General features: G+C 40.0%; 7 protein-coding genes and 1 long non-coding RNA gene across 12 annotated transcripts in view; 5 read left to right on the top strand and 3 right to left on the bottom strand.

The window, feature by feature from the left end:
- The window catches only part of LOC117526886 (homeobox protein unc-4 homolog), a 5,046-nt gene extending 432 nt beyond the window's left edge, over positions 1-4,614 (bottom strand). Inside the window, exons 1-3 of the mRNA XM_034188963.1 lie at positions 4,117-4,614; positions 3,575-3,750; positions 1-1,005 (exon numbers count right to left, since the gene is read on the bottom strand). The exon at positions 1-1,005 is cut by the window's left edge and continues 432 nt beyond it. Of these exons, the coding sequence (XP_034044854.1) occupies positions 1-1,005; positions 3,575-3,750; positions 4,117-4,372 (1,437 nt within the window). The 5' untranslated portion in view covers positions 4,373-4,614. The remainder of the gene's footprint in view (positions 1,006-3,574; positions 3,751-4,116) is intronic.
- A 37,560-nt stretch (positions 4,615-42,174) lies between these two features.
- Positions 42,175-43,668, top strand: ubn1 (ubinuclein 1). The gene is made up of 6 exons (XM_034187741.1): positions 42,175-42,270; positions 42,422-42,520; positions 42,639-42,764; positions 43,127-43,292; positions 43,402-43,511; positions 43,639-43,668. The coding sequence occupies exons 1-6, from the start codon at positions 42,175-42,177 to the stop codon at positions 43,666-43,668; spliced, it is 627 nt and encodes a 208-aa protein (XP_034043632.1).
- Positions 43,669-44,127: 459 nt separating this feature from the next.
- Positions 44,128-44,786, top strand: LOC117526096. The gene is made up of 3 exons (XR_004565214.1): positions 44,128-44,161; positions 44,518-44,647; positions 44,746-44,786. It is a non-coding gene; the product is annotated as an uncharacterized LOC117526096 (long non-coding RNA).
- A 1,357-nt stretch (positions 44,787-46,143) lies between these two features.
- On the bottom strand, positions 46,144-59,051 carry LOC117526866 (NT-3 growth factor receptor-like). Its single transcript, XM_034188942.1, has 8 exons — positions 58,722-59,051; positions 54,654-54,843; positions 52,983-53,058; positions 48,834-48,972; positions 48,427-48,750; positions 48,058-48,285; positions 46,268-46,380; positions 46,144-46,223 (listed from the first exon to the last, which is right to left on the bottom strand). Exons 1-7 carry the CDS (start codon positions 58,774-58,776, stop codon positions 46,310-46,312), a joined length of 1,083 nt encoding a protein of 360 aa, XP_034044833.1. The 5' UTR covers positions 58,777-59,051; the 3' UTR covers positions 46,144-46,223; positions 46,268-46,309.
- A 7,283-nt stretch (positions 59,052-66,334) lies between these two features.
- On the top strand, positions 66,335-70,272 carry LOC117526978 (pyrin-like). Its single transcript, XM_034189107.1, has 3 exons — positions 66,335-66,442; positions 67,845-68,112; positions 68,191-70,272. Exons 2-3 carry the CDS (start codon positions 67,848-67,850, stop codon positions 68,331-68,333), a joined length of 408 nt encoding a protein of 135 aa, XP_034044998.1. The 5' UTR covers positions 66,335-66,442; positions 67,845-67,847; the 3' UTR covers positions 68,334-70,272.
- A 2,150-nt stretch (positions 70,273-72,422) lies between these two features.
- Positions 72,423-93,794, top strand: LOC117525530 (protein GPR108-like). The gene is made up of 18 exons (XM_034187391.1): positions 72,423-72,776; positions 75,213-75,332; positions 75,768-75,818; positions 79,368-79,459; positions 79,544-79,617; positions 79,785-79,909; positions 81,316-81,378; positions 81,687-81,788; positions 81,869-82,002; positions 82,216-82,291; positions 84,175-84,248; positions 84,341-84,458; positions 84,847-84,977; positions 86,718-86,761; positions 86,846-86,895; positions 89,361-89,444; positions 89,613-89,734; positions 92,423-93,794. Exons 1-18 carry the CDS (start codon positions 72,699-72,701, stop codon positions 92,508-92,510), a joined length of 1,626 nt encoding a protein of 541 aa, XP_034043282.1. The 5' UTR covers positions 72,423-72,698; the 3' UTR covers positions 92,511-93,794.
- Positions 84,841-106,651, top strand: soul5l (heme-binding protein soul5, like). Of its 4 annotated transcripts, XM_034187396.1 has the most exons (8): positions 84,841-84,846; positions 97,990-98,029; positions 99,912-99,971; positions 100,049-100,130; positions 100,220-100,340; positions 101,821-101,960; positions 105,543-105,706; positions 105,897-106,651. In XM_034187396.1, coding segments are annotated over exons 2-8 (1,059 nt in total). In that variant the 5' UTR covers positions 84,841-84,846; positions 97,990-98,027; the 3' UTR covers positions 106,387-106,651. The 4 variants fall into 4 exon arrangements, with proteins under 4 accessions (XP_034043287.1, XP_034043286.1, XP_034043285.1 ...); XM_034187395.1 differs by lacking the exon at positions 84,841-84,846 and having other exon boundaries at positions 97,888-98,029; XM_034187394.1 differs by lacking the exons at positions 84,841-84,846; positions 97,990-98,029 and adding an exon at positions 98,089-98,111.
- Positions 106,652-116,576: 9,925 nt separating this feature from the next.
- LOC117525721 (calmodulin-regulated spectrin-associated protein 3-like) lies at positions 116,577-141,847 on the bottom strand. Of its 2 annotated transcripts, none has more exons than XM_034187648.1 (18): positions 141,634-141,847; positions 134,768-135,045; positions 134,452-134,592; positions 133,532-133,617; positions 131,393-131,441; positions 128,986-129,124; positions 128,245-128,384; positions 126,544-126,637; positions 126,402-126,453; positions 125,456-125,517; positions 125,344-125,374; positions 122,800-125,215; positions 121,625-121,740; positions 120,660-120,946; positions 120,476-120,575; positions 118,243-118,346; positions 118,043-118,161; positions 116,577-117,060 (listed from the first exon to the last, which is right to left on the bottom strand). In XM_034187648.1, exons 1-18 carry the CDS (start codon positions 141,767-141,769, stop codon positions 116,716-116,718), a joined length of 4,695 nt encoding a protein of 1,564 aa, XP_034043539.1. In that variant the 5' UTR covers positions 141,770-141,847; the 3' UTR covers positions 116,577-116,715. The 2 variants fall into 2 exon arrangements, with proteins under 2 accessions (XP_034043539.1, XP_034043540.1); XM_034187649.1 differs by having other exon boundaries at positions 118,243-118,343; positions 141,634-141,846.
- Between the last annotated feature and the right edge of the window lie 2,332 nt (positions 141,848-144,179).

Below are 144,179 nucleotides of genomic sequence, written 5' to 3'. Positions count from 1 at the left end.
AGCGGCTTGGCAGCCCTCAGCCGGTCCTTCAGCTGGAACTTTCGAACTCCTTTGGTCGTCGCCGGGCCGAGAGCTCGTCCGCAGAGCATTTAGCGGTGAGGAAACAGGGAGTCCAATGATACTAAAGTCCCCACACTCCTTCGAGTCCGTTCCGTCTGCTCTTTTGCTAACGTGATTGTGGTGGTTATTGTGCGCCATATGATCTGAGTTTAGAGGCTTAGTGGCAGCATTGAAGCTGGAAAGGTCAGATGGAGCAGGGCTCCCTTCGCTTGGCACACACCTTTGTTCTAGGTTGAGGCCATTGACGTTGTCCTGGCATGGTGAGGCTTTCGTGGCAGTTTGGGGCACAAGAAAACCCAAGGGCTGATGGGTAATGGGGTAAAGCAAGAAGTGCCCTTTACCTACAAGTGTCCTCTGATTGGACAGAGAAGGGAAGTCCAGCTGAGATTTCCGTCTCGGTGTAGCATCAGAGAGAAGGCTCTCTACACTAAAAGGGTTTCGTTTCTGCAGGGCCGAGGATCTCAGACCTGCGGGACTGGAGCTGTGCATGCTTCCCGGAGACGCCAGCTCCGACTCGCCCATGGTTCTTTGGTTTTGGTGGTTTTGGAGTTGGCAGAAGTTGTGCGACGTTTGGTCAGAACTGCATTCTGTTTGGTGCCGTCCTCCTGAACCCTTCGTCGCCGGCAGTTCGATGTGGATCGACCCGTTGACATTCGATGGCTGCTGTTCACTGTCTGTGAACTGGGACACACCACTGTCACTCTCGGAACCTCCGGGTGTGTGGAAATTGTCACCTGGGAGAAGTTTGTTCTGGGACTTCAGCAGCTTCCGCTCCTGCTTCCGTTTCTTCTTCTCTGCTCGCTCGCGCTCCCTGCGTGCGATCTCTTCCGGGTCCATGGGCTCACCGCTGCATGTGGTTGGGTGGGAGTTGTGAGCAGGCCGCCCCGGACCCTTCTTCGTATTCTCCTTTTTTCTCCATTTGGCTCGTCGGTTTTGGAACCAAACCTACACACAAAGTTGATGATTAGATGAGTTTGTGTCAATTACAACCTTTCACTTTGAAATAACTGTACATGTTTATAAGTTTGCACAAGTGTTTTGGATGATATTGTACATAATGTAAATATACACTGTAAAATGAAAAGTTACGTTCATTTCATCTTTCTATGTCGACCAGTTTCACAAAACATGGTTGTTTAAATGGGAAACAGAACGTGCAATTAACTGTAACATGTTTTCAATTAGCTTTTCTCATTTAAACAACCAAGTTTTGTGGAGCTGGTTGACACAACTCGATTCAGTAAATATAACCTTATTATTATTATTATTATTGTTTAAGAATGCTAATTATTTGTCCCACTCCATTTTGGCACCATATTGTTAGCTTCTCTTTCTGATCACATTTTATTTTATTTATTTATTTTTGGTCAATCACTATTTTGTGTTAATAACATTACAAACACCTCTACATGACTGAAATGATCAGTTTAATCATTTGATGGTTATTTTGCAACCCGTTTATTATTGTTTAGATGAGAACAATAGAAAAAAATTCTTGTTGAAATTCTCCATAAACCATCTTATGCCTTTTGATTTAAATCTTATTATTTATTTGAAGATATTTATTTAATTTATGAAAACCAGCCAAAACTAGTTTGGAATCAACTGGAGTCTAAATTAAATCAAAGTGTTTTAAAAACATAGGGGTTTAAAACCAGTTTGATTTACTTAAAAGTGCTTTAAGCCAGTGATGCAGAACGATTTAAAATCAGATCTTTTTTTATTCAATGTAAACATGTTTCATTTTAATACTGTTTTTTGCTTTGTTTGACACTGACTTGACTGACATAAATTAATAAATAAACAAATAAATACAGTTTGAACCATCTTAAAACGTGTATGAAGCAAATTAAAACGGATTTAAACCAGTTAATCTAAAATAAAAACAATATTGCAGCCAGTCCTCTGAATATATTATTTTATTTCTCTTGTTTATGAAATTAATTAATTACCCAAATAATTTGACTTTCATTAATATTATCAGCTGTTCAAGTAACACTTTTGTTAAGTTTTAAGTTTCTGTGCTCGTGAGTTGTGTTAAAGTGTTCCTAATAATTTGTCCCATAATGTCACTGCTCGAATCCCGCACGAGCGTGTGAGTGACTGGCGTGTCCGTGTCCGTCACGTGTACGCGCACGTACGGAGCCGCAGCCGCCTCACGGAGCTCTGTGCTGGGCCTCGAGGCGCGCTCAGGGCCGCGTGTTCGCCGCTGATAAGGGCAGGAGTTTAACATGCACACGCTCGATCCGCGAACATCCACCGGCGTCGGGCGCGACACCGCCGCCGCTTATGAAATGTTAATGGCGCTTCGAGCTTTGTGACGCAAACCTGCGCCGATAAAGCAACTTGAGGGATCAAATAATCTGCGCCTTTGTCTTTGTTTTATTATTATTAATTAAAAATGTAAGTCTCGAAACAAAATGGTTTGGAAAATATTTTTAAATTAATGTAATATTTTTTAGTAATTGTTATTATTGCTGTTAATTTATTGTTATTACTGTTATTACTTTAAAAATAACTTATGGACAAATAAGTACTATTTCACACCAACATTTAGAGAAAATGTAAAATATTTTTCAAAAGAATGTAATACTCTGTTGTTACTACTACTACTAATTATTATTATTAATGTGGTTAGTAGTAGTTTCAAAATTATTTGAAATTACTTTTTTTTATTAACAGTGCATTTACACATGCATTTTATAATCTATTATTCAATTGTACAATGCCAACTTTTAACAAAAATCTTTGAGAAAATGCTTCAAAATGAATGTAATCTTTTACTTTATTATTATTGTTGTAATAAGTAATAAAACAATTGGTTGAAAAAGTATATCAAACACTTTTTTTCCACAAAAGTTTAGTAAATTGTAAAAATAAAAATTATTTATTTTGATTGTTGCTGTTATTTTAACAATATAGTTGTAGTGTGTGTGTGTGTGTGTGTGTGTATATATATATATATATATATATATATATATATATATATATATATATATATGATGTAATGAGCATAAGTGTCTGTAAATACATTTACAAATTAAAATGTATATTTTCTCCATATTTTCAAGCATAATGGTAATAGCTACAACTTTTTGGAATCAGCGTATGCCGTAATAGCCCCCCCAACAAAAAAAATATACGAACAGACACACACATACAGACACAAAAACGGAAGGATTAAAAAACTGAACAAGATGTCAATAAAGTATTAAAGTTTTAACTACCATTTGCTCCTCTTGGTTTCCTCAGTAAATAGCCTTGTTTTGATTAACCCATAAATCAATAGGTCGTCTCCATGCATAATTCAAAAGAGAACCTCTATTGATGTTTTGGTAATTGACAAATAACTATCCGAACATGGGGCGGGCCTTCAGGGTTCACGTCCCTGTGATTTTCCTGCAGCCTTTAACGTGAATTTACAAGTGATGTTTCTGATGATTGTTATGGGACAGTCTGGGCCATAACCGAGTGGCCCTATAAACCAAAGCATCCAGGGTCACACGGCTCTTACCTGGACCCTGGACTCCACCAGGTCCAGCCTGAGCGCCAGCGCCTCCCGCATGAACACGTCCGGATAGTGACTCTCGTTGAAAGCCTTCTCCAGCTCCTCCAGCTGCCAGCCGGTGAAGTTCGTCCGCGTGCGTCTGCGTTTGCAACCCGCACTGTCCTTATCCGGATCGCCGGAATCTACAGTGGGCGTGTGCGTGAGAGAGACATATTCAGACAGTAATAATAATCATCATATAGCGGAATGACCAGGTCATAATAAGAAAGCAGACACTTGCGTAAAAGGCGCATGTTTTACGCACGAGATTTCTGAGTCCATAAAAAGGAATAAAAACCCATTTGGACATTTCTTATTCAATAAGGACGATACCACACTTTTGCTCATTTTACTCCACTACTTTGACATATTAAAAAAGTGGTTTTAAAATTCGCCAAGCTCAAAAACTTTATAACTTTACAGAGTAAATCAGTACTGTTGCAGCCATAGAGTCCAGATAGGGTCCGTTATTTCGCCTCCCGCGGTCGGTGTCGGAGGTCCAGGCCTACCTGACAGTTTGAACTGCGGACTGTCGGTCGACAGCAGCGGACTGGATCTCACCACCGACGCCGAGCACGAGCCGTTAAGTAATCCGTCTATGGAGAAGGGGATGGCGGCCACCGACTGCAGCTGATGTCCGCCACCGAGATCGTAGACGTGCTGGTGCTGGTGGTGGTGGGGGCCGAGCGGGTAGGGGAACCCCACCAGTCCGCCCAGAGATCCTCCGAACTGGGTGTGAGAGTGCTCGATTACCCGACTGTCCATGCTCGTCCGGGCTGAAGACGCACAGCGAGGCGGTGTGGCTGAACATGCAGTCTGAAAGTGGAGGGAGGATGAAGAAGAGGAGGAGGTGAAGAACGAAACGAGAGTCCGGTCCTTCGACTCCCGCCGCACGAGATCTGTGGAGCGGCGACGACCGGAGGTGTTTACGGCCCAACCGGCTCCTTCTCATTAGGACTTCTCCATCTGCTCCCGGGACCAATAAGGGACGTTAATCGTCAAGTGACGTCAGGCACGTGGTTAATTTGGGGGTGGGTGGCTTTGGGGGGCGGGGGAAGCAGAGAGACAGAGAGAGAGAGAGAGAGAGAGAGAGAGAGAGAGAGAGAGAGAGAGAGAGAGAGAATGTTTTTAATTGTGCGCGTGCACACACACACACACACGCACGCACGCATATATATATATATATATATTCAAATGGCAACTTTCTGGCTTTAAGAAACACTATAAGAAATCAGGAAAAAAAATTGTGGCAGTCAGTAACGGTTACTTTTTTAGACCAAGCAGAGGGAAAAAAATATGGAATCACTCAATTCTGAGGAAAAAATTATGGAAGCATGAAAAACAAAAGAACGCTCCAACACATCACTAGTATTTTGTTGCACCACCTCTGGCTTTTATAACAGCTTGCAGTATCTGAGGCATGGACTTAATGAGTGACAAACAGTACTCTTCATCAGTCTGGCTCCAACTTTCTCTGATTGCTGTTGCCAGATCAGCTTTGCAGGTTGGAGCCTTGTCATGGACCATTTTGTTCAACTTCCACCAAAGATTTTCAATTGGATTAAGATCCGGACTATTTGCAGGCCATGACATTGACCCTATGTGTCTTTTTGCAATGAATGCTTTCACAGTTTTTGCTGTATGGTAAGATGCATTATCATCTTGAAAAATGATTTCATCATCCCCAAACATCCTTTCAATTGATGGGATAAGAAAAGTGTCCAAAATATCAACATAAACTTGTGCATTTATTGATGATGTAATGACAGCCATCTCCCCAATGCCTTTACCTGACATACAGCCCCATATCGTCAATGACTGTGGAAATTTACATGTTCTCTTCAGGCAATCATCTTTATAAATCTCATTGGAACAGCACCAAACAAAAGTTCCAGCATCATCACCTTGCCCAATGCAGATTCAAGATTCATCACTGAATATGACTTTCATCCAGTCATCCACAGTCCACGATTGCTTTTCCTTAGCCCATTGTAACCTTGTTTTTTTCTGTTTAGGTGTTAATGATGGCTTTCGTTTAGCTTTTCTGTATGTAAATCCCATTTCCTTTAGGCGGTTTCTTACAGTTCTGTCACAGACGTTGACTCCAGTTTCCTCCCATTCGTTCCTCATTTGTTTTGTTGTGCATTTTTGATTTTTGAGTCATATTGCTTTAAGTTTTCTGTCTTGACGCTTTGATGGCTTCCTTGGTCTACCAGTATGTTTGCCTTTAACACCCTTCCCATGTTGTTTGTATTTGGTCCAGAGTTTAGACACAGCTGACTGTGAACAACCAACATCTTTTGCAACATTGGGTGATGATTTACCCTCTTTTAAGAGTTTAATAATCCTCTCCTTTGTTTCAATTGACATCTCTCATGTTGGAGCCATGATTCATGTCAGTCCACTTGGTGCAACAGCTCTCCAAGGTGTGATCACTCCTTTTTAGATGCAGACTAATGAGCAGATCTGATTTGATGCCGGTGTTAGTTTTGGGGATGAAAATTTACAGGGTGATTCCATCATTTATTCCTCAGAATTGAGTGAGTCCATATTTTTTTCCCTCTGCTTGGTCTAAAAAAGTAACCGTTACTGACTGCCACAATTTTTTTTCCTGATTTCTTATAGTGTTTCTTAAAGCCAGAAAGTTGCCATTTGAAATGACTTTAGTTTTGTGTCATGTCTGTGATCTGCTTTTTTCCTACAAAATTAAACAACTGAATGAACATCCTCTGAGGCCGGTGATTCCATAATTATTGCCAGGGGTTGTATATATACATATATATATACATACACTCAACAAAAATATAAATGCAACACTTTTGGTTTTGCTCCCATTTTGTATGAGATGAACTCAAACATCTAAAATGTTTTCCACATACACAATATCACCATTTCCCTCAAATATTGTTCACAAACCAGTCTAAATCTGTGATAGTGAGCACTTCTCCTTTGCTGAGATAATCCATCCCACCTCACAGGTGTGCCATACCAAGATGCTGATTAGACACCATGATTAGTGCACAGGTGTGCCTTAGACTGCCCACAATAAAAGGCCACTCTGAAAGGTGCAGTTTTGTTTTATTGGGGGGATACCAGTCAGTATCTGGTGTGACCACCATTTTCCTCATGCAGTGCAACACATCTCCTTCGCATAGAGTTGATCAGGTTGTCAATTGTGGCCTGTGGAATGTTGGTCCACTCCTCTTCAATGGCTGTGCAAAGTTGCTGGATATTGGCAGGAACTGGTACACGCTGTCGTATACGTCGGTCCAGAGCATCCCAAACATGCTCAGTGGGTGACATGTCCGGTGAGTATGCCGGCCATGCAAGAACTGGGATATTTTCAGCTTCCAAGAATTGTGTACAGATCCTTGCAACATGGGGCTGTGCATTATCCTGCTGCAACATGAGGTGATGTTCTTGGATGTATGGCACAACAATGGGCCTCAGGATCTCGTCACTGTATCTCTGTGCATTCAAAATGCCATCAATAAAATGCACCTGTGTTCTTCGTCCATAACAGACGCCTGCCCATACCATAACCCCACCGCCACCATGGGCCACTCGATCCACAACACTGACATCAGAAAACCGCTCACCCACAAGACGCCACACACGCTGTCTGCCATCTGCCCTGAACAGTGTGAACCGGGATTCATCCGTGAAGAGAACACCTCTCCAACGTGCCAAACGCCAGCGAATGTGAACATTTGCCCACTCAAGTCGGTTACGACGACGAACTGGAGTCAGGTCGAGACCCCGATGAGGAGGACGAGCATGCAGATGAGCTTCCCTGAGACGGTTTCTGACAGTTTGTGCAGAAATTCTTTGGTTATGCAAACCGATTGTTTCAGCAGCTGTCCGAGTGGCTGGTCTCAGATGATCTTGGAGGTGAACATGCTGGATGTGGAGGTCCTGGGCTGGTGTGGTTACACGTGGTCTGCGGTTGTGAGGCTGGTTGGATGTACTGCCAAATTCTCTGAAACACCTTTGGAGACGGCTTATGGTAGAGAAATGAACATTCAATACACGAGCAACAGCTCTGGTTGACATTCCTGCTGTCAGCATGCCAATTGCACGCTCCCTCAAATCTTGCGACATCTGTGGCATTGTGCTGTGTGATAAAACTGCACCTTTCAGAGTGGCCTTTTATTGTGGGCAGTCTAAGGCACACCTGTGCACTAATCATGGTGTCTAATCAGCATCTTGATATGGCACACCTGTGAGGCGGGATGGATTATCTCAGCAAAGGAGAAGTGCTCACTATCACAGATTTAGACTGGTTTGTGAACAATATTTGAGGGAAATGGTGATATTGTGTATGTGGAAAAAGTTTTAGATCTTTGAGTTCATCTCATACAAAATGGGAGCAAAACCAAAAGTGTTGCGTTTATATTTTTGTTGAGTGTGTGTGTGTGTATATATATATATATATATATATATATATATATATGTATATATATATATATGTGTGTGTGTGTGTGTGTGTGCAAGGAAATATGTTGTTTGGTTGTTTGTGTTAATGATAAATGATATTTCTGTAATGTCTAAAGGTCCAGGGTAAAGAAAATGATCTAACATTCATTGAAGTTCCTTGAATGCATCATTTGCTGTTAATAAATGCTGAAAGGTATCAAAAAACTATAATGTGCGGAAAATATTCACCAACATTACATAATAAATTTACATTTAAAATGATCTGACACAACAATATCAGTTCTGTGCAATTTTTTACACCAATTTAATGTCCCCTAAATGTTTAATAATAAAAAGTGAATAAATGTCTGACTAATTTTAAAATATACGTATATAAATACATAAAACACAAACCACTTTACAAATATATAATTCAGTTTAGGTCTCCTGAAAGAAACTAGACTGACTTAACCTGTTTATTCCCAGATTTGTGTTGTTTTTTTTAAATAAGTGGAAAAAGTTGCATTAGTACCTTTTGAGATTTTTTATTGTGGGTAGAAAACGACAGTAATACATTCCGGCAACAATTGTTGAGCAGTGGGGCTAAAACAGGTTAAAAAGAACTTGCTGCTGAGAGTATTGAGTGTATACAAAATAACTAAACAATATTTACACCAAATTGGTAGCTGAGTTTGGACAAATTTAATTCACTGGACTCTCATCAGTGAATCCCAAGCTTGAAGAAGTCATGTTAACTCAATGTCAGAAATCAAGGTCACTTTGAAGGTCAAGGTTAAAATGAAACATAAGATGCAATAGAACAGACCACCTCATATCCACGTGTAACCACATCACATTTATATCTGCTGTCATCGGACGAGTCGCACCATTGTGACTGGAGCTAAAGAGATGTTTTGACATTTGAAATGAGATTTTCCATTGACATATTCTTCTTTTTTTACATGTGGGGCAACATGGCCCCAATGGCGAACCATGTTTGAGGATCAACCTCTTGCTCAAGGACACTTCGATGCTAAGACGCAACTGAAGATCAGATCTGGTGATTTGTGGACACCTGCTGACTGAGCTGTAGTTGACCTTCTGATAAGGAAGGAAGACATCAAACTACTTCTGAACCAAACATACAGGGTGTCTAAAATGTTCTATGTATGATAAAACACACATCAGGCATAGCTAAAATAAAATAAAATAAAAAAAGAAAAACATCTGACTTAACCAGTTGACACATTTTGACAAAATTTTTATTTTTTAAAATTTGGATTATTATTTCAGCGGAATGTATTCATTTATTTTTCTTAAAAACAGAACTCGCTTATGTAAGTCTATCATATAATGACAGCAGCCCCCCCTGAAAAAAGATAAACAGGGATACATAATTGATAACACTGATCATATACAGTTCTCCCCTATAATAGAACAGGTAGGGCGGGCCACTAGGCCTATAGGGGGAAATCCTGTGACAAGGTGTTCATAGTGATGTTAGTGATTTAGTCATCATCACTTAGGCATTATCAGTCATGAATGTGCTCTTATCAAATGAGTTTTCGATGATAGAAAGGATGCTGAAATACACACATACACACCATCGACATTTTCTAAAAACATCCCTGAATGCATCACTGGGCCACTCTGGTGCCACATTTCCCTGTTGTACAGTAACACCATCACTCCTTTGTTCCTTTGGTTTAACAGCCCTCAGTGGCTAAGTGTGTATTTGAGTCTATAACTGGCTGAAAAATTTGACTATTCTGAGCAGAAATATCATATGCCACAGAACAGGAAGTGGAAAACAGGAAGTGACTGCTTAAGGTATTGATGCTTCCTAATGATATGGATGTCCTCACTTCAGATTTCATCAAATACTTTATAAAAATAATGCAATACTAACATACGCTCTGCCGTATGAGCATTGTGTTCTTTATCGTTTGCAGTTGTTTGATTAATTTTTAAGACCATATGTTCAATAAAGCCCCCAATCAATCAATCAAAAATAATATTTTATATTACTGTCACTTTAAATGTAAAGGAGCTGCTGCTTGACATGCCCCTCCTCCAAAGGGAGAAGGATTAGAACTAACGTAATGGCTGACTGTGGGCGTGTCCCCCAACAAGTCAGGATGTTTCACTGCCAGCCAGTGGTGGGCACAGCTAACCAAAAAGTTAGCTTCAATAACTTAAAAGTTATCTTTTATAAAGCTAAACCGATAACTCCCCCCAAAAATTAGCGAAAGTTACAGATAAAAGCTAAACCGATAACTTTAAGTGTTGATTTCAGTACACTAGCAGTTACTGTCACAACGAGGAGCCAGCACTTCTGTGTCAGATTAGTGTTCTGTCAGCAAAAGAGACATGGCGACCAAGGAAGAGGAAGAGGAAGAGGAAGAGGAGGAGGAGGAGGGACAATAACAATTTCTCTTTACACCATACAGACTTGCTGGCATATCACGCAAGTCATCAATAGGCAAACAGTTTTAACTTACGGTTCAAATTTTAACCAAAGTAATTCCAGACAAGTTATTTAAATTAGCTGGGTTTTATAAAGTGAAAATATCAGCTATATGTTTTAGCATTAAAATAATGCACTAATTTTGACGGTTTTAGTGTTTGGACAGACAGACATGCTGCAGTGCATTATGGATAAAGTTACTGGCTAGTAGGCAGTATTTGACCTTATTGAGATATCTCATAATCTTTTGCATGCCAGAGAGTTGCTGCAGCCTCTTATTAATGTGATGAAAAGCATAAAAATGTGCATTTTGGTTGTATAATGTTCATTTACAATTGTCGTTGTGTGGATTCTCTGTGCTATTTAGACCGCAGCAACTCTCTGGCACCCAAAGGATTATGGGATATCTCAATAGATGGCAATAGAAACCCTGAAATTTTGCTAAAACAAATATTCCAAATACTCCTTGTCTACTACATTTAATCTGCGTGGAATTTAATAAACACAAACCAAATTTCAGACATCTTATATATATTACTCTGGAACAAACAGGACAAACAGTGTTGTAAAGGACAATAAGCAGGACATTAAAGAGCAAACTTCACTTTCCCCCAAAACGACATGAACAGGAAACAATCGCGGCTCACACAACCTGAGCTTCCTTCTGGCATGTTTACATAAAACAAACACAATAATGTCTATAAACTCACAGAATATATTCATGAAAGTTGTAGGCACAATATACAAATAGTTCAATGTTGCTGTCTGTGTGCAACGGTTAAAGTGCAGCCTGATCAGAGTGTGTCAGTGCATTTCTCCTGTCGTGAAACTTTATCCATAATGCACTGCAGCATGTGTGTCCAACCACTAAAACCTTCAAAATTAGTGCATTACTTTAAAACTGAAACATATAGCTGATATTGGCACTTTATAAAATGCCAGATGTGACAGTAATTTAAATAACTTGTCTGGAATTAGTTAAAACTGTATGCCTGTTGATGACTTGCATGATATGCTGGCGAGTCTGTACAGAGTAAAGAGAAATTATCTTTTTCCTCTCTCTCTTCCTTTCTCTCCTGTAACCAGCTCTCCTGTGCCTGCAGAGGATAGAGCTGTCTGCTACAAAACATTTAACAGGCAGGTACTAAAATCTTTGATTTCAGACTTCACAAATGTTTTTAACTGTTAATCTTTATTCACTCTGCCTGCAAAAATATGTTAGCGTCTAAACATTATCGTACCTAAATTCATTGGAAGGTAACTGGTCCGCTGATGGTTTTCAGAATTTTCTGAAAAGCTAATCCGATAATGAAAACATTAGCTTTGATAATTAGCGGTTAGCGGATTAGCAGAACTGTGCTCACCACTGCCGCCAGCAATGACCAAATTACATATTTAGATGATTTAGATTTAGTGGTTAGAGTTAGAGTTAGTAAAAGAATCAAATCATATTTTCTGAAAAGAACTTCAAGAATCGTCCTGGCAACAGGCTGGAGACCAGCGGGTGCTTCGTTCGATTCCCATTCACACAGGAAAATCCACTAATGTCTTTAATTCCCATGTTTCTGCCGGTGTGCAGTTGAAAGCCTTGCATAGCAGCACCCTGATGCTAGCATGTGTGTGTGAATGTGAGGCATCATTGTAAAGCGCTTTGAGCATCTGCGTTGGATAAAAAGGAGTTCCTGTTCCCTAGGATGAGTTCTTATGAGGACATATATACAGAGGAAGTCTAAAATATTACATTTCAGGCCAGATTTTTTTCTTCTAACAGTTGCTTCTATAAGACGCATTGAACTGTTAGACTTTAAAGGATCATATTTAAAAAGTACAGGGCAGATAAAACAGACTTATTAGACAAAATTATAACTTTGAAGAACATTAATTCAATGCTGCTTGTTATTTTGTTGTTATGTCAATAACATCTGAAGGAATATAAGCTGTGTGTGTGTGTCCTAAGTGTTTTACAGGCACATTCTTCTCCAGATTGATCCAATAATGGTGCTTTTTATCATCCCCCTTTTTGGCTCAGCTGTCACATCACATTTTAAACTACAAGTGTTTCTCCGTCTCTCCTGCTCACGGCTTCTCTCCGCAGTCGGCGTGTGTGCCGTCCCACCATAACCAACCTCAGCAGCATTATTCATCACACCCTAACAGCAAACGCTGTCTTTCATTATAAATGATGAGCAAAGTGGATCGTTGTTGGTGTGACATGATGTTGTTGTTAATTCGGTTTTATTGTGCCTCTGCAGTGCAGATACATGTCAGTAGTGGGCTGTATGCGTTTGTCCCAGTGATGTGAAACTCGGGGCCCAAGGGCAAGAGGAAGCCCACAAGGCAGAAGATGTGACTCCGACATTATTAGCTATCGTTCATGTTTACAGTGGCATTTGTTGCACAATTACTCTGTAAGGATTTAAACTAAATCTTAATGACACTTTGTGAAAGGAAGACCCTTTTCACTGCTGATTTTTGATACCCAATAAGCGAGTTGCACATCTGAGGCCATGCGGTGCATTGTGGGATTGGATAAAAATATTGACTACCAGCTGAAACTGTGTAAACATGGTAAAGATGACAGTATACAAATAATGAATGTTTGAGTTCAATGGTACGAATATTTCACGAGGTGAAAGTTGGAACAAACCATTCAGCATTCACCAGCATTCACCAAACCATTCACCATTATGATATTAATTTATAAACAACAGAAAAGGGACTTACATTTTGGTGCGTCACTGCACTGACTTTGTGTACTTAAAAAAAAAAAGAAAAAAAAAGAAAAAGAGTTTGTGTATTTCCTCACTTCAGCGAAAAATCACGTCAGAAATTTGTCCAGCTTTGGTGCATCACTGCTGCTCTGACATCAACAATCCAACACAAACTTTAAATACGAGTCCAAAAATAATTCTGACGATGTTGTCTGCGATGCCGTACACCAACTTTGTGTACTTCCAAAAAGAAAAAAGACTGTGTACTTCCTCAGTGCAGCGAAAAAAAGCATGTCAGAAATTTGTCCAGCTTTTCATTCTAACTTCCTTCTAACAGCTCTTCATGCCTCCAGACGGCTTACAGCACAGTGGATTTGGTGTGTGTGTGTTTAGCTAAACGCTGCCGCACTAGTGGGTGGGGTTTGCAGAGTGCAGTGGTACAAATTTGCACGCTAAATGTAACCAAATTGCACTCTAAATGCAACGCATCAAAAATCGGACAAATAATTCATGTCACGGGACAAACAAAGCACCAATCAAATGACAAGGATCCACTCGGCCGTTATATAAAATGCAATATAACCATGAGCGATCGGTGCAGTTTAGATGACTTTAAAGGTGAAAAGTCGATGAATTTAAACTTTTTTTTGTAAGTGCAGAGGTCTCTGTGTTCATGAGAAACACAAAGACGAACTTGTTGCATTAGCATACAATGCAGATCGGATGGAAGTGTTACACCCAACACACTGAATCCAACAGATGGATGGACGGGCACAAATATGGTCTAAAATATGGCCCTCATGCATGTATGTGGTTATTGCTGAATATTTAACACAAAATGATGAGACAGCACTCTTAAAGCGGCTCTGTTAGGACAGAAAGGAAGGTACATCTTGTCATTGTTTATAGTAACAATGTTCTGTTCACATTGTTAAACTCAGTGTGATAACTATAATTGACAAATTTACGATTTGAATCCATCTCTTGTGCTCTTCTAGGTTTTTCTTTTCCATGGGAAAGTTGCATGAAGTAAATATTGGTTCACATGTGCATTCCGGATCTTTGTGCTCACAATTATGAATATCACACTGGCTTTGACGCCCCGTTTCAAGTCTATAATAGCCGTTTACACAGTCAGCAATAGCACAAAGTGCACCTGTAATGTTTACACTTCACCTGAACTTAAGGTTTAAATGCAGTTAAAGCTACATGTCTCCCGTAACACACATCATCACACTACCTGGGTTTGGTAGCCAAATGAGAGAGATGCTCTGAGTTCAAGCATGCACACTGGTAATGCGTAAATCGCTTGTCCTCCTTATCGCATATAGGTAAAATCAACCCAGAATGCATTGCATTGTCAACAGGCTCAACCTGTCCCATCCCTCCATCAGCCGAACTTCCGGTCCCATTCACAGTGCAGTTGGCAGTTCTGTTTTATTTCTACAGTAGTGTTCAGAATAATAGTAGTGCTATGTGACTAAAAAGATTAATCCAGGTTTTGAGTATATTTCTTATTGTTACATGGGAAACAAGGTACCAGTAGATTCAGTAGATTCTCACAAATCCAACAAGACCAAGCATTCATGATATGCACACTCTTAAAGCTATGAAATTGGGCTATTAGCAAAAAAAAGTAGAAAAGGGGGTGTTCACAATAATTAATAATAATAATAATAATTAATAATAGAGACAGCTGCCTGTCTCTTACAGTTTCTGAAAAAATTCCGCCATTTCCTCGCAATGAAACAACGACGAGAGGGGTGGAGCAGTGCTCACTCAAAGCCTGCCCACAGGCGAATGACGCAACCGACAGGCGTGGAAAAACTCACGCATGCGCACGAAGGTTCAAGCTTGGCTGACATAAAAACATATGAATCAAATCCATATAGTTTTTGAAAAAAATAAAAAGGTACGATACTTTTCTAACAGACCTCGTATAAGGACCTCCTGAAGCACAACCTCAAGAGCTGCTCCATCGACTGGAAGAACAAGTGAGGGACCGAGCCAGCCAGCTAGCAATGATCTGGATGGGAGTGAAAGTCTTCAAAAAACAATGCAGATGAACAACAGAGGAGAAGAAGACAAAGAGGAAGGAGAGAGAGCAAGATCCTGACTGACTAGCAGAAGCAACCATGTCCAGCACCTGTAAGAAACAGTGTGCATCAGGACTGGGCCTGTTCAGTCATCTCTGCATCCACCGTCCTGTCTGGGAATCAGTCAAGAGAAGATCTTCCTTGCGGTGATTGACAAGGAAATTCTAATGTCATACTGACATTTTTGGCCAGTGCTGCCCCCTGTGTCAGGAGCTGAGAAACAACCAACCCACCCAGTAACTCCATATGTGTCCAGAAGTCAAATATCACTGGAGAATTGAGAATGATAATCCACAGTGCTTCATTATGACAGCTTCATATCACAAATCACACAGCAAGAAAATGGGACAACATCTGTGACACCTCTAGATCTTCATTAGAATCTGCAGTTATGTGGCAATTAACCTTCTGTCAATGAGTCGCAAAGACCATCCCAATGAACGCTGATTGTAGCATCGCATTAAACATGCAAAGTTGGACTTTAATGCATTTTCCAGAAAAGGAAGGATGTGCACAAAGGCAGATTGTGGTTCTATGTCCCAAACGTTCATAGGAGGGGAAACCTAGTATATGTGTTATATGGCTGGGGGGGCCTGGCTGCCGGTTTGTTTGTCTTTTGGTTTCCTCCCAGGTGGCGTGCGTTTGGGACTGAGTGGCTGTGTTGCTGAGGCTGTCAGGACCTCACCCTGATCACCTGCGACTCGTCAGGACTCACAGCTGTGGTGCATCTGGATGGAGTGGAACATGTTGGCATTTAAGACTGGAGTGCACAGTGTGTATTTGCCAGAGACTCGACCTTGTGACCAGACGGGTGAGATCGTCGTCTCGGGAGCCATCTCATCAACAGCGGATGCTGAGAACGTCCAGGTTTGATGCACAGTCTGTGAAAGAGGAGGGGGTGAGGTCTCACGCTCGTCAGCACACTTCCTGAGGTACGTTAGATTTTGTGACTAACAGTTATACAGTCAGTAAATGTGGTGTCCCTCACACCTTATTGTATTGAGCTGTTTGTTAGTCATGTATCAGCTTCCACTGCAGTGGAGTTTTGTGAACTGGATGTTCCATGCCTGCAGGTTGGGAAGCTGATCAGTAATCAAGCCAGGAAGTGTTTGCTGTTTGTACACCTTTTAAGTGTTCTGTGTGTAGAGTGTGGACTCACATAATGGTTCCTTCTTTCACAGACTCGGTTGTTGCGGCCACCTGGGGGGTGTTGGCGGGGTCCTTGGGTCCGAAACAGCTTCTGGCTCCGGACCGTTAGCGCTGCTGGGAGCGCACCACGCCAGGCCGCACCTTTTTGTTATTATCACTGTTATGTATTAAATTCAGTTAGCCTTTGAACCGTGCTCTGCTTATTTCATACTGGGTCCTTCAAACGCTGGTCGGTTCTCCGAGCTGCGTCCGACACATAACAATATGATTATCACTGTGACTTTTGGAATCAATTTCATTTTCATTTCCATTTATTTGTACAAGGACAGCATACAATTACATTATGCTCATCAAGCAGAGATGTTGTACCAGATTGTAGCTGCAACAGCTAATTTCCATCTGTAGTCCTTGAGGGTCAGGGGGATACACATAGGGCTATTAAATACATCACAAACAAACCTACAAAATATATAATACTAAATTCATAAAATATATATTAAATTCATTCTTACGTCATTCATTTCTAAAATACTGTGCCATATCAAAACGTTTAAAACAACCATTCATAATTCATCCGTCACTCATAACATGCAGCATCAAAACATCAAAATTGTCAAGACATTCATAAATACATCTAAACCTCTCAATTACTGTACAATATCAAAACACTTGTAAAAAATATTCACCCTTCATACAGTTCATCTCTCAATTTCTATATAGAATCAGAATACTTATTACACATGTTCAGTGTTACCTTTAGCAGTGCTATATATTTAGTGCCTACATCTTTGGTTTTGAAGAAGCCATGATTTTACCTTTACAGAAAATGTCAAAGTCTGGTTGTGTTTTTATTTCTTCTGATAATATATTCCACTTCTTTGTGGCTCTGTAAGAAAATGTCGATTGTGCAAATGCAGTCTTACATTTTGGAATGGTACACTGCCTCCGAGTGGTTGCTCTTGTTACCCTTGTTGTTGTATCAGAGGACAGGTGAATGAAGTTCTTGAGAGGTGGCGGAGCATGATTATGAACTATTTTGTATACCGATTTGAACTCATGGAAAAAGATAAAATTTTCAAAGCTGAGCATAGCATATTTGCTCAAAATATGACAACGATGATATTGAATACTTTTTTGATCAAGGATTTTAAGAGCCCTTTTATACAGGGACTCCAAAGGTCTTAACGTTGTTAGATTTGCTTGAGCCCAACTTGTTATACAGTAAGTAAAATGAGGTATTATCATTGCATTTAGAAAGCATTTGCAGCCTCTGTTGTTAATGTATTTCTTATGCTTTTAAAAGTAACTAAATTAAATTTCAAAGTGTTTGAGATCTTTTTTATATGCTTCTTAAAACTGAGAGTTGAATCTAATGTAAGCCCTAAATATTTGAACTCAGTTACATTTTTATAATTTGATCATTGATAATATATTTGGATATACTGTTGTTTTATTCTTAATACTGAAATACATGGCTGCTGTTTTTTTTTCCAAGTTTAATGTTAGACAGGATTCCTGAAGCCAGGTAGAAACTCTTCCCATGGCTATAGTTAATTTGCTCACAACCTCAGTCATATTTGTTTCCGTGTGTGTATATTATTGTATCATCTGCATACATTTGTATGCTCACATTGTCACATACTGAAGGTAAATCATCTATATATAAAGAAAATAATGCCGGGCCCAAAATTGACCCTTGTGGTAAACCTATATTGCACAGTTTTATCTCCGATACTACATTATTAATTCTGACACATTGATTTCGCCCTGATAAATAAGATTTTAACCAACTTATTGTGTTTTCTGATAGTTTGAATCTTTGTAATTTTGAATAGAGAAGTTCATGATTTACGGTATCGAATGCTCTGCGTAAGTCTAAGAAAATTGCTCCAACAACTCCTCCTTTGTCTAAATTTGATTTTATGTTTCCAGAGATAGCTACAGGCTGTATCTGTAGAATGGTACTTTCTAAAACCAAACTGCATAGGATGTAACAACGCATTTGATTCTAGATGGTCAATTATTTGCCTGGACACTACCTTTTCTATGATTTTGGAAAATATTGGAAGAATGCTAATCGGTCTATAATTTTCCATTTCTTGTTATTACCATATTTGTGTATAGGAATTATTGCTGCAATTTTCATTTTATCTGGAAAAGAATTTTGTTCAGTTGAAAGATTCGTTACCTTGTTAGTGGTTTGATTAAGTATTAATAATTTTTTTAATGAGCGCAGAGTCTATTCCATAGACGTCTTTGCTTTTGGAATTTGTCAGAGAAACCAAATTTTTTTACCTGAAATTCATTAGTTAAGCATAGGTTCAATTTTGGGTATCTGTTATTAGTCTTTTTTTGGGATACACTGGAGTGAATTTTTGGCTAAGTTCATATATAGAATTGATAAAATATGTGTTAAAATTATTTGCAATACTTACGCTATCATTAAAAATTTCATTACAACATTTAATTTGTGTAATTTCACATTTTTGATGATCTTTGCCCATCAATTTGAGTGTTTCCCATAAGGCTTTATTATTGCCTTTTGCTTCTTTTATTTTATTTAGAAAAAAATTTGCTTTAGCTTTCGTGAGTTCTGATGTTACTTTGTTCCTCATCCCTTTAAATACTATGTGATCTGTATTCCGGCCTGATTTTAAAAAAAGTTTTAAACGCCATATCTCTAATTTTCATCATTGCCTCAAGGTCTCATTTAACCAGGGTATATTTTGCTTTTTATCTTTTATTGGTACTGTCTTCCTGTATCTAGACAGTATGTCTTGGATTGTACTTATTATTTGATTTGCCACGTCTTCACAATCGGGTCCTACAATTTTTCCATCCCAGTTAATCAGCCCAAGATCATTTTCCAAAGGTTCTAAGTTTCTTTTTGGAATAATATCTACACATTTTACCTTTATTTCTCTATTTTGATTTTTAGTCCTAAATCGGGATAATTACGTGGCAACTAATGTAAGATTGTGGTCAGACATTCCAGTTATTAAACTGTATGTTTTAGAGATACGGTCTACTTTATTACTAAGAATTAAATCCAGTAACGTTTGTGATTTATTGGTGATTCGGGTAGGCTTATTGATTAACTGTGACAGTTGATATTTAATGCACGTCACTCAATTTCTTTCTTGTTTTTTTGTCCATCCAATTTAAGTTGAAATCCCCCAAAAGGATCATTTCTTTTGCACTATAAATTTTTAACAATTGACCCAGGTCATCATAGAAATCTTCCTTAGCGGACGGTGGTCTGTAGAGGACAAATACAAGAAAAGACATTTCAGATGATAATGTAAATTTTACACCAATACACTCTAAATTGTTGTTGGGTAAGTCCAGTTGTTCACATTGCAAATATTCTTTGACATATATCATAACCCCTCCACCTTTGCAATTTAATCTATCGTTTCTATATATTTTGTATCCAGGTACTATTATGTGACTTAAGGGGGAGTGAGGTTTTAACCAGGTCTCCGAGAGACACAGATAGTCTAAATTTGAGTCCGACAGAAGATGTTGAAGCTGTTCCGCTTTTGAAAATATGCTTCTAATATTTATGTGCCCCCAAAATATGCCCTTTGGTTTTAACTTTCGATCCCATAAAACCCTGGCATGATTAACAGTTTGAAATAACTTTGTTGCTTTCTGTTTTGTAGTCACTATATGCATATTTTTAACGTCCTGTTTTATTTCTTAGTGATGTGAATCGGTGTATGCAAGTCCACTATTGACGGTGGGATGTTCATCATCAGCCGCTGGTGGGTGTTAGCTCCCCTGCTAGCACCGCTGAAGTTGAAGGCCTCGCGGCTACTAGGCTGCTACTATCCATAGGCGGGTTCCGCCACAGGTCGCTGGCGGGGCTAGCTCCCCCGTAGCACCTGCCGATGAGTTGAAGGCCTTGCGACTGCTAGACTGTGTTAGCCGTGGGCAGGGTCCTGTCCAGGTCCGCTGGTGGCGTCAGCTTCCCCGCCAGCACAGCCGATGGAGTCGAAGGTCTCGCGACCGCTAAGCTGTTATTAGCTGCGGGCGGCTCAATAAGGCAAGACGTTGTTCAACAAGGATATAATGTACAGAGTTTTTGAACTGGCTCTGTTGTTAACATCCTGATGGATAGATGGACTGTTGGGAATGAACTGGATAAGTTTACGTACAGGTAAGTTATAATGTAGAAAGAAACACGTGACACACCCAGACAGAGCTCACGTCTCATCTTGGCCAGCAGGAGGGTCAAAGCACATTCACTATTTAGAACTGGGCAAACTAAATATAAGGATTACTGTTGATACAAATCCAATCACTTCACAGCCAATTTTCTTTAGTTGAGTCAGAGGATATGTGAACATTTCCAAGTCACTGAATACATCTAAGACTACATTTACATCAGTCATTAAGAAACAGAAACGGTCTGGTACTGTATGGGATAGGAGGTCCTGAAAAACTGAGTGACCATGCAAAAAAGAGAATGGTGAGGGAAGCCACCAAGACATCTATGACAGCTGGCTGATTGGACACGCTGTGTAGTTGGAGCAGAGAATGATTTTATTAAACGGACAGTCGATCTGTGTTTTTTGAATGAAAACTGTTTATTTCGAACATTTGATACAACAACAATTACAAGATAGATCAGTAAAGACAACAACAAAAAAGTTCCTACTGTGTACCCAACGTCCGAAAGGGGTAGGGTGAAGCATCAGCTTATTTATCCCTACCCTTCTTCCCCACAACCAGTAATACCCTTTGCCACATATACACATAGATTCCTACACACCTAACCGATATTGATATATATATATATATATATATATATAATATATATATATATATATATATATATATATATATATATATATATATACACATATATACATACATACAACACATCAAACATACATACACAATACCATACACATATATACACGTATACACACATATACATATATACATATATATACACATATATATACACAAACATAAATATACACCTACACATACCTACTTACATACAAATACTATATATTTACAAGCCGAAGCAAAAAAACAAAAACACCCTAACCCTCATTACCCTTCCTCCTCCCTATACCTAGAAAAAAACATATTTTTGTACCGCTGTTTGAACTGGTTCATGCTTGGACATTGCTTGAGCCCCACTCCCAATCTGTTCCACATCCTCACCCCCACAGACAGAAATACAGAAACCTTTTAATGTTGTTCGGTGCCCACTGATGCTTTAAATTAAATTTCCCCCTCAGACTGTAATCCCCTGATCTGTTAAAAAACATATTTTTAATATTGCTGGAAGTAAATTGTTTTATTGCTTTATACACAATTTGTACTGTTTGAAATGAACCAAGTCTGTGAATTTTAAGAATTTGGATTGTAAAAATAGTGGATTTGTATGATCTCTATAGCCAGTATTATGAATAATTCTTATAGCTCTTTTTCTGCATTACTGATAGTGATTGTGTTGTACCTTTATAAGTATTACCCCATACCTCTGCACAGTACTGTAAATATGGTAAAACCAGTGAGCAGTAAAGAATGCGGAGTGAGTTGTGGTCCAGATATGTTTCGCTTTGTTTAGAACTGAAATGCTTCCTTGACAGTTTACTTTGTATATGTTTTATATGAGTCTTCCAGTTTATCTTATCATCTATTATCACCCCCAGAACTTATTTTCATGTACCCTTTCAATATCTACCCCCTCGACTTTGTAACTGAACCTGTATGTCTGTATTACAATAGCCAAATAACATGTATTTTGTTTTACTTAAGTTTAATGATAATTTGTTTCTGTCAAACCATATTTTCAATTTTCCCATTTCTATACTGATCCTCCTCAGTAACTCCTGCAAATCCCCCCCCTGAACAAAAAATGCTTGTGTCATCTGCAAATAATACTAATTTTAATATTTTGGAAACATTGACAATATCATTTATATAAATTAGAAACAGTTTTGGACCCAATACTGACCCCTGTGGACGCCACAAGCATTGTCCAAGCATGATGATGTATATTCCCCCAACTTCACAAACTGTTTTCTGTTACTTAAGTAGCTTCTCACCCAGTGCAACACCAACCCCCTAATCCCATACTGTTCAAGTTTATTGATTAATATGTCATGATTGATTGTATCAAAAGCCTTTTTAAGGTCTATAAATATTCCAACTGAATGTAATTTGTGGTCTATGGCGTTTTAGCGTGAAACTGAATGCATCATAGCATCAAGGTGCTGTTAGGAGACTTGCCTCCACATGAGAAGGCTCAAGGCTCCCTATTCCCATTCTCCTTGTGTCAAATCAACATGTGGATCCACACGTGATACACCGACTGTGGTGACCCCAAGATAAAACAGGTGGAGACAAAAGAAACACATTCAATGAATATATAGTGATACTAATACTACAATGAAGACAGCTGGGGAAAAAAATCTGTAGAAATGTATGCAGCAGTTCTAATATAATATGAAATAGTTGTGATAAAAGTGCACAGAATCAGATGCACAAATGTTGTCAAACGTAAGGCACGGGTGTGCACTCTGTGAAAGCCCCTTCTGCAGTGCTTGTGTCTGGTTTCTTCCTGTCACAGAGCTGGATTTGATTAAAATTAATCTGATTCTGATGGACAACAAAGAAAGATTTTCTTCCGGAGAACTTTTAAAGGCAGTGAAAATGTGCTCGTTCTCTGCTACACATTACCGGCCTTCTTACAATTGGTGGCATTTTGCTTTCAAACCATTAAATTAATGTTCGGTGCTGAAAAATGAAGCCAACGTGGAACTGCCAAATACTGCAGTTACTTGAATGACCACTTGAGGCTGACTGCAAAAGCTAGTCACTCCACATTAATCTTCATGTTAAAATCACAAGCCTGCTTTTGGTCTCTATAGTTTCACCATTCATGACAACTGTATGGGATGAATTTTTGTATAAAGCATCATTTTAAGCTATTCTAAGGTATAAAGTTATGAATAATTAGGGGCATGGTCAATTTGAGTGACAGCTAGTGTGTGTCAGTGAGTCAAGTTCAGGGACCCAACTCAACTGTGTTTGTCCTTTTTGAGCACTGTGTCACAAATATCTGACCTAATATAGTTTGCTGTGCAGTTAAATGCCCTAATGGACCATCTAAGAAGTCTGTGCGCCAGTGTTTCTGTTGAGTGAAATTTTAATATTATTTAATTTGTATGTTAGCACTATTAGCAGTAATTACCAGGTATCCATAGGCTGGTGACATTAGCTATATTGATGGTGCTATGGTTACTGAGGCAATATGCTGGTCAAATTTTTTAGTAGTCCCACTTCAAGCCACCCGCTATTAAAAGCAGTGGACAGTCTGCAAAATAACAAAACAAGAAAAACCTTAAGGAAACACCAGAATCTACTTACCCTGTTAGCGTCAACTTGTTTTGGACCTCTGACTTTGGGCCATGTTCAGGCTTCAGTGGTCCCACCCAGGTCACGCTGGTCTTACCCGCGCTCCACGTCTTTACCCACTTATGGGTCACGTGGGACTTAGGTGGAGTCAGACATCACCAAGGTGGAAACATTTAGAGCTGTCCCATGTCACGTTCAAATCAGCTCTTCATGAAACCTATGGATGACATCATGCAGGGTTTGTCCAGTCTATAACAGTGACTCCCAAAGTGTTTGATTTTTCAATTTAATAATAACTTAAAGTTTAAAATTACTACTGCAAATAATATTATCATAAATAAATAATGGGTGGCTTAGTGGTTAGCACGGTAACCTCACAGCAAGGAGGTGGTCGGATCGCTTCCCGCCTGGGCATTTCTGTGTGCAGTTTGCATGTTCTCTCCGTGTTTGGATGGTTTCCCTCGAGGTGCTCCGGCTTCCTCCCACATCCAAAGACATGCAGATTAGGTGGATTGGAAACTTTAAGTTGTCCGTAGGGGTGTTTGTCACACTATATGTGGCCCTGTGACAGACTGGCATCCTGTCTATGACGTACCCTGCCTCACAACCAATGACTGCTGGTGATAGGCTCCAGCCCACACATGACCCTTGATTGGAGAAAGCAGGTGTAGAAAATGAATGAATAATAATACAGTTGAAAATTACTTATACTTATTACTCTCATTACTTATAGTAATGAGAATAATAATGTTAGAATTTATACATAAAGCAATGGGATTTAAAAAGTTATTTTTGATTTGATCTGGCCTGGTTTAATATAATGATAATCACAATAATAATAATAATTTTATCTTTGTTTGTTTCATGTGTCAATCAAAATTGTGATTAATGATTTGGGTGGGCCTCAGACAAATTTCAGATTTCAAAGCGGGGGGGGGGGGGGGGAGTTTTTTGTTAAAGTAGGAAGAACACAGAAAACTGTTAAATCATTCACTTGTGATTATGTGAAGTCAAGAAGAGAAGCGATACCAGTAATTAAAATTCTATCTTATCGACTTAAGGCTGGAGTTTAATGCAGGCAGAAATGGTACTCGAATTGAAGTGTGCTTTGGAAAATGAAAGGTTTTGAGATTTACAGGCCAGAAGACTCTGGGTGTCCAGGTGGACGTCTTTGGGGGAAAGAATGGAAACAGACGAGGAGAGCGAGCAGAAGATTATACATATAAATTGTAAACGGTGTCACAGGGGCCAAATCTTGCCTGAGGCGGTGACTGCTTCATTTTGTGTTAAATTTCTCGACAGAAAGCCACCCGCGTGCTGGTGAATACTGAACGGTAATCAGAGCTACTTGAATAAATGCCTCCCCCCCCACCCCCACCCCCCTTCCATTACTGTGAATTAATTCGACTTTATTTATCCAATTTCTGGAGCTGACAGAATGTTAATTTGAGTTGAGATTTCTCTCTGCTTTTGTGCCCGTGACCCGCAGCCCTGGGATTGGCGTGTTGTAATAACCTGAATCTTTCACCAGAAGCTCTGATAATTGTTACCTTATTAGCATGTAAATTGTTTAATTAATATTACTTTGAAGAAGCATATAATCCCTCCGTTACTTGACCCCGAGTCCACACACGAGCAGGCTTTCGGCATTTCAGTGTCTGCTCTTTAAACGGACTCTTTAATGTTCTCTGGTCAACGCCCCCCCCCCCCCCCCCCCCCAAACTTTGAAGAGCCCGAGACTCCTTTTTTTTTAATGTCACTCATCTTCATCTCATTTCTTCCTTCTTTATCTCCTTTATGTTTCTGCAGCTCTTCTGATGTGCTTTTTTTTTTCCTGCTGCAGTTTTTGAACATGAAAAGCCAATGCCTTTTCTCAGTTGCTCAAAGCATATTTTTTATTATTATTTTCTGTAAAGCATGCCCCCCCCCCCCCTCTTTCCCAGAGGCTGTGCGAGCCAAACACATGCATTTGCTGGATGAAAAGCAGCCCTTGACATGTGGTCCTAAGAGACCACAGCATTTAAATTTGCTTTTTCTTCCTTCCACCTCCTCCTTTTCTTCGCTGGCCACCAGTGACATTGTCAGATGCGAGCTTTAATTAACTTGATAATAAGATGTGTGACTCGCACCCGGGACACGGTTCGGCGTGCCCCCACCCTCCTTTTCTTTCTGTGCAGCCACCAAATCTGGAGCAAGGCAAAACAAACATTGTTCCAAACTTGTGATCATTTAAGCTGCTGTCATGTTAGTCAAATCTAAACCAGACCAAACGCAACAATCCACTGAAAAGGCTGATTGTTGGAGGAAATAAAACACTTAAATCTAAGCTCTTTAAAATGCAGCTTCATCTGGAACTGTTCTGCCACTATTCAGATTTTTTTTTTTTTTTTTTTGTGAATCATTTATTAAACATTGACATACTTTTGCTCTGAAAGTATTCTTCCCTCCCTAAACGACCACACTGAGTCCATATGCACATTTTACGTACACGCTACATTACTGGTCAATATTTTCCAACAGGTATAACTGGAACGGTGAATTTAAAAGGTGTTTTTCTTAATTACCATTTGTTTGAGTTCATTACAGTACACTATTAAATTGGTTTTGAAGGCACCTCATGGGATATTTTTCCAAAGAAAGCTGAAAATCCATTTCTACACACAAGCCTTTCCACAGCTTTGCACTCAGTGTCTGTTAAGCATTTTTAATAAATGGACTCCATTTATATTGCGCTTTTCAATCTGCATCAGAAGCTCAAAGTGCTTTACAATAATGCCTCACATTAGCCCCAATGTGAGGGTGCTGCCATACAAGGTACTCACTACACACCGGGAGCAACTAGGTGATTAAGGACCCTGCCCAAGGGCCCCCAGTGATCTTCCGGTCAGGCTGGGATCTGAACTGAGGATCCCCTCGTCTCAAGTCCAACGCCCAACCACTAGACCATCACCTCCCCAAAAAACTCCATCGACCATGAACGGTCTCACTGTGAGAGCAGGAGGCTCGCAGGTTTTTAATGTTCTGTATTATACAGTAGTGTTCAGAATAATAGTAGTGCTATGTGACTAAAAAGATTAATCCAGGTTTTGAGTATATTTCTTATTGTTACATGGGAAACAAGGTACCAGTAGATTCAGTAGATTCTCACAAATCCAACAAGACCAAGCATTCATGATATGCACACTCTTAAGGCTATGAAATTGGGCTATTAGTAAAAAAAAGTAGAAAAGGGGCTGTTCACAATAATAGTAGTGTGGCATTCAGTCAGTGAGTTCGTCAATTTTGTGGAACAAACAGGTGTGAATCAGGTGTCCCCTATTTAAGGATGAAGCCAGTACCTGTTGAACATGTTTTTCTCTTTGAAAGCCTGATGAAAATGGGACGTTCAAGACATTGTTCAGAAGAACAGCATAGTTTGATTAAAAAATTGATTGGAGAGGGGAAAACTTATACGCAGGTGCAAAAAATTATAGGCTGTTCATCTACAATGATCTCCAATGCTTTAAAATGGACAAAAAAAAAAAAACAGAGACATGTGGAAGAAAACGTTAAACAACCATCAAAATGGATAGAAGAATAAACAGAATGGCAAAGGCTCACCCATTGATCAGCTCCAGGATGATCAAAGACAGTCTGGAGTTACCTGTAAGTGCTGTGACAGTTAGAAGACGCCTGTGTGAAGCTAATTTATTTGCAAGAATCCCCCGCAAAGTCCCTCTGTTAAATAAAAAACATGTGCAGAAGAGGTTACAATTTGCCAAAGAACACATCAACTGGCCTAAAGAGAAATGGAGGAATATTTTGTGAACTGATGAGAGTAAAATTGTTCTTTTTGGGGTCCAAGGGCCGCACACAGTTTGTGAGTTGACCCCCAAACTCTGAATTCAAGCCACAGTTCACAGTGAAGACAGTGAAGCATGGTGGTGCAAGCATCATGATATGGGTATGTTTCTCCTACTATGGTGTTGGGCCTATATATCACATACCAGGTATCATGGATCAGTTTGGATATGTCAAAATACTTAAAGAGATCATGTTGCCTTATGCTGAAGAGGACATGCCCTTGAAATGGGTGTTTCAACAAGACAATGACAAGCAAACAAGCAAAATCTTGGTTCCAAACCAACAAAATTAATGCCTCGCAGATGTGAAGAAATCATGAAAAACTGTGGTTATACAACTAAATACTAGTTTAGTGATTCACAGGATTGCTAAAAAAGCAGTTTGAACATAATAGTTTTGAGTTTGTAGCGTCAACAGCAGATGCTACTATTATTGTGAACACCCCCTTTTCTACTATTTTTTACTAATAGCCCAATTTCATAGCCTTAAGAGTGTGCATATCATGAATGCTTGGTCTTGTTGGATTTGTGAGAATCTACTGAATCTACTGGTACCTTGTTTCCCATGTAACAATAAGAAATATACTCAAAACCTGGATTAATCTTTTTAGTCACATAGCACTACTATTATTCTGAACACTACTGTACTTGCTGTGAGGCAACAGCAGGTGGGTTACCATTACAGATCTGTGCAAAAGTTAAGCAGGATTTTCAGAATGTCGACAAAACATTATAGCAAAATTACAGCATGTCCACTGAGTGATGGAATGTAGTTTTGTTCCTCTTACAGTAACGGCCACTCCAGTGAGGCTCTCTGGAAAACTGTAGATTCAGTAGTAGTCAGGTTTATTCTGTTCAGGTCCCATCTTTTGATGGAATTTAGTGGAGATTTGCAAAACTATATTTTTTGAAAATGGCATACATTAGCCAGTTAGACAGTGGAAGATACCATTATTACAGAAGCCACCACTGCATCCATTGAAAAATAACAATATAAGACTAATATATTCTAAAACTAGCTGAGTATAAGGCTCAGTCTTGGAGGTCTCGCGGCCAGCCTCGAAGATGATTTTTGTTTTTATGCCTCGGTCTCACTTGGTCTTTGACTTGGCCGAGGTGAGTTCAAGGCCACTCATTTTTACCTATTTTTTGCACTGTTTACTTCCTACCACACAAAAAGAAGTGCCCATCACAGTCAGCACATCATGAATGCTTGGTCTTGTTGGATTTGTGAGTATCTACTGAATCTACTGGTACCTTGTTTCCCATGTAACAATAAGAAATATACTCAAAACCTGGATTAATCTTTTTAGTCATATAGCACTACTATTATTCTGAACACTACTGTTCATATATGCGGTATTATCTGATTTTCAAATGTAGATTTTATCTTTTATCTCATTTGACATGACATTTTGTCCTTTATGTATATTTTATGTTTGTTTTCATTTTTTAAAGCACTTTGGGCTGCACTCTTGTACCGAAGTTTATTATTATCAATTACTACTACGACTACTACTACTATTATTTTTATTATTGTTGTTGGTGTTGGTGTTGTGCAAAACCATTTCAGACTACCTTTTACATTTAAATATAGGCACTATATGGTCTATGTTAGGCCCAACCCATTTCAGTAAGCTTAAATTGTTTCATTTGTCTTGCACCAAATCATGGCTGCAGACCATTTCAAAGTGCTATTTCTCCACATCCTGTGGAACCACCTTTGGAAACTATGTTCCTGATTGGAAACCATCCAGGCAGACCAACTGCCATCTACCAAAAGTAGTCATCTTTCTGCTGCAGCCAGCTGATATGTGAGCATCTCTTTGGGTTCGTCCAGTTCATCCAGAGACCCTAAACACTGACACACCTGCACACTGGATCATACTCAGGTAAATGTTGTACATGGCCATAGTGTCCTAACTGATATTCCCTCACAATGCAAATAGTTATGCATCAGGTCAAGTCAAGGACCATGTGCAGACGCCATGTTTTGCCACATCCAACACACTATGGAACCATCTGGCGTCTTGGATTGCAACCACCAAGGCACACAACTTGATCCCCACTGCTTGACAGTAGCCATCTATATAAAGCAGCCAGGACAAGCGTGTGCATCCCATTAGTCTTCTCCAGCTGCTGGGATCCTCAACACTGAGGCACCTGTGTGCTGGATCATGCCCAGAGAAACGTGCCACATGGCCAAAATTTTATGGCCGACATTCCCTCACAATTAAAGTGATAGATCTAATCTGAGTCACCCCAAGTAGCTGTTTGTTTGACCCAATCATTCCAGTGGTACTCAAGGAACCTCCAAAGAGACAATGCACTGAAGACATCTTGACATTGCTTTTTGTCATTGGTCAGTGTGCAAGTCTCACAATCATGCAGTAATAGAAGGTATCAGCTTCAAAAGACACCTCTGTCCAGTGATCTCTTCACTTGACTCCACAAGCTCTTCCCAGGCATCTCTTGATGTCTGCATAGGTGGACCTAAAACTGTTCCTTAGTCTGGTGGATGTGCAGCCCAGTCTCACATTTTTTTTTCATCCTCCTGTCACGAAATGATTCAAATTTTTGTGGCGGGGTTTTTTAACTCACTATTACTAACTCTACTCCCACCCCCAACCCTAACCTTAACCCTAACCTAACCCTACTCCTTCCCCTAACCATAACCCCCCCCACCCCACCCCTCCCGCTGCACTTTTAATTACATGCAGCCATCACGGAATGAATTAAAATGAATTTGTGCTCCCATGAAAAGCATTTTGCACTTTTTGTGACGATATGATGAACCAATGGACTAATGTATATTTCATGCTGCTGAATCACGACATGGTGTGAGACTGGGTTGGGATGCGGTACCAGACCTTACCTGAGAGGCTGCCCGCCACAGCCCTCTCTGAATGGTGCCGGCATTTCTTCCACCTTCCACAAAACTTGTGACCGTGTAAAACTGGCTTATTGAACATGTTCTCCAAACGAAACAGCACTCCAAATATATTATTCTGTGACATATGTCACATAAGTCTAAAATGAATGAATTCAGCACTATGGTTTACTTTAAAGCAAGAGAATTTGTTCATGCACAGAACAAGAGTAGTGGGACTTTGTTGATGTTCAATATGAAACCCCACTATATTTATCAATACATTCAAACCAATAAAAAAGTTTTGCCCAATACGATCCCTTTAATGTTCAACTGAGGGCCGTCATTTGCTTTGTGTGCGCGTGGTCCCGTCAGATCTCAGAAGTGAACTGAAGCTGTGCCAGGAAGGGCTTCCTGGATAAAACTTGTCCCGATGTAGATCTGTGACGACCCCAAACAGCCAGAGCAGCCAAAAGATGAACACCAATAATGTATAAATGTGGCCTTATGTTTTATTGACTCGTGCTGACTCTGATTAAGGACTTGTAAGACATGTAAGAATAAAACTACCTGTGGGGATACGTGTAGTCAACAATAACATGTGGGCCCCTGACACCATAACGGAACATTTCAAGAATCTCCACTGGAACCACGTCACCTAAGCAACAGCACACAGGTCTTTTTGTTTGTTGTATAAAATGAAACGGGGAAAGTATGAATCTCTTTTGAGCCACAAACTCCTCAATACACCTCTGGAGATGCAGAATCGTGACATATTTATATTTTAATTAGCCAGCCAAGGTGAAGCAGTGGAGATTTAATTACTCAATTACTGCTCGCAAGTTCATTTTTAACTATCTGAAATGAAGTCAGTCATTATGGAGGCGACTGGTTGATAATTAAGAGTCTAATCTAAATTAATTGTTGGGAGGCCGTTTTGATGCTGTGTGCTTTGTACGGCCTAAAACCAGGAAACTGGACGTGATTTCAATTAAAACTGACAGGATTTGAAGTACTGACGTTTTGGTTTTTCCACAAATCGTTTTCCTGACACATAACGGAAGCTTTGAGAATTTAGAGAATGAAAGAACGCATTTCTGTGTGAATGTGTTTCTGCCATCTCGCTGTGTAATTAGAAACTTTATCACCATCTAATCGTGAGCATAACTGTGCCACTAAGAGAACATTGGGAAGATAACTTGTGATTGATTCATTGGTTTTATTTAATTCACCTCTTGTCTCATTAAATTCAGAGTCTGTCCAACTCTGTCCACCAAGTCTCACTGCATTTATGTAAACTAGTGCTGGTCAAACGTTTGATCACAGATCCCCCTTTGGGAAGCCAAAAAGGGATCATTTTGAAAAATACTACAGGGGAAAAGGCAACAAAAAGAGAGAATTTGAATCAGTGACAGTATTGTCAAACCTAATGAGGGCACACATTTAGCATAAAGAAATGTTTTTATTTGTGCAGCCTGGTTGATGAGTTAGTGATTTCTTGCAGGAGCTGCTGAGCACTTGTGCTGTTAGCAGGAAATGTCTTAATTAACATCACAACTGTAAAATTATAGTATTTACCAAAATTACTAACTAGGTAGTACTTTGACATTACCTGATAAGCACTTTAGCAATTTCAATTTATTTCATTTATATAGCGCCAAATCACAACAAAGTTGCCTCAAGGAGCTTCACACAAGTAAGGTCTAACCTTACCAACCCCCAGAGCAAACACACAGGCGACAGTGGTAAGGAAAAACTCCTTCCAATGATTTGAGGAAGAAACCTCAAGCAGACCAGACTCAAAGGGGCAACCCTCTGCTTGGGCCATGCTACCAACACAATTTACAGAAAAATTCACAAAATGACAATGCAGGAAATGTTGCCAGTGTGCAGGAGGGTACAGAAACAGAGAACAAACACCACAGCCATCTCTGGATGGAGCTGCACCTTAAACAGAGAGAAAAAAACAGGCATCAGAAAGACAACAAATACAGTATCATTTGTCAGCATTAAGCAACAAGAAATACTAAGGTGATTGCCGGCCACAAGCCCTAAGCTTCACTAAAAGACCCAGAATTTAGATAAAGTTGAGGCCGTGGCCCGCTCTGTTTCCTAATAAAATGAATTAAAAGAGTAAAAAGCAAAGTAACATACTTTGCCAGTATGCTAGCCATACAAAAGGGAAAATAAGTGCATCTTAAGTTTGGACTTGAAAGTCTCTACAGAATCTGACTGTTTTATTGATACAGGGAGATCATTCTACAAAACGGGCACGATAAGAGAAAGCTCTGTGACCCACAGACTTTTTATTCACCCTAGGAACACAAAGTAATCTTGCACCCTGAGAATGCAGAGTCCGGGCCGGTACGTAGGGTTTCATTAGGTCAGCTAAGTAGGGAGGTGACAGTCCATGAACAGTTTTATAGGTTATTAGAACCTTAAAATCTGATCTCACCGGGACAGGAAGCCAGTGAAGAGATGCCACAATGGGTGTAATGTGGTCAAACTTTCTGCTTCATGTCAAAAGTCTGGCAGCAGCATTTTGAACCAATTGTAGACCCCTAATGCTAGAGTGTGGTGAACCAGAAAATAGAACATTGCAGTATAGAGCAGAAGAGAATGCTTGATGACAAACAGGCTCATTTTTGTGTAAGCTACATGCTAACTAGCCAAACTAGCATAGTCCCTGTAGTGATTGGGCTAAGATGGCTAGCTAGCCCACATCCCAAATCAAGAAATGATGTAAAGTAACTGTATTTCCATTAGTATCATCATAAATTTGACCACAAATTACATTAATTCACTTTTGAAGCAGTTTATTCTTTGGCAGAGCAGACGTTTGTAAAAATGTAATGTGACACATAGTTAGCAAAGCAGTTGTTGAATATTATTTATTTTCATTAACTCAAAAACCAGCAGTAAAAGCTATGGTTGTTCCTTACAGTAATAACAGTGTTGAGCCTAGACATCAAAAATGAAGATGAGTACATGAGTGAATTAGCTTTTCCCACCCACCTTGTGTTAACAGTAACTCAAAATTATAATGCAGTGCTAAAATACAGTCGGCCGTACGAGCATGTAATCAATGAAAGAGTGCGTAGAAAGAATGTGACCTTTTGACCCCTTAGAATAGGTCAAGGTTAGTCATCTTTGAACTTGTCCAAGGTCTGTGTTCCAAGAATGCTCCATGTGAATTTGAAGACCCTTGCAATAATAGGAATGAAGTTATGCCGAGTGTGACCTTTGGACCCCTTAGACTAGGTCAAGGTAACCCATCTTTGACCTTGTCCAAGGTCTGTGTCCCAAGAATGCTCCCTGTGAATTTGAAGACACTGAACGTAATTGGACTGGACCTACGCTGAGCTTGGACGGACGGATGCAAAGTCTTTGCAATACCCGATGACCATATTTTTAGTGCAGTGGATAAGAGAATATTTAGAGGGGAATCCTGCAAATGGTGATAAAAGTATCATATTCGGCAGAAATATTCCTCAGACAATCCTCTTTTGAAAAAACCGATTGGCCACTTGAATTTTCAATCGGTGGTCAGGTAGGGGTCAATTGAAGAATTACACAGTGGTCAAAATTAAAAGATGCTCCAATCATACTGAAAAATATTCCACATTATTTGCCTGATCATAAAGATTCCAAAAACCTATAGTTTGGACTATCTGTGACTGAATTCTATGGAGTTATGGGATAAAAACAACAAGAATGGTGACAAAGGTCAGTTTCATTTTGTACAGGGGTCAAAAGTTAAAGTTGCTCCAATTTTGGTAAAAAGTGATGCAAATTACTAGTTGAGTTAACACGGTTTTAAAAAGGAATAGTTTGGACCATGTATCATCCTTACTTATCACATTACGGAGTAACATATGTCACATGTCATAGAATCCAGACGTAGACCTTCTTTGACCTTTACTTTGGAGCCCAAGCATTCAGCACTGTCAACACTATTCAATTTATTAATCCTATTAGCTCAACCAATAATTTGCATCACTTTTTTACCAAAATTGGAGCAACTCCCCAGATAAACATGTCCTCTTCATTAAAATGAGCTGTCATTTTGCAACATGTTACAAAAATAAACCAACATTATAATGCTTGGATTTCAGTAGAAACTACATTTTCTCAGTTTTGTGAAATTTGAATTCATAAAACTGTGAAATTCAGTCTGAATTACTGAGGCCAAAATGCACACTTGATTGCAGAATTAGCCATTTTTCTTGAAGTAACTGCCAAAAAAGGCATCTACATCGTTTAACATTTTTAATGGTGTAGTCAGTGCTCCACATCAGTGGCTCTGTGCCCCCAGTTTGGGAACCACTGATGTAAACTGATCATTTAAAATGAGACCAAGTCTCAACAATGGCCAGACGTCTACTGGAGCAACAACTTCATTTCAATTAAAACTGACTTATCACCTTTTGCTAAAGCATGCTTAATATGCCAAAAATTTTCTATGCTTGAAAGAGCCCAAAATGCCATTTTAATTGTTATCAGTGCTTCAAATCTCTCTCTCTCTCTCTCTACCCCTCCTTTCTGCACTGGCTGTCTTGGCACACGCCACACGGAAATAGACCTAATTAACCCCCCCTTACCCGCAGGGAAATCCTCTATGCAAATTAACATTTTCAAAATATAGTAATATCATTTGAGAAATGGTAACGCCAGTTTGTGTGCAATCTTCATGCACAAAACAGATTATTTGCATAGAATATACATTTTAAAGGGGGGAGTGTGAGTTGGGAGGGGGGTTAATAAAAATGCTCTGATCTTTTGGGTGTTGAAGAAGAATGGACCAGCTTATTTGGTGACTGGCTGGTTACTGGAGCCCAACAAAACCATCTGCCGGGTGTGAAGCGGTGGCAGAAAGGAAGAGGGGAATTTCTCCCCCCAACCCCCCAAAAAGCCCCACTTAAACCCACTCTGTAAATGAGGAAAGATGTTTTAATTAGGAACCAAGTTAATTTCATTTAAATCACTTTCATGAATGGAAGCATGCTCTGTTTGAGCTGGTCAAACAAAGGGTTTTTTTTTTTTATTCTTATCCTTTTTTAGTGAACTCAGCGCATCCTGTCCCATAACTTTTAAAGGGGTCATATTTTCCACAATAAGCTTTTAATGTACCCTATACAATTAAATATGGCTGATGTAGAATTCATCCCCCACAAACATGTTTTACATTTGTTTATGAGCAAGCTACATAGCAGTCTACTTAGCGTGCCTGCTAGGCAGGAAATATGAATTAACATATCTCTAATGTATATATGCTACAGTTATGGCTGACTGCAAATTAGCAATCTTTTTTCTTTCTGTGTTTGTTTACAACAGTTTATAAAATTAAATGAAATGCCATGGCTATGATAACTGCCACAACTGCACGGAGAGTATTTTAGTGAGAAGGCCATGATAGCTAACTACTGTATTACATAAATAACATCAAGCTTCTTTTGTTTCTGTACGGATATAATATATGAAATATGTTAATGTAATTTTACATGTGTTATAACTCCAGAGTACACCAAAATAGTAAGCTAGCATGGCTGCTAGACAATAAAAAATGACCAATCACATGAGAGACTGACTGGTATTTGTAATATCCACATTGTTTTACAGCTGACTGCAAATTTAATTCCATTTAATCATTTCTGGCCCAGTTTAGGCTTTGTAAGGAAAGAATTTTATAAAATAAGAAGGCGTATCACAGCTTTAGTAGTCCCTGCAACAAGCTTGCATGAAGCCCACAATGGCTAGCTGTTAGCCAATAGTAGTGTGTTTGTAAAATCCAGTATTGTTTTTACAGCTGACTGCAAATTATATTTGACCTATATTTGTGAGAGTTTCTGCTTGTTTACGTCAGAATTTTACACAGTCAGATAGCTTACTAATATGAAAGCTACCTCCATTTAGAACTGATTATTACACCCGCTTAGTCAACATGATTTCCATTAATGCGTGTCAACCTGTGGTACCTGTGGAAATGAGTATAATGTAAGTTGACCAAAGGGGATGTAAAGAAATGCACAGGCCCCATATTGTTTGAGTCGAATTTAAGCTACAGTTGGTTGGACCAGTAGTCATCAAGCACCATCACACTACAGAGATTAATGTGTTTTCTTTCATTCTGAAGCCACTTTTCTTTTTTGGTGGAAGACAAACATTTGGTGCTTTTTATTCTTTGCGGTTTTTTTTGTTTGTTTGTTTGTTTTTGTGGGACCTCGCCAAAAAATCAGGACAGTTAAACCTATTAATGCTCAAAGATATCATTGAAAGCAAATAATTCCACATAAATTGTCAGTTCACTAAACAGTCTGAGGCCCTCTGGAATATCCCATCCTAACATATGCTTAATTGTTTACCGCCGCTTGTTTACATAAATACACAATGCTGCGGAGGAGGGGGGGGTTAGTCTCAGTATAAGACAGAGCTCGAGAATTAATAACTTGTGGCACATAATTACTTATCAATTAAAGCTGTTATCCTGCCTAATTAGGCAGCGTTCATTAAATTCAAGCAATTTAAGCCTTAATCAAAATTAGTAGGGCCTTACAGCTGCAGGAGCGCCATCCAGTGGACATCATAGTTAAATCCATCCAGTGCACCATAGTTAAATAGTAAATAAAGTTAATAAAGTTAAAGTTAATAAGTTACCTCCGTTTTGTACACTGTTTTATTCATTTTGCCTCTAAAGTATACAGTATCAAGAGCCTGTGATTGGGGTGTCAAGGGAAATTAATATCACAGTGGGAAATAAGTTATGTTACCTGAACAAATATTTGGCCTCCTTTAGCAGCATCACACAAATCTACAAATTTCACAAAATTATTTTTATGTGACATCACCTTAATGTCAAAATTTAACAGGCTAAACATGAATATGTGGCTCCTTACTTACACTTTATTTGGAACAAAAGCTAACAAGCTGCACCCAGGTCCTCTTAGATTTGTGTCTGGACCTCTGGCCTATCAGGACTGACGCCTCTCCACAGTCTGTCATGGACACGTGACAGCAGACCACGTGCTTCTACAGCTCAACACCAGGAATGAGTTAATTAATATTGGCTCTTGTTGGGACGAGTTAATGAATGAGTAAATTATGCACCTCTGAGACACCGCCTCCCCACTCGCTTTAAATTATCCCCCCGTCCACCATTGTCCTCCAATTTCCTGACTCTGATCCTGCACTGATGGGGTCCTTGCACCAACCAGAGCAGCACATGGGGTAGCCTGCTGTCTCCATCTGTCTGCCTTTGTCCTCCTCCACTGTATTCTACTTCATTGTCTGCACATCATTTATTGACACTTTTTTTTAATTCAGTGCTTCTTCTGAACTCTGCAAATCACTTCCATCCCATTAACTAATTTGAGAAGGCAGGCAAGTCAAACAAAGGTTATCTGCAATCTGATAGTCCAAAATAAAGAGGATCCACCTTATTTGCATTAAAAGCTGCACATTAGGAAACATATTTATAATTGCAAAGCAGGGTGCTGGGTGTGTCAGACTGTGCAAATCAGGCACATGTGTGGAGTGTAGCATGTTATTTGTTATTTGTGATATGCAAACACAGAATGTACAGTGACAGATTGCAATTATCCAGTTATTGTAACTGTCAAAGTCAATTTGCTGCATGCAGGCCAAGTGCAGGGTGCATGAAGAATCACGTACAACAACCAGGTTTTTGAACTGGCTGACTTATCGTGTGTGGGGATTTATTTTACTTCCATTTTCAGTACTGAAAACAGACATGGTTTTTGAAAGTCTGCTTTAAAAATGCATTCTAGAATAATTAGTAGTTACCTTGTGAGTCAAACAATATCAATGTAATCTTGGAAAACACACATGAAGCAAATACAGCTAATCACACTGTACATTCCATATAATTAATCTATTCATTCATTCATTCATTTTCTGCCACTTGTCGTGGTAGCAGCTCATCCCAGATGTCCCTATCCTTGGCCAAGTCCTGTAACTCTTCCCGGGGATCCCGTGGCATTCCCAAGCCATCTGAGAAATGTAGTGTATTTATTTTCATCATAACACAGTGACAGACATACCATCAACACAATGTATTTCCAAAGGAATTCTGTGCAGCTTTTATGAGCACTGAAAAGCTTCTATTTGAGCAGTAATATTAAAAGCAGTGTAGCTAATCCCACTGTGCATGCACTGGAATCAACCTGTACTAATATTTATTCTGTCAGATAACACAGTCCCCAGAGTCAGAGCTGAACTTGGCAAAAAAAAAAAAAAAAAAAAAGCTTTTAACTACGCTGCTGCTATCTCCTGGAATAATACACAGAAGGACCTGAAACTGTCAGTTGATCACATTATGGGAATTTAAATCAATTTTACAGATTAAAAAAAAAAACCCACTTGGCCAGTGTTAATGTTTTTAGACTTTTAAACACTTGTAACACTGTGCCCCTTTTTAAAAATCTTGATCTTTTATTGTGTATTAACCAGATGTTTGTGTTTTTATACTTAAATGTTGGTGACTTTTATTTATTATTTATTTATTTATTTTGGTATTAAATTTATTGTAATTATTGTTGTGTTGCTTTCTTGGCCAGGCCTCTATTATAAAAGAGATAAGAGATTTTAATCTCAGTAAGACTTTACCTGGCTAAATAAAGTGTGTGTGTGTGTGTGTGTGTGTGTGTGTGTGTGTGTGTGTGTGTGTGTGTGTGTGTGTGTGTGTGTGTGTGTGTGTGTGTGTGTGTGTGTGTGTGTGTGTGTGTGTGTATACACCCACACACACAACCCCAATTCCAATGAAGTTGGGACATAGTGTAAAATGTAAAGGAAAACAGAATACAATGATTTGCAAATCCTCAAGCTTATTAGTTAAATTATTTGTTTGTAAACAATCATTTTGCTTGTTTTTGAGCCAAATAAATGTTCTAATGGGCATATATATATATATATATACAAATACAACCCCAATTCCAGTGAAGTTGGGACATTGTGTGAAATGCAAATAAAAACAATATAATATGCAAATCCTCTTCAACCTATATTGAGCTGAATACACCACAAAGACAACAAAGACTGGGAAAGTTGGTGAATGCTCAAAGAACACCTTTTTGGAACATTCCACAGGTGAACAGGTTAAATGGAAACAGGTGAGTGTCATGATTGGATATAAAAGGAGCATCCCCAAAAGGCTCAGCTGTTCACAAGCAAAGATGGGGTGAGGATCACCACTTTGTGAACAACTGCATGAAAAAATAGTCCAACAGTTTAAAAACAATGTTTCTCAATGTTCAGTTGCAAGGAATTTAGGGATTCCATCATCTACAGTCCATAATATAATTAGAAGATTCAGAGAATCTGGAGAACTTTCTACACGTAAGTGGCAAGGCCGAAAACCAACACTGAATGCCCGTGACCTTCGATCCCTCAGGCGGCACTGCATTAAAAACCAGCATCATTGTGTAAAGGATCTTACAGCGTGGGCTCAGGAACACTTCAGAAAACCACTGTCAGTTAACACAGTTCTTCGCTACATCTAAAAGTGCAAGTTACAACTCTACCATGCAAAGCGAAAGCCATACATCAACAACATCCAGAAATACCGCTGCCTTCTCTGGGCTCGAGCTCATTTGAAATAGACAGATGCAAAGTGGAAACGTGTGCTGTGGTCTGATGAGTCCACGTTTCAAATTGTTTTTTGGAAATCATAGACGTTGTGTCCTCCGGACAAAAGAGGAAAAAGACCATCCAGATTGTTACCAGCACAAAGTTCAAAAGCCAGCATCTGTGATGGTATGGGGGTGTGCCAACTTACACACACAATGATTGTTTACATGCAAATAATTTAACTAATAGGTTTGTGTACACTATAGCTTCTAATTTATTAGGCGCCACTTTGACAGCAGATCTACAAGTCTATTGCTAGTCAGACTGCGCCATCTAGAGGAAAGGAATGTAATAAGAGCGATCAAGAAAACTGAAATTAAACCTTTAAGTCCCTGGGTTTTCCCCATAACATAGAAATCCATTGACACGACAGAAAGCAACAACCATGTTGTTACCAGTGATAGTACAGAACAGAATGATCTTTTCTGACTTCATGTCAGTTCTCTGGCTACTTTCTTGCTAACCCTAAAAACCACTTGTTGGGTCCTTTCTTTCTCAGAAAATATTATTATTTAAAATTGTATTATTATTATTTAGTGTTGCTGTTGCTTCTAAGTGTTTTACTGCAAGATTCACATCTAAAACATAAATTTCATTTAATTTAATTAGCATCCTATCAGGGCAGAGGTGAACCTTCCAGGAATAATTTCAAGAAATGTTTTCCTGCAAGATGCACATCTAAAATTTAAATTTGATTTAATTAGCCCACTTCAAAGTGGTAAAATGTGCCTATTTTGAAATTGATAACGATGAGAAAAGTGAAATAATTTTTTTTTTTTTTTTTTAAATATAACCCATTCAATGGAATTTGATAACACTGTGATGCACTTTCGAACCTGGTCTGCTCGGTTCCCCCCCCCCCCCCCCCCAAAAAAAAGCAGAGTAATTACCACTTAACGTTTGCCATATGCCTCTGCAGTGGTGCCAGTTATTTATTTATTTTAACCATTATTTTAATTATTTAATTATTTAGCAAATTGAGTATACGAGTATAATTGCATATTTGGCTGTACGAGTAATAATTTAAGTACTTAGATTTTGAAAATGTGGAATTTCAAGATCATTTGCACTCCGAAAACAGGTAAGCTGTTTATTTTATGTATTTTATTTACTTATTTATTCACTTTTTGGCAAGAACAAGGGAAGTGTTGTGGCTGGCGTGCCTGGCTGGCTTTTGTGTGTCTTCTGTTTCTGTCTTTTGGTTTTCCTCCCAGGTGGTGCGCATTTGGGACTGAGTGGCTGTGTAGCTGAGTTTATCAGGACCTCACCCTGATCACCTGAGGCTGATCACGTGCAGCTCGTCAGGACTCACAGCTGTGGTGCATCTACACGGATTGGAACATGGTGGCATTTAAGACTGGAGTACACAGTGTGTGTTTGCCAGAGACTCGACCTTGTGACCAGATGGGTGAGATCATCGTCTTGAGAGCCATCTCATCATCAGTGGATGCAGAGAACGTCCAGGTTTGATGCACGGTCTGTGAAAGAGGAGAGGGTGAGGTCTCACGCTCGTCAGCACACTTCCTGAGACTTGGTTTGTCGCGGCCACCTGGGGGGTGTCGGCGGGGTCCTTGGGTCCGAACAGTTTTCTGGCTCCGGACCGTTAGCGCTGCTGGGAGCGCACCGCAATCCACCACGCCAGACCGCGCACTCTTTTGTTGTTTTCGTATCACTTCACTGTTATGTTTATTAAACTCTGTTATTCTTTGTACCGTGCTCTGCTTATTTCATACTGGGTCCTTCAAACGCTGGCCGGTTCTCCGGGCTGCGTCCGACACATAACAGGAAGTCTCAGATTTGACCTTAACATTTGTAGATGAAACACTTGTGTGACATGTTTGTATAGAGTCATATTTGGACAGTACAGCTCATATTATTATTATTTTGTTTCCTTTTGTTTAACTGGAAATTGTTGAAATATCAGGACCACAAGCAACATTTCCGTTTACTCAGTGTTGAGAGTTTTTCTTTCGTTTTTTTAAGGTTAACACTATGTTCAAGGATGAGGACCTTCAGAGTGAATCTGGAGATGAAGGATATGAAGATTATGGGATGGATTCCTTTCTGAAGAAGATGGAGAAAAAATATGTAAGTATCTGTGCAGCACTCGCAAAACAGGATAAAATCATGTTGATTTGGACCCAGTCATTTGTGCAAAACTATTTTTTTTTTTTTTTTTTTTTGACATCAGTGTGATGGTATGAAAATACGTATTTCATGTTTGATTTTCACGTTGCAGAGCAAAAATCCAAACAAACCAAAGGAGCGCTTTCAGGCCTTAGTCGACTACGGATATGGTTACAATCAAGACGATTCCTTCATTGATGACTCTGAAGCGGTGAGTTCCATCTGCACGTGCAATCACATGCCAAAGTATTTTGTTCTATTTTACCATGTGGTGCATTTGAATCTTAATTTTTGAACAAACTGTAACGTCACCTGTCTCGTCTTCACAGTACGATCAGTATGTGCCATTCGCCATCACGACCGAGGAAGGTGGATTCTACATGAATTCAGGTGTGCTGGAGTTCCGTGATGCTTCTGACAACGAGGCTGAGGTGGAACAGCCCAAACCCACTCAGGTACGTAAAAGTCTGAAGTGTTTTCAGAGTTATTTGTCAGTTGTGGGTCCACAGAAGAGACATAAAACAGAAATCAGCTTCTTTTTTTTCTTTTTTTTGAATGAGCCAAACATACAGCTGAATACATAAAACAGTTCTTAAAAAGTGTAGAAAATCATCAGTGTTTTATATATTTAGCTTAATGGCCAATCAATTGATTGAATTTGATGGAATTTCAGTCTTTAATTTGCCCCCAGTTTATTTTGAAATCAGGATCACACTGAATCCTGAACACTTGATTCTGAAACTTGCTGATCTCTTAAACTTTTAACATTATAATTATTGGTGAGAAGATTTAACATGTAATAAATGCTTTTTTTAAGAAACGAAAACAAACAGATGGAAAGGAACAAAAGAAGAAGAAAAAGATGAAATATGATGGAGAAGAACCCACCGATGTACCCATAATCCCTCTCTGTCCTGCATTTGTGGCTGGAGACCTGCTCTTGGGACCGGATGATCCCGTCCTCATTGTTCACGGTGCACCAGGTGACCACGGCCTCCTGCGAGCGGGAGAGTTTGTTAATCAGTTTAAACAGTCTGATAAAAGTCTGTGATGAGAGGACGCTGACCGTAAATTCTTTTCATCTCGCCACAGGTACTGACGCAGACCTGACTGCTCAGCTGGTAACGGAACCAACCACTCAGGTTTGTCTTCCAGAGGGACTTCCACAAGAACTGCAGGAGAACATCTCAGATCTGCTGCTGGTAAATGACGGATCATTCTTTTATTTCATTTTTAAAGCTACACTGTGTAGGATTTAGGTGTGTTTATTAACAGAAATGGAATGTTTCATTCATAATTATCTGTTCATTATCTTATAATTACGTGCAGCGACGCATCGATGTGTTTTCATCACCTTAGAATGAGCTCTTCATATCTCCATGGGAGCAGCTCCCTCATAATTTCTTTGTTCGTGTTTTGTTTTATTTCGCGCAGTGAAAATTGTAAACAAAGCTGCAAATCTGACACATGATCTGGACTGATTGTCATGGTAACGGTCTGATATGGGAAAATATCAGACAAGAAATTAGCCAATCAGAGCGCGCGTACTGTCGTAGCCATATAATAAATATTGATTATCACGAGAAGGCAAGTGAGCGAGAATCCCCGTCACGAAACAATCAAACGCATCAAGGGAAACAAAGCTGACTGGCAACAGTATAATGCAATCTATAAACTCACCACTAGATGACACCAAATCCTACACTGTAACATTAATATTTTTTGTCAGTATTGGAAGTGTGTGTGTGTGTGTGTGTGTTTACTCACTGTATTTATCTCCCCCTTGCAGGCTGCTGAGACCACAGTCAAAAGTGAAGTTTTTTACACCTGAAATCAGCTCACTTCTCCTGAAGTAAGGCGGCATCCACTAAGTCATCTGAATCTGAAATCTCTTTATTTTTCTGTTTTGTGTTTTTGTGTTTTGCATTTAGCTAAAACACACACGCACACACACTTGACACTATTATAACATGTTCAGAAATGTGAATTGCAGGTAAATGAGAAATAATGCTACACTGCTTCGACATATGGTTAGTTGGTGTAAAGAATTACTTCGATCTGGTCTTTTCAGTCTGTTCAAATTCCAGTCAGAAAAATATCAAACACTGATTGATCTCACAGATGTGTCTGTGAATCTGAGCCGAGTGTGTGTGTGTGTGTGTGTTTGTCCTGATTTTCTACTTCAGGTGTCTTTTCTTTTTGACCCAGGGTTGAACTGGAGTGTCAGAAACAGAAGAGCCAGGTACGCTCCAGAGTGTTCCAGTACCTCTCAAACTTCCTGCCCTGCACCAGGAAGACGATCCTTAAACGAGCGAGGAAGCTGGTGATCGCACACACGGTGAGTTTACACGTGTTGGATACTTGTGTTTTACTAAGACGAGACCTGCACGTGCACCTGCATTTGACTAACTTGTTCCTCTGACTGCTGAGCAGCAGCCCAGTGATCTGACGTCCACTTCACAACCTGAAGGAGACCATCAGCAGAGCCAAGCTGGAGCAGATCCCAGTGAGGACCTCCAGCGACACAGGGAGCTTCTCGCTGCACAGTAAGTAAGATGGTTTTTGGGCGTGCATAATTGTAAAATGTATATCATAACTGATCAACAATAGCAGCAGTTATTTTTCTTAGAAACAAATTTTACTCATAGTTGGAAGGACCAAAAATGGTATGTGATGAAATTAAAGCAGTGAGCGGTTCAGTTTAATCCAGCAATAATAATAACAAAGATAAAACAAGAAGAGGTACTCAGAGAGAACAACGCCTGCCTCGACGCTGAGTCATGCAAATACATTTATTTGTGATTTCTTGATGGTATAATACACGGTTCTATGTGGCCTGGATGTTCTGCCCAAACTAATACCTGGTAATATACGTGATTCACCTCCTAGTGTGTTCAGTGCAAAGAAATACATTTCTGTGGAGACACCACAGCAGCCACATGTGGTGCAGCCATATGACTTTTCTTGTTATTTGTACAGTTACACAATTTTGCTGTTATCAACATATCGATCAAGCAACTCATTTATCTGTAGCCTGTTGCTTAGATTATTGATTAAAGTCTCCCAATTTTATTGAGCTTCACTCTCATATAACACACTCACAGTGTGTTAAACTCACTAAAGTAGTGCAACTGCACAGTTTAACCATCAACAGTGAGTCAGCTGAACTGTGTGTTGTGTGAAGTGCCTTGGGGCGAGATGGCGCTACATAAATTAATAAATTGAAATTGCTGTGAATACTTTCCGGATGCACTGTCCATGGAGGCACTCAATTTGTATCACCAAATTGATAAAGTAGCCCAACAGGGACACAGTCAATCCTACTTTCAACTTTTTTTTTTCAAAGACAGAAGAAGAAAGAAGAGGAATCATGTTTGTGACCTGATCCACTGTTTTTATTGGTCACTCATACAGGTTAACAGGTTTAAGTAAAGGAGAACAAAATCATGACCATCCACGGTATGACCCAATCTGTAACCTCACCAGTAGAGGGGAGTAAATCCTACACACTGTTGCTTTAAATGAGATCCACTGGAGGTGAAGGTCAAACAATTCAGGTGCATGTGGAAAAAAATGGATGACATTTGTGACTTTAATGCACATTATCATAATACGAAAGTGTAAAAAAACAAAAACAAATTAAACATACATGTTTGAAGAAGAAAATGTTCCCTGACAGTTTATAATGTGACACTTTTTCCTGTGTGTGTGGAGTGGACATATGGAAGCATAGTGCTGCCACACCAATATAAAAAAAGGCTCAGTCCCATAATAACATGCAGTTTTATATTAAAGCATGATACTAATTATTTTTTATTTACTTATTACTTAAAAAAACTGGTGTAACAGTTCTATGCTTCCTGATGTATAAGTGCATAAAAATTCACAAATATAAAATTACAGTCTATCAAAAGCTTCTCACAAAGGAACACCCCCCCACTACCACCACCACCCCAACAAAAACCAAAAGCAAATTTTGTCTTCAGATGTTTTGAAGGTTTTACAGCAAGTTCGTCATCTGAATAAACACGATGGCAAACACAAAATATCTGTTTGTGCTGGTTTCAGCTCCTAGAAAAGAGAGAAACAGTCACTTAGTAAAGAATTTCACTACTTCAACTCTTTACAATAACAGCTGCACATTAATTCATGCAGGAATATGTACTAACAGTGATTGAAAACAGTCATTAACTCTTAACTGTTAGTTCAGGCTTTAACTAATGTCAATGTACCCTTATTGTACAGGTACCATTTTAAATTTAGCTATACTTTTAAATTATGAAGCAATCAGCCACAAAGACCGTGCTAGAGAGTGAATTAAAATAAATAAACATGAATGTACATGATGATAGTTGAGGGCATTTTAATAATGAACACATTTTTGAACTTAATTTGGTAGTGTAAAAGATTATATTTAGATTATTATGTTTATATTTTTGGTTGATTTCAGATTCACTTAATGTTTGTTAGCTCTATATTTGTTTGACATTACATCCAGTTAGCTGGGGATTAAATTAGCTTTTTAATTAGCGAATATTCTATTGCTTTTGTACATGGTATTTTTTATGTTAAACAAGGTTTGTTTTCTCTTAACTTTGTTTTGGAATCAGTTAATTTCACATTCTGTTAACCTTGCATCCACTTAACTTTCTAATAATTAGATTTTTTTAGACCCAATTAGCTTTACAGTTTGCTTATCTTCTGTTAGCTCCTTTATACATAGTTTTTATGATTTTAATATTTTCTTAATTTTATATTTAGTTAATTGTACATTCAGTTATGCTTACTGTGTATTCTGTAAACTTTGTAATCAGATGTAGATTTAATTGCCGTTTTGATTCATTTATATGCTGTTAGCTTTATGTAGTTACTTTTTATATTCAATTATTTTTATATTTTTGGTTGAGTTCAGATTCACCTAATGTTTAAGTTAGCTTGATATTCTTTTGACATTACATTCAATTAGCTGTGGCTTCAGTTAGCTTTTTAATTAGCTAATATTGTTACCTTTATACGTAGTTAGTTTTTTATGTTGAACTAGCTTTACATTTTCTTAACTTTATGATTTCACAGTCAGTTAATTGCATATTAACCATGTTAACCTTGCATTCATTTAATTTGTAGACCCAGTTATCTTTCCAATTAGCTTATCCTCTGTTAGCTCCTTTGAATGTAGTTAGTTTTTATGATTTTTATATTTTATTCATTTTATATTTAGTTACTTGTACATTCAGTTATGTTTACTGTGTATTCTGTAAACTTTATATTCAGCTGTAGATTTAATTGCCTTTTTGATTAATTAATATTCTGTTTTATGCATAGTTAATTTTTATGGTCAATTCCTATTTTTGGATTTCGTGAGCATATTGGTTTGCTTTGTATTCTGCAAGCTTCAGTTTTATGTTCTGTTACGTTTATATTCTGTTCATGTTATTTGGTTAGTTATGGCTTCAACTTGGTTTATTCAGTTACTTTTCTGTTCCGTTTATATTCAGTCATTTCTGACTGGCAGTGAATGCTGCTCAATCTGATTCTGATCTAATCCGAGGAACCAAACAAAACTGCAGGTAAGAACCTCTTTGATGGACATAAATCTGTGAACTATATTCTCAGCCACCACATTCTAAGATAGTTCTCATATACCTTGGCGGAGGTGTTCACTGTAAGGAGCAGATTTGTCTGCAATTCCACAGTGTAAACGTAAAATTCTTCATGGTTGAATAATGCACGCGCTCTCTTAAATCTTACCAGCAGTGAGGACCTCCACCTCCACTGTGAGGTTTTTCTGTCCAAAAGGCCCTTTTGCAGACACAATATACTTCCCAGCATGCTTTCTGTGCAAGCGAGCAGGCGGGGCTACCACCGTCCCGTTTCTGATCCAGGTGACCACAGGTGGAGGGTTTCCATTTGCCTCACAGCTGAGGCGTTCACCCTCTTTGACCTGTAGTTTTGTTGGACAAAGCAACTGTGGCCCATCTGAGAAAGAGGAGAAATGACAAGAAGTGGGAGTGGAGAAGGAAGGTGGACAAGTTTTGGACAAGTGTTAAAAGGAAGTGGGAATGACAAGTCTGTGGTCAAAGTTGCTTGAAAAGTGCATCTGTGTCCTCACTTACTCACAGTAAACTGTGGCGGTGAGTTTTTGTGATGTCATTGTTAGAGGTCCTTCAGGTCCCAGTTCTAGCTTGGCTTCACACCAGTACTGGACTCCATCGTCTTCTCTGCTGGAGTTGATGTTCAGAGTGAAGGTCTGGTTGACTGGTGTTTTCTCCAAGCGGTTTTTGGAGTGTATTTGTCCTAATTCTTCCTGTTCTTTGTAGAAGGTCACAGTGAGGTCATTAATGGGAGCAACATTCTGCACCGTACACTGCAGGGCGTACTGCTGACCCTCCACCATCCACCCCGAGTCGTTCACAAAACTGATGGATACGTTGTCTGGAAGCTCTGAGGGCGTAAAGCCACTGTTAAGCCGCACAGAAAAAGGCTCTGTTTTGTAAAAAGCTAAACAATGAAAAGTGTCAACTGACTGTAAACTGTGAGGTCAAGCTGAAGGGAGCACTGTCCTCCTTGATCAGAGAGGCTGTAGCACAGCGGCCTGATGCTCCACTCAGTCATCCTGTCCACACTCCACACCACAAAATGATCCATAGAGACATTAGGGGTTCCCTGAAGGTGCAAAAAGTAAACAAAAAACAAAACAAAACACAGTCTAGATTAGTCATCCATTATCTGGTCCGTAGTGGCGGCAGACTAGGTAGCTCATCCCAAACTTCCCTAACCTTGGCCAACTCCACTAACTCTTCCTAGGGAATTCCAAGGTGCTCTCAATCCAGCTGGGAGATTTGATCCCTTCAGTGTGTCCTGGGTCTTCCCCAGGGCCTCCTCCAAGTTGGACATGCCTGGAAGTCCTCCCTAGACTTCACAAGATGAAGGAACCAGCTCAGCTGGCTCCTTTCAATATGAAGAAGCAGCAGTTCTCCTCCTGAACCCTCCCAGATAGTTGAGCTTCTCACCCTGTCCAGAAGTGTAAGCCCAGATACAGTAGTGTTCAGAATAAAAGTAGTGCTATGCGACTAAAAAGATTAATCCAGGTTTTGAGTATATTTCTTATTGTTACATGGGAAACAAGGTAAGTAAAAAAAGTAGAAAAGGGGGTGTTCACAATAATAGTAGTGTGGCATTCAGTCAGTGAGTTCGTCAGTTTTGTGGAACAAACAGGTGTGAATCAGGTGTCCCCTATTTAAGGATGAAGCCAGCACCTGTTGAACATGCTTTTCTCTTTGAAAGCCTGAGGAAAATGGGACGTTCAAGACATTGTTCAGAAGAACAGCGTAGTTTGATTAAAAAGTTGATTGGAGAGGGGAAAACTTATACGCAGGTGCAAAAAAATTATAGGCTGTTCATCTACAATGATCTCCAATGCTTTAAAATGGACAAAAAAAAAAAAACAGACGCGTGGAAGAAAACAGAAAACAACCATCAAAATGGATAGAGGAATAACCAGAATGGCAAAGGCTCACCCATTGATCAGGTCCAGGATGATCAAAGACAATCTGGAGTTACCTGTAAGTGCTGTGACAGAAGACGCCTGTGTGAAGCTAATTTATTTGCAAGAATCCCCCCAAAGTCCCTCTGTTAAATAAAAGACATGCAGAAGAGGTTACAATTTGCCAAAGAACACATCAACTGGCCTAAAGAGAAATGGAGGAATATTTTGTGGACTGATGAGAGTAAAATTGTTATTTTTGGGTCCAAGGGTCGCAGACAGTTTGTGAGACGACCCCCAAACTCTGAATTCAAGCCACAGTTCACAGTGAAGACAGTGAAGCATGGTGGTGCAAGCATCATGATATGGGCATGTTTCTCCTACTATGGTGTTGGGTCTATATATCGCATACCAGGTATCATGGATCAGTTTGGATATGTCAAAATACTTGAAGAGGTCATGTTGCCTTAAGCTAAAGAGGACATGCCCTTGAAATGGGTGTTTCAACAAGACAATGACCCCAAGCACACTAGTAAACGAGCAAAATCATGGTTCCAAACCAACAAAATTAATGCCTTGCAGATGTGAAGAAATCATGAAAAACTGTGGTTATACAACTAAATACTAGTTTAGTGATTCACAGGATTGCTAAAAAAGCAGCTTGAACATAATAGTTTTGAGTTTGTAGCGTCGACAGCAGATGCTACTGTTATTGTGAACACCCCCTTTTCTACTTTTTTTTTACTAATAGCCCAATTTCACAGCCTTAAGAGTGTGGATATCATGAATGCTTGGTCTTGTTGGATTTGTGAGAATCTACTGGTACCTTGTTTACCATGTAACAATAAGAAATATACTCAAAACCTGGATTAATCTTTTTAGTCACATATGTAGCACTACTATTATTCTGAACACTACTGTACCCAACAAAGGAATCTCATTTCCACTGCTTATATCCACAATGTTTTTCTTTCAGTCATTACTCAAAGTTCATGACCATTGGTGAGGACAGGCGCATACCTGGTGAATCGAGCGTCTCGCCTTCTGGCTCAGCTCTTTCTTAACCGTGACAGTCCAGTACAACATCTGAAAAATATCAGACGCCGTCCTAATCAATCTGCCAATCTCACACTCCAACTTACCCCCTCTCGTGAACAAGACCCCAAGATACTTAAAGTACTCCACTTTGGGTAATTAGTCTCCCCTGATCCAGAGGGAACAATCCGCTCTTTTCCAAAAAGGACCATGGTCTCAGATTTGGAGGTACTGATACTCTTCCCAGTCGCTTCACATTCAGCTTCAAACCTGCTCAGTGCGCATCGGAGGTCACTGTCTGATGAAGCCAACAGAACCACATCATCCACAGGAAGGAGAGATGCAGTTCTGAGGTCCCCAAACTAGACACCCTCTGGTCCCTGACTGCACCTTGAAATCCTGTCCATGAACATTATGAACATGACTGCTGACAAGGGGAAGCCCTGGCCAAGTACAACACCTACCGGGAACAGGTCCAATGTGATGCTGAGAATGAGGGCACAGCTCTTACTTTGGTCATAGACCAGATTGGGTGTTGCAGTGGTTCCAGTACCCCATCTCCGTACAGCACCCCTACAGGACACCTCAAGGGACCCAGTTGTGTGCCTTTTTCAAGTCCACAAAACACATGTAAACTGGTTGGTCATACTCCCAAGACCCTTCTTATATCCTTGTCAGGGTAAAGATCTAGTCCACTGTTCCACGACAAGGACAGAACCCGTATTGCTCCTCCTGAAATGGTCTAAGTCTCCTCACTAGTACCCTGGCATAGGCTTTCCCAGGGATAAGTGTGATTCCTCTATAACTGGAACAAACTCTCTGGCCCCATTTTTTTTAAAGATGGGGACCACCACCCCAGTTTGCCAATCCAGACATACTCTCTCCAACTTCCATGCAACATTATATAGGCATGTTAGCTATGACACCTCAACAACATCCAGAGACTTCAGCATCTCGTTGACCAGCAAATCTTGTCCAGCCCTGGCAACTTGTCACTGAGGGTTTTTTTTGACTACCTCAGTGACTTCTGCTATGTCAGTAGGGTTGAGGAGATCTTTCCACTGCCTGATAGTATCGTCTGTCCTGGTTAGCACACACACACACACCCCCCCCTTGCAGAACACAGATTGGGCTATAGAACTGCCTGCCTTTTCCTGAGTCACCTGACAGTTTGTCAGAACTTCTTTGAGGCTGACTGAAAGTCATTCTCCATAGCCTCTCCAAACTCCTCCTAAACCTGAGTTTTTTCCTCAGCAACCACTAAGGCTGCACTTGTTCTGACCTGCCCAGACCTGTCAGCTGATTCCAGAGATGTCTGTGCCAACCACATATCCAAAAGACCTCCTTCAGCCTGATGGCTTCCCTCACCACAAGGTATCCACCAGCGGGTTGTTGGGTTGCAGCTACAACAAGCACCGACATCTGATAAGAATAAATATTGATGATCTGAGGTACTACTGCTTGTCTTCAGGATTCTTTTGGGGTGTTTCTACTATTTTGTTGGATTTGTTGTTGTAGCAGAAACGTTTGTTCCTGCTACAACCAGCCTCGGGCAGCCTCAGTGTTTGTGCCACCCTGGTCCACGAAATATACATTAATCTATTGATTCATGATATTGTGACAAAGTGCCTCATTTTCATCACAGCAGCACGAATTCATTCTAATTCATTCCATGACGGCTGCAAGACATTAAAAGTGAAGCGGGGGGGGGGGGGGGGGGGGGGGCTAGGGTTGGGGGTAGGAGTAGGGTTAGTAATAGTGAGTTTAAAAAAACCCTGTCACGAAAATTTGACTCATTTCCTGATGGGAGCATGAAAAAAAAGTGAGACTGGGCTTTGTGCACCATCACCTTCATGAACTTCAAGATGTCGAAAATTTTCTTATACCACCAAAATTTAATCAACTCTTCGATGACTCAAGAACGATCTCTTCCCAACACTTTGCTAAAATCCCTCAAATGATTTATTTTTCCCAATATACGTATTGTAAACAACAATATGACCTCTGTGACCTCCTTCTTTCGGCAGTTGTTGTAGGTTATTTATCTTGTCATGTCTCATACACAGATGAATGTGATTTACCACCTTTGTCTGAGAGCACTTTATTGCACATAAGTCTTTGTAGCTTGTGTTTCTTGGGTGACTGACTGTCGTACCAGTGAGACCTCCCATCCCAGCACCGGAAAACCCACCGGTGGTACAGAGCAGTTTGCTGTGACTGGATCTCCAAACCTGTGACAAGAGAATTAAAACACTGTAGTTAAAATTTATTTTTGTGTTACTCAAATTTCAGTTTTCTGTTTCCAGTGTGTTTCACAGCCAGTGTTGCCAATTTGACAATTTTGTTGCTAGATTTAGCAACTTTTTGATCTTCCTGAGTGACTGAAATTCCTATCTAGCGACAAATCTGGAGACTGATGGTAAATAGTTAGTTGAATATAATAAAATGCAACAACAGCAAACATATATATTCCTTCTTCCACACCCCTCACTTGAACAAAAAACAAACAAACAAACCAACAAGCAAACAAAATAATCCAACCTTTAAGAGAACCGAATGCTGTTCAGCTTCCCGCCATATGTAAATTAGATGTGATTGCATCATCACATAATCTAGTGGCTTTTATTGACATTTCAGAGAACCAGTAGCAACTTGTGGTTCATTTTTTTGCCAACACTGCAAGTCCAGAGTCCTGCTAGCTGTTGAGGACTGGCCATGTCTATTCTTACCGAGCATTTTATTACAAATATGTGTAATAATATGGCTTGTTGTGCAGTTAATTGTAGGAACAGACCATTTAAGAAGTTATTGCTCCAGTATTTCTGTCGTGTGAAATTTTTGTCTTATTTAATTTTTATTTTACTATCGTTAGCAGATATCGTAGCTTCATAACATTAGCGCCACTGTCTGTCATAATGTTTAATACCGCACCCAAGCCACCCGTTACAAAAACCACCATCCAGTCCATAAAAATATACGTGATGGAAACAGTGAACCAAGTTTAGCCTGTTATCTTAAGTTTGTTTGGTAACTCTGACATGAAGGTGTTATTTTTACCTGGTTCTTTTATGTAAAATTCTGCCCCTTACCAAAAACCAAACCATTATATTCCTCATTTTGAATTTATTCAAAGTCATGTTAGAAACCAGGCCTGGGACCCTTACAGACAGTGTCCATCTCGTGAAAGGCCCCTAAAATGAGTCATACAACACCTTTTATACCTTGTAGATGTTAACATGGGTGTGATTTAGTCTCACATTTCTAATGTTACTGGCTTTCACCAACAGGGGGAGATCTCCCTGTGTCTGAGACTCTGACACATGATAAAGTAAAACTTAACTTATATTTCTCAGAACTTCCAAACAAATAGCACAAATTGTTGATAGTTAACATAAAATAAAGAATTAGCACAGATATTATCTAACAAAGGCGTGTTGGGGCTTCATTTGTCATGCCTAACGTCAGACATGGACTTGCCCGTGCTCCACCTCTTGAGTCATTTGTTGGGTTGGCTGAGACTTAGGCAGAGTAAACCCCGTCAAGATGGCGACACCCAGAGCCAAGTAAACCCTTTCAAGATGGTGACACCTAGAGCCGCACTGTTTGAGCTACAAAACTGATCTCAGAAAACTTGTGTGTGACGTCACGGAGGATTTGTCCAGTAAACATAAGACAGGGGACTTGTGGTGAATTACTGCCGTGCACCTCAAGGGATATTTTGGTTTCATAGCTTGGGGATCAAACCACCAGACCAAACTTAAACACAAGTCTGACTATTCAGACCAACCAGGCAACCTGAACTAATTTGGTACGATTTGGGTCGTACCTGACAACCAGTGCAGAGGGTGAGATCTTCAGAGGGCAGCGTTTTTTTCCAGCTGAGTCTACAGAGCTGCTGCTTGAGGGAGGAGTGGAGGTGCTGAGGAGGGAACGTAGGGAAGGAGAGGAGGATGGAGGGAACATCTGAGATTTAAGGAGTGGTGATGGTGTGCGGGTGGAAACAGGGGAGGAGGTAACTGAGATCAGAGGTCAGGGTGTGAGAGAGGAAGACAAGCTGTCACTTAAGTATTTGTCTGTATTCAAATAAAAGTTGAGACGTACAGAAGTGTTTCTCCAAATTCTTTGTACATTTTACGTTTTCAATGGCGTTATCTTAGCAACAGTTAATTTATTTTCTTGGAATATTTTGAAGAGGTGCTTAACGTTGATCCCAGTTTAGTCTTGACTGTAGTTTGTGTTGTGGTGTGTTATAAAGAGCTGATTTCATTAGGTGCAGTCTCCAGGGTTAGTCTTATAATCAGGACTAACATTTACATGGTTATCATTTAGACGTTTCACAACAAAAGAGAAAATTGCTTGATTTTAAAAAGCTGCATGTTCTAGATTTTTTTAAATACAAGTTATGTACTTTGAATTTATTCTGAACCTTAAATCTGTTTAAAATGAATAAATAAATCCCAGAAAAAGTACAAAACTATGTGGTGAATCTGTCTAGACGAGGTTGTCCTCAAAAAACATGTGACCACACAAGAAGAAGAATCCTGAGGGAAGCCACTGAGCCGTCTGTGGCAACTCTGAAGGACTTACAAGCTTCAGTGCCTGTGATTGGAGAGTGTAAATTTCTGTTGCTGCACCTGATTGCAGGACCAAAGGAATCTTGGTCAGAGATATCCTCCCGTCTGGATTTAAGTTCAGGAACAACTGTCAGTGACTCAGGATCAAAGATCAATGCACTGGATCACCTATCTCCGTCACAGAGAAGTGATCAAGATCAGAAGTCAGCAAATTGGATCAATGGTCAGGATCAAAGGTCAATCATTTAGGATCAAAGACACTCAGGATCACACATCGCCATCAAAGAAGAGTGATTAATGTCAAAGGTCAGTGACTCAGGATCTAATATCAATGCACAGGATCATATATCTACATCACAGAGGAATGATCAAGACCAAATGTAAGCAATCTGCATCTATGGTCAGAGTGAAAGGTCAGTGATTCCGGATTGTAGATCAGCAATCCTGATTAACACACAGGATCACATATCGCCATCAAAGAAAAGTGGTTAAGGTCAAAGGTCAGTGACTCAGGATAGAATATTGACACACAAAATCCCATATCTCCAACAAAAAGGAGTGATTGGGGTCAGAGGTATGCCATCTGGATCTACGGTCAGGATCCAAGGTCAGTGGTTCAGGATGGAAGATCAGCAATCAGGACCAATGCTCAGGACAGCAGATCATCATTGAGGAAGATTGATCAAGATCAAAGATCAGCAATCAAGATGACTGAAAGGAAGATGTCAACAGAGACCCTGTAAAGAGAGGACTGTTGGACCCTGGTGGTGACCTTCCAGTTTTCATATGAAAACCAGTTAAATCGGGTAAAAGCTGACATTGTTGAGCAGTCGTTGTATCTGTTCGTCTTCATGTTGTTTTGACTCATGACCCACTCGCCGCTCCCTGAAGGTGTGGGTAAGTTGGATTTTGCCATCTTGTGTAAGAATAGTATTTGTGATGATGTATTGTGGACCATTGTTTGGACGTGGACAGATCCACCCAGTGTGTTCCTCTGAGGAAGGAAGGACACCCTGCCCAAGAGCTCACTCCTCTTTTCTATGAGCATTGTTCCACTGAATCCTGAGGTTGTTCTTCTCCATATCAGATGATCTCATTCACAGTAGCTGTGCAGTGAGTTTGCGGTTTTCCTCTCGCTCTCTCTCTCTCTCTCTCTCTCTCTCTCGACTCCCCCCACATATTCCAAAGGGGCCCTAAAATAAAAGTGTCTGCACAATTTTGGGTGCACGTGCTATATGGAGCTTTTCAGATTTTCTTCTGATTCAATTTTTTTTTTCTGATTTGATGTTGTCCTGTCTTTGCTCCTGTAAAAAAATATTATAGATGTAACAGGAAAAAAGTCACAGTTTTATGGTGTCCTCATATATATTACGAACATAAACAACCACACAATATTTTTTAACTTAATTTTTAAGTTTTAATAACACCGCCAACAAAAATAAATACATTAATAATAATAATAATTAGTTGTTAATTAATAGTTACAAAATGAGCAAATATTTGCACAAAAACAAAGTTTATCAGTTTGAACATTAAATGTCTTTGTGGTGTATTCAGTTGAAGAGGATTTGCAAATTATTGTATTCTGTTTTTATTTACGTTTTACACAACGTCACAACTTCATTGGAATTGGGGTTGTATTCTAGGCTTTGTAGTTGTATCATCAGCAATAATAAATTCTAGGCTCTGTAGTTGTTGTATCAACAACAAAAATAAATTATAGACTCTGAAGTTGTTATATCAGCAACAATAATACATTGTAGGCTCTGTGGTTGTATCAACAACAACAATAATAAATTCTAGGCTCTGTAGTTGTTGTATCAACAACAAAAATAAATTATAGACTCTGAAGTTGTTATATCAGCAACAATAATACATTTTAGGCTCTGTAGTTATATCAACAACAACAATAAATTGTAGGCTCTGTAGTTGTATCAACAAAAATAATAAATTGTAGGCTCTGTAGTTGTATCAACAACAGTAATATACTCTAGGCTTTGTAGTTGTATCAACAACAATAATAAATTGTAGGCTCTGTAGTTGTATCAACAACAGTAATATACTCTAGGCTTTGTAGTTGTATCAACAACAATAATAAATTGTAGGCTCTGTAGTTGTATCAACAAAAATAATAAATTGTAGGCTCTGTAGTTGTATCAACAACAGTAATATACTCTAGGCTTTGTAGTTGTATCAACAACAATAATAAATTGTAGGCTCTGTAGTTGTATCAACAACAGTAATATACTCTAGGCTTTGTAGTTGTATCAACAACAATAATAAATTGTAGGCTCTGTAGCTGTATTAACAACAGTAATATATTCTAGGCTTTGTAGTTGTATCAACAACAGTAATAAATTCTAGGCTCTGAAGTTGTTATATCAGCAACAATAATACATTGTAGGCTCTGTGGTTGTATCAACAACAGCAATAATAAATTCTAGGCTCTGTAGTTGTTGTATCAACAACAAAAATAAATTATAGACTCTGAAGTTGTTATATCAGCAACAATAATACATTTTAGGCTCTGTAGTTGTATCAACAACAATAATAAATTGTAGGCTCTGTAGCTGTATTAACAACAGTAATATATTCTAGGCTTTGTAGTTGTATCAACAACAGTAATAAATTCTAGGCTCTGAAGTTGTTATATCAGCAACAATAATACATTGTAGGCTCTGTGGTTGTATCAACAACAACAATAATAAATTCTAGGCTCTGTAGTTGTTGTATCAACAACAAAAATAAATTATAGACTCTGCAGTTGTTGTATCAACAACAATAATAAATTGTAGGCTGTGTAGTTGCATCAACATGTGAATTATGACCACTTCATAAAACTGACTTTTTTATCTTATATGTGACATACTTTTACAGGACTGAAGAGGTGTCAGCATTTGACAAGAAAAAATTTGAAGCTTAAAGAAAAATTAAAAAAATGAAATACAATAGCAACAACAAGAATTTAAAAACTATTGTGACTCATTGTTGTTATTAAATAAATAACAACACTAACTAATGGCAGTAATACTAAGATAACTACTACAGCTGTTAGTGTTGTTGTCCAAATTAATAATATAAATTTAAATTGTGTATCACTTTTGTAGCATAAACACAGCTCAAAGTGCATCATGTCAATATGAAAGCGATTAATTACAGCAACAATCAAAGCACCATTCAAACAACTTAAAAATGTATTTAAAATGAAGGGAATAAAGGGTTCAACATTGGACATGAAACTATAATAATATTGTTATGAGCATTAATTTATATGGAGATGATTGTGTGTGATGTCAATCAGCTTTGGCGTCATCACTCACCTGTTCCGAGCAGACGAAACAGCACAAGTGTGACTGTCCATCCAGGTGAAGTCATCCTTGCTCAGGTCTGTGAGTTTGGCTGACTGATGCTGTGACTGCAGCACGCTCTGAGGCTTGTGAGAAAATTCTGGGCACCTCTGATTTTTGTAGGACTGTGGGCGTGTGTCTCCTGTGTGTCTGAAGCCTGATGATCAAGCAGTTCCTTTGCTTCAGCCTCTCAGAGCCACCATGGGCGTTCTGTGCTGGTACAGGAGGAAGGAAGGGAGGGTCAGGAGGACTAATGTAGTGCAGTGGCACCGAGAGCAAGAACTCGCACGGGCGTGTCTGTGCAGCTTTGACAGCACTAAACCACTTCGGCCAAATTCAATTAAAATTAAGTTAAAAATTATTATTACATTATAATGGTTTGACTGGATTTGAGGCACTTGGCAGGATTAGTCTCACTGTCAAGTTTGAGTTATGAGGAGAAAGGACCACTTGCTCCGTAACTGAGACTGAAAATGTTAATTATTTTCTGAAACAATTTTTATTCAGTGTTTCTTAAGCATTTGAAACAGTATCATTTTCCTCAACAACTGTGTGTTTTGAAAAACTGAATAACTTACTGATGCAGTTGCCTTTTGATGTTTCGACCATGTAAAACTATCATTTTTGCATGCAATAGTGTCAATTAGTGTTTTGAATGTGATAAATCAGTGAATCATCTTCTGAAGCAATTGTCATTTTGGTGTTTTGAGCATTTAAAACTGAATAATTTTCTGTCATGTTGTAGTGTTTCAAATGTGCCGACTCTGTGACTCTGTTAATGGAGTACTTGTGTCCTGCAGTCTTTCAAATCGTCAAGCATTTTTGTCAAGCATTTATACCACCTTGTTTTAAAGGTTTTTTCCCCAAAGGGTGAATCTTTTGTCTGAAATAATTATCATTTGGGGGTTTTAAATGCTTTAAAATGATTCATCACTTACTGAAACAACTGCCATTTGATGTTTCAAGCATGTGAAACAGTTATTTTCTCAAGCAATTTTATCATATAGAATTTCAACCTAATGAGAACTGCCTGGAAAAAGCAGCTCATTCCATCTGAGTGGCAAAGAGCGGTAGCAGTTTTCATCCCTGAAGAAGCCAACTCTAAAGACATCGGCCAATTCCGTAACATCACTCTACTGAACGTAGAAGGAAAAATCTTCTTCTCAGTACTAGCCAGGAGGATGACCAACTACCTGCTTGGGAATGGCTACATCAAACCAACTGCCAGAAAGCAGGAGTGCCAGGATTTCCTGGATCCGTAGAGCACTCCACAATGATCTGGGACCAGATCCAGAAGGCCAAGACCGACCTGCACGTCATCTGGCTTGACCTTGCGAATGTGTATGGATCAGTCCTGCATCAGCTGATCAACTACATCATGGACTTCTTCCACATGCCCACCTGTGTTAAGAACTTGGTAGCACAGTACTTTAACAACCTGCAGATGCGCTTCTCTGTGCAGGACTTCACCACTGGGTGGCAGCGGTTGGAAGTTGGAATTGCGATGGGATGTGCCATTTCTCCCATTCTGTTTGTCGCAGCATTTGAGATAATTCTCATTGGTGCTAGGCAAATGGTGGGAGGGATCAAGCTACCAACTGGTCAAAGGCTTCCCCCACTAAGGAGCTACATGGACGACATCATCACCCTCCTTCAGACAGCAGCATGCACATCAAGACTGCTGAAGAGGATGGATGAGCTGATGTCATGGGCAAGAATGAAAATCAAGCCCTCCAAGTCTCGCAGCCTGTCAATCAGGAGAGGAGTCAGGAACAACAGCACCACCTTTATCGTCGGAGGGGAGAAGATACCACTCCTCGCAGAGCAGTCCATCAAAAGCCTGGGGAGGCAGTACACCGCAGAGCTGTCTGATAAGCAGATGGGGAAAACCATCATGAAACAGCTCTGTGATGGCCTGGCAAGGATCGACCAAAGCCAATTCCCTGGGAAATACAAGGTCTGGTGCTACCAATTTACGCTCTACCAGAGGGTAATGTGGCCCCTGAAAATGAGTGAGATCCCCTCATCGACCGTGAGTAAGATGGATGGGAAAGCCAACTCATTCATCCGAAAGTGGTTGGGGTTGCCACGGTGCCTATCTGAAGCCGGCCTCTTCGGAAAAAACATGCTGCAGCTACCACTAAAGTCACTACAGCTGGGCTACATGCAAGAGAAAGCCAGGTTGGTCCTCGAGCTTAGGGAGTCCACAGATAAGTCCGTAAGGAATGCCAATGCCAAGGTGCCGACGGGCCGCAAGTGGAATGCCCAGACCGAGGTCAACCAAGCCATCAGTCGGCTCCAACATCAGGAGATCATGGGCAGAGTCCAGGTAGGAAGGGCAGGCCTAGGATGGGGAGATGCACCACGCTTCTGGTCCAAGGCCAACCGAAAGGAAAGGAAGGAGATGGTGGTGGCAGAGGTGAAGAGGATGGAGGAAGACCGTTATAAGATCAAAGCCGTGTCGCAGGGTCGGCAAGGAAGCTGGACAACCTGGGAGGGAATTACAAACAGGAACATCAGTTGGTCATATGTGTGGAAGATCCCACAGGCAAGACTAAGTTTCCTCATCCTCTCAACCTACGACACGCTTCCCTGCCCTCGGAACCTCCACCAGTGGTTCGGAAGTGAAGAATGTTGTGCGCTCTGCAATGCCCCCAATGCAAGCCTCCAGCATATCTTGTCAGGCTGTAAGATCGCGCTCTCACAGGGCTGATATAGATGGCGCCATGATCAAGTCCTGAGGAAGCTAGCCGAAGTGCTGGAGGAGTGCCGACAAGGAAGTAAAACACCACCACCTCCAGAGGACTTCACCACCTTTATTGCGGACGGAGGGGTCAGGAGAAGCATCAGGCCAAGACAAACATCAAGGCCCTTCTCTCCTGACCAGGAATGGAGCATGAGGATCGACCTTGACAGGAAGCTTCAGTTCCCCATGGAGGTCACCACCACATCCCTCTGGCCAGACATAGTTGTGTGGTCAGCCAAGGCAAGAGCAGCGATCCTCATCGAGCTCACAGTACCTATGGAGGAGGGGATTGAGGCCGCCTTAGAACGTAAGAGGGCCAAGTACTCAGAGCTGGCTGCTGAGTGCCAGGAGGCTGGCTGGAAGACCACCATCTACCCAGTAGAGGTCGGGTGTCGAGGCTTCATTGGTTTGTCAATCACACGCCTCCTGAGGGACATGGGACTCACCGGAGGAAGGCTCAGGAAGGTAACAAAGGACCTGGCAGAGGAGGCTGAAAAAGGGAGCTTTTGGCTCTGGCTCAGGAGGAAGGACAAAACGTGGGGGAAGAACACCTAACCCCAGACAACAGCCACAGGGGAAACAACTATCAGCTGCAGGGGATGACAGGGAAACGTCCCTGTCACTGCTCTGCCACCAGGAGATGTACCAGAATTAAAGGAGCGAAACGTTGGTGAATGGTGGTTTCTGGCTGATGACCCTGCAGCTGACCCATGGGCACCGGAGGAGGTGCGACAGGCAGCAATGCCCAGCAGGTGTTAACATCTACCTGTATAATCCTGAAGTTCTGGTAAACCCAGTGACTACTGTGAATAGGGCAGTTGGAGTCCAGGGAAGACTGGAGGACGTCCAGGAGAGACTGGATGACAGCTGGGAAAGACCGCACTGGGCATGGGCGGCTAGTTACCCAACCCATTGGCCCCTCACTAGAGGGACACCCAACCCTAACTACGAAGAATCGCAAGAAGCAACAACCCGTGGGCCCTCCGAGAGGCGGGATGAAAGATGGGCCCAACAGGACGGACTACACGGTGACGACGGCAATGGAAACAGACTACGAGAACACCAGAACTCCAGGAAATGAGGAGAAGATCCTCCAAAAGTGTGCATGTGGATGGGAGAAAGTGACCACGTACAGAGGCGTCTGAATCCACCAGGGGAAAGCGAAGTGTGGCCAGAATGGCCAACAGCAACCTTGCACTGCGACAGCAGGTGAGACAAGAGGGACCAAAAGCCAGGGCAAAAACCACAGAGCCAATGGACCCAACGTTGCTGGAGGTATGAGAGTGACAGAGGAAGAAGGTCCACTGGTGGAGAACGAGCCCTTACGTGAGCATGAAGACCCAGTCCTCACCACCTCAGACAGAACAGAGCCAAACGCAGAGACTAAGATACCAGCCAGAAGAAGTAAGATCAAGTGGCCTAAGTCAAGCGAAGTAGAGACATGGTGCGCACTGGACGCAGACCTGATCAAGACCCTAGAGGAATCACTGCATGGAGGGGTGGAGGCTAAGCTCAATCTGATTGGGGACATCATATACCAGACCTGTAAGGACAGGTTTGGCGTGTTTGTCCCCAGACAGAGGACCACCATAAGAGAGAAGGGAAGGAGGGAAAAGGAAATCCTCCAGCTGGTGCAGAGGCGTCGGCAACTCCGCAAGAACTGGAGAAAGGCAACACAAGCAGAGAAAGAAGGGCTGAAAGCCCTGTGGGAGGAGGTCAGGAAAAGACTTGCTGGGCTTCGCAGAGCTGAACATATTCGGAAACGCAACAGGCGGAAGGAAAAAGAGCGAGCTAGTTTCTTCAAGGATCCCTTTAAGCATGCCAGACAGCTGCTGGAGGAAAAGAAGACTGGCAAGCTTGAAACCACCAGGGAGCTGTTGGAACAACATATCAGAGAACAGTACAGTGATCCGCAAAGGAGCGTCCCCCTAGGAACACCAGGATATGTACCTCAGCCCGCACAGCCAACATTGGAGTTCAACACCATGCCTCCCAAGCTCAGTGAGATCACGCAAGTCGTGGAGAAGGCAAGGTCCTCTTCTGTACCAGTCCCTAACGGAGTCCCCTACAAGCTCTATAAGAACTGCCCCAAGGTACTAGAGCTGCTATGGTACCTAATGAGAACTGCCTGGAAAAAGTAGCTCATTCCATCTGAGTGGAAAAGAGCGGTAGCAGTTTTCATCCCTAAAGAAGCCAACTCTAAAGACATCGGCCAATTCCGTAACATCTCTCTACTGAACGTAGAAGGAAAACTCTTCTTCTCAGTACTAGCCAGGAGGATGACCAACTACCTGCTTGGGAATGGCTACATCAAACCAACTGCCAGAAAGCAGGAGTGCCAGGATTTCCTGGATGCGTAGAGCACTCCACAATGATCTGGGACCAGATCCAGAAGGCCAAGAGGGAAAAGTCCGACCTGCACATCATCTGGCTCAACCTTGCGAATGCGTATGGATCAGTCCCGCATCAGCTGATCAACTACGCCATGGACTTCTTCCACATGCCCACCTGTGTTAAGACCTTGGTAGCACAGTACTTTAACAACCTGCAGATGCGCTTCTCTGTCCAGGACTTCACCACTGGGTGGCAGCGGTTGGAAGTTGGAATTGCGATGGGATGTGCCATTTCTCCCATTCTGTTTGTCGCAGCATTTGAGATAATTCTGATTGGTGCTAGGCAAATGGTGGGAGGGATCAAGCTACCAACTGGTCAAAGGCTTCCCCCACTAAGGAGCTACATGGACGACATCACCACTCTCCTTCAGACAGCAGCATGCACATCAAGACTGCTGAAGAGGATGGATGAGCTGATGTCATGGGCAAGAATGAAGATCAAGCCCTCCAAGTCAATCAGGAGAGGAGTCAGGAACGACAGCACCACCTTTGTGGTCAGAGGGGAGAAGATACCACTCCTTGCAGAGCAGTCCATCAAAAGCCTGGGGAGGCAGTACACAGCAGAGCTGTCTGATAAGCAGATGGGGAGAACCGTCATGAAACAGCTCTGGGATGGTCTGGCAAGGATCGACCAAAGCCAAATCCCTGGGAAATACAAGGTTTGGTGCTACCAATTTACACTCTACCAGAGGGTAATGTGGCCCCTGAAAATGAGTGAGATCCCCTCATCGACCGTGAGTAAGATGGATGGGAAAGCGTGTTAACATCTACCTGTATAATCCTCAAGTGTGTTGAATCAATGAATCATTTACTGAAGCAGTTGTGTCCTGTGGTCTTTAAATCATTCAAATCAGTAACTTTTTCTCAAGTAGTTATACCACCTTGTGTTTAAAGATTTTTTTCACCAAAGGGTGAATCATTTGTCTGAAATCATTATCATTTAGTGTTTCAAATGTTTCAAAGCAGTGAATCACTTACTGAAGCAATTGCCATTCTATGTTTAAGCATGTAAAACTATCATTTTCTAATTACTGTTTCAGATGTTTCAAAGCAGTGAATTACTTACTGAAGCAATTGCCATTCAATGTTTTAAGCATGTAAAACTATCATTTTCTCATTACTGTTTCAGATGTTTCAAAGCAGTGAATTACTTACTGAAGCAATTGCCATTCAATGTTTTAAGCATGTAAAACAGTATCATTTTCTCATTACTGTTTGAAAGCAGTGAATCACTTACTGAAGCAATTGCCATCTGATATTTCAAGCATGTAAAACAGTATCATTTCACAAGCAATCATGCCATTTAGTGTTTCGAATGTGTTAAATCAGTGAATCATTTTCTGAAGCAATTGTCACTTGGTGTTTTGAGCATTTAAAACAGAATAATTTTCTGAAGTAATAATGTTATAATGTTTCTAATGTGTCAACTCAGTGAATCAGCTAATTAAGTACTTGTGTCCTGCAGTCTTTTAATCATTCAAATCAGTAACTTTTCTCAAGTAGTTATACCACCTTGTGTTTAAAGATTTTTTTCACCAAAGGACGAATCATGTGTCTGAAATCATTGTCATTTAGTGTTTCAAATGTTTCAAAGCAGTGAATCACTTACTGAAGCAATTGCCATCTGATATTTCAAGCATGTAAAACAGTATCATTTCACAAGCAATCATTTTCTCATTTCTGTTTCAAATGTTTCAAAGCAATGAATCACTTACTGAAGCAATTGCCATTTGATGTTTGAAGCATGTAAAACAGTATCATTTTCTCATTACTGTTTCAAATGTTTCAAAGCAATGAATCACTTACTGAAGCAATTGCCATTTGATGTTTTAAGCATGTAAAACAGTATCATTTTCTCATTACTGTTTCAAATGTTTCAAAGCAGTGAATCACTTACTGAAGCAATTGCCATTTGATGTTTTAAGCATGTAAAACAGTATCATTTTCTCATTACTGTTTCAAATGTTTCAAAGCAGTGAATCACTTACTGAAGCAATTGCCATTTGATATTTCAAGCATGTAAAACAATATCATTTCACAAGCAATCATGCGATTTAGTCGTTCGAATGTGTTAAATCAGTGAATCATTTTCTGAAGCAATTGTCATTTGGTGTTTTGAGCATTTAAAACAAAATAATTTTCTGACGCAATCATGTTATAATGTTTCAAATGTGCCTACTCAATGAATCAGCTAATGAAGTACTTGTGTCCTGCAGTCTTTTAAGCGTTCAAACCAGTATCCTTTTCTCAACCAGTCATGACACTTGGCTGAAAGAATTGTCATTTACTGTTTCAAACGTATTGAATCAGACTGCTCTCACTGTGCTTTTTGCACTTGTTTTCACTTTTGGGTGAACTCTGAGCTTCTCTGAGTGCTTTTCTATTTCCGTGTTTTTCTCTTAACGTTGAACTTGACCTTTGTCGTCACTTAGGTTTTAAGTTAACTCAGAGACTTCCTGCTCCTGCTTGAAACTGAAAGTAAACTTTGGGCATTTGGTGTGCGTCACCCCTGATCATCTTCACTTTTCTCCGGCTGTTTGTGTGTCTGTAACACGGTGAGTGAATCTGGGTTTTAGTATTGATTGATTTCTCTTTATTAGCCACATCTGACACAGTCTTGGCGTGTTTTCTTGCATGGAATTTGAAGGTTGAAAGTTTAGTGTGTTGGATTTGAGCCCAGAAGGTTATCTGTTCAAATCCTCGTCAGACAGGAAAATTTTTGATCCCAGTGTGCAGTTGAGCACCTTACATAACAGCACGCTGACATGTGTGTGTGTGTGTGTGTACTTGTGTGACTGGGTGAGTATAAGACATGATTATAAAGTGTTTTGTGTGTCTGTGTCAAATGGAAAAGTGCTACAGAAATGCATCCTGTTTGATTTAAGTAAGGATTTTGTTCAAATGCTACAGAATGCCATTTTAACACTTAAGAGTGGAGATTTTGAATATGTTTGTCATTTTTCCACAACGACAGCACGTTCCATGATTATCAGTCACAGCATATTTTTAATTTCTAAAAGTATAAAATATACTTGTTGTATAGTTCATTTTTTACACTTGTTACACTTTACACTTTTACACTTTTGTAAAAATGTAATTATTTTTCAAATATTTTCCCATGGGGTAATGACATCATTATTCATCAAAGTCAGTAGTTTTTCCTAGGCTTTGTAAAAGCCTTGGTAGGCATGTATACCCTGTAAAACACATAAATGAATATTCCCCCCCCTCCAGATCTTAATACAACAACTCCAGATGAATAAATGCTACACACTCGTGACTCTTCAAATTAAAACAGCACATAATGGGAATAAACTTACTAAACTTTAGTTAACTTTGATGCACCAGAGCAGTAGAAAAATCAAGTTTGTTTTGTAATGGAACTACCTGCCACTTGCTGGACATGTCTGGCTTGCTGAAAATTAGGTGCAAGAGTAGTTTTTAAGTTACGTCAATTAAAATAAGCTTGTTTGTGAGTTTCTTTTCATTTCCAAAGCCTACGTCTGATGGCCAACAGTGCCACTGGCGCTTATATTTAAATATGTAGTCAGTATTTCTATGTTTTTCTGTAATCAAAATTAAATTATCATAATTTTTACACATGTGATAGACTGGCAGCCTGACCTTCACTTTAAGCAGTTTTCCTGATCAAACCACCTTGTCCTGGGCTGACCTAGGGTTAGATTACTCACTTCATGACAGGAGCACAAAAAAAAAAAAAAAAAAAAAAACTCGTGAGACTAAGTTGGTTATTTTTGTCAAAGATCAAAACCAATACCACTGCAGGAACTAAGTATTGATCAGATTCCTGAATTAAAAATCTATCAGAATCCTCTCTTCCATATCATGAGCTGCTATCACGTGTAATTACAACAACATGAATTAAACATTATTGGGCCTTAAAAATGACAGATTTTCAAATAATAACCTTCTTATCCTGTTCCACTGTATTGACAGGAGATGCTGGTTCCACAGCTGCTCCTGGAGACTCTGGAGAACCTCCCAGGTGATGACTATAAAAAATTCAAGTGGTACCTCAGAATGGAGGTGGTGGAGGGCTGTGAACCAATTCCTGTGTCCCATCTGGAGAGTCCACACCAGATGGACACAGTAAGCAAGATGTTGGAACGATATGGCAAAGAGTCGGCGGTGAAGGTCACAGCGGAGATCCTTAGAAGGATGAACCACAACGCTGCTGCAGAGGAGCTACTGAATGCATACACAGGTGAAGTCAGTGTTGAGCTTCTTGGTGCTGGGAAAAGATACTTCAGCCTCATCTGATGACAGTTTCACTCTCTTACAGAAGCTGGACAAAAAAGCAGTTCTACACCTTCTACATCTTCCACCTCCTCTTCTCCATCAATCTGTGCTGACAATGGAAGTTTGGTCATCGCCCCAGTAGTCTGTGGAAGTCATGGATCATGGAACATAAAGATCACCAAATAAATCCAAGGTGTTTTTTGTTTGTTTGTTGTTTTTCATTTTATTTTTTTCTTCTTCTTGTTTTTACATATTATTTGGTGCACAGAATCACTGAACCCTCTGTAGATTACATCTCCCACAGTGATGTATGCCTGCAGGGGAAAAAACAAACAAAAAAACTGCTGCCCAGGGCCATAGCCATCATTTTTTGGGGGGCGTACCCGCGCACTTGATGTTTCCATTGTAGTGTTCCAAGCATTAATTATCTTCTGAAGCAAGTGGTTTTAGTGATTTCTTTGGTTTGAGTAATATCTGAAACAGTTGGTCCATTTGGGGAAAAATAACAAAATAGTGAACAATTTTCTGTAACAATTTGATTATTAGGGTGTCAAGTATTTTGATAAATTGAAACAGTGTTTGAAGGAGTTTGTTCATTATGTGTTTTTACAATCATAAAACAGTAACTTTTGTACTTTAAAACACTGAAACACTACATGAAAAAAAAACTATTTTAGAAAACTATAATTTGGGAAACACTCAAATCACCAAATGATTCAAATAGTGTATAATTTTTGAGGAAAAAATATAATTAAAAAAATAAGATTTTTGTGTTAAGTGTTTTAATCACTGAATGGGTTGCTTCATTCAATGCTTTGAGGGTTTCCCAATTCATTTTCTGAAACAATTTTCTCATTTACTGCTTTGAATGTTCTAAAGCAGTAAATGAGAAAATTATTTCAGGAAATTATCTCTAGAAGCACTCAAGACACTGAATGAACCAGTTGATTCAAATAGTGAATATTTTATTTGATTTATTTTGTGTCAGGGATTTGGCAAAATAAAACATTGTTTGAAACAATTGTTTCATTCAGTGTTTGAGTTTTTCTCAGATGATCATTTTCTGAAATTGTTTTCTCTGTTTTGTTTTCTCTGTTTTGAATGTTTTGAAATAGTGAATAATCTTCTGAAACCATTCCTTCATTTTGCCATCTGAATTTTTGAAACAGTGAATCATCTACTGAAGCACTTGATTCTTTATTGTGTTAATCATTTTGTAATAGCAAATCACTTTCTAAAATCACTGGTTTCTTTAGTTTCAAATGTTTCAAAACGATAATTTTTCTTCAGCAGTTATGCCGCTTACTGTTTCAAAACAGTAACATTTTCTGAAGCATTGCTTCATTTTCATTCATTTTGGTACTTTGTGTATTTTGAAACTGTGAATCATATTCGGAACCAATCATTCATTTATTGTGTCAGGTACAACAAAGCAGTGAATCACTGTCTGAAGCAACTGGTTCATTCAGTGTTTCAAATATTTAAAAATAACATGACTTTCATTTTCTGAAGCACTGGATCACATCATGAATCTTTTTCTTGACACAATTGGTCAGTTTAGTTTGTCAACCATTTTGAAATAGTGAATCGCTGTCTGGAACACTGTTTCCCATGTTTTGAACCAGCATAATTTCGTGATGCAACTGTGTTTATTACTTCAAGAGTTTTGAAACAAATGAACCAATGTTTGCTGAAACATTGGTTAATGTGGTTGGCCTTTGCGGTATTTTAACCAGCGATTTTTCAAAAAGGATCTGTTCTGCTGTCACTACATGTGTAATATTTTGCCCTTCCAATCCAAAACTAGGACTTTAATTGTCATTTATAATTTTTATAGAGTTATTATGATCATTTATTACAATCTTATGTTCTTTTATGTCATATTCTTGAAAACTACTATCTCTTAACCATGCCCAATATGAAATGACATCTGTTGTAACAGATTCTAAATTGTCTTGTGAAAGCTGTTTGCATCAATTTTTAAAAGTTGAGTCCAAGTTTCTTAAGTGCATTTTATTGAATGAAATGTGCAGCAAAATGAAAAGTGTTCACTTTTTGTGCAACAATGTCATCATTTGCTCTTACAGAAATGATCAAGTGCATTCTGAGTAAAACATTTCTGCTATGTCTGTTGCCCAAATGTTTTCCTTTGGGAGAATTTTTCATGTTGTGCTTGTCAAAAGAAATTGCTGTCCTTACGTCCATTCTTCTATCCATCCATACGGCAAAACCTTCTGCATTCTAAAACTCAAGAACAATAAAACTCTTGAAATAAAATTTTTTATGCATTAAGTCAAAAATCTGCATTTCTGACATTTAGAAATGCCTGTTGTTTTTTTGTTTTTTTTTTTGTTTTTTTTTACTGAATTTTGGGTTTCAAGTAGGAAATGTACAGAAGCCCTGAAATGCACACGTCACCTGCAAGATGGCGACAAAAGCTGCTCCAAAGTGCGGCAAGGTCCGGGATGTTCATTCATTTTAGAAGTTAACTTTTGGTGAAAATAAGATGGTCTGACAGCCAAAATCAATTACACTTGTGTCCCTTGCCATTATGGGCAATTTACTTGCACGAAGTTGCCATTCAGTTTCGTTACTACTGTTGTTGTAGGTTGACAAGAAGGAAATGGTTCCAACCAGGTGGAAGTTAAACACATTAAAATGGCCTTAGCCATCATATATATATATATATATATATATATATATATATATATATATATATATATATATATATATATATATATATATATATATATATATATATATATATATATAAGATATACCTTACTGAATTTTCATATTAGCCAGTCATCTGATTTTTATACAATTTTAACCAAATCCAAATGATATAATTTTTAGTAGCAAGTCAATACCTTCACGTGTTCATTTAATTTGTCTAGCAGCAAGTACAACCTAGCTTGTGAATATGAAATGTCACTTTCCCACTTTTAAGTAGTACTGCATGTTCTTCAGGTTGCACAAACATCGTGTCTCCACACATGCAGTCTCTTGGTTTGCAGACTATTTGGCAAGTAGGACACAGTACGCCCAGATGGCTGGTGTACACCACCTTCCTTGAGGTAAACAAAGGTGTCCCTCAAGGCTCAGTTTTAGGACCTATTCTATTCACAGTTTATACTACTGACCTGTGTGCAAACCTATCAAATGCCTACTATCATCTTTATGCCGACGACACTGTAATCTATTGTTGTTCAAACTCAATGACCCAGGCATTTGAATTTTTGCAGTCCGCCTTTGACCCAGTACAGTGCCGTCTGGAGAAATTCAAACTAGGCTTGAATGCAGAGAAATCAAAAATAATGTTCTTTTCAAACTCACATACTTCCTTGGAGAGCACATCATCACTTAAAACTGCTCAAGGTAATATTCTCAAACGTTTTTCTGCTCCCTCTGATTGGAATGTCCCCTAATCTGAACTGAAATTGTCTGGGTTAACTTCTCTGAATGCCTTCTGCTCTGTTTTAAGAGATCGCGAATGAAATGCTTTTGCACATTGCCTGTTTCTTTAAATTCTAATCCGTTTTTTTCACCAACATTGTTACAACTCACAATGACCAAGATGATTGTATTTTATCTAGGGATGCACGATCCACAATTTTTCACTTCCGATCCCTGAATTTGGATATCTACCGATACCTTTCCGATCCAATACCAGAGCTCTGTTTGCTTTAATGTTATTATTATCATTATTGTTGATTTTATATGAGGATTTTATTAAAAAGGAGACCTGAAAGTTCAGCTACAATATATCTGTTGTTAATGTCTTGATGACATGTGCTGCGGCCTTTCTTGGCCAGGTCACCCTTGCAAAAGAGTCAAAGAGGTCTCGATCTCAATGTGATTTCATCTGGTTGACAAGAACTAGCTCCATATTCAAATATCGAACCCGGTGCCAACTTCACAAGAACTGACATCCGCTTGTGTCGATTCCGTACGACGTGGAGTGTTAGTCACGTGACTACCAGGCGGAAGCAAATTGAGTATTTTTTCCCCCCAGTACCTTTATTGAGAACAAAAACACAAACGGTTTGGTTTGAAAGCATTTAAATGTGTAGATTTGACGTGTATCAAAAAGGTTGGAAAAAATAATGAAGTTATTTACACATATATTTAGCCATAAAATATATATTTTATTTTTTTAATAAATAAAAGAACCGGACAGATCACATAATTTGTAAATATTGTTTTTAATTTAAAAGTAGAGAAATTAAAAATACTTTTAAAAATAAAAAAAAATAAAATGACGGTGACGTAGTTGTCTGCGCGTTTGGTTGTGGAGTTGAGACTAGGAAGTATTAGCAGCCAGCCCACTTAGCACTTAAGAAAGAACGGGAAAACATGATATAAATGAGCCTTTGTCTTAATTCGACGTTATTTTAAGAGTCTAGAAACAGTTTGAAGCTTAATGCGACTTAATGTGGATTCCTTTGGGGATTGCTTGCTAACTGTCTTGTTATTTAACGAACCATCTGGGAAGATTTTAGCAGAGTAGGGTAAGCTAACATTAGCGTTAGCAGTCGGGTGCTTTCTGCGATGGCTGCTGTGGTTGGATTTTTACTTTTATTGCTGCTGGCTGACTGCAAAGCGAGGATACACAAACTCACCTTGGAGGTAAAAGAACTAGCACACTGTTAGCTACAGAGTATGTTTCCTTGTTTTGTGCACATTTCATGATCCGAACGACTGTGACTTAACTAGCTGGACATTTAGACGGCGATCTAAATATAATGATGTGAAATAAAATGTCAGAATTTTTCCTATTTCAAAAATAAGAGTGATATTGAATGTCCCACAGCAGCTTCAGCTCTGTTTATAAAACTATAGAACTGTTTCTATAAAGATCCAAAATCCCATAACTATCCAGCTGTTTGCATTAGATTGAAATAGTGGGATACGAATTGAGATCGAATCAAAGCAACAAGTAACATGTTTAGACCTAGCCTTCGACTAGTCATTACATCCAAGTGTTCTAAGAAAGTCCAGAATATTACTAGTGTCTTCTTTGATCCAGTGACACTTTGATTGGGTTCATAGTGAAGTCACCCCACTGCTAGCTCGCCCCACGTGAAGTCACCCCACTCTAGTAACACAGTATTTCCATGTAATAAATTATTTATACACACCAGTAGCATAATACATTGCACTTAGTCAAATTTTGTAAGTGAGATGATGTTTTAAGGTAGGGGAATGTAATTGTCAGGTAAAAAGCTCATTGATGGGAGAAGCAGGGCGCACTGCCCAGTTCTATACATCTCATCGTCGGGTCCCTAACTTTAAATGAGTCATTCTTAATTATTTAAGAAAATGAGCATGGATAGCTGGAGTGGGGTGACTTCACATAGACTCTTCTCTACAAGAGTCAAGACGGAAGTCAGACTACCAGAGCAAGAATTTTAGCTGAGGAAGCTTCTACGACTTGAAGCGAAACATCCCCACGTCAAGTAACCCAGTCCAGTCGAAGATTCAAGCTTCTCTACTATGGAAACCACCTGGACAACTGAGAGCCTACAGAGAAACAGTTTATTGCTGTATTATATTTATAAACCATTAATGTGACTAACAGCTCAAAAAATAAATAAATAAAAATAATGACTTTTGAACTGTTTACATACTTAAAAGTAACTCAATATATTGTATTTACAACTAAGAATCCATATTAGGACTACCGAGGTTTATGGAGTTGGCATGCTGCATATCATAAAGAGGGTTGAACAGTTAAATGTATGTGTGCAGTATATCGTGCAACAAGGCTCCTGAATACATATGTGGATGACATGACCTGAAAATATCATGGTCTTTTTTTTTTTACTTTTTTTGGAAGATGGCAGTGTTATGTCACTGGTTTTGCATAATATGGCTTATTTGAGCAAGCGCTCAACATTACAATTTTCATTTTTAAAGTTGCTCATCCAAGGTTAAAATCTGGATGGTTAAAAACATCATGAATCAAAGAGTTTTACAATTTTTCATGCTGTGTTTAATGCTCATTAGGGCTGGAATGAGTGCAGTGCAAAGTCCTCTACTTCACACAGTGGAATCACAGATTAATCATATTTCCATTCAAAATGCTTTTCAAACCTCATAAAGAAAAGTTAAAACACTGGTGCTAAAACATTCAAAGCCTTCCATATTATGAAATGAACCATTTGAATACAGTTTCAATATCCACGAGTCACACATGTGGCTTCTGGGATTTCCACAGTTGAGAAACAAGTATAACCTCCACTATTTGCTTCTTTATTGTAACGTCTCTCTTGCATGTCGCCATGATGCAAAGCGGAATTCATGGACAGTTAAATCAGTGCAAATAAGATTCAGTCTATGAACATACACTCACCGACCAATTTCTTAGGTACACCTTGCTAATACCAGGTTGGAAAACCCTTTTTCCTTCATAATGGCCTTAATTTTTGTGGCATAGATTTGGTAAAGTGTTGGAAACATTCCTCATAGATGTTGGTCCATATTGACATGATAGAATCACACAGTCACCCATTCAACCAGTCTGCCCATTCTCCTCTGACATCTACAAGGCATTTTCATCCACACAACTGCCGCTCACTTGATAGCTTCTATTTTTTGGATCATTGTCTGTAAACCCTAGAGATTGTTGTGTGTGAAAATCCCAGTATATCAGCAGTTTCTGAAATACTCAGGCCAGCCTATCTGCCACCAATAACCACGTCACATTCAAAGATACTTAAACCCCTTTCTACCCCATTCTGATGCTCGGTTTTAACTTCAACAAGTCATCTTCACCACGTCTAGATGCCTAAATACATTGAGTTGCTGCCATGTGATTGGCTGATTAGCTATTTTGTTAACAAGCATTTGAACTCATGTACCTAATTAAGTGGCTGGTGAATGTATAATCCCATTAAACTGATAGTATGTCATAATATGTGTTTGTTCTTGTGTTATTCCTAGCTTTGGTACATTATTTGGTTAGGGTATTAAGAAATGCCGTTGTTTTTGACGTTATAACTATCAAACTACGCAACATGCTCACTGACATCAGCTAATTTGTGCCTTTTGTTGTCCTTTCAGAATGAAACTCGGTTTGTTGTTCGCCTCAACACTTTTGGCTTCTATGTCAACGGGACTCTGGATGTCAATTTAACTTCTCTGCATATCAATGAACATTATGGGGACTACTCGTCTTACCCGGTGAGACACATGAATTTGAATCACTGTCTGTGTATGAGTATTTGTAGAATAAAATGAAAACAACCAAATGTGCAATACCTGGTGTTTGTGGCCAACTGAAGAGAATGTTAATAAATTTAGGTATACACATCTTCGATTTCTCTTCAAGATTCGTGTTTTTTTTTTTTTTCTCTTCAAGATTCATGTTTTTTTTTTGTTTTTTTTTTTGCCACAAATAAAATTTATTTATTTTTTAAATCGGCCAAGAAAAAAATCTATAATTTGAATGTTTAGTTTGAACCTTTTTTTCTGTGTGTATTATTTTCTGGTTTTGATAACTTTTCTCTCATGTTAAAATGTGCAAAATTTGTAGAATAAAAAAGCGTATTTTTTGCTGTTGCTTTAGTTCTGTCTTCCACCTGTTGCTTGACTTGTACTCGTAAATGCTCTGCTTAGGTTGGATTCAGTGTCTCCAGGTCACGCGTGAGTGGAGTCCTCTCATATACAGTAAGTACAATCAACACACTTTTTTTTTTGCACATTTTTATTTGTGAATTATTGCAATCAGCACATTTTGCAGGTTTTTTATTTGCACATTTTTATTTGAGAATTATTTGTGTTTAGTGTTTATTTATACATGTGTGTACAGAGAGAGTACAGCTCAAACCGGAGTCAAATTCCTTGTAGTCTTTTGAAGATACTTGCTGAGTAACAGCTATTCTGATTCTGGACCCACAATATTCCATATTATTATATGGCTGCGACTTACGCACGCTCTGATTGGCTGATTACTGGTCTGATATTTTCCCATATCAGACTGGTTTCTGTGACAATCGGTCTGCAACGTGTATTTTCGTTAGAAACCAGGAAGCTAAAAACACGATTAGAAAAATCAAGTTGGACATGAATGTACTCCATAAATGTCTAAACAGCACGGGAAAACCACACGAATTGTAAGCTTACCAGCTAACGACCGGACCACCTGTTAGCAAGTTCTTCATGGAGGTGAAGAAAGCGAATGATTGCAACACCGTCAGCAGTATATTTGGGTGATACTGTAAGTTTGCGTCTTTATATATATATACGGGGTCTGTGAGAAAAGTATGGGACCTTTTTATTTTTTTCAAAAACCATATGGATTTGAATCACATGTGATTGCATCAGCCAAGCTTGAACCTTCGTGCGCATGCGTGAGTTTTTCAACACCTGTTGGTTGCGTCATTCGCCTGTGAGCAGGCTTTGAGTGAGCACTGGTCCACCCCTCTCGTCGTTAAGGAAATGGCGGAATGATTTGGAGCTTTTCAGCATCAATTTTTTCTTGAAACTGTGAGAGACCTCCAGGTGGACACCATTCAGAAAATTAATATGGCTTTCAGGGACGATTTTATGGGGATTACACAGATTAAGGAGTGCTCCAGCCGGTTTAAAGACCGCCCACAGCGTCTGAGAGCGCGGTGCGCTCCGAGCACCGATCGACAGGCTGACACCCCGCTGAAACAACCAGATCATTTCCAACGTGAAGGCTTTGTTGATCCGGGACGTTGTCTGACTTTCACAAAAAGGCAGAAGGTGTGGACATCAGCACTTTTTCAGCACATTCCACTGTTACAGGAGTTTTTTTCATGTAAAAAGAAGCGGATGAATGCACCACCGTGCCGCTCATGGCGCGGGACAAAACCACCTCCGTGTTGGTCTCTCAGGACGGCTTTCAGGTGGCTTTCAGACGGCTTCCGGTTGCTTTTCAGTCGTGTGAATATCCGAGAAATTGCGCATGAGCTGGACATGCCCCAACATGTCCTGTGAGGCTTCATCACGACGTTGCTTTGCGCCATGCAGCTCTGCCGCGACGCGCGGGATTCCTCCGCACGTCTGTCTCAGTGTGCTGAAAAAGTGCTGATGTCCACGTCTTCCGCAATTCCTGTGCTAGTCAGACGACATACCGGATCAAGACAGTGTCCAGTTTAGAAATGAACGGCACATTCCACTGTTACAGGAGTTTTTGTCATGGAAAGAGGAGCGGAATCGTTCAGACATTTCCTTAACGACAAGAGGGGTGGACCAGTGCTCACTCAAAGCCTGTTCACAGGCGAATGACGCAACCGACAAGGCGTGAAAAAACTCACGCATGCGCACGAAGGTTCAAGCTTGGCTGATGCAATCACACATGATTCAAATCCATATGGTTTTTGAAAAAAATAAAAAGCTCTGATACTTTTCTAACAGACCTCGTGTGTGTGTGTGTGTGTGTGTATATATATATATATATATATATATATATATATATATATATATATATATATATATATATATAAAATAGCAAACAAATTATTAACCTCGTTTGCTTGGTTAATAATCCTTTAATGTTTCTTTTCCAATTTTGTCCGTTTCATAATGCATATAGTGTTAAACTCCAAAAAGGATGGTTGTCCACAACCCATTGGGTTCAGTCTCCAGTTGCCCCTGACTGAGAATGTGTCCCACAGAAGGATTTTGAAGCCCAAATTAACCTCAGTATGCAGCTTCAGAGAGGATAATATGACACGTAATGATTGGGGAGGTGGAGGTGTGGTCGTGTTGTCCTCTTAGCTCGTGTTGGAAACGGCCACTATAGTGATAATAGAGTATGACTTATACAAGACAGAGCATTTATTTTTAAGTGTTAGAAAAAGCAGGCAATGTGGATCTTAATGGACTAGATGGTATTTATTAGGGATGTGAATCCTTCAACAACTCACGATTCAATTCGATTCAGATTCTTGGGGTGACGATTAGATTCAGAATCGATTTTTGATTCAAAGAGCTCTGAGAAATAGTTATATTACTTAAAAATTGTTTATGTTTAAGAAAATGCAGCTTTACAAGGTTAATCAAGTGATTCTATATGTAAATTTACTTACCTGCTTTGCTCGTTCGGAGTTGGCTGGCAGTTTAGTGAAGCGCTGGTCAGTAGTTGGCAGATAATGCTACTCCCCTCTTTTAGCTCTGGGTGATGGTGTAGCATGTGGGCTTGCGGATTTGAAGTGTTTCCGAAGTAATTGACTTTCATTTTGCAGATTTTGCACACTGCATAAGTCATGTCAAGCTCCTTCTTATGCAGCAAATAATAAAATCCAAAATTCGCCCAAAGATTTGCCTTCAGCAAAGACGGTGCTGGCTGAATTAGCTCTTCGTCTGCCATGCTAAGCTGCAGCCACTGAACTCTGCAGCTCACTAGTATTTGAAGCACGCCAGACCACCCCCCCTTTCCCTCGCGGGGGCGCTGTAGTACGGAAGCCGTTGCCTGACAAACAGTAGACGCAGCGAGTAAGCAAGAAAATGTTAAAAAAAAAATGCTTTTTAAAAATCGATTCTTGGACATTTTGGATCGATTCAGAATCGTAATAAATAAGAATCACGATTCGGACGTGAATCAATTTTTTTTTTTTTTTTTTTTTTTTTTCCCCTGACACCCCTAATATTTATCTTGTTTAATTTTTACATATGCAGCATTAAATACAAAACCAAAGCTGACATTTTTTTTTTTTTACTTTCCTGTGAATGCTGGCGTGGTTTATATAAGAGCTGTGAGTACACTGGCACTGTTTGCTTTCAAAGTAGCTTCCCCAACACTCTGATTACTCAGACAATGTGTGCTGTGCACATGCACCACGTCAGCACACTGACATCCTAATCCGCCAAACTGAGCAACTAAATGAGTGTGTGATAATGCAATACATCAGATTATTGACAGTTAATAAAAGCCTTAAGACGTACCTGTTTAGATAGGCCTTTCACAGCTCTCCATAACGTTGAGCTATTAGCATCTTAGTCTTTTTATTCCATTTATATTATCAATTTTAGGTTTTATTTTATTCTGCTGACTGTTTTATCTTAAGAGTTTCTGTTTTTAATCTCTTGTTGATCCTTGGTTTTATTTTTTTTCCTGTAGCACTTTGAGATTTTTATTAATGAAAGGTGCATTATAAATAAAATGTATTATTATTAATTTATTATTCAAGGGTGGTTGCAGTGATGAGCTGTGCTGTTATTTTTAAAACTCTTGACTTTCCCTCTCAGGCAGAGGAGACGGAGACGTGTCCTCTCAACCTCAAGAATTCGAACAACAATGAGCCACTCATCCTTTTTCTCATTGATGTTGCTGGCTCCAGGTGTGTAGATTCTGGTGTGTAATGTGTGAACGTTTGTGCTGACATCGATCCTGACTGTATACCATTGACTGTGTGTCTGTGCAGAGTTAATGTCAGAGCGTTGGGTGAGCTGAACAACACTTTGACAGGACGGTTAAAGGTTACGTCTCCCAAAGAAGGTCTTTTTTTTTTTCCAGAGTTCACACGTTCATTCAGATGATCAAGTTTCTGTATTTATGTAGAGCATTAAAAAGCATACATTTAGGAAAATGGTTTAGTGGCTTTAAAATGCTCAACTTTGCACCTTTTCTTTATGTGTGTGGGAACACGTGTTCTTCTCCTTTAGCTAACAATAACAAAAACACAACAAAGGAGAACATGGATGAGGACAAAAAAGCAGCTGGACAGAAGAAAAAAGATCAGGCAGAAGAAAAGACAAAATCTGGAGTAGATGATAAGAAAGTTTACCAGGTAAGATCTGTGTATCTTTGTACGTGTTGAGGAAACAACTTTCCGGTCCACAGATGGATTAGAAAAGTCCAGAACAATGTGTAAATAACTTTGGGGTGGTACATCTGTTGTGTATTGTGTCTTTTGTGGACGTAGTATCAGATTTTGGACCAGCATCTGCTGGGATTAAAGTTCTCTGTCGATACGATGGGTTCCAGTGAATTGGACTCCAAAAAGCCTGATTCTGCACCCTTTTACCGACTCATATGATTTTTAAAAAAATCATAAAAATGGCGATCCACCAATTGTAAATAGCTGTCGCCCCATTAGCGTAACTGCATTAACTGTCTGCTGTGATGTCATGCTTAGGTGACATTGCAGAAGACGATTGGCTGAAAAACTGAAGCCTCTGTGCATCAAAATCAAGCAGCCAAGACATGTTTGTGTTGTTAACCTTCAGCTGTAATTCAGCGTAATTTTCAGAGCCCACATGGCATCAGATAAACTAAATGCAGAGATTGTTGTTCATGTAATTCATCATGTTTACAAACTAAATTTTGTCCAGATACGTACCTGCTTGTATACTACCTGCTCAAATGCTGGCAAACTGATTAGGGCTACACTTTATGATGCAGCTGCATAATGACTCAAAAAATATGGCCAAAGTAACCCAGAAGCTTCTCAAGACAAACAAATTGAATACGGTTCAATGGCCAAGTCAAGACACCTGAACTCATTCCAGGAGAGCTTGTGATTCGTTTCCAGAAGACAAAACTGTACGACCACAAACAAGCAGCCAGTAAAGGCTTTAGTGATGTACAAACTACAAAGGATTTTCACCCAGTTCATATATTTACTGTATAATTGTTAGTTTGCCCAGTTACATTAGGTACCCAACTGTAGTTACTGCGGGTACTGTGATTTCATTCTGTAAGTGAACAGAGAAGAGGAAGTACATCAGAGCAGTAATGTGAACCTGATATGAGATGGTGCAAGGTCATTTTGAGCAGAAGTATTTACACAACTCTGCAGTGATTGACTTAAAACGTGCTCAAGTAGAATCTTACTTCCTTCAGTGGATCAGTAAAGTTAACCGCTTCATCAGAATGTACAGCAGGTCTCTGATCTAAAACCTCTGTGCGAACTAGCTTTGTTGCCAAAATATTTCATGCCAGTATTTCCTGGAACCCCGGCATTGGCCCATTGTTTTGTTTAATGGTATATATCGAGAAACCAATGTTTCCCACCTGGCATCATGATGTCATCTTGAGTCTGTGGTTGTATTTCAGTGATATGGAGAATTTTTCGATGAATGAAAGTTTCAGTTTGGACAAATTATTGGTGTCCGTTTGTCACTGTGTTTTCTTTGATTTGTCTATGTGAACGTTTGCTAAATTTGATTCCTCGTGTTTTGTCTTTGCTCGTAGCTAAAGGACACCAAGGAGTTGACTTTAGCTTTGGATAAAGTCAACGGCTCTTACAGTTTTAGTGTGAGTACACATTTCTTTACAAACTAACTTGGATTGTATTTATCGTGTTTGTTTCTGCGTCTCATTTTGGCACCCCTCGGCAGGTTTATTCTACAACTAATGAAGAAAATTTTATTAAAGTTGTGGAAAAGGCTTGTACTATTTAAATTTTGCATTAGTTTGTCAAAAAAAAGACACCAGGCTGTATTTAAAAAATAAAATAAAATTGAGGTGGTGTGACATGGGCCTAAAACAGATGGGGTTTTTCAGGAGATCAGAGAGAGTATCACTTTAATGTGAACCGGTTTTATTTGTTTTCTCATCCTCAGTTCCACATGGTCATTGGACCAGACTCTGAGGGTCTGTACAATCTCAACTTCCACTACTGTCAGAACTTGCAAGCTGGATCTGACATGCCATACTCATTGACTGTAAGTTTAGGTATCTCTGTACGTGCGCGCACACCTGGATCTTTGCTCGTGTCTCATAACCCGAATGTGATCTCATGCAGGTGGAAGTGACGGAGAAGAATGTGGAAGGATTCCTATCGGCAGCAGAAATTCCTCTGTCCCGTCTTTACATTTGCATGGCTGGAGTTTTCTTCACCGCTGCCATGATCTGGGTGTACACACTCATGAAGCACAGGTACACACACGCTTTGGCTTTAGTGTGATCCAGCAATTCTCAGTCAAAGTGCTCAGAAGGTTCTTTACTACAGACATAGTGAAGTTTGGCTGACAGGACATGCATTTATAACAAATCATTTCAGGCATACATTTTATCAAATTTGAAGGATGGGATTGGCAAACATTCCAAGTTAGTTTTTATAACTGTCTTTTTCTTTATTGCTGGTTTCAGATTTAGTGTGTTTAAGATCCACTGGCTCATGGCAGCGTTGGCCTTCACAAAGTCCACATCGTTGGTGTTTCATAGTGTAAGTGTCAGCAGGGATTATAGCCTGTTTTTAACCATGTTTCACTGTGTTCATATGTACACAATATCTTGAGAAACACTTTGTGTGTCAAGTTGAAAACTTAGCTCACAGGCAAGCTTGACATTGGACATGCTTGTAGTCTGATTGTGAAGGTCAAACTAGGAACACAAGGTCACCTTATTCAGATGTAGGGATAGGTATCGAGAACCGGTTCCTTTCGGGTATCGTTAAGAAATGATTCGATCCACCGACATCAATAACGTTTTTACTCAACGATTCCCTTATCGGTGGCTGTTGTTTTTGGGGGTGTTTGTGAGGAAAATTATCATTTCTCTACATTGATTACAGACCCTGCAGCGGGTCTGTAATCAACTTTTATGCATCGCGGCTTTGCTTTGAACCTTGAACCAATCGAAGCAGTGATTCGCAGATGGAAGCAGTGCTTCAATCATTGCTTCGTTGATTAATTTTTTTTCTTTTGCTTTCCCCCGCTAAAACCCTAAAGAGCATATGGCTGTGAGTATTATTTACCTTTTTTATGTTAAACTGACCTGTTATGGTCTTCTGAAACAGTTGATGTATTTTATAACTTAAAAACGGGACGGATGCTAACACATTAGCATGTCTATGGCATTTTCAATGTTAAAGTTAGCATTAAACAGTTGCAGCTGTCAAGCGTTTGTGTCGTAAAAGAGTCAAATGTATTACAAATTGCAATATTTTTTAAATTTATTTTTGTTTATATATTAATAATAATAGCAAGCACGACAATAATAGACAATAATAGTAATAATAACTAATCTAATAATTATATACAAATTTAGAGAAAGAGACAAAAAGAACCTGAATAAAAACACAACAGAAAATATAAAACCAACTAACAATGAACATACATACATAAATAAATACACCTCCATTTCATCCCTGTCTTATTTAAGTTTAATGACAGCTTGTTTCGGTCAAACCATATTTTCAATTTGTTAATTTCTTCAGTAATTTCCTCCAGAATTATCTGCCAAGCAAGAAAACTGCTGCATCCTAGTAAGAGCAGAATACTACTGGAATGAATTTGAATAAGGAAAGTTGGGGGTTTTTTCTCACCAAAATGGATGCTGCACTCACTCCAGTTTATCGTCTGGAATAGCCCCAGATTGCGTTTCAGAGCTTCTAGAATTCAAACATTTTTGTGCAGGTGGTGTTGGGGGGTAATTTTGGGTTTCAGCTTTTTTTGTTTTTCACCACTTTCATCCCTGAATATGTGAAATCGTGAGTCACATTTGTGCGGATTAAAGTTACTAACTGGGACTCCTGTGTTGTTGCAAGAAAGACATGAGAATCGTCCTCCTTTCTGTTCACACAGCTCCAAACGCTGTGCAGCTTTCTGCCGAGTCAAGTTAGAACAATAGAATCGAGTCGGAATTAATAACTTCAAAGCAAAACACTGTTTTGTTTATTTTTATTTATGTCCAGAGATCAAGGATACAGTGACCAATTTCATATTTATTTACTTTAAGACTCGATGAAATACATAGAAATCCTGTAAAGCCTACTTTTAGTACAAAATTCACAAGAGGTATCGATAAGGAATCGGATCGATAAGCAGAATCGATAATGGCATCGATATCGATAAAATCTTATCAATACCCATCCCTATTAAGATGTGAGGCAACTTCAACATTAGGTGTGGTTTGATTCTAACTGTAGCCAGCAGGGGGCCACAGCTGTGAAACCTAGTGTACACATTGATCTTTGTGAAACATGCTATAAGGCTTTTGATAACTTTGGTTGAGGTTGGGCTTGCCTGTGTATATTAGGAAAAGAATTGCCGTTGTTCAATGTCTGTGTTGGCAGTTTTATGAATTGCTCTTCTCTCCTTCTCATAGATCAACTATTACTTCATCAACAAAGAAGGCCTTCCCAATGAAGGCTTGGCCGTCATGTATTACATCACTCACCTGTAAGTACCTGGATCTTAGATTGTCAAGACTATATCATAAACAGGTGTGAAAAAGCCAGTGTGCAGTGACTTTATGTTCATAATCTCTCCAGGCTGAAGGGGGCGCTCCTGTTCATCACATTGGCTTTGATTGGTACCGGTTGGGCTTTTGTCAAATACATCCTGTCCGACAAGGAGAAGAAGATCTTCATGATTGTCATCCCACTGCAGGTGTGTCATCAGAATCATTAGTTATGTGTTAATATTCATGTACAGTGCATCAGGAAAGTATTCACAGCGCTTCACTTTTTCCACTTTTTGTTATGTTACAACCTTATTCCTAAAGGGATTCAATTCATTGATTTTCCTCAAAATTATATACACATGACAGTGTGGAAAAAAGTTGGGGGGTTTTTTGGGCGGGGGGGGGGGATTTTTATATAAAATTAAACCTTTTCCAGGTTGTCATTATGGGGTGTTTGAGGGGAAAAAGAATTTCACTCCACTTTGAAATAAAGCTGTAACATAAAAAATAGGAAAAGTGAACCGCTGTGAATACTTTTTGGATGCACCGTATAAGGAGTTTGTTTAGGTAACCCAATGAGCTTTCACCCCACAGGTTCTGGCTAATGTGGCCTATATCATCATTGAGTCTACAGAGGAAAGTTCCAGTGAATATGCTCTCTGGAAGGAGATTCTCTTTCTGGTGGATCTCATCTGCTGTGGAGCCATCCTTTTTCCTGTTGTCTGGTGTGTGGATACAGACAGTTAATGAAGAGCATTTCTGAAAATACACCAGTATTCACAAATCCAGGAACCTGAATTGAAAAGTCACCAAAGTGCTTAAAGCAAGGAAATTGGTTGAATCTCTTTTTCTTAAAATCAGAAATTATAAAGGTATGTAAAAATAGGGAAAATACCCTTCAACTCCAGAGCGGTTTAACCCTGTTTTTGTCACAAAACAAAAGGTTGTCAATACCTTCGTTTACATGAAGAGTTCCAGTTGAAATGGAATTATCTGTACTCCAATCATCAAATACAGAAGTATTGTTTACATCGCCGTGATAAAAATTGTTGGGCAGAATGCAAATATATGTGTCACTCAGTATAATTGAATTAGCTGTTACAACCTTTGGAGTGAGTAAGTCATCTTGACACGTACAATTACAGTTTAGTTAGTCCATGTATCGCAGCCTAATCATACTTTTTCTGTCTTCGCTGCTCAAACTGCAGCAGGAGAGAATCACACAATCTTTTTTTGCGCTTTTTACTTACACTTCTTCCTCTATCTCCAATCAGACACGTGGTCTGAGAGTCGTCAGCCAGAGTTGGTGTTTCACCACATACGTAACACAATAACTCATTTTTACATTGTTTCCTGCATTTCTGTTTAATTAATTATTTTAAACATATTCTCATGAGTAGTGCTGCCACAGTTACTTTGAGAAGTTACTTTATTAATTACTCTATAAGGTTACATTATACAGTTTACTTTATCTAGTTACTTCATTAGCAGGTTTCTAGAGTTACTTTATTAGCAGCTGGCGACAAGTTGTTAGCAGTTGCTGAATGTAGTCAATAAGGTAACTAGTAATCTGACTTGGTCACTTTTAAGATTGAGTACTCAGCAAAGTAACTTTACTTTGCTGAGTACTCAGTCTTAAAAATGTATAAAGTAACTAATAAATTACTAATACTTATTAGTTACTAATAAAGTAACTAATAAATTAACTTTTCAAAGTGACTGTGGCAGCACCGCTCATGATATATGAAAAGTTAACCCTGTGTGTTGAGTGACATCATCACTGCCTCCAAGTGGAAAATATGTGGGATATGTATGCGTTTCAGCTCTAAAACGTACAAATTTTTGTGCATTGCTTTTTCGTCTTTAACATCATCCACTGACAGAGTAGTAAAAAATAATTGAGACATTTTTCATTCTAATTTGGATTATTAGCAGATTGTTGGGTTCCACGTAAACATATCCAATGTAAGATTTCAAATTATTTTATTTATATAGCACAAAATCACAGCAATGCTGCCTCAAGGTGCTTCACACGGGTAAGATCTAACCTTCCCAACCCCTCTGAATAAGCACACAGGCGACAGTGGTAAGGAAACTCCCTGTGAGGTTTTTCCGAAATTCGTTACCTTTGTAGTAATTGTCAACCACCAACAATCTGTAGGGTTATAACAAGTTTTCTTTATTAATCTGTTAATTTTATAAGATTTTCTTACTGTTCAAGTCTATCAAAATGGTGGGATTTTTTTTTTTTTTTTTCCCCAAGGCCAATTATAATTTCTTGAAGTCCTAGGTCAAATCCTCAGATTGGAAAACACCTTTAAGTTAACTCTAATGTTCTGAAAACAGTAGGTACTGGATCTTTGGATGGAACACGGAGAAAAGTCACACTGTTGTCCTGAAACCGTCAGCGGTGCAGTAGATTTTAAATTTGTACATGTGTGCATAATTAGTAATTGTCCTTATAGGTCTATTCGTCACCTACAAGAGGCATCCAGCACTGATGGTAAAGGTTAGAGCTTTTTCATCCAACAATTTTTTAAATTTGTTGTAGTAGTTTGTATTTTGTCTTGATTTTTGTCCTTTTCTCCTTCAGCTGCCATGAATTTAGAGAAGCTGAAGCTCTTCCGGCATTACTATGTGATGGTAAGAAGTTCAGTTCTGCAGTACATTCACTGATGAAAGCTTTGTTTGGAATTTCCGGACAGTGTCTTACCATTTTTAAAGAGCAGTGGAGTAGCTGTTCTTATCTCCACAAACATTGTTTGTGGTCATGCGGAGGTCAGTGTGTCACAGGAAGCCAAATCACCAGCAGCTGCTAAAGAGTCAAACACAAGCTTTGTCTTTTCAGTCTTTTGTTTATCTACCTTGCAATATTTTTTGTAAAAGTTATGAAATATTACTTCCAGTGTCGCAGACCAAATGGCCCCCCATAAAAATCGGTCCGCCCAGCCTTCACTGCACATGCGTCATTAGCTTTGGTTCACTGATTATCACCTCGTTTCTGCTTCAAACTGTCTCCAGTCATCATCTGTCTCAGCGACAGATATCTAAAGCTTTTGTACAACAATCATTTCCACATAAATTCAACATTATTTCATCATAAAAGACGGAGGAAGCGATCAGAGCGCAGCAGCTACACGAGCTGCTAGCTGAGGCATTCAGTGCACCAAGTATCGCCCCGTTTCTGCTTTAAACTGACTTTAGAATGATTTAAGAGGTTCTACCTTGTCATCTGATGGTTACTAATCTCATTAATCTATTTGATTGCTTTGGGTGAAGAGACTCTGTCTCAGAGCTCCGAAATGATGCAAGCACAGTGGAGGGCGACACCGGCAACTGCGCTTGTTGGTGTGTGCAAGCATTAGCTTGTTCACCCGACATGTGCGCTTGTTGGTAAACTAAACTGTCAGATGTCAATAAGTAAAGTACCTTTTTAATCTTACAATGTCTGAAAAGTCAGCAGTGGCACTGTTGGCTAAATTGATGCATTAATTTGTAAATCCTCTAGCAAAAAAAGATCACTGCATGTACTGGATGTTCTTCCAGTTTCTTACTGAGTAGCAAATAAACATATCAGGTATGACGCAAAACCACTTTTTGTTCAATTGCTGAACATTCTGTTATTTTTTTTTCTCCACAATTTTAAGTTGTGCTTCTCTAGAGAAATTGCTGTCCATCTGTCTGCCCCTACGGCAACTCCTTCCGTGTCTTAAAACCCAAGAACCGTAAAACTCTCAAAATCAAATGTTTTATACATTAATTCTGGGAGGTCAAACCTCTGCCTGCCAAACAAAAAATCACGCAAGTCTGACATTTATAAATAGATTTTAAAATACTTTCTTTTTTTTTTTACTGAGCTTTGGGTTTCAAGTAAGGAAATGTACAGAAATGCTCGCACCGCCCGCTAAATGGCGACAAAAGCTGCTCAAATGTGTGGCAAGGTCTCAACTGTTTTATCTTTAGGATAAAATGAGATGGGTTCTCCACTGTGTCCCTGCCCTTATGGCTACTGTACTTATTTTTAAAATCCTACCTCAAATTCCATATGATTTATTGAACAAGAGCAATCCAAGATTTTTAACATCCTCCAAGGGTTGACGAGGACTCAAAATAAAACATATGTGATTCACATCATGACCCAGACTTTACCTGGATCCGGATCCCACAACACGGTGCAATACTTGCATGCTGATCCAGAATGGTCCAGCTGCTTTAGATGTTGTAATCTGATGTTTAATTCACAAGCTGAAACAAAATAGTGTCTTCCTGATGTTGGTTTTACATCGTGAGGTCGTATGTGTGAAGTAGTTTTAACGTAATCCTTAAAAGTCCACAATGTGAAATCCTGATCCAGAATCTGGATCCAGATCACCTCCAAAATTTAATGGAGTCTTCCAAGACTTAACACCAATGTGTTGTGAAAATTTGGTGTAAATCTGTAGAGTAGTTTTGGTGTAATCCTCAAACTCTAACAAAGTGAAGTGTACACCTCCAAAATTTAATGGAGTCTTCCAAAGATCCTAATATCTATCTGTGGTGAAACTTTCATCAAAATCCATCCAGTAGTTTTGACGTAATCCTGCTAACAGACAGACAAGTAAATAAATAAATGCCAGTGATTTTATTACATCCTTTGTGGACATAATTAATGGTATATTGTTTGCCAAACCAAGTGGCCTTAACCTGCCTTTCATCAGTTGGCAAACTATGAGCAAGTATGAGGAGAATTTAGTGTAATAATCACACATTAAAAACAAAAGCAGTCAGAGATTTCTGACGTCCACCAGTCCGGATCCAGATCACCTCCAAAATGCAGTGGAGTCTTCCATGGCCTAATAACTACTGTATCTGTGGTGAAAATTTGGTGAGAATCTGTGAAGTAGTTTTGACGTAATCCATCAAAGCCTGTTTTATATAGGCTTTGAAGGAGATCTTGATCCTGAATCCATATCACCTCCAAAATTTAATGGAGTTTTCCATGCCCTAATATCTATCTGTGGTGAAAATTTCGTCAAAATCTGTGCAGTAGTTTTAACAAAAGCGTGCTAACAGACAAATAAATAAATAAATGCCAATGATTTTTCAAGTTTCTATTCTTTTTTTTTTAGATTGTGTGTTATATCTACTTTACGAGAATCATCGCCATTCTGCTCAAAGTGACGATGCCTTTCCAATGGCTGTGGTGCTACGAGGTAAGGCGCCAAATTTGCCAAACATTCTGCTCTTTAGATTTAAAATGTATCTCTTTTTCACGGTTGTCCGGCCGCTGCACGGCCGCAGACATCAGTCTGAGTGTGAAGATTTCACTCATCTTAAAAACCAACTGTCACCACTCCTCCTTTTCCGTTGTGCCCCTGCAGTTTCTGGTGGAAGTGTCGACTCTGATCTTCTTTGTGTTGACGGGCTACAAATTCAGACCAGCATCCAATAACCCGTACCTCCAGCTCTCCCAGGATGAGGAGGACATAGAGGTGGATGAAGTGTAAGTTCATCATGCCGGGGTTGGGTTATCTTCACACAAGTCTGCACAATCTCAAGTGCTGTTTCTCTCATTCTTTCGCTAAGTTTTGTGTCTGTACCTGCGGTGCTCCGGTGCCACCAACAGATCAACTTTGGAAACATGTTTCCACCTGCAGCTTTTGAACTATATATTCTTCATTTTCAAAAATCGGGTACCGTAGGAATCCTTGGATCAAGCTAGGTTCACCCTGTAACATTAATTTCTGCCATACTGGAATTTATGGAAAACACTAAAAATATTACACAGACTACAGATTTTGTCGTATCTTCACAAAAATTCCAAGTTTCATGATTCTATCAGTATGAATGAAAGTCATGAAGTAGAAAGTGATATATCTCAGCAACAGTTTGATCAAAACCAGACTTTGTACGTGACCTCATTGTGAGCAAGCACAAATGTCATTTGTTAAACCTCTAGGGGGCGCTTCCTTTGGCAACGAATGCTTGGCCAACAGTTCCCTTTTTCTACATTGAGCCTTTTATTTTGAAGTCAGAGGCAACAAGCTGTGTCAGACTGAAATGATGATCATAGCAGGAGAATGTCTGTGAAAACTCATAGAATTGTGTGATTTTTAGAGATATTTTAACATTAAACCTCAAGCAAATGAAAATGTAAAAGGTAGATAAAGTGATTTTGCATTGTCTGTCCGCTTTAATAATTAATAAGCTTATTTTAGCAAGTGTTTATCCTGAACTATTTTCACTATAAATTGTGGCTGTTAAACATTATGAATCAAGTATGATTTTATCATGCGATTGTTCGTTTTAATTTATTTTTGAACCGTTTTACATGTAACAAATCTGTGGCTGTGGAAAAGTCTGCTGGTTCACCCAACAGAATCACAGTTTAACCATATTTCATGACTGTTATTTCTTCATGTGAAAAATGACTTTACAGCCAGTTACAGCTTTAAGGCCCCTTCACACATAACACGATTGAAGCCAATTAGTGCAGGAAGGAGGAATTGCATGCCAGTCATGAAAAATCAGAGCCACCTCCAACGCCTCGTACACCTGTCGCTACAAGTGTTTGCGCACACCAGCAACTAAAAGACAGAGTGTGCCCTGTGAGAGCCCGTTCAATCCCTCTCGCAGCAGGTATCGGCCAAATTCCAGGTGACACACACGAACATCCAACACTGCTCACTGGACACTTAACAAATGTAGTGCCATTCGTGTTGTTAGCACAAAACAGTGAGCAGACAATCACTTTCGAGCTGGTTGTGGATTTTGTCTAAGTGCCCTCAAGACTGCGGAGTTGCAAAGCAACAGATGTGGCGTGCCAGAGTGTCAGCTCCACCCTCAATACGTGCTCTGTGTGTGTACCCTGCGTGTTATGTACAGATGGGGAGTGGCCAGCCTGAGCGCTCACAGCACAGCGAGCCGCCTCTGCCAGAGACTCACTGATGGCTCAGTGTCACCACGTGTCACATTAAAAACACAGAGACTAAAATAACTATAAATAATACCTACCTATTACCTACCTAATAATACGTATCTCATCAAAAGTCTATAATTGTATATAGAGAAATGATCATTTTCCTGACAAACACACTCAAAACAATGGCCGCTCTGAGGGACCGATAAGGGAATCGTTAAGCAAAAAGGCTATTGATGTTGGTGGATCGAATCATTTCTTAATGATACCTGAAAAGAACTGGTTCCCGATACCCAACCCTACTAATTATACACCAATATCTAATCTATCATTGTCTGGTGATTGTAGTAATTATTTATATACCCGGCTGGACATAAGACATAATAAGAGCGCACTGCTTCATTCATGTCATTTCATGTCCGTCTGTGACTATGGGCCATATACAGAGGCACAGAGGGATCATACTTGTATTGTCCTTAAATATTTGGACATTGCTGTGTTTTGTTTTATTTTATTTTTTTTGTTTTTGTTTTTGTTTTTTGTTTTTTTTATGGTGTGTAGTTTTTTTGTTTATTTGTTTCTCCAGTGCACATTTTGACTGTCTCCCCCCCATATCAGCGGCACGATGTGGTTCCACGTGTTCCAACTGCTCGCACTGTGTTCCCGCTGTGACAGTTTCGTGCACGCTCATGCAAATGCATGAAACCATCGTAGCGGGATTGTTCACGCCTGCCCGACCTTGCGTCTCTCGCGATGTTGGCTCAATGTTTTCAGGGTTGGCTCATTCGGACTGTTTCGCCGTGATTCGCCCCAATTCCTACATATTCATGCTATGTGTGAAGGGGCCCTAAGAAAAGTACTTAATGGGTGTTTGACTCGCGCATTAATCTCAGCAGAGCAGGAAACAAACGCGCTTTGATAACCACAACGCCTTTGAGCCGAGCTGCAGATGCACTGAAATGATCCAATTAATAGATATTTGGCTTTGTTTTTCATGACTTTGCCTTATGAAAACAAAAAAGCATTTCTGGCCTTGTCTTGTTTGCCTGATTTCTCACGGCGTTGATGGTATTGCAAGATCGACATCATCATACCAGTGATGATTGACACCAGTGTACCACCCACTCTTACTAATCACAACTCGTGTCTGATGTTGTTGAGCAAGATGACGTTTTCCTGCTAATATCCACTGACTCCCTTCTCTTTGCTAATAAAGTTTGCCTTTTGCATTTTGCTAAAATTTGCTCTTCTTTCTTCCTTCCTTGTATCCAGGGTGACTGAATCCGGCGCTTTGGAGGGCATTTCCAAAGTCAAGAAGACGTGTAACGGCCGTGACCGCCAGAGAGAGTCCACCTTGTGAGCAGGAGGCTGCATTTTTGGGGACGGACCCACTAAACGACCTGAGGGCAGCCGGTACAACAGGAGGAATGCGAGGACAACGGCGGCTCCTCGTGTCAGCCGGCAGCTTCCACCTGAAACTTTTTTAAGCAGTTGCAGCGGTCGTACCCGCTCTGTGGCTATGCAAACAGATCAAACTCCTCAGAAACACTCCACCCAGAAACTGACAAAAGCTTCGGTCCAGGAGGAGATGAGCGGCGCCTTTCTCTCGTGCACTCTTTCTTTCTTTCGTTTTCCAAAGATGATTCTATTTTAAAGGAAGCTTACATGGAGTGTGTTTATATTGGCTATTTAAATGGTAGTTTGCGTGTGTGAGACAACAAAAGATTAGAACTAAGTAAAAGTTTTCCCTTTTTACAGACAGAAGCCTGCACTCAGGTAAAAAATAAATAAATTAAATGTAAATTTAATCCTACACGTTGGAACCGATTCCCGTCGCTAAGCTCATTCATTCTCTTCAGCGCACAGCACTTCTTACTTTTGTGTGTATGGTTTTATTTTGAAATATGAGGATGTTGAGGTTGTAAATTTTGACATATGAAGAGGTAACATGCACAAACAAATGGGTTTATTTTATTTTAACATGCTTTAAAATAGATACCGCTGACATTTAAAAGCCTTTTTTTGACAGTCGTATCTTAAGTTTAAAGTGCCCTTTAAGGTGTCACTTACCTGTTTCTTCAAAATGATTCCTTCATATTTATTTGCATATTGAAATGTTCTGTTTCAGTATTATTGTTCTTCAGATGGACTGCTGCTGTAATTTAGTGCTTTTGTGGTTTAGGTTATTTTAATACAACCCAGATGGCGATGTGAGGATTTCCTAATCAGTAAGTCTGGTTTAAGGTCACAGTTTATTTCCAGAGACTTTTTGTTCTTTTTTTCTGTCACTCTATGCCGCATTGGGCAAAGAAGTGACCTACTTGATCATTTTGCTTTTACCTTTTGCTCTTGACGTGACGCTTACTTTTTATTAATTACTGATCTTTATTGGTTGGGTGATCAGGAACAGTACGCTCAGAGACTCTTTGTAAATAACTCACAGGGGCAACAAATAGTACACAGAAAGGCACAAACACGTGTTGTATCGGACAGCGTTACAGACAAATGGGAGTCCTGTGAGGTTTAAATGTCATCACCCTTCGCTTCACCTGGAAGGCCAGAAATTAATGTTTTTGTTTGTTGGTTGGTTGGTTCCAGAAGCTGTTTGATGCCTGAACAGTCATAATAAAGCTGGTGTTCTGGAAACGTCACATTGTACTCACATTTTACATCAAGCTAATTAAAAAAAAAAAGATATGAACATAAAAAAATGCATGATCTGCTCAACAACTGTGGAAAAATTGGATCTACGAATATTTGGACAATGAGATCTATGTGTTAATGTGTTGTGAGTGCAAACGTTGGGCTTTAAAGGTGTAATTTCTTTAAAACTTACACAACGTGTTAAAAACTAAAATACATTAATTTCTGTGGTGTATTGTAGAAATACAACAAATTTTATTGCGGGGGGTCTGTGGCAAATACTATAAATTTGCATCTTGATGTTCACATTCTCATTTGATGGAAACTTACAACTCGGTGGGGGGGGATATGTATCATATTGCTCTGAAACAGTCTGTCCACTGACTCATTTTGGCAAACCATGTACAAATGTAACCGTTGGTATTGACAGCAGACACAGTAGAGCTGACCTGGGTGGGTGTTGTCTTAGATGTCTGTCAGAGCTCTGTCAAAATGTACGTGTGAACGTTTACCCACATTTTATATGGTGTTCTTCTGAATGAGATATCGGGTGGCTTTTAGCTGTGTCGTGTCATCTCTTTTTTTTTTTTTTTTTTGGCATTTTTATTTGCTTTTGGAGGTTGGTCCCATTTCTTTGGCATTGTGATGCTACCATTAGCATATCTAGAAAGCGTCGTTCCACAGTCAGTAAAACATCACTACAGACTTAAGCCATCATATGTCTATTTTAACCCATGTGGGTTAAAAGTTTAAATTGTTTACAGTACCAATGAAGTGAATTATTTATTTGACTACTAGGGGGGAAAATGATAGTGGTGCCAAAGAAAATAATTTTTATGAGTGAAATGGACAAAAACCAAAAGGGTCTATTCCTTAATTTAAGGCAATTTACATTTATTTTGTTCAGAGTACTTCCATTTGAACCAAAGTAGTGGTGTGCATTGTTAAACAAGAAACAGTGGCCTCTAGTGGCCACCAGCACCGCAGTTGCTATTAGCAACAAGGCTTCATGCAGCTTAATAAGCTTGTCTGTTATGTTTTGGTCAATGATGCCAATGTGGTCCTAAATAGGTGGTTTACTGGTCTTTACGTTAACTACCAGAACCCAAATTTTTAGAGCTGAATATGCAGTAGTTTTTTTTTCAGTTAGTTAAAATGTTCTAACGTGTGTATTGACAGGAGTTACTCGCAGGCTTTCAGAAAGTGATTCTATTGATGCCCAGTAAGTTGCTGGATGTCCTTGCCAGCCTGTACACGGGTACTGTGAGGAACAGGGGCACAGTCTGTGACTTATACCCAGCAAATTCTGCCATTGGGCAGGGACACATCCTGACTTTGACTGTTAAGTGCTTGCAGGGTGTTTGGAAGCATCTTGGATTCAAATGACTTGGGTGCATTCATTGGTGTGGAAAGGTTAATTGATGCTGATACCTTTGTGTGAGAACGAAGGTCCAAGTCTTTAGGGTCCTGGTGCTTCCTGTCTTACTGTCTGGTTGTGACACTCGGGTACTGCAGTGACCCAAGACGATGACTAGATGTCTTTGGTACTAGGTCTCTTCAGAGAATCCTTGAAATGGCTTCGTGTCAAATGAATGGTGACTTGGGGAGACCGTGTACAAGAAACGTTCACCATAAACACGGAGCTGCTCCATTACTTTGTTGTGGTTCATTATAGTCACCTGATGGTAAATCTTACCAGTTGGCATCTGTCAACGTGCAAACGAAACCTTGTAGTATTCGGAATTGGGCAGCGCAGTCTTGTTTGTGGACCAGCGCTAAAGGAGTAAAATACGACGCATATGACATTTCTTTACTTATGGGGACAGAAATGTGGCACTGAGTTTTTGGGCAAACGGCACGCAAAAAAAAGTGAAAATGCAAAGAAAAGGTACAGATGCAGTGGGAACGTGGAGATGTGTTGCGGTTTGTGACACGGTGCACAAACGTGTCGAGGCAATTTTGCAGGCAAGAGAACACAGCTACTCCAGTTAGCTGTATAGGCTAACATTTACTGACACGACCTCTCGTATTTGCCTCGTCTTCCCTTCTCCACTGGGAACCGAACAAACTGCACTTTTCCCGACTGCTTCGGTGATTGCAGCCAAAAATAGAACAGTTCACCATCTTTCCATGTGAAGTTATGCTGTGTGTATATATTTCACCACGGGAGCGGCTGTCCCCATAAGTGGTTAAATCTCATAATATCATGCAGGGTTTAAATGAGACCGCGGTGCCCTATTGGCAGGGTTGCATGTCAAAAACTACCTGCCTTATTTCTAGCCCGACAACCGGCCCTGAATTGGACCAGATACTGGCCCCTCTCTCCTAATCTGTTACTAGGGGAGCTACGACCACTATCTTTGCATCCCCCCCCAGGACTAAATCAAAACACAATCAGGATGTTCCCAAAAATAAAATGGCCTCAAGCCACTTATCCAAGATGGCCGCCAAAATAGGGTTTTTCCACTAAAACACCTTTAAACAACATATAAACAAATATCACAGCGATTATATGGGAAGACTGCAGGTCACAGCAAACTCATTTGTGCCTAAACTAAATCCATTCATGGGTTTAAGATTCAAAATGGCCATCAATAGACCCTTATCATTGAATCTCTTGTGATATTTGTTTATATGTTATTTAAAGGTGCTTTAGTGAAAAACCCTATTTTGGCGGCCATCTTGGACACCATCTTGGATAACTAGCTCCACTAGTTTGTGATTGATTGGCGGCTGATGTCAGCTTCACTTTGGTCCTGCCAAGCGCTGCTCTCCTATTGGTCCTTTAGGAGTGTGAAATCTCACTCCAAGGTGGAGGCCAGTATCTGGCCCAATTCATAGGTGGGCCTTGTGTAGGGCTACCTTATTTCATCACCCAAATCTAGAACAGCCTATTTTGTTTAGCTAATGACAAATCGCCATCTGCTGTCCAAACTTATATCAAGTAGAGAAAAACAAAGGGAGAGGGGGAGATGTTTGATATTGAAATACCTTCTGTTATTCCACTTAATTAAATTTACCCTCCCGCCCTGCACCCCAGTGTTGTCTACGCCCCTGTTAAACACAAAAGCTTCCCTGCATGAATCTTTTCATCAACATGCATTTTTTTTTTTCCATTTGCCTTGAATTTCCTTCTACAAGAGTCCAGTGGGCCCCAGACCCGGTGTCGTGGTCTGAGTTTGCGCCGGTCTCATTTTACCAAGCGCATGCGCAAATCGATTTTTTTTCACGGTCAACTTCCGGGAGGTCTAGATTTACCATTTCTTGCGGCGATCTTCAACCGAGCAGATGTATTTTGAAATAACTGCATTTTCCACACACTTTTGATTCAGAAAACTTGAAGTGGGACATAAATTCAGACTTGCAGGCTGGAAATTTCAGACTAGCTAGGTAACTAGTAACCAGAATTATAATGGTTAAATCAATAAGCATCAATAGAAAGTGACAGGATTTACTTGTGGTTCCAATTAAAAAAATTATATAATATATTTGCTTGGCAAATTTGGACCAGGGTCAATAACACACAAGTCTCAATATACCAAGATGGTAAATTCAGACTGGTGGTAATCTCAGACTGTGACACCGGGGTCTAAAGCTGCACCCTTAACATTACTGGCTTTGTATCCGAGGGCTCTCCTCAAGATGGTGACCTTTCCTCTCCTCAAATACTGCCTTTGATCTCCTGCCCCACTTCTCAAGTTTGAGTAGGCGAAGCAGTGAAATATCTTTTTCTTCTCCCCAATGGACCAATTTACAATGATGCAGTTTCACTGGATTCTTTTAGTCCATTGATGGTGTTGTTGCTGGGGTCCAGGATCAGAACTATCTGGTGAATGACACCGCTGATCTGGTGGATTACCCAGCTGAGTGCTGCTACAGAGGGGACGTCTCCCCACAGCACTGGGAGAAGCTGCACCATTTTCTTCATACGCCCTGGTGCCTAGGCGCTTTGTGGAGGTTTTAGCTGGGATTTGTTTCTTTTGAAACATCCTCATACCAAGATCTCTCCTGGCAAACCCCTTCACAGTGAGACCGAGGACACCCGAGGCTTGTGTCTAGTAGGAACTCCAACCCACCTTTGCACGACGTGTGAGCGTCCAGTCTGCAGCGGCGCGCCTCCTCGGCCCCTCCCTCCCTGCAGGAGCACCGTCCGCAGTGGCTCCTCCTCCGTCAGTGCAGCAGACTGCGGAGTCCAGCGCGCGCTGCCTGCACACGACGCACACGGAGCGCTGCAATGTGAGTCCGACACCCTTCACAGTAATAATAGGAAATAACCGACGTGCGTTTTCTGGTGGCTTTGATGCGTCATAATGGATAGGTAAAGTTTTACTTCAGACGGTAAATCTGGCCTTTTAATGCAGATCGATAATATTCCTTTTGTTGCGGGTTAGAGGTGAGCAGGTATATTTTAAAGCATTTTCTAAGATTTTATTTATTCGTTTTTACAAAGTTGTGTTGAAAGTGGTCCTAATGAATGTTGCATTTCTATGACCTGAGAATGTGTTTGACTTTTTTTTTTTTTTAGAGGTTGGCAATGATGCAGCAGATTCTCTTCACCCCCCCCCCCCCCCCCCCCCTCAAAGGATATTTATGAACACACACACCTCAGTTACAAATTCTGATGATAAAAAACATGTTCGCTTGTTATATTTCATAGATTTTAGTAAATGTTACAGGATTCTGTAAAATATTTTACATTTCAGATTTCTGTTTTTCCAAACTTTATGAAAATCAAAACCTTCTTTACACACACACACACACACACACATATATATATATATATATATACTCCAGGCTTTTATTTATTTTTCCTTTCTGTTGTCTTTCACTCATGTTGAAAACAGAAATTAAAGTATTTTCAGCTGCTACTATTTAGGATCACCGCACACTTTTCTGACTTAGCATTTTCAAGATGGTCTTTTTGAACTTGCCATGTTCTATCATTACACTCGCACTGTGTTTCCTGGCTGCTTGAGAGTTGTTTAATGACTCTGCAGCACATATCCACAACTAGCAACTAACCTTCAGTTTCCCTGGGGGAGTCTTCCCAAGGGACCAATAAAGTTCTATCTACTCTAATCTAATCTAATCTTGTCACCATAAACTGAAAGTTTGTATAAAAATGTTGCCTCAGTTGCAGGTTAACTTACCCAAATGAGGGTGGTGCTTATTTCAGGTAAATCACTGTCTTTCTGTCATGCAGCACTCTAAGCCATTTAGTAGTATGGCACACTTGTTTTTATGGGTATTTGACCTCACCTACTGTTGCGGCTGTTATGACATGTAAAAGTTTAGAGCCTGATGATATTGTCCCTTTTTTTGTTTTCAGATGCATTACCCCCCCCCCCCCCCCCCAATTGATTTGATGTCATAAAGAATTAAAATAATGTGCCATGTCGTCCAGGTGTGTGCAGGTGTTTGCATATACATGTGTATGCGCAATATCACAAGTTATTGTCACTCCTCTCAAATCTGAAGGCTGATTGAACAAGACGCTTCATCTGCACTGGCCCACTCCACCCAGCTGTAAACAAGTCCTGGCCTTTCCTGGGGCAGTAACTTGTATCGGACTGGAGTCCCAGCCACATGGTGCCATACTCCAGAATTCAGGGATCAGCACTGGTGTCACCAACCGATCGGTAACCCCTAAAAATCGGTCCGCCCTGCCTTCACTGTGCATGCATCATCAGCCGCGGTTCACAGATTATCACCTCGTTTCTCATTAAAACGGCCTTGTTTCTGCTTAAAACTGACTTTAGAATGATGAGAGGTTTTTCCTTGTCATCTGATGGTTAATAATCCCATTCATCCATTTGGTCACTTTGGGTGAAGAGATTCTGTTGCAGACGAGCTGCTGAGCCCCGAAATGCATGCACAGAGGAGGCAGCCCTTACCAAAAAAGAGTACTGATAAGTATATAAAAAGTAAACTGGAAGTATACTTGAAACATACTTGCATGTACTACTTTTTGGTAAGGGAGGGCAGACCAATTTTTAGGGGGGAACTTTCAGTCTGCAACACTGGCACCAAAGAGCCTCAGGGTCTGTTTAGTGGACTTACTTAAAATGACTTAATTTCTCCATAAGACTTTTGTGATGATTTATGTTGCTGTTTTCAGGGATTTCATTTCAGTTTTGGTGATGATGGCTCTAGTGGTTTCAGTTGACGGAAGTATTGGGTACGTTGATCCAGTTTTAGAGCTAAACACACAGAAAGTTAAAGGTGTTAAGGAATAACACCATGTCTCTGTTACAGACCGAGTACGAATACCAGCTTCTGCACGGAGTCAAAGGAATGTCTGGAGTACGAGCTGGTCTGCAAAACAGACGAGTATGAGGTGAAGGAAACCACCTGCCTGTCCGTTTCTTTTTCATCTCAGTGTTTTGGCTCTGCACTGTCATGGTTTTTTTTTTTTTTTTTATCAAGGTGCGGCGCTACACTCCTACTCGCTGGGTGTCCACAGACGCTGAAGCCTATTTCATGGGAGTCGGTGCAGCCATGGCCTTCAGGAGACTTTTCCAGTACATCACTGGAGCTAACGAAGGAGGTAAACAACAACAAACAACCAAGTTATACTTGAGGCAAATCATGAACACTGAACAGACTTTTTTGAGATGGTCGAGTTAACAGGTTAAAGTGTCAAAGCGATGTCAGGTTTGACCAACTTAATTTGTTTGTTTTTTAAAGAAGTTAAAATTCAAGTTCACCTTCAACCGCTTATCCGGGATTGGATCACAGGAATTCCAGTTTACACTCACACACACACTCATCTTCAACCGCTTAGTCCAATTAAGGGTCGCAGGGGGCTGGAGCCTATCCCAGCAGTCATAGAGCTCGAGGCAGGGTACACCCAGGACAGGACGCCAGTCTGTCACAGGGCCACAAATAAGCATTCACACCCACTCGCACACCTTCGGACAATTTAGAGATTCCAATCCACCTAAGCCGTATGTCTTTGGATGTGGGAGGAAACCGGTTCACCCGGAGGAAACCCACGTAAACACAGGGAGAACATGCAAACTCCACACAGAAAGGCCACGCAGGAATTGAACCCATGACCTTCTCACTGTGAGGCAACAGTGCTAACCACTAAGCCACTGTGCTGCCCGAATTCCAGTTCAATGTAATTAAAATAAATTTGGTAAACTTAAAAATATATGTTGACAAAGATGGAAATAAATGTTGTGTATTCTTTTAAGTTTTTCTTCTGTAAATTCTATCCAGGAGACTGAGAGCAATTTGGGGTTTAACATTTTCCTTCAAATCAATTTTTATATAGAGTAGCTGGGATTTGAACCAACAACTTTGTGATAATTAGCTCCATGTTTGCCCAGAAATTGCATGTATCTGTCAGTCAAGCCATTTCTTATGACTTGTCCAGTTAAAGGCTATGATTAAAGGGCAAAGGCGGGGGCGGGGCCTATCCAGCATATAAAAACTGGATCCTGACTTCAGTGCTAAAGGAACTAGCTTGGTCTTGTCCACAGTGTGCAGTAAGTAAAGTTGAGTGAAAACTGCCAAATTACTAGCGTGAACACTATGCTGGGTGTTATTTTTGGCACGGTCCGTTTTACTAATTAAGCATCTTAGTATGAAAAAATACTACTGCTGATACTCTGAGGCTGATGTTATTTCTAAGGGTGGTCTTCCATTGCCGTACGTCTCAGTTACTGCATATTATACTCGCTTGTCCGATTAATCACATTTTGTGCGTCACAATTTATCCTGACGTCATAAATGCTCAAAACGTTCAAAACTTTATCGATTGCTTGGTCTTCTACAGTGCTAATTTTTCTCCCCGATAACACCAGATTTCAGGCCCAGATTGGGTATCTTATTATTTCTTTATGTTATTTGCATCAAAAACATAGACAATAATTTAGCAAAAGTCATCAATCAGAAACCGACCTCACATTTGACCTTGACTGTAGAAAAGGTGTCGTTTTTCGTTTTAATGATGTTGGCTGATGGCGAAACCTACACATTGTTCTGATGCGTTGGGGTTCATTTGCGTTTCTCGTTCACAGGCGTCCAGATGGAGATGACTGCACCCGTCCTGGTGAAGATCCCCGAAGAGACCAAGATGTGGGAGCCGGCGATCTACACTCTCAACTTTCCGCTGCCTGCAGCCTATCAGGACAAGCCGCCAACGCCCACCAGTGACAAGGTGAGTTCACCAGACGGGGGGTGGAGGATTACTTTCCACTGTCACAGCATCTTGTAATTTGATCACTAATAAGATCAATAATTGTTGATGGATGTGCAGAACGTGGTGCAGCTGTGTCTGTAGACGCTCTGACTCAGCAGTTTAAAAACAGATCCTGATTGGTTCTGCATTTTTGCCGTTTGTGTCTAATCACGTTTGTGCAAATCTGCGCTATCGGTCAATTTTATTATTTGAGTCGATCATTAGATAATGATTTGATACACTTTATGTAGTTATTTACAGACAGTATTATAGATCAAATGCTTTAAAAAATAGGATGTAAACACTTTAATGCTGTAGAATAAAAAACAAGTAAACAACAAACAAATCATCATGTCTTTTTGTTCCCCGACTCCTCCTGTTCCCTTCGGCGAGTTCCCACCAATCATGATTTGTTGGTGATGGTAAACCCCAGAATTTGCTTTCAAATGGTTTGTTTTGGCAAACACAAAGGTCATTAGGGTGAAAAGTAAAAAATGAGACCCCCCCCCACTCAGATGTCCTCTGAATTTGGCCCACATATGCCAGCGGGTTCTGGATTTGCTCAGGCAAGACCAAATTTACCAAATGTCAAAACTGAAGTTTTACATTCCAATTTCCACTAAACCTGGCACACATGTGGAGGTGGGTCCTGGAATTGCCCAAACAAGGTCAAATTTGCCAGAGTTCAATCATTGGGGCCAACCTTTTGTCTGCCTGTCTGTCTGTTGGCGAACTGTTCCCCAGGTCTCTCATTGAGCCTTCAAAATGAGAGAGAGCCTTGTCGCACCGCTACGACGCATTTGGTCAATGAACGCGGCCTTCGGAAGATGCAACCCCTGAATTGAGACACAGCCTATATGAGTGCATGGCGAGAGATGAATATGCAATGCTAGGCTAGGCTGTGCTGGCTAATAGAGTGAAAACTACTTCTGTTCCCGGCTTCTTCTATTTGTTCAATTTCAATTTATTTTCATTTATATAGCCCCAAATCACAACAGAGTTGCCTCAAAGTGCTTCACACACGTAAGGTCTAACCTTACCAACCTCTAGAGTAAGAGTGGTAAGGAAAAACTCCCTCTGAGGAAGAAACCTTAAGCAGATCAGACTCAAAGGGGTGACCCTCTGCTTGGGCCATGCTACAAACATAAATTACAGAACAATTCATGGACGAATATACAAGAAATGCTGTTGGCGCACAGGACAGGAGAATCGCCAACACGAATACAACTCCCATCTCTGGATGGAGCTGCACCTTAAACAGAGGAAAAACAGAATCAGGCATCAGAAAGACAAAAAATACTATATAATTTGCCAGCATTAAACAACAAGAAAAACAGAGAAATACTAAGGTGATCGCCGGCCACTAGCCCTAAACTTCAATAAAGACCCAGAATTTAGGTAAAGTTGAGGCCGCGGCCTGCTCCAATTACTAATAAATGAATTAAAAGAATAAAAAGCGTAAAACAAAACGGTACCAGTATGCTAGCCATATGAAAGGGAAAATAAGTGCGTCTTAAGTCTGGACTTGAAAATCTGTACAGAATCTGACTGTTTTATTGACGCAGGGAGATCATTCCACAGAACAGGGGCACGATAAGAGAAAGCTCTGTGACCCGCAGACTTCTTATTCACCCTAGGGACACAAAGTAGTCCTGCACCCTGAGAACGCAAAGCCCGGGCCGGTACGTAAAGTTTAATTAGGTCAGCTAGGTAGGGAGGTGCCAGTCCATGAATAATTTTATAGGTTAGCAACAAAACCTTAAAATCTGATCTCACTGGCATGGGAAGCCAGTGAAGGGATGCCAAAATGGGTGTAATGTGGTTGTACTTTCTGCTTCGTGTCAAAAGTCTGGCTGCAGCATTTTGAACCAGTTGGAGACCCCTAATGCTAGACTGCGGTAAACCAGAAAATAGAACATTGCAGTAGTCAAATCTAGAAGAGATAAATGCATGGATCAGGGTCTCAGCATCAGCCATAGACAGGATGGGACGAATCTTCGCTATATTTCGCAGGTAGAAGAAAGCAGTCCTAGTAATATTTGTTTGTTTGTTTGTTTTTTTGTGGTTTATAATTGTACCAGGAGAGATAAGATAATATGCTAGGCTATGCTATCATATGCTAACAGGGTGAAAACCTATTCTACTCCTGCTTTCCTCTACTACATTTTCCAGTACTGGCTTGCATCACTGCCCCCCGGTGGCAGCGTAGCACTGTAAGAACAACGATGTGTCTCCAAATGTTGGTCAAGATGATGCTAATAGGCAGCAGCGTAACAGTAAAAACCAGCAAGAGCAATGGTCATATTTTCTTATATGTAAATTGGAAGAAAAAAAACTGCTACATTTTTGAAAATATATTTCTTCTTCTGCATCCATACCTGATTGGCAGGTCTGTCTGTTGTCTGTGCACGCTGACTGGCTGAACAAATCAAATCAAATCAATTTTATTTATATAGCGCCAAATCACAACAAACAGTTGCCCCAAGGCGCTTTATATTGTAAGGCAAAGCCATACAATAATTACGGAAAAACCCCAATGGTCAAAACGACCCCCTGTGAGCAAGCACTGCACTTGGCTACAGTGGGAAGGAAAAACTCCCTTTTAACAGGAAGAAACCTCCAGCAGAACCAGGCTCAGGGAGGGGCAGTCTTCTGCTGGGACTGGTTGGGGCTGAGGGAGAGAACCAGGAAAAAGACATGCTGTGGAGGGGAGCAGAGATCAATCACTAATGATTAAATGCAGAGTGGTGCATACAGAGCAAAAAGAGAAAGAAACACTCAGTGCATCATGGGAACCCCCCAGCAGTCTAAGTCTATAGCAGCATAACTAAGGGATGGTTCAGGGTCACCTGATCCAGCCCTAACTATAAGCTTTAGCAAAAAGGAAAGTTTTAAGCCTAATCTTAAAAGTAGAGAGGGTGTCTGTCTCCCTGATCTGAATTGGGAGCTGGTTCCACAGGAGAGGAGCCTGAAAGCTGAAGGCTCTGCCTCCCATTCTACTCTTACAAACCCTAGGAACTACAAGTAAGCCTGCAGTCTGAGAGCAAATCGCTCTATTGAGGTGATATGGTACTATGAGGTCCCTAAGATAAGATGGGACCTGATTATTCAAAACCTTATAAGTAAGAAGAAGAATTTTAAATTCTATTCTAGAATTAACAGGAAGCCAGTGAAGAGAGACCAATATGGGTGAGATATGCTCTCTCCTTCTAGTCCCTGTCAGTACTCTAGTTGCAGCATTTTGAATTAACTGAAGGCTTTTCAGGGAACTTTTAGGACAACCTGATAATAATGAATTACAATAGTCCAGCCTGGAGGAAATAAATGCATGAATTAGTTTTTCAGCATCACTCTGAGACAAGACCTTTCTAATTTTAGAGATATTGTGCAAATGCAAAAAAGCAGTCCTACATATTTGTTTAATATGCGCATTGAATGACATATCCTGATCAAAAATGACTCCAAGATTTCTCACAGTATTACTAGAGATCAGGGTAATGCCATCTGATTAATGTGATGTAGAAAGTGTCAATGCGTGAAACTAGCATGTTTCTTGCACAGCTGTATTTCACTGAGATGCCAGAGATGGACGTGTACGTGAGGAGTTATGGAGGCTGGATGCTGTCAGTCACCTCCAGGCTCCACGCCCACCTGCTGACTAAAGAGCTCCAGAGGGTTCGAGCCTCCTACAACCACACCTACCACTACGGAGTCGGATACGACAGGTGTTACACTCGTTCACAATCACCTACCACACCCATAAAATACACGCAAGCATCCTCGGTTCTTTGTCAGAAGTAAGAAAAAGACAAAACAAATTGCTGTGCTTGTAGAGTGTTAAATGGACCACTTACATAAAGAAACAGGAAATAATGCAATCATGTCGTTTGTCTGTGTGTGTGTGTTTGTGTGCAGCCCCTTGAAGCTGTTGAACAGACATAATGAGGTGTGGTATGTCGCCGAAGGGGCGCCAGTGTGCACAGATCCACAAGAGCCCACCCCTGCACACACACCCCACCCAACTCTGACGGAGTCACCCACAGACTCACCCACTGACTCCACCCCACACACTGTCACTGACTCCGCCTCACTCGCACCGTCCAACCTGTCCTCAGATACGCCCTCCAACTCCACCTCACAAACGCCCTCTGACACCACCGCCCTCTACCAATCTCACACCCAACCAAGTCCTGCGTCAGACCTTCCAGCCGGAGCCACATTCAGCCATGCCCCCACCTCTGCCCAGGTCTCTGTAGACCCAACAAATAACTCCTCCCATCCCATCTCAGTCAGCCCATTCCTGGAGCCCGAGGCTGATCTGGCGCTCTGGAACAGCACAGCACACAGCTCGCTGGATGCACAAGCTGACAACAATCCTGTGGTTCAGCCCGACCCGGCTCATTAGCTGCGATTACACTTAATTAAAATCCTTTCCAGATATATTCAAATGGAAACCATTAGAATGTAACAGAAGGGTGTGCAGGGGCGTAGCTAGGGGTTCATTTTCATGACTGCCATTATAACTTCTAATAACGCCGTCTGAATCATTATCAGAAGCAATACTCAAATTACAGTTTTAAAACAGCCAATCTTTTTTTTTTTGAGTGTTGTGAAACAATGAATCTTTTTTGAAACAATTGGCTCATGTAGTTTGTGCAGCATTACAAAAATAGATCATTTAGTGTTTCAGGCATTTCAAAACAGTATATTCTTTTCTTTAAGGCAATTTCTTCATTGTGTTTGGAACCGGAATTATTTTCTGAAACAAATACTTCATTTAGGTGAGTTTGGGCGCTGAGTGTTTCAAAACAAATGAATCCCTATCAAAAGCATTTCCCTAATATATTATTTACAGCATTTCAAAACTATAACTTTCTGAAGCAATCTGATTATTTGCTTACTATGTTGAATGTTTTAAAACAGTGAATTATTATTATCTGAAGCAATTAGATAATTTTGTGTGAAAAACTATCCTAATCTGAAGCAGTTGTGTCTAAGTGATTTAACATATTTTGAATCAGGGAACAATTTTCTTTAGCAATAGGCTCTCACGGTTTTTGAAGCATTTCCAAACAGTGAAACATTTCCCAATCAGTTGGTTCATTTTGCTCAGATTTCTAGTAATTCATTCATTCATATATTTATTTATGAGTAAATTATGCATAAGGTCATGGGACACAACTATAAGTTGATTTTTGGCTGTCAGCCCATCTTACTTTCACCCAAAGTTCTCAAACAAACAGCTGAGACCTTGTGCACATTTGAGCAGCTTTTGGCACCATCTAGCGGGCGATGTGAGCAATTCAGGCCTTCTGCTATATTTCCTACTTGAAACCCAAAATTCTGTAAAAAAAAAAAAAAAAAGGCATTAATAAATGTCACAAATGCGTGTTTTCTTTTTTTGGTACACAGATATTTGACTTTACAGTATTAATGGATAAAAATGTCAATTTTGGGAGTTTCACAGTTGACGGGTTTTTGGACGTAGAAAGTTTGCCGTATGGACAGATGGAAAGACAGCAATGTACAGTTGTGAAAAACATTGTTTCTATAATTGTGTATCATATTTTGGGGTGGGATTAAGCCTGAAATTCGCCTCCTAGCTACGCCTGTGCCATTGTGAGACTTTTTAGATGAATATTCCGCTCTGCATTCCTGTGTGCAACAAGACTTGTGGCATTGTGTTGAAATAGTTCAAAGCTTTGCACCTGCTTTCTCCTGCATCAGTAAACACGTTAAATGTGTAAAGAGTCATCCTACGATTACCAAACCATTGCACAATAGACTGAAATCAGTTGAGTATTTAGATTTTATGGTTACTGCCGTTGCTAAAGGTAGAGACACGCCCCCCGTACACATCAGTCTAATCTTAACAGTACAGCTAATTATGGTTTCAGTGAAAATGTTCCGTTGGAAACTATGTTATTCCAGGACTAACCACAGTATATCAGAGGAAACATAAATATGTGTCGTCAGAGTCTGGAGTTGGATGCAGTAATTAATGATTGTTGATACTTTTCTGTAGTCACATTTAATATCTTACGCAATGTATAGGAGAGCCTTTTCAGCTTTGTGTCATTTAATTTCCTGCAAAGCAATTTAAGTGATAAAATCAGTGTGCACGTTCAGTGGGATCACTGGGGCAGCCTTGAATCAAAGTGAAGAAGAATATGGGCCACAAAAATTACAATTTTGATTAAAAAGTTTTTTCTTGATTCACATTTTGTGCTTAGATGTGCCTGTAAAACATTAGCCACACATTATATTGTTATTGTTGTTGAAAAAAAATTGCAATCATATAATTGTGCTTCCAACAGAATCTGTGTTTGTATTAGTACACAGAATATATTTTAATTATGACAGGAAGGGTTATATACTGTGCTTCACAATGAAAAATACTTAACTTGAATTTATATTTCTCTTTAAAATCTCTATGAAATGCCATAACAAAGCAAGTGTCAAGTGTAAAATTAAAATAGAAAACATTTTGACAGAATATATTGGCAGACACTGTTTTCTGCACTGAATTAATAATAAATAATAATTCTAACATTTAAAGCGACCCAACATTAAATTTATTTTTTATAGCTGAACTTGATAAGTGTACATTTGGCTTTCACTCTTCATGTCTCATGTAATAAAAACATTCATTTATTCAAAGAACTAAATTATTTATCCTCAATTTATCAACTTTTTATGTTGAAAGGATCCTGTAGATTGTCCTTTGAACACTAGAGGCACTAATGAGCTGAATATTGTATTGTTATTTGCACATGGGTATTACAGAGCTTTAAAAACTTATCACACAAGTTGTTAATCAGCCATGATTCAAATTTGCTCACCGTTTAAAATAAGAAAGAAATACTATCGCTCGCCATTTCAGCATTTTGGTCCATTTAGAGCGATGTGCTTTAGACACATCAAATATAACCAAACAGTGAGAAAAAAGTGACAAAAGTATTTTTCATGTGAATAAAACTTTACATACCTGAACTGGACATTACAAATGATGTAGATATAATATTTATAACGATATGATGTCACTTTTTTTTAATTCAGAAAAACGTATCAAGTATTCATTGCAAGCATTGTAACATAATTATGTTTCCCTTCACATTTTTGTAATTTTATGTCCAAAAAAATATCATATTCGATTGATACTTATCATTCCTCATAATTATTAAATCCAAAAACAGCCTCTTCAAATTGCACTTTTCGCCCTTGTGGCATTGTTTTTCTTTTGATCTTCAAAATGTGAATACACTGCTTCAAAAACCAAAAACAATACCATATGGGCGCTGTTGCATTCTTCAGCTGTTACAAAGGAGTGGGCCTTCAAATTGAAATGGATTATTTAGATCTATTTTAACAGCATTTTTGAACCAGTGATCCCCCTGTGCCCACTGACTGACATCAGTTTTTTAAAGGAAATAATTTGAAAAATTTCCCTGGTTGGAAGTCACTGAGGTAGTCAAACAACTCCGCAGTGGCAAAGCCCCAGGGGTGATGAGATGTGTCCAGAAATGTTGATGGCTCTGGGTGTGGAGGGACTGTCGATGAGAAGTGTCTTCAACATTGCGTTGAGTTCTGGGACAGTGTCTAAGGAGTGGCAAACTGGGGTGGTGGTCCCCATATTTAAAAAAGGGGACCAGAGAGTGTGTGCCAACTACAGGGGCATCACACTACTCAGCCTCCCTGGTAAAGTCTACTCCAGGGTGTTTGAAAAGAGGGTTCGGCCAATAGTCTAGCCTCTGATTGAAGAGGAACAATGTCGGTTCTGTCCTGGTTGTGGAACAACCATTCAGCTCTTCACTCTCACAAGGATCCTGGAGGGTGCCTGGGAGTATGCCCATACAGTCTACATGTGCTTTGTGGACTTGTAGAAGGCGTATTATCGGGTACCCCGGGAGATACTGTTGGAGGTCCTGCAGGAGTATGGAGTGAGGGGATCCCTTCTTAGGGCCATCCAATCTCTGTACTCACAAAGCGAGAGCTGTGTTTGGGTACTCTGCAGTAAGTTGTTGGACTCGTTTCCGGTGGGGGTTGGCCTCCGCCAGGGCTGCGCCTTGTCATCAATCCTATTTGTGATATTCATGGACAGGATATCAAGGTATAGTCGGGGGAGGAGGGTCTTCAGTTTGGTGGGCTGAGGGTCTCACCATTGCTTTTTGCAGTTGATGTGGTCCTGTTGGCTTCATTGGTCTGTGACCTCCAGCACTCACTGGATCTGTTTGCAGCTGAGTGTGAAATGGCTGGGATGAGGACCAGCACCTCTAAATCTGAGGCCATGGTTCTCAGCAGGAAACCGATGGATTGCCTACTCCGACTAGGGAATGAGGTCTTGCCCCAAGTGAAGGAGTTCAAATACCTTGGGGTCTTGTTTACGAGTGAGGGGACAATGGAGCTTGAGATTGGCTGGAGAATCGGTGCAGCAAAGGCGGTATTGCATTCACTCTACCGTACTGTTGTGATGAAAAGGGAACTGAGCCAAAAAAGTGAAGCGCTTCAAGTACTGGTCAATCTTCGTTCCTATTCTCATCTATGGTCATGAGGGTTGGGTCATGACTGAAAGAACTAGCTTGTGGGGACCAACCGGCCAAAATGGGCTTCCTCAGGATGGTGGCTGGTGTCTCCCTTAGAGATAAGGTGGGAAGCTCAGTAATTTGTGGGGATCCCAGAGCAGAGTTGCTGCTCCTTCGTGTTGAAAGGAGCCAGCTGGGGTGGTTCGGGCATCTGGTAATGATGCTTCCTGGGCACCTCCCTAGGGAGGTGTTACTGGCACGTCTAGCTGGGAGCTGGGAGAAGACCCCGGGGAAGATCCAGGACTAGGTGGAGAGATTAAATCTCCACATTGGCCTGGAGACGCCTCGGGATCCCCCAGCCAGAGGTGGTCAGTGTGACCCGGGAAAGGGAAGTTTGGGGCCACCTGCTCGAGCTGTTGCCCTGTGACCGAACCCAGATAAGTTGTTGAAGATGAGTGAGAGTGAATTTGAGAAACTGAGTTTCAGTACCAATTATTTCATGTTGTTATCAATGTAGAGAAAAGCCATTCAAAATCAGTATTACTGTCATAGACATATGTCACTTTATTACTTTAAAATTGGTATGAAATGGACATCGGATGTAATTGTACATATTTAGAACTATGCTGCTCTGAATATTAAGTTGTATGTATTGTTGTATGTGATGACAATAAACTTCAGTAGGGTTGTAATTTCAACAACATTTTATGTGGCGTTTGACCAAGCAAAAATATGACGATCTTTATGTCACAGTTGTGTACAGATGTTTGAGATGATGATTCCCCGATGGCTCTGTATATGGTAGTACCAGCTAGAACCTTCACATCAGTCTGGATCAAGATGGACTAAATGTTTCTTCATCTTAATTTACGGTCTTGGTTTGAAGGTTGTTGGTTTCCAGCCTATTGGTGTCCTTCAGTTGATGTAGTTCATGTTGAATGCAGTTAAAAACTGCCCCAGAGATCCCAAAGTTGAATATTATAGATCAAGAAAACAACATTAGGAAGGAGGAAGGTGCAATAAAATCCCCATAAAAACTCTTGGATTCATTGTTTTATTGGTGAATGTGGATTTAATTGGGTCTGCTTTGGGTCCCAGCTGGTGACCACCCAGGTAGACCTGCAGTTTATCTAGTCTAGAGTGTTGGAACCAAACATGTTTAAGTCATGAATTTATAGATCTGAACACTTGGTGATAATTGGCTGAAAGCTCCTATTGCAAAAGTATAACTTACTGCAAGTGTGGTGGACTTGAAAATGATCTATTTTGCCATAGACAAGCAAAAATAAATACAAAATACCTTTTAAATTGAGACTAAATCAAAGACATGTCTTGTAGTTATTGTTTAAGAAAATAGATAACAGTCAGGCAACCGGATCAGCATTTCCGATAGACCACACCACCATCTGGGAGGCACAGTGGATTAGTGGTTACCACTGGTGCCTCACAGCAAGAAGATCATGGGATCGAGATAGAGGTCAAACAGACTGGGGCTTTAAGTGAGGAGCCACTGCACTGCAGGGTGTATTTGAAAAAAAATATATGTATGTATGTACGTATACTGAGGGTTCAGCCTGTCACGATAATTATGTCAACAGACTGCATGAGTTCATTGGTCTCACAAAATGTGTACTTGCACTATTGGTGGAATAAAACAGTCTTATAATGACAATAAATATCAAATGTGTATCTCAAATGAAATCATTTTTTGTTTCGTTTTTAGTACTGTTGGCGTTTTCGACCATGTTCTCCATTCTGGAGATGGAGATATTTAAGGCACTTTTATTAGAACAGACAGGGAAAAAAGTACTCAAGACTTCCTTTGACAGCTGAACAAAGTCACAGCCCAGTGCACCAATTCCAATAAAAAGATTTAGTTCTTGGTACGTTTTCTTTTTTTTTTTTTTTGTAATTTCCTGTTGAACAAATGAGGAATGCAATTTACAATTATACAAAATTGACGGCTGATGCAAGTAAATTTTCCATGGAACCTGAGAAATCCAGGATCTCTCTCTTTTTTATGGTCTGGATAAATCTCGTTAACTTTGCCCCTCTTTAGCAGTGTTGTATAGGAAACTACAGAAAATTCATGTATGCATAGAAGTTTGGAATGTTCGCATGAAAAAGAAAAGGATTCATCAGACGTGCTTCGACTTGTCGTCCGCATACCTGTAAGTGTTCCAGTATTTTTCATCTTTGCACGACCATAGTGGACTTGAAATGATGCAATCAAGATATGATTGAAGTGTTGACTTTCAGATTTAATTCAAAGAATCCAGTGACGGCACGACAGACACATCGTCAGTAATCTCACTGGCTCAGTAACACACTGGCTCCATCGTGTTTGACAGACGATGTGGTTTAGTCCAGATCAATGATCTCTGTTCCTGTCCTCCTCCATACTCTTCTCATTGTTCTGTTACACATTAATCTTGGCTTCGTCTGTCCAAAGAATCTTGTTCCAGAACTGGGGGTGCTTTTTTTAGATGTTTGCTGGAAAACTCTAGGAACACTAGTGGTTTGCACCTTGTCCTGAACGCTTGTCCTGAACGCTCTGTATTTACGTTCTTGAAGCCGTTACACACCCTATTTGATTTAGTTGACTCTGACAGTGATGCGTCTGCCTCCTCCAGAGTTCTTGACTTGGGAAAATAGCGAAAAGGGTTTTTCTTCACCAAGAAAATCATCATCACCCACTTTGTTTTCTGTGGTCTTCCAGGCCTTTTCCGTGCTGTTTAGCACATCAGTGCATTTCTTCTTTTTAAGAATGCACCAAATTCTTGAATTGGCCACTGCTAACGTTTTGAATATTTTGTTGTTTCAGCCTAATTATGACCTCCTCCAACAAATGACACTGGATACAGAATTTCCACCGCCGTCAGCAGTAATGAAGCATACTGATAGGACAGCACCAGTTTAATATAACAATGCATTGTAGCTTACACACGATGTGTAAGTAGTCACACGTATGAATGATGTGCATGCATGTTTTTTAAGGAAAGTAGAATTTTTTTTTTAATTTGTTGACTTTTGCAATGACGTCATCGACATCAAAGTTCTAATACATTTGTTGGACTCAGGAAAGGATTTAGTTGTTGCACAAAAATCGTGTATCAGTATTAGTCCACAAGCCAGTAGTCAATTTTGACCTAATCTGTACCACTTAAGGGGACTAAACAACACTTACAGTCCATCCTGAGTGTATCATGGCCTACTCATGTACGGTGGCCCTCTCAGTAACTGTACCCAGGTAGGGGTCAGTGAAGAATTACACAGAGGTCAAATTTCAAAATACTGCAGCCCTATTTAAAACTATACCACATTATCTGTCTGATCATAATGATGAATGTTATGGGGTAAAAACAGCAAAAATGGTGGCAAAGGTGACAATTTCAATGTGTACATTGGTCAAAAGTTAAAGTTTCTCCAAAAAGTGGCAAAAGTGATGAAAATTATTGGCTAATAGGGATTTAAAGAGGAATAGTTTGCACCATCTGTCATGCTTAGTTATCATGTTATGGGGTAACCAAGGTTGGGTAGGATTACTTTGAAATGTAATCCAAAAGTAATCAGATTACAAGTAATCCAAATGTATGTACATACATACATATATGTAATCCACATGTATTCTTTCAAAGTAATCCTACCCAACCTTGGGGGTAACGTAGGTCATAAGTCACAGAATCCAATGTTTGACCTCTACTTTGGAGACCAAACATTTAACACAGTCAAAATTCTTCCATATATTAATGCTGTTAGTTCAACCAATAACTTGCATCAATTTTCTTTAAACAAAATTGAAGCAACTTTAACTTTTGACCCCTGAACAAACTGAAATTGACCTTGGTAACCATTTATTTGTACCCCATTACTCCATAACATTCAGCCACAGATAGTTCAAACTATACCTTTTTGGTATCTTTATGATCAGACAAATAATGTGGTATACCAAATATGATTGGGGCATTTTTAAATTTTGACCCCTGTGTAAATTTTCATTGACCCCCCCCACCTGACTACAGCTCCCTGGGATGGCCACCATACATTTTTGAGTAGGCCATGGTACACTGAGATGGACTCTAAGTGTTGTTACTTAAAACCTGCTTGGCCCATGGAATATATTTTATTAATCCATTTTAAATGATGACCTCTGATTTGACCTTGATCTTTTCACATATGACCCTGACAAATGACAGTTCAGTCAAGTTTAATCCAGTCTGTTACAGTATTTTCCAAATGAACACTGGTCTGAAACACATCTGTTTATTTTTAATATGTAAATAAACAGGAACCTCAGCTGTAGTTGTGAATTCGGCGTGACTCTTCTTTTACAGCAGCTGTTGCGCCGTCGTCCTCGATACAGTTCAGTGTACAAAAACAAAGATTCTAATCAGCATGTAAATGCTCGTTAAACCACACTTTGGCTGCAGCAGTGTGAACAGAGATTTGTCCTGTGGTGAACGTCGGTTCTGTGCACCGTATGGCTGTTGTCCCGTTTACACTTAATGTGATTCCTTGATGCTCACAGACTGAATTTTAAAAAGTGGTACAAAAACTCTGATATGAGGAGGCATGAACAAGCTCGTGTTCAACTCGGCTTAAATTTACAGCTGCAACTAGCAATTCTTTTTGACGTTAATCTGTAAATTATGTTTATTAGCATTAAATGCCAAATGGTAAAAAAGGCCCATCAACATCACGTATGTTGTCTGACCAATAGTTCAAACCACAGTACTCAAAGATACTGAATTTATATGATATGAAAAAAGAAGAAAGTGTAAACATTCATACAAGTAGGTAAACTGATCAACGTTGGGTCCTTTTGCGTAATAATTTCCTTAAACGATTAATTAAAGTAGAGCAAAAAGTTGGTTAATTGCCTACTTACACTTACTGTACATACAACTTCTTAACGATTGACTTTCAGGTTAAAATGCTTTACAAGGAAAAACAGTGAAATATGCTGAGAAGCTGGCAAATTTTTTTCCCCCAGCCATGTTTTTAAAATTCATTGTGCCACACAAAGGCGTCCGAGCTGCTGTGTCCTGTAGGAGGCAGTGGTGAGTTTGGCTCTGTTTGTTATTTTTCCTAAGACCAAAGGCCAAAAGCACTGAGCCAGTAAACATGTTAACAAGAGAACTCGGCTGGGTTAAGGTTAGGGTTGGGGTGGAGTTAGTCCCGGGGCCAGTCCACACCCGGGGTCAACTTCTCCTCAATAACAAAGCAGTACATACATTTATCTTTGCAAAATCATGAAAATATTTAAATTAATAGTACTGGCTACAAATGCATTTCATTAAAAAGTCTATTATCTTGCACCGAATTGAGAATTTAGAGACAGACTGTGGTTGGACAGCTCTAAACTGGAGTCAGTAAGCGGCGTTGTGTGCAGAATACGTTTAACAGCATTCACTGTTATAACAACATGCAAAGTTTTGTGAATCTGTGTATCACTCTTGCATACTTGAAGCAGAAAGTATTCAAATTCAGTTTATTTATATCTAACTTTAAGGCAAAACTTAGAAAATTACCCTCGTATTCCAACCTATCTCTAGTGTTTATCAGATGTAGCAGTTTGTTGTAATTTTCTGATACAATACTTTTTTTCTAGCAGATTTTCTTTGGGTAAAACAGCCCTAACAAGCACGGCAGCTCACATAAATCATAGAGTTAAATAAATAAAATAAAATAAATAAATAATAAATAAATAAATAAGTTGTATAACAGTAAACGAGCCCGCTGCCACAGTTTCTACATTGCAGAAGTTTGCATTCTTTGTACTGACTCGCTGCGCACTCTGTAACAAACAGCTAAGCTCACTACTGCCTCCTACAGGACAGTTCAGATGTCATCAGGACAGAAAACAGGAGGGGGTTTCACAATTTTATTTTGACAGTGGAGCAATTTTTGAGTCTATTCCTAAGAATAAATCAAAGTAATGACTTTTGTCAAGTAACTCTTCAGATTAGTTAAAGTTTTATTCTCTGTCATTTGCATGTGAATGAGCCTGATTTTTGTTTCTAATGGCAGAAAGTTGTGCTATAACATTTTCATGCACATCGACTAAAAATCATTTTCAAATATGAAGTATTTTGAGGAAAATCCAACAACTTTGTGTGCACACATGCTAACGTTTATCCGAACACATTATTTTTATTAAACCTGGATCTAATTGTCAACATAATTACTTTGTGATTACAGTTACATTTTCCTCATTTAGAAACAATTGCCTTTTTTGTGACCTTCGCTCTCCTGCTCCCACCACCGCCACTGCTGCCGCCTCCTCCTGCTGCACCTCCTTGCCAGAGGTGACTAGGAATGGTGAAGGCGTCCACGCTCATGCCCACCGTTTTAGAAGGTATGGTACTAAACTGCTTCCTGTCTGAACTGTACTTGTAGATGGACTCCACCTGGCCGGAGCTAATTGTCCGTGGCCCCACACCAGCCAATCGTACGAGCTCCTTGGTGTCGGTGTTCATGGTGTAAACGCCACGGAACTGGCAGCTGGAATCACGGAAGAGTATGAGGAAGTGGTTGGCAGGACTCTTCTCCATCTCCTGAAGGCAGAAGTTAACACAAAGACACATTTGTGGCTAGTAAGTTTTACTTGTTGTCTTTGGTTGGTTGCTAAGTCAGTCCTTTTGGTGTCTAACAACAAATGAGTAGGGATGGGTATCGAAACCTGGTATTAAATTGGTCTTTAATAATTTAGCACCCGGGCCTGAGTATCGATAAGCCACGCCCCTTAACAGTACTGCTTTCGGTACTGGAGAAACTAAGGAATTAAATTTAGAGCTCTGAAAGATCAACCATTCTTGCGCATGTGCGCAGGACTGATGACGGCTGAGACAATTAGATATTCAACATTTACACTTGACTTTGTTAAGTGACAAACAGAAAATAAAGCATAGTTAAATCTTTTCTTAATTTGATTCTTTCTTCTACTAAAACAGCAGATTTGAGACATCTAATGGTCCAAAGCTGCTGAATAATAAGAACATCTCTAGTTTAAACAAGTCAAAGTGGTTTAAAAGCTGTAAGATTTCTGTTCATGGTTTAAAACAGTTTAAAACCACATTATTTCTAAATGAATGAAAGCCATGACAGATATATTTCATTATCATCAAGTTGTTTAAAAATCATTTAAATTAAAATCAGTTTTGTCTGTTTTTGCTGGAGGACAATATGCAGTGGTTTATCTCAGACAAATCCTGACATTTGAGAAGCAGCAGTCAAGCAAAATGTTATTTTTTTTAATGACAAATGTGTTAAATGATGAATACCTAAATGTTAGTTTTCTGTGACTGTTTGACCACAAACTTAGAAAGTTATTGTTTGTCTTTTGGCTGCCCCGATGTTGTTCAGGGTCACCACAGCGGATCAAGTAGAGATCCATATTGGGATTTTTTGCAGCAGATCCCCTTCCTGACACCAATCCAGTTGTACACACAACCAGCTGGTCTTACTCAGCGGATCTCAGAGCCGAGGACTAAAATCTGGAAAAATTCTAAGTTGTTCTGCAGAAAGTGAAAACGTTACCTCAACGATCTTGTTCTTTTGGGTTTCGTTGACTTTCCCAGCCAGGCAGCAGCGAGACAGAGCGTTATGAATGATGAACTTGTTGGACTTGAAGCTTGGTTCTTTGAATAACTTTGGACCTGCACACAGAAACAGTCACACGTACGTACACGAACGCCTCATTTTCAAACGGAGCTTTTAGAATCGAGCTTCATCTGTACCTGTGTATTCTGGAGCGGATGTGCTCGTCTCCCAGTCCTTATCTCCATTCTGATTGGTCAATCCGCTTGTGGGCTCACATACTAAAGGTGACTGAGACCGGCTGCTGGAGAGACGTCAATCAACCAGTTAACCATGAAACACCAGATCTGGGAGGCCAATAAGAATGCAGAAATGGTCTCTGCACCCACCCTCCTAATGGTAAGTACTATGTAATGACAAGGTGTCAAAAGTCCAACCCCTCATTCATATTGTGACACCTGGGTAGTGGATCAAGTAGGAGACTGCCTGTTGGGGTGACATACAGTTGGGGCCTTGTCTGCTCCGTGGCTGCTACGGTAACCATGAAGGCCCAACAGGAACCCTGAAAACAAGCCATCCAATGGAGGTCTAGTGAAAGAAGAAGTTCTGGGGTAGGGGTTGCTAAGGTTAGACCTTACTTATGTGGTGTGCCTTGAAGCAGCTTTGTTGTGATTTGGTGCTATATAAACTAAATAAATTTAATTAAATTGAAAATTGAAACTGAAGTCCTCGATGGCGGATCAGGCAGAGGAGGTGATGGCTTGTAACCCAACAGCTATGAAGCTGGATGAAGGCTGTAGCAGGCCCTCAAACCCCAGTCGTCTGTGATTTCCCAGCCATAGAACCAGGATCTGTCAGTTACCGTGTGTTTGTCAGCAGGCAACAACATTCCCACGTTAAACAAACCCACTCACAGGCGTCTCTAGATCCGTCCTGGATGTAGAATTCCACCATCCCATCCAGGAATTGACCAAGAGACAATCTTTCTCGCCACCAAGGAATTGTGAAGATGATGATATGAGATTCTTTGTGTGTGTGTATGTGTATTTTAACATATTTTTGCTTTAATATTAATCATCCTGACAATCGATCTGTGTGCAGGTAGAAACTCCAGAAATAACTGACATTTAAGTACTTCAGCAATGATCTGCATCTTTCTTCACCTCCTGTACAGTTACGTCAATCAGGTTCTTGCTGTCTGGTACATTTTGACAAAAAGAAATCAGTCTGGAACCAAACAAAAAAGCTGGTATCTATTAAAACCAATACAGTATTGAGGAACTATGTTTTCTTCCCACTGGGTTTTAACTTGTAACAAATATGGCAGTGAATGAAGCACTGGTCTCTCACAAGACAATGATACTTTCATTCTCATGTTATTATTATTCACTTATTCATTTTATTTTTTTTTATTTTTTGCTGCTATCTCCTCTACATGGAGCTTTGGCTGCTTCGAGCTATCAGGAACTAAACCTGCAGATGAGTCCTAGAACCCATGTTCTTGGTATATGAGGAGTTCAACAATTTGCCCAAAGTTCCGTGTCTGAATTCTCCTCAGTGGTATAGAGCATACGCCCCTTTCCTTTTTTTTTAAAGGCAAATCACAGTAATAGCAATATTATCAGTATATGAAATATATAAATATTATAATGATATACCAGTGTCATAATATTAAAAATACCATATTTATACAGTTTGATGTATAATATAAAATTATGTTTTTTTTTATAGTTGTGGTATTATCTTTTAATGCATTTTAATTTCATTTTAATTCCATTAAAATTTGTAAATTAGGTGTCATCCTCAGTGTAACCCGAGTTAAAATAAAGGCTGAAAGAAGGAAGAGAGCTTTCAAAGGAAAATTTGCAAAAAGTGCCACTATGAAGTTGTGACTGGTGGTGCACAGCTTCTCCAGTCACAGCCACAGAAGCCTGTAACTCCATCAGAGCCTACTGCTTGCTTCACTAGTCTCCTTACACAGTCACTTGTTGAACCCTTTGAATTAAAGCTGAATGTCAAGAACATCTTGATGGTTTCATTTCAGCTCCAGTGTGGCGTTTACGCACACAAACATTACATAAATAGTGTCACTGTCCAAATACTTGTGCACCTGGCTGCATATTGTCATAATAATAATAATAATATGTAATAATAATGTATTAATATAATACTAATAATAATAATAATAAACAATAATAATGCATAATAATGTATTAATATAATACTAATAATAATAATAATAAACAATAATAATGCATAATAATGTAATAATATAATTGCCAAAACGCTTTAATAAAGTACACAATTTCTGTTCATATTTTGGTATAACTGTTGATTTTACCTGGTTGAAATCTTTCCTAAAATTGGGGGTAAATTTGCTTAAATGACAGATTATGAAGAGGTGGGGCCAAAAAACAAGGTGGAGCAGCATACCTGTTGGGCTTCTTTGTTTGGTTTCCTGTGCTGTTTTCTAGCTCATGCGTGGCTGTCAAGTTGAGGGAGGAGTTCGAGTAGACTTTGTTCAATTTGGGACCTTTGGAAGGAAACACGGAGCAGAGAGTTTGGGGAAAAGAAGCGATTTGACAGTTTGTGGCGGTTCCGCGACTCCCCGCTTTACCTGCGGTTTGTTTGGCTGGACTCTGCGACAGCTGTGACGCCTCCCTTGTCATGCTGCGAGGTCGGGAGCGTGTTTTCTTAACGGAAGCTCGTCCCTGATGGGCTGATTTCTGCCGGATCACCTTCTCCAGGTCCTCCATGATCCTGAGTTGTTGCCTCCTGGCGTACTCCACTCGTGTGAAATCTGTTCGGCGAGCTGGTGTCACTGGAGGAGTCAGGGACGGGGAGGTGGTGCCGGTGGGTGGAGAACGGGAAGGAGAGCCGGCATTCTTGTCTGAAGACGCTGGTCTGAAAACAGCAGATGTGAGATTAATCTGTGACAGAAGAAGCTCAAACTCAGGCGAATGATAATCAAATTAATTTGTTTTCTGTTTCCGAAAGAGAATTGTTGAATTCTGTCTGAATTGTAAGTACGTATGTATGACACCTTTGTGCTGTGGACACAGAAGGGATGCGAAGGTCTTCAGGTCCCATTTAGCAAAACTGAGGATTGTTAGAATGATGGTGAGCAAGGTATCCACTCCCCGAGTGCCTTCTAGTTATGACCGCCAAGGACGAAATAAAATCATCAGCATTTATTTATTTGTCTGTCTGTTAGCAGAATTACGTCAAAACTACTGTGCGGATTTTGATGGAATTTTCACCACAGATAGATATTACATCATGGAAGACTCAGTCTAGTTTTGGAGGTGATCTGGATCCAGATTCTGGATCAAGATTTCACTTTATATAGGCTTTGTAGGATTACATCAAAACAACTTCATGGATTCTCACCAAATTTGCACCAGAAATAGATATTACGACATGGAAGACTCCACTGAATTTTGGAGATGATCTAAATCAGGATCCGGATTGGCGGATGTCAGAAATCTGGGATTGCTCTTGTTAGAATATAATTTAGGAAATGCCAGATTGAAGGTGGTCCAACCCGTGAAAAACTGCATCTTTGACGTACGAGTGTGTTACCTGTTTTCCTGCTCGTGCCATTGTTTCCTCCTCTTTAGCTCCTCAGTTCTCTTCTGCTGCCGCTCCAAGAGGAGTGCTCTCCGCTGGGCCATCTCCTCCTCGCAATGCACCTCCTCCTACCCCCACACGTTCCACACAGACATTAGTACAAATACAACAAAACGACACCAACAAAGCATCCCTCTATTGTGATATTAAATAAAGAACACCACGTGTGGTGAGAAGCACATTTCATTACATTGCATTTCAGGAAATTTAAATCGATTTGGATGTTCCCCACCTCTTGCCCAGTGACCACTAGGATATGGATCGATGTTTATACAATTAAGCAGATGGGCAACATTTATTTTGTACAGAAGAGTGGTTCTGGACTTGGATGTTTGACAAGAAGAAGAGGACATAATCAAATCAGAAAACCTGGTTCAAGATGTTAATACCTCTGCCAACCAACAGGAACGAGGAAGCTATGTCATCACCTCGACCTGTGTTTATGAGATATAGCATGGATTTTGATGACATTTTGTGAAGATGGGCCTCAGTGGAGGTCTGCACTCTTAAGTGCCTGCTAGTTTTTATATTTATCCTGCACTGGAGTGATTTAACAAAAGGAAATTTGAGAAGATGTAGTCACGGTAAAACCTTGCACTCATGAGGAAAGTAGTAAGTAAATCCGATATAGGCCCCAATGACCACTGATGACGGTGCTCATCTCTGGAGCATGAAGTAGATGACAATCTATGAACACTCACAGATGGGACATAAGTCCAACAAAGATTACTTCCCCAGCTGAAGCTGGTACCTATTAACAACTGGATGGACTGAACCAAGTATACATATTGGTAGCCCAAGTCTTTATCCCACTGAGTTTCACCTGCTCCACACCATGGAGACAGGATGGAATATTTATGCGGAACAAAGAAATGGATGGATGGATGGATGGATGCAGACCATACTACAATGAATGTGGCTGAAATACAGGAGTGGCTACAGTGTTATAAAATTCTTATTTCCAAAGCTACTGCTATGTTTCCAAATGAGGAACAATCACTGATCAGTCGCATACAAAAGTCACACTCAGTGTGCAGCTCATATTATGAAACCATTCTTTGCTCACAGTCTACATGTGCAAGTAAAAAAGCACTCCGGTTTCCATTTTTTCTTTTAGGAATGCTCACCTTGAAGAAGAATCCTATCCCCCCCTTTCCTCCAAGGCCATTCTGTTCTTCACTTGGTTCCAAAGCTTCTGTCGCTCTCATCTCTTCTGCTTTGGTTTTACATTGTTGCACTGGGACGTTCCCTCCTCCTGCAGTGAGCCACTCTGTGGATCTTCTAGTAGGTTCCACAGCAGACTCTGTGTGGTCACTCATAGAGTCGGAGGAAAACTCCTGACCCTCGTCAGTTGGTTCATCACTGCCTCTCTCTGGCCCTCCCAGAGATGATAGTGCCATTTCAATGGGGCTACAGCACTTTCCTGCTCCTCCGTCCCTCCTTCCCTCAGTTCCTGCGCTGTATGCAGCAGAAAGTGATAAATTCTCACTCTCAAATGAGCACTCGGAAGGAGCACTTGAACTGCTTCCACCAGCAGCTGTAGAATGTTCTCGTCTTTCTTCCAGCGAGAGGTCCACCACGCTTGCTGTTGCACCATCTTCGTGATCGAGCTCCAGGCTAAACTGGGTGGGAGTCTCACTCGAGCCTCCTTCTGAGACACTCTCATCGGCCTGTGGCTGCTGCACAGGCTGAGGAGATTCCTGAGGAGTTTGTGGCCCACCAATGCGGAAGGAAGACGTCGTCTGAACTTGACATTTACTAGGGGACACGCGCCGCAGGTGGGGAAGGGTGTCTACATTCTGGGTCGGTGTTAAGACCCGATTAAGTGGGGGAAACTTGAGTTCAGAAGGCCGTGGTTGAGGTTGCTGATGGTTTCGTGGGTAGTGCTTGGGACTGCGGAGAGTGGAAGAGGAGTGGATCTTAGTCATAGGGTTGGGGCACGAGGAAGAGATCACATTTCTGGGGAAGTTGGACGAGGAGATTATGTGAGAACGCTGCGATGGGGAGGAGCCAGCCGGAGGATTGGGACCAGTAGGAATCATCCAAGCTTTGCTGGTGCTCACGGTAGGATTCCTGGTTGGAGTCCGCGGTGGTGTCTTTGTTGGGGTGTGAGGTGGGGTTTTGGGGTTACTTCTTGGTGTTGATTTTGCACTGGGTTTGGGTGTATTTTTGGGTCTTTGGTTGGTCATGAGCTGCTGTTGCTGCTCAGTTAGTTTCTGCATGTCTTTCTGTAATGACTGCAGAGCTTCACTCAGTTTCTGCACCACTTCGTTGTACTCCAGTATGACAGCTTCACCTCCTTTCTCCTTCTCTGCTCCTTTCTTACTTTCAATCGAGAATGTGACCTGTTTCTCTAACCGGGGAGGATTGGAGCCATTTCTGTCTTGAGGCTCCTCTTTCTCCTTCTCGTCAATTCTTTCTTGTTGGTCCTTCTCTTCGTCATGTTTCAGCTGCTCCTCCATACGAGTGAGCCGCTCATCCAGGCTGAGGTTCTCCTCCCCTGCTCCCCCTCCTTCTCCCTCTCCTTGTTCTCTTTTCAGCTGAAGAAAAGCAGTTTTCCCAAGCTTCTGCCTGTGCTTGGCAAAAATGGCTTCAATACGTCTTTTTTGGGCTTCAATGCTTTTGCGTTTCTCCTCCAGACGAGCCCCCAGCTCCCAGGCCTCAGAGCTGGGTTCAGGACCTCTGGGACATGGTCTTTGGCCCGGTACTCCCACTGGGGTGGAGGGCGTATGTGGAGTTCCTGGGGTTGCTGAGATCGGAGTGGAGATCGATTCTTCTCCAGGAGCAGCGGGATGCTTCCTCCTGTTGTCCCGTCGCTCAGCAAAGCTTGTCATGCGTGGACTGCTGCTGGTGCTGTGGTTACCCTGACCACCAGTACTGGGTCGAAGATTACCAGGGGCATTTTTAGGGCCTTCATCCGACGCGTCAGAGGAGTCCACGCTGCCATCTCGTAGCACCGAGTCATCATCTCGTGACATGTCTAAGGTGCGTCCCGTTCTCTCCTTCCTGTCACCTCTTCCTTGCCATTCCATCTCTCCCACTTCTCCTCCCACAGGCCGGTAAAGGGTTCCAGAGCGACTGGGAGCAGAGCTACTGAGCTGGGGATTGTCCGCCTCAGGGGAGTGAAGGAAGAATCCGGCAGGTGCTCCCTCTGGACGTAACCTGGCCGCTGGTCTTCCTCCAAGCAGTCCTCTCAGACTTTTCTCTTCTGTCTTTACCTTCCTCTGGTCCCTGCCACCCGGACTATGACCCACCTGCAGCGCCTCCTCTATTGTCGGGAGCTCTCCCAGCGGTGTTGTATGAATGTAAGGGCCCCAAGAAGACCGTTGTGTTGGGGCGGAAGCACTGACCAGGTGGCTGAGGTCTTCAGGGGGGCTGTAGGGGACATGTGTCATCCCGGACGAGGTCATTGAAGGGATGCTGGTGGACAGACCGTCAGAACTGACTGGGGGAAAGACAGATTCTATAGGATTCCCCATGACGATGTCAACATCACTGTCCAGCCCAAACGGGATGCTGAAAGTCACTGCAGACAGAGGACGACTGAAGACGGCCCAGAAGGAACGGTATGTTACAGAAAGACAAAAAAAAGGAAGGAGACAAGAGTCCAAAGTGAGAAGACAAAAACGTAAAATGTAAAGAATCACATGCGGCTGTAAAAGTTCATCTACCTGATTTGTTTCCTCGTCCAAGGTTTGTTTTCTGGAAAGACAAAACCGTAATTAATCTTCAAAGTTCTGTAGATGTCACTTGCACTCACAGATTTCTGTTCGTATTTCTTACCAGGTGACACCGGGGAGGAGATTGGCACAAAAGGCTGTTTGAAGATGAGGGAAGGAGATCCACTGAAACAGGAATAAAATATATTTTCATAACTCATTCATCAAAGGGAAGGTTTGGTGTTTCATGGGGTGGTGTAGCCATCCAAATCCACCCCCCCCCCCCCCCCCCCAAAAAAAAGACTTTTGTCCAACTAAATGAATCAAACATTTATGGGTCATAAATTATAGCACATGTTCTTCGTTTGCTGTTGGGCTGGTTGCGGACTTTTGGTTCCATTACAAGTTGATTACAAACAGATGGTGGTTTTTTGCACAAGACATCAACCAATTTCTGAGACATATGCCAGGTCAACCTCTCTCTCTGTCAAAAAAACACACACAGTTGTACACCAACCGGTCTTCAAGACAGAGCCAAAATTTTAGGTAAACTTTGTTTATTTTTGGAAAAATGCAACTTTGAGCCATTGTTTCTTGTAGAACCTGAAAAAGTCATGAAATAATATCCAGAAATTCAATGTAGTTAAGTTTTGTAATGAGAAAGGTTGGAACTACGTCTAAAACAAATGTCATGATGTCTAGAAAGGGAAAACCTGCACCCTGTTGACCCTTTCTAGAATACTTTGGACACCACTGTTCTTTTGGAAATGTTCACCCTAAAAACTAAATTCAAAACTTTTACAGGCTGAAACTATCAAGCAATCGAAGCTCAACATTAAGCAAAAAAAAATACTGGCCAAAAAAAAAAAAAAACCTGTGAAAAGAATAAACTAAAATTTTGATGTGCTGTATTTCACACATGGTTGCAGAAATCAACCTTCAATTTTCAAAGCAGTTGGTTGAGAGCATCTGTGAATATTTTCAATTTTGATCCTCTGGTTGGTTTCATATGGAATGACCCACAGATATTTGAAAGGGGACTGACTAAGACTGTGTGTGGATGTTGGTACCTGTTGTTGTTCCCACTGACAGGACTTGTACAATCCAGTAAGTCTGAGATGTCTGAAAGGAGATTAGGACCTTTTTAAATGTGATTTTCATGTATGAAGTCAAGAATGTGTTTACTGATGAACGAACTCCGATGTTACAGACCTGTGAGGTCAACGGGTTGTATGGGCTGAACAAAATCCGGCTTCTTAACCTCAAACCAGTCGAGCAGCTCGGCGATGAAGCTCATGATGTTCAGCTGAGGAGAGGCGACAGTGTCGGAACGTATACATGGCTTTAGACAGAGAATCCAAACAGGCCCACAAATATTTGGACACTGATATTAGAGTACATTAAAACTCTTTTCCTTTAAACAAAGTCTTCCTCAGAGTCACTTCACCGTAACGTTGTCTCTCGCCAATCACAGCCAGTGAAATTTTGGTGTTCCAGTTTTTGAGGACAGGGCTCATCATACAGCGCATCCACTTTCCTGTTCCTAGTGACTGTTTTAACTAAACTCCCAAGGATATGTCATAAACAAACCAAATCTAATCAAGCAAAACTCGTCAATAAAATTAGAGCATTCGTGCTCGTAGAGTGCAAACCTTCACCAACGCTCGTTTCCAATTCCACAAATTTTTACCTTGGAAAAAAAAAATTCAAGGCAAAAGTCCTGTTAGAAGTGGCTTTTCATAAGCTAAAATATAATACAAAATATAGATCAAAAGGGCTTTTCAATGTTAAAAACAAATATCATAATATAACTTATAATAATAATATAACTGGCACTCTCAATGAACAGACTACGTTTGATCCACAATACGGCTCAGATGTGGATCAAACTCAGTTTATTCATTGAGACTGCCAGCTTGCACCTCATTGTCACAAATGAGAGTGATTGAGCCTTTTTAATTGAGATATAATGCAAAATATACATTAAATGGGGTTTTCAATGATAAATTTAAATGGGCATAAAATCTGTAATCTGGATCAGATCCAGATCAAACGCTGTCAGTTGATAAAGGATACCATCCTACATAATGCTCTCAAATATAAAATACACTGGATCTTGTTTGACAGAGTTATGAATGCTTGAAAATTCATTCAATGGAAAGATCAGGATACAAATGTTCAGTAAAAATGTCATAACGATATATGAAAAAATGTGGGCTCCAGGCTGTTCACAAACAGACAGACAGAGGCGAAAACATAACCGCCTCCCAACTTCATTGGCAGAGGTTAATATGACTGGGCAGTACAAATGTACTTCTTGTTAAATCAACTTAGCATATTGACCAGCTTCTACATGGATATAAGAGCACAGGTTAGCCATCTTAGCTAAACGATTACAGTGGTCTATTGTTCTAGGTAGGATAAAGATATGGGTTGGCAACTCAGCAAGTTCATCAGTGAAACCACCTGCTGGAGTTGGTGGTGACAAAGAAACCTACACCTTCTTTGCCCTTTCTGGAGTCAGGTTGACACCTACAGGAGACTTGCACAGTAGAAGAACTCCTTATATGGTCAAGGTCCAATTCTATAAAATGTTTATTTTGCATACTGGGCAGAACACAATGTATTCTGATAAAACTTTCATCAGGTACTTTTTAGTTTGATGGCCACTTTGTGATTTTTATAAATATTATTTTTTTACCTTTGCAGGTATGCCAGTTTGTGATGATTAGGTTGACACTGACAACACAACAACTGCAGCAGGATTGGAAATAAATTTTGACATCACCAGGAATGACCTCATACAGATGTTGGACACACCCACAAAAGGTCACGTGCACTCACAGGTTTCCAAGCATTTCTAAACATTTCAAGAATGCCAAAACTAAAAATAAGCAGTTCTGCATCACTTACATGTAAAACCGGCGGCGTGTACAGCAGGTCTTCCACAGCTAGGGGGCAGCAGCTCTGCAAACTGCTCTCACAAAACTCCCTGATCAGCTGCAGGTTGTAGAGCCTGTCCGCCACTGACATGGTGTCCTTTAAACACACATCTGCAACAGTCACAGCAAAAATCAAATGTATGTTGGTAACACTTCCTGTGTCTGTCAGAGAGCAATAAATGGAATAAACAAGGTTGATGTCCATTGGATTCTATGACATGTGACATATGTAACCCAGTAACGTGACAACTAAGAATGACACATGGTGCAAACTATTCCTTTTTAAAACCCTATTAACTCAACCAATAATTTGCATCACTTTTTACCTAAATTGGAGCAACTTTAACTTTTGACCCCTGTACAAACTGAAATTGACCTTTGTCACCATTCTTGCTGTTTTTAACCCCATAACTCTAGAACATTCAGTCATAGATAGTCCAAACTATACCTTTTGGAATCTTTATGATCAGACAAATAATGTGGTAATGTTTTCAATATGATTGAGCATTTTTAAAATTTTGACCCCTATGTAATTCTTTAATTGACCCCTACCTGGCCACCTGTTGAAAATTCAAGTGGCCACTTTCTAAAGAGTGTTTGTGCTGAATTTGGTGCTTGTATCACCATTTGCAGGATTCCTCTGTAAATATTGCATATGTATACGAATATTTGCGACACAGTAGTTTTGTTGAGCGTGCGTGTGCGCGTGTACCCTCCAGAGGCAGTATGCCGGGGCAGTAGTAGTGCAGCACAGCAGCCACTGCGCAGCCATTAGATAGATCTTTGACCGCAGAAATCAGAGGGAACGTGGGAGTCAGCTTAGACTGCACTTTATCCTTCCTGTAGCGGATCTGCAGGAGAAAGAAATGGGGAGGAGACATGCAAAGTAGGAAAGCGAAAGAGCAGGTAAGAGACGGAGGCAGTTGAATGAAAAACAGGAAAGAACGCTTATTTCAGAACTTAAGATTGTTTTAAAAGTGGAGGGGAAAGAAAATGTAACTTAGCCAGGGTTTTCCATCCGACAGACAACGCCACTAAACAACAATGCCAAGTGTGAAGCCAGAAACAAAGCACAACACCAACAATGCCTCACTTAAAGGGGTCATATTATCCACCTTCCGACAGGTAACCACATCCTAAAAACAAATATTAGACTTAGCAGACAGGCGATGCCATGTGTCTCTTGCTTTAAATGGGAAGAAGCTGCTGGTCGCCATGTGAACTTTTCAAAGAGAGGCCAAGCAGCCAACAGAAGTTCAGATATGGATTTGTAGGATATATGTTGCAAACGTCTAAAACGAGCTGTCTCAGGTTAAAATGTTGAGTGAGTTTCAACATGTATTCTAGAATGGTTGTCCATCTCACCTGATCCAATATGGAACTCTGATTTTTTTTGAACAACATACTGATATTTTTTTTTCTTTTCTTTGTCCACTACCTCTCCATCAGATGCCCTTCCTGACGCAACTTCAGATCTACACGGAGAAAGACGCTAATGTGCATGTTTCAATGGTGGCAAGAAACCTACAAAGAAACATGCAAACTCCACACAGAAAGGAACTGGGTTTTATTGGACTTCAACCTAAGACCTTCTTGTTGTGAGGTAAGAAGGGAAAACTTAAAACATACACCTTGTGCAATATGACCCCTTTAAACATTTGTGCATACAGACACGTGCACCAAAAGGTGCAGTATAAAGCTAAAAAAAGGGGCAGAGGGAGCATTGCAAAACCAGCCAAAACATAAATATAATGCAGAAAACAAAAATTATAGATTAGAAACTACCCCCCCTTCCCAGTGGCCATGCAGCAGAAACAGACCAACAACAATGTGAGGCTTCAGTCAAACACTTCTAAGTAGGGAGAAGCTGCATATTTTCAATTCTGAAGTGTCACAAATAAACACCTGATCATCTCAGTCTGCACGGAAAAATGAAAAAAAAAATGTATATAAAAAAATGCAAGCAACATGAGGTACAAGAGAACCGGTGAGTTTCTGAGTGCATAAACTCATTACGGTTGAGTGTAAAGCAGCCCTGTTTTAGGAGGACTTGAGCTTAAAATTACACCTCCTATAACATGGCTTTGGAACACATGCTTAAAATACAGTCAGGTCCATAAGTATTTGGACAGTGACATCTCTTTGTGATTTTACCTCTATACAACACCGCCACTCCAAATTAAACACTCAAAATATGCTTTGAGTGCCAACTGCTGGGTTTAATTCAAGAAAGAAACACATCTCGTACAGACCCTGAGGCCCATCAGGCCAGGAATTATCCCTGGATACTGTAGTGTTAAGATAAGAGTGGGTAAGAGTCTATGACTTCCCCTGGACGGGACACCAGTCCATTGCAGGGTACGTCCCCAGCTATGGTCAGATACCGTTTCTGGCCAGTATCCAGAAGCTGTGACTGGTGGTACAAGAGACAAAAGTTGCACTATGCACAGTTTTCAGCCACAGGAACCTATAATAGTACTTCAAAGTTAGTACTTCAAAGTCATGTGTGTCTTGGTGGCTTCCCTCACTAGTCTCCTTATTGTGTTGTCAGTTTTTGAGAACTGCCTACACCAGACAAACAGTACCGTGCCTTTTGTCTTTCTTAATGACTGAGTCTAAAACATTCAGTGATTTGAAAATGTTCATGTATCCTTCCCCCAACTTAAGTAAAGAAAGCTGGCTGTAAAAGTGATGATTTGTATTCAGCGTTTATCCAAATATTATGGCCTCTGAAACTATAGGCACTGTGTATAAAAAGGTCCATACTTCCTAAATAAGATCTTTTTTTTATACCTCGATTGTTTCATTCCATTGTGTTGGTGTACAGAGGCAAAATTACACAAAATACACAATGTGACTGTCAAAATAATTACCTGACTGTAGAAGCATCAATTTACAAATACAATTTTTTTTTTTAAAGTGTTGAGATTCTATGCGTTGTAAGCGATCCATCCAACCTCAGGGTTGGAGTGGCGATTCATGTGCAGTTAGTCTGTCTTCGACCGATGGTGTGAGAAGGGTACAGTGCAGCGATTGGTCCATTAGTCTCTCAGTCAAGTGCGTTGCTATGAGACACGTGGAGGATGAAGGTGAGAAGAGAGCGAGGAGTTATACGTTACCACTGGTGGCTTATTCCCCGACTCCTTCAAACAAAAGCGATAGCATGCGGATGGGGGATGGCAGAGAGAGGGAAACAAGCATAAATGACAAGGGGACCCACAGTCACATGACACTGCTCAGGAAGGAGGGGCGGGACAAACAAGAGGTCACGTAAAAAAAAAAAAAAAAAAAAACAGAGCAAAATCGTTTCACTTCCCTCACTCACTCCCATCACCGCCTTCTCCACCTCGGCTAACTGAACTTAACTTTATAGATCGAAAACAAAAACATTGTCGTCATTAAAACAGATAACCCAATCACCGACAATATTATTAGACTACACAAAAATATCTAACGTCACAGCTGCAAGGTTAAATATAGCAAACCCACCAACTGGGTAGTTGGAAGGAACCTTAATGATCTTGTTTTGGAGTTACTAACATGCTAACTAGCAAAGCCAGCAGTTCTGGCGAGTCATTACCAAGCTAGCCTCATCATTTCCACAAAACAATTTAACGATACTCGAAGAACCTGTCTTTGTGAGCCAGCAACATGCTAACTAACCGTGCTAGCATGGACAGCCCATAGAGATGAGAAAAAAAAAGATAATTGTGGACATATTCAATCCCTGAACCAACCAGGAAGAAGTAGCTCAGGCGTCTTGTTAGTTATTTAAAGAGAAGGCTACTGCATTCCATTTATAAAATCATTCATGTTTAACAAAAACACACTGACTTGAAAATTGTGTCAATTCGTTAAACACATTGCTGGACAAAATCTTGCAGAAATCAATGTCCGATCTTGTTCTTCTTTCATCTCTATGAGAGAGCTGTCGTGACCATAGACATTATATATGTAGACCCCTCATGATTTGCCACACTTTCACAAGCGCCACTAGCTTAGCTTATGGCAAGCTAAAGTGGACGCTCTCATTTTGGCTGAACTTCTAGCCATTTTCTGGGGATTCTGTGTTAGTACACGCCCGCGGCCGACGTGCTTGATGAATTCCTGCGCAAAAAGTAGTTCCCAGATAATTGTGATATATTCCTGTGAGATAATGAGTATATCTCATCTAAATCAATTCTAAAATTTATCAGTAATAAAATTATAAAGATAATGAAGTTTTAAGAGTGGCCATAATAAATATTTAAGAAACTTAAAGTTTATGAGCAACTTCAGCTGTTATCACTCAAGCACATTGTAAACATTGACACGATGGAGTTTGATGCGGAAGAGTTCAGAAAGATACGACTGGAATGTTTTGATTACCATTTACATTTGGGGATGAAAGACTTGGTTGTTAACTTTGTGTTAAAGTCAGAACAAGAAGCTGCACTGAAAGAGGTCTATCTGGGACAAAGAGACACATTCTGTGTGTTGTTGCTCCAACGAGAGCGGCACGCTGAGCAGGGTGGCGAAAGTAGTCCAGCGAGCTCAATCTGTGGGCTCGAGCTATCCCACAATGCCAAAATAGTAGAGATTCGGTCCAATGAGAGCGGCACTCTGAGCAGGTGATGATTTGCTGGAAAGTAATCCAGTGTGGCCGCCATATTGGATGGGTCTTTTCACAACATGAACATTCATTCACAGATTGAATCTGTGAACATTCATTCACAGATAGTCCAAACTATACCTTTTTTGGAATCTTTATGATCAGACAAATAATATGGAAAACCTTTCAATATGATTGGAGCATTTTTAAATTTTGACCCCTGTGTAATTCTTCAGTTGACCCCTTCTTGGCCGCCTATTGAAAGTTCATGTGGCCACTCGGTATTTTTAAAGAGTAATGTCTACGGAGTATGTGTGCCAAATTTGGTCCTTGCATCACCATCTGAAGGATCCCTCAGGAAATATTCACTTATCTGCTGCACTAGTAACAGAGACAAAGTAAGTGTGGCAGCAGCAGGCAGAATAACGTCAGCCGCAGCAGATGGACAGACAGACACACGGGAAGGAAAATAAAAGACTTACGGGGACTAGTTTTCCAGTACCAACGCGTGTTGTGACACTGCGGTGAGTTACGGCGTGACCGAGACAAAACAGAAAAGCACAGCAAAGGTCGACGTTAGAAGCTCAGCAACACAGCCAGGAGACATTTAGTTCAAAAATAAGAGGACGTGCAGAACAGTTTGTTGTTTGTTGTTACCACCTTACCGTTTCTTGAGGAGGCGTTGGTCTGTAATGTCTGTGACTTGGGATGTTCTTCGTCTTCTTCTGTGCTTTCTCTCAGTGTCTGGTTCAGCTGACAGATGAGGAAAACACGCAGAAAAAAGTTTGACCATGAAACGGCAAGTATGCACTCAAAAAATGGCTCACTGGATGAACTCAATTCGATTATGGGCAGGATTTCCATCTAATAAATATATGTTGTTCCAGCTAAATTAAATTAAATTATCTTGCATGAATGTGCTTTATTTGAGTTGGGGCTATTTATTAAATGGAATCCAAACCAATGAGTCAGTTTTTTGAGTGTATCACACAAAGAAATGATTCATTGGATGACCTTAATTCAATTATGGGGCAGGATTTCCATCTAATAAATATATGTAGTCCTAACTAAATTCAATTAAATTATCTTGCATGGATGTGTTTATTTGAGTTGGGAATACATATATTTATTAAATGGAATCTAATCCATTGAGTCAGTTTTTGAGTGTATCACACAAAGAAATGACTCATTGGATGAACTTAATTCAATTATGGGGCAGGATTTCCATCTAATAAATATATGTAGTCCTAACTAAATTAAATTAAATTATCTTGCATGGATATGTTTTATTTGAGTTGGGAATACATATATTTATTAGATGTAAATCCTGCTCATAATTCAATTGAGTTCATCCAATACATCAGTTTTTTGAGTGTGGATTCGTTGTTTGAAAACCAATTAATCTGGGAGTCAATTCAAATAAATCACTTTTTTCCCTCCCTGAAAGACGCTGATGCTAAATTTTTGACAAATACAGAAAACCAAGAAAGACAAGAAACAATAGTTTCAATTTGAGTAAAGGACATGAAAGGCACAGCATCAGCAAGAGTGACATCATCTTGGTTGTCATGGATGATGCCATCTCACCCTGTTGACCCAGAAGAGCAGAGCGTTCTCCCACGGAGCGCCGACACCGATTTGCTCCGCCTCCGCCGCCATCTTCACTCTGCCAACCGTCTCTTTAGCAGCCAGTGACATCAGCGCATCCATCAAAGCGAGGTGGGCTTTCTGCACCAATCAGAAGGTGGACAACGTGATCAGCTGACAAGTAACGCTCAGTTACAAACAGCAATATGACCCTTGAGCTTCAGTTTTATGTATAATGTTGTACCACTGTGGTAAACATCAGAAATCAAAAGAGTCAAACTGAGAAGAACAAAAATTAAAACAGATCCACGCATACCGTCTTTATAGGGGCGTGGCTGAGGTCCTCCTCTGTCACGTCTACATCCTGGACCTTCGGTGTGAATCCTTTCTTTGTTAGGAACTGCAGCAGGGCGGCGTTGTCGGCTGGCGAGCCCTGCGATGCCGGCAGCGAGACCCCGTGCGCCTGAGCCAGCAGGGCATGGGTTCGACAGTAGATCTCCGGGGAGAGAAGCAGCTTGGACATGACAGGTTTTAGGTGCTCTTGTTCGCAGTGGTCCTTATAAAGCGGCTCTCGCAACTCCACCGGAATGTTCTCTGAAGAGGGAGAAACAGGAAGTGCGACAGTTTACTTTCAGAAAACAAAAAAATTACTCAAAACCTGCACGTACTGAGCACTAGTCAGCTAGCATCATTGTGCAGTTGCTCTTAATAGTTCAGGAGATGTTGAGGGTTAAATGCTAATCTACATGTTTACCACAGTTAGCATGTCCAGTTACGCTATTGCTCTACTCGCTTACAGTAATTAGCATTAGCGCACACGGTCACACTTTTATATGGCTTATTCAAACATACTATGTCAACATAGGAATAAAGACCAGAACGTTGCACATCCAAAAACCTTGCAATACTTAGAAATGTTAGATATATTTGTGTGTTTATCTATTATGTTGTTATTTTGTTTCTTTGCTATTTATTTTGGTATTAAGTAATTACTTTACTTAAATGGTTATACGAGGTCTATTAGAAAAGTATCTGACCTTATTATTTTTTTCAAAAACCATATGGATTTGAATCACGTGTGATTACATCAGACATGCTTGAACCCTCATGGGCATGCGAGAGTTTTTTCACGCCTGTCGGTTACGTCATTCGCCTGTGGGCAGTCTTTGAGTGAGGAGTGGCCCACCCTCTCCACATTTCAGACTCTATTGACCCAGTAAGTCGTCAGAGAACAGAGAACTTTCAGAAGAAGTCGGCATGAGGAGTTTATTCGGACATTCCATTGTTAACGGACATTTTGTAATGAAAGAACGTGCGGGCAGAGTCGCATGTCGGGCCGGACCCGACCGCGGGGGGTCGCGACAGGAAAAACACCTCCGTTGGAAACCTTAACAGACAAGTTGGAACATGCCCAAGCTGTTAAACAATTTCTCAGTTACTCACTTGTTGAAAGCCATCAAAAGCCGCCTGAATTTTACAAATGGTTTTCAACACGGAGGTGTTTTTCCTGTCGCGGCGCACACAGATTCGCCGAGTCGTCACGGAAACGACTCAGCGAATTTGCGCGCACGTCTTTCATTACAAAATGTCCTTAAACAGTGGAATGTCCACATAAACTCCTCATGCCAGCCTCTTCTGAATATTCTCTGTTCTCTCACGACGTCCTGGGTCAACAGAGCCTTAAATTAGGATGATTTCAGCTTGAAACAGGCCGACGACGGCGCCTGGAAGTGCTGCGCGACGTCCTGCTCCGTGGGAAGTCCTTACAGCGACAGAAACACCCCATAATCTCTCATCAGCCGTTAAACTTTTCACCGAAAACCAGCTGAATTTCTCGAATAGTATCCACTCGGATATTCCTCACAGGTCCAGAAAAAAGTTTGATAAAGCAACGCGCGCCGTCTCGAGCAGCGTGTGAAACAAAGGAATTCAGCCAAGAGGGCGGGACCACATCTCACTCAAGGCCTGCCCACAGGGAAATGACGTCACCGACACGCGTGAAAAAACTCACGCATGCGCACAAAGGTTCAAGCATGTTTGGTGTAATCGCATGTCAATCAAATCCATATAGTTTTTTTTTTTTTTTTTATAAAACTGCCGGTTAGTTTTATAAGATACCTCGTATTCTTAGTTTGATGTACTTTTAGTCTGTTATTTGTCTAAATGTGCATCTTGAACTGGGCTGAACTGGTTTTACCACTTAGAACAAAGAGATCCAAGTTACAATATAAATCATATGTCCCATTATCGCGCGGGTTATGGGCGGGGGGGAGGGGGGGGACCTCCCTTTAATGGCCACGGGGACCAATAAGGCAAGGATTTTGCAAAATAAGGTCTGCCTTTGTCACATCCATGTTGTGTTTTATAAAACTGTTTTAGTCCTTTGTTCGAGGTTCTGAACTGATGGATCTCCTGTGAGAGAGAAGTTCTTCAGAATCCAGGCCTGTTTTTCACTGTGACTTTGAATAAATTAAAACTGTGAAATAGTTTTACTTTGTATTTTGTGAGAGACAGTATTACAGTAAGAACTGGGGAGGATTAACAGAAACCTTCAGCTCTGTAAACTATAAAAGAAAGTACAACTGATGTTGACGTTGATCTTTACCTTAACTTCAAAAAAGCTAAATGTGCAGGTTTTTTTTGTTTTTGCCCTTCTGGATACAAACACAACACATTTACCAACAATGTAACTCTCACCACCCCCAACCTTCACATGACCTTCATGTTGGCATGGAGGTTAAGCAATACATCCACTAGAGGGCAGTGCACAGGATCAAAGAGATGGTAACAATCTATGGACTGCAAAAGAGACAAAAGTATCAGCGGTGACAGGTACTCGCTTGAACTATTGGCTACACTGCCCCCTACGGTTCTGGAGGTACTGCTCCATTATCTGCAAGCTGTCAGAAAATGTGCAAAATATGGGCAAAATCAAGGCAGAATGTGGAGAGAAGACTCCATCCATATCTGTAGTTAACACTGAGCATAAATATGAGTTAACGGCCTGTAATGTTTGAGCTGAGAAAACTGGTGGATGAAAGGTCAAAGGTTTCGCACAGAAAGAGCCCAGTGACAGTGACATCATCGGCAGAGCGAGAAGGAACGCTTTCCTCTGATAACCTCGTCAGGAGCATGCACAGCTCAGCAAGGTTATACAGGCAGGTGTGTGTGTGTGTGAGATGTGCACACAGGAATCGAGCACTACGACACACTCACACACTCTTGCGGCTGACCCACATTCCAGCTCTGCAGCCTCCTCAGAGAGTCAGGACGATCCTGAAGATCACAGTCGTTTGTTTCAATCCTCCTCAGTTTTTCTGCTCCTTCATCCGTGCTCGTCTAAATAAGACTCCTAACGAGGACGACCTCCTCCCGACTCCTCATTCTTCCTGTCTCCCTCATCACTCCCAAAGAAAATCACATCTTCAGCTCTGCCTCCATCTTCCATTCTTGATTTCCTCCAGTTAATTAGTACACAATTAGTACCGAACATCGAATGAGGCCGAAGGCCAATAACAAGTTCCTTAGCAATACAATTGATTTATTTTTTTAGAATTATACTAAGAATTTCTTGCACCTAGAATTTATAAATCAAAGCGTTAGTGGCTTAGCATTAGTTATTGATCAAAATCATCAACTGCTGATTGATTGTGTTTTTCTGATCCACCGCTTTGGGGGTTAAAGTCATTTTTACCTCCGCCAAGGAGGTCATGTTTTCAGTCGAGTTTGTTTGTTTGTTTGTCTGTCTGTCAGCAAGATAACTCAAAAGGTTTTGAACGGATTTTGATGAAATTTTGTGGAGTGGTTGCAAATGACAAGAGGAACAAGTTATTACATTTTAGTGGTGATCTGGATCACGATCCAGGAATTTTTTGAAGGATTCTTCACCATTGCGGGATAGGGGGAATTTTGACATTCTAGTTTCTAACTCCACAAAAACAAGGCAGAAAGGCTTGAAAAAAAATTAGGGTGTAACATAATCAAATGTTCTATCAAACAACAAGTTGGTGAAGATCGGATCCGGATTCCGGATCTGGTGATCCAGAATATGCAAAAAATATAGGGAAAATAGAAAATGTGTCAGTGTGAGGTGACAAATGAAGCTAGAGATGCACAACTAACACCAAATTGTAGCTGAATCTGTACTGATTCAGTAAGGTGTCATCAGATTTGATGTAGCTTCAAATGTTATGGAGCTAGATCCAGAAGAAAACCGCCATTACCGAAAAATCGTTTTTATACAATAACTTTTCAACTAATAAAGACATAAAAGTGATTCCAAGTTCTAGTGGCATGTTTTCATGGTCAAGGATATCAAATATAATGGAAAGAAAAGTGTATGTATCATAGTTCTGGTTGTAACACTGAATTGTTGAATAGATCACTGTGCCAAGGAGGGAATCTCTTTAGGGTCAGTGACCCTATGGCCTTGTTAGTAAACGATGTCAAATACAACACACTGCAAAGAGGAAATCCCTCATGACAAACTATACAGGGCTGGGGAGCACAATGAATTATTAGATGAAGGACTATCATTTGGCATTATTATATTTTAGTGGCAATGAATATCACTATCCAGATTACTTCACTTAGCAAAGCAAATTGATGAGTCAGCAGTATACTCAGCAGTGGTTAAGTTCTGGTTCAGTGCACATCAGTGAACAAAGTACACAAGGTGCAAAACCCACTCCCAGGTGATGATGAATCATGCCTAGGATCCAGAAAACCCAGAGGCTTACATCAGCACCTTACTGTCGCATATATTCTGCTTCGGTGCACTTCACTGAATATATAGAAGGTGCACTTCATTATGTAGCACATGCAACACTTAAAAAATAGTTCTATTTCAGAATTTACTGTTATTTATTTAGAGAAGTGTTTCATAAATGTTAAAAAGTCATATATTTGCAGTTTAGTTGAATAAGAATTGAATTTTGTTTCTTATTTGTTTTTCTCTATAAGCACATGCAATATCAATATCAGTGCTCAGATGAAAGTAGCTTCTGAGAAAAGGTGCAAGTTGCATAACTGTGATGCCAGAGCTAAGGATACATACTATCCATCACAGCAGATGAAACTTTTTACTAGCAAAACATCATTGTTAGACTTTTTAGTTCATGATTCCATGGCGTGTAGATGTTATGGCGTCAGTGACCCCATGGCCTTGGCGGATGTTTGCGCTCTCTGAGTGCTTCTAGTTTTACTTTCTGCAAAGCTGTGATGAAATCAGACTCTTGTTACTATGGGAACGGCCAAAATGGAAAGAAGTCATTATGAGCTGATCAGATATTTAAACTGTTCTGAAAGATTTAAATAATTTATAAAACAATTGGTTCATTAGTGTAACTAGTTCAATGAGTCAAAAGAGCTATCAATCTGTCAATCCTTTCCGTGTCCGAACCAGTTAACCCATTTAATACAACACAAACAGGCCAATTTCAGTTCCATTTATTTCATTTATATATCGCCAAGTCACAACAAAGTTGCCTCAAGGCGCTTCACACAAGTAAGGTCTAACCTTACCAACCCCTAGAGCAGGGGTGGGCAATCATGTGCCATGAAGGGCTGAAGCACTGCAGGTTTTCCTTGCTACCAATCATCTCAGCAGGTGATTTCATTAATGGTCAGGTGTTTCAGCAGGTGATTTCATTGACAACCAGGTGTTTATGTTCAAGGGAGAAGCTCATCAGCAACCCACCTGCTGAGGTGATTGGTTGCAAGGAAAACATGCAGTGTCTCGGCCCTTGTTGCCCACCCCTGCCCTAGAGCAAGAACACAGACGACAGTGGTAAGAAAAAACTCCCTCTGATGATTTGAGGAAGAAACCTCAAGCAGACCAGACTCAGAGGGGCGACCCTCTGCCAGGGCCATGCTACAGACACAATTTACAGAAAAATTCACAAAACGAAAATGCAGGAAATGTTGCCGGTGCGCAGGACAGGAAGGTACAGAAACAGAAAACAGACACCATACTCATCTCCAGATGGAGTCGCACCTTAAACAGAAAGATCGAGAAAAAAAATGCTCTACTTTTAATTATCAAGTGAATAAAGACGCTTCATTGTCACACATCAAGAATCACAGCTACGGATTACGTCATCGGGAGACAAAACTTAACCAAGTCCCATTATGGTTGCAAAGAAAACATGTAATCAGATTACATTTCATGAGCAAATGGAAATTCTTTTCTGTCTGGGTTTTTTATATAAAGAGATCGAGCACTGATCTGCCCCCCCCCCCCCCCCCCCTTAATCACTGAATACAACTTGTTCCAGATATTTCAGGTAAACTGCTTTAATGACTGTCACTGTTTGGTTGATTAACTGACAGCAATTATTTACTAAGTTGATGGTTGTCTTGGAGACGGTCAGCTGACAAGCAGTCTAAATATCAAAACACTACGTGCACAATACTGGTGGAGACACAAGCAAATTCTGTGTTGAAGTAATAATGTGAAGAGTGTTGATTGGCAGGTGTCTTTATATGGTCAACCTTTTAGTTTTTGAGAAATTTATCATGATGTTCCCTCACCTCAAAATGCTGAGAAAAAGCTGCCAGATTGACTTTTAACGTTAGTGTTTCTTAATTATCAACTGAGTATCAGCAGGAAATCTACTGGAGTAAAAAGAAATGGTACTTCTAGACCTTACGCAGCACTGTGATATCCGGCCCCGGTCTCCCCGACTTTGGTGAAAGTGGTGCATTTGCAGCAGCTCGGACAAAAACAAAAACGTTCATTGTCCTACTGCCGCCTTCATGCTGCCGAACAGCGTAACACTGACACACATTCGCAGCGCTGCTGACCCACTTTGCCGGTTTTTGCGTGTTTTTTTTTTTTTTTTTTTTTTTTTGCGTCTGTGCAAACTACGTCCCCTCATGCAGGCCTGCAGCCTGACAGCGACACAACGCCGCACATCCTCCTTCATCATCACCATCGTCATCATCATCATCACCATCAGCCAACACACATCCAAGATTCACAGCAGAAACCGGTTTTGGTGTTTCAGAAGATAAAAGAAATGTATTCCTGCACGCCGCCTAAAAGCCGCAAAGCCGCTTTGTGACGTATGGCAGCGGGTCCGTATTCATCACCGAATCAAAGCACGAACCGGATCCGTTCTGTTGGCCGAGATGAGGTAAGAAACCACCCCCACCCTGAGCAGGAGAACCCCGGCAGGATACCTGCAGATCCGAAGGATTTGGACAGCAACCACCGCACGCTGGCGCACAGCTTGGCCCGGCTCTGGTCGTACCGGTCCAACGGGTGGATCTCCGGGACCGAGAACGTCTTCCTCATGGTGCCGGACGTGTCCACCATGACCGAACTGACCCGCGAGGAGGACGCAGGGACGGACACCGGGGAGGCAGCACCGCGTAAGAAAAACGTGATGAAAAATGAGGAGGAGGAGGACCATGTGATGCTGAGACCAGAGGCGTGATTGTGATTTTTTTTTCGGGGGGGGCTTTGTCTTCAAAACACAAGAATTACATGAATCAATTTTTTTCATTTAGTCTTTTTGAGTCCTTTAAAATTTTTTGAAGCAGTTCAGTTTGTCTTTCAAGTGCTTTGAAACTCAACTCTGACACATTTTAGGAAGGAATTATTTCTTGTTTTTTGATTGTTTATAAATACCGAAACAGCAATAGTTAATTTAAACGGTCAACACTTTGAAATATTTCATTGTTTTATAAAGCATTTGTTTCATTTAGTGTTTCAAATGCTTTAAATTGAATTAAGTGGTTTGTTTATTATTGAAAGAGTGAAAGACATTATGAAAGCAAGTGTTTAACAGTGTTTTGGATGCTTTGAAAGAGTAAAATAGTTGATAAAGCAATTGTACATTGGTAGAAATAAATTGTCCCAGAGTGAAGTAGTTAATGAAGCATTCTCCATTTAATGGCCCTTACTTTTTGAAATGACCAGTTATTTATAACACAATTGGTCACTTAGTGTTTTTGAATAAGTTGTTTCATTTGCTTGAGTGCTTGAAAATGTAAACATTTTATGAAATATTTGTTTCAGTTGTCTTTCAAGTGTGTTGAAACTCTGAACACTTTTAGGATAGGAATTATTTCTTGTTTTTTTGATTGTTTTATAATGACTGAAACAGCATAAAGAAGCATCGTTATTCATGGGCACACTTTGAAATAGCTCATTGTTTTATAAAGCATTTGTTTCATTTAGTGTTTCAAATGCTTTTAATTGAATTAAGTGGTTGTTTAGTATTGAAAAAGTGAAAGACATTATGAAGCAATTGTCATTAACAAGTGTTTTGGATGCTTTGAAAGAGTAAAATAATTCATAAAGCAATTGGTACATTGTATATAAAATTGTCCCAGAGTGAAGTAGTTAATGAAGCAGTCTCCTTTAATGGCCCTTACTTTTTGAATGGACCATTTTATAACACAATTGTCCACTAGTGTTTTGAATCAGTTGCTTCATTCTTGAGTGCTTGAAAATGTAAAACATTTATGAAATATTGGTTCAGTTTGTCTTTCAGTGTTTTGAAACTCCTGACACATTTTAGGAAGGAATTATTTCTTGTTTTTTGATTGTTTATAATGACTGAAACAGCATAAGAAGCAATCGTTAATTTCATGGTCAACACTTTGAAATAGTTCATTGTTTATAAAGCATTTGTTCATTTAGTGTTTCAAATGCTTTAAATTGAATTAAGTGGTTTGTTTAGTATTGAAAAAGTGAAAGACATTATGAAGCAAATGGTTCAACAGTGTTTTGGATGCTTTGAAAGAGTAAAATAATTCATAAAGCAATTGGTACATTGGTATATAAATTGTCCCCAGAGTGAAGTAGTTAATGAAGCAATTCTCCATTTAATGGCCCTTACTTTTGAAATGACCAGTTATTTATAACACAATTGTCCACTTAGTGTTTTTGAATAAGTTGTTTCATTTCTTGAGTGCTTTGAAAATGTAAAACATTTTATGAAATATTTGGTTCAGTTTGTCTTTCAAGTGTTTTGAAACTCTGACACATTTTAGGAAGGAATTATTTCTTGTTTTTTGATTGTTTATAATGACTGAAACAGCATAAGAAGCAATCGTTAATTTCATGGTCAACACTTTGAAATAGCTCATTGTTTTATGAAGCATTTGTTTCATTTAGTGTTTCAAATGCTTTTAAATTGAATTAAGTGGTTTGTTTAGTATTGAAAAAGTGAAAGACATTATGAAGCAAATGGTTCAACAAGTGTTTTGGATGCTTTGAAAGAGTAAAATAATTCATAAAGCAATTGGTACATTAGTATATAAATTGTCCCCAGAGTGAAGTAGTTAATGAAGCAATTCTCCCTTTAATGGCCCTTACTTTTTGAAATGACCAGTTATTTATAACACAATTGTCCACTTAGTGTTTTTGAATCAGTTGCTTTCATTTCTTGAGTGCTTTGAAAATGTAAAACATTTTATGAAATATTTGGTTCAGTTTGTCTTTCAGTGTTTTGAAACTCAACTCTGACACATTTTAGGAAGGAATTATTTCTTTTTTTTTTATTGTTTATAAAGATGAAACAGCATAAGAAGCAATCGTTAATTTCATGGTCAACACTTTGAAATAGCTCATTGTTTTATAAGCATTTGTTTCATTTAGCGTTTCAAATGCTTTTAAATTGAATTAAGTGGTTTGTTTAGTATTGAAAAAGTGAAAGACATTATGAAGCAAGTGGTTTAACAAGTGTTTTGGATGCTTTGAAAGAGTAAAATAATTC

This window comes from Thalassophryne amazonica, chromosome 15 (assembly GCF_902500255.1).
Source record: "Thalassophryne amazonica chromosome 15, fThaAma1.1, whole genome shotgun sequence".
In the NCBI taxonomy this organism is placed as follows: domain Eukaryota; kingdom Metazoa; phylum Chordata; class Actinopteri; order Batrachoidiformes; family Batrachoididae; genus Thalassophryne; species Thalassophryne amazonica.
The sequence above is the reverse complement of the archived record's forward strand: the minus strand, read 5'-3'. Positions and strand labels throughout refer to the sequence as shown.

Bases quoted from the DNA above. Each gene is read 5' to 3' on its own strand.
- ubn1 (XM_034187741.1), top strand. From the start codon at position 42,175: ATGTTCAAGGATGAGGACCTTCAGAGTGAATCTGGAGATGAAGGATAT. The intron at 42,765-43,126 runs GTACGTAAAAGT...GCTTTTTTTAAG, and splicing joins AACAGCCCAAACCCACTCAG to AAACGAAAACAAACAGATGG. The intron at 43,293-43,401 runs GTGACCACGGCC...ATCTCGCCACAG, and splicing joins CATTGTTCACGGTGCACCAG to GTACTGACGCAGACCTGACT.
- LOC117526866 (XM_034188942.1), bottom strand. From the start codon at position 58,776: ATGACTTCACCTGGATGGACAGTCACACTTGTGCTGTTTCGTCTGCTC. The intron at 48,286-48,426 runs GTGAGTAAGTGA...CCTCTTTCTCAG, and splicing joins ACTCACCGCCACAGTTTACT to ATGGGCCACAGTTGCTTTGT. The intron at 46,381-48,057 runs GTAAGATTTAAG...TCTCTTTTCTAG, and splicing joins GGTGGAGGTCCTCACTGCTG to GAGCTGAAACCAGCACAAAC.
- LOC117526978 (XM_034189107.1), top strand. From the start codon at position 67,848: ATGCTGGTTCCACAGCTGCTCCTGGAGACTCTGGAGAACCTCCCAGGT. The intron at 68,113-68,190 runs GTGAAGTCAGTG...ACTCTCTTACAG, and splicing joins GCTACTGAATGCATACACAG to AAGCTGGACAAAAAAGCAGT.
- LOC117525530 (XM_034187391.1), top strand. From the start codon at position 72,699: ATGGCTGCTGTGGTTGGATTTTTACTTTTATTGCTGCTGGCTGACTGC. The intron at 84,978-86,717 runs GTGTGTGGATAC...TTGTCCTTATAG, and splicing joins ATCCTTTTTCCTGTTGTCTG to GTCTATTCGTCACCTACAAG. The intron at 89,735-92,422 runs GTAAGTTCATCA...CCTTGTATCCAG, and splicing joins GACATAGAGGTGGATGAAGT to GGTGACTGAATCCGGCGCTT.
- soul5l (XM_034187393.1), top strand. From the start codon at position 99,889: ATGATTTATGTTGCTGTTTTCAGGGATTTCATTTCAGTTTTGGTGATG. The intron at 101,961-105,542 runs GTGAGTTCACCA...TTTCTTGCACAG, and splicing joins CAACGCCCACCAGTGACAAG to CTGTATTTCACTGAGATGCC. The intron at 105,707-105,896 runs GTGTTACACTCG...GTTTGTGTGCAG, and splicing joins TACGGAGTCGGATACGACAG to CCCCTTGAAGCTGTTGAACA.
- LOC117525721 (XM_034187648.1), bottom strand. From the start codon at position 141,769: ATGGTGGACACGTCCGGCACCATGAGGAAGACGTTCTCGGTCCCGGAG. The intron at 135,046-141,633 runs GTATCCTGCCGG...CTCCCTCTTCAG, and splicing joins CAAATCCTTCGGATCTGCAG to AGAACATTCCGGTGGAGTTG. The intron at 129,125-131,392 runs GTAACGTATAAC...TTTCTCCTGCAG, and splicing joins CGGGGAATAAGCCACCAGTG to ATCCGCTACAGGAAGGATAA.